The sequence below is a fragment of the Halictus rubicundus genome, unplaced genomic scaffold (assembly GCF_050948215.1).
Source record: "Halictus rubicundus isolate RS-2024b unplaced genomic scaffold, iyHalRubi1_principal scaffold0046, whole genome shotgun sequence".
NCBI classification, from domain to species: domain Eukaryota; kingdom Metazoa; phylum Arthropoda; class Insecta; order Hymenoptera; family Halictidae; genus Halictus; species Halictus rubicundus.
In genome coordinates this window covers 42,085-186,263 of record NW_027488587.1, presented here as the reverse complement: position 1 = coordinate 186,263, position 144,179 = coordinate 42,085, and positions in this window count along the sequence as shown.

Sequence of the window (144,179 nt, the reverse complement as noted above, 5' to 3'; positions counted from 1 at the left end):
AGAGGAAAGGATAGGATAGAGGATAGGATAGGTAATTGGACATTATAGAGGATAGGATAAGGTAGAGGATAGTATAGGATAGAGGATAGGATAGGATAGAGGATAGGATAGGATAAAAGGTAGGATAGGATAGAGGACAGGATAGGATAGATGATACTATAGGATAGAGGATAGGATATGATAGAGTAAACGATATTATAGAGGATAGGATAGGATAGAGGATCGGATAGAGGATAGGATAGGATAGAGGATGGTATAGAGGATAGGATAGAGGATAGGATAGGATAGAGGATAGGATAGGAAAGAGGATAGGGTAGGAGACGATAGAGGATAGGATAGATGATAGGATAGGATAGAGGATCTGATAGAGGATACGATCGGATAGAGGATAGGATAGGATAGAGGATCGGATAGGTTATTGGATAGGATAGGGGAGAGGATAAGGTAGAGGCTATAGGATAGAGGATCTGATAGAGGATAGGATAGGATGGAGGATAGGATAGGATCGAGGATAGGATATGGTAGAGGATAGTATAGGATAGAGGATAGGATAGAGGATCGGATAGGATAGGATAGAGGATATTATAGAGGATACGATAGAGGATCGGATAGAGGATAGGATAGAGGATAGGATAGAGGATAGGATAGGATAAAGGATAGGATAGGATAGAGGATAGGATAGGATAGGATAGAGGATAGGATAGGATAGGATAGAGAAAAGGATAGGATAGAAGATAGGATAGGATAGAGGATAGGATAGGATAGAGGAGAGGATAGGATAGAGGATAGGATAGGATAGGATAGAGGATAGGATAGGATAGAGGATAGAATAGGATTGAGGAGCGTTTAGGATAGAGGATAGGATATGATAGAGGATATGATAGGATACGATAGAGGATAGGATAGGATAGAGGATAGGATAGGATAGAGGATAGGATAGAGGAGAGGATAGGATAGAGGATAGGATAGGATAGAGGATAGATAGGATAGAGGATAGGATTGGATAGAGGATAGGATAGGATAGAGGATCGGATAGAGGATAGGATAGGATAGAGGATAGGATAGGATAGAGGATAGTATAGGATAGAGGATAGGATAGAGTAGAGGATAGGATAGGATAACGGATAGGATAGGATAGAGGATAGGATAGGATAGGATAGAGGATAGGATAGGATAGAGGATAGGATAGAGGAGCGGATAGAGGATACGATAGGATAGAGGAAAGGATACGATAGAGGATAGGATAGGTAATTGGATAGGATAGAGGATAGGATAAGGTAGAGGATAGTATAGGATAGAGTATAGGATAGGATAGAGGATAGGATAGGATAAAGGATAGGATAGGATAGAGGATAGGATAGGATAGAGGATCGGACAGAGGATAGGATAGGATAGAGGATAGGATAGGATACAGTATAGGATCGGATAGAGGATAGGATAGGATAAAGGATATGATAGGATAGAGGATAGGATAGGATAGGATAGAGGATAGGATAGGATAGGATAGAGGAAAGGATAGGATAGAAGATAGGATAGGATAGAGGATAGGATAGGATAGAGGAGAGGATAGGATAGAGGATAGGATAGGATAGGATAGAGGATAGGATAGGATAGAGGATAGAATAGGATTGAGGAGCGTTTAGGATAGAGGATAGGATATGATAGAGGATAGGATAGGATACGATAGAGGATAGGATAGGATAGAGGATAGGATAGGATAGAGGATAGGATAGAGGAGAGGATAGGATAGAGGATAGGATAGGATAGAGGATAGATAGGATAGAGGATAGGATTGGATAGAGGATCGGATAGAGGATAGGATAGGATAGAGGATAGGATAGGATAGAGGATAGTATAGGATAGAGGATATGATAGAGTAGAGGATAGGATAGGATAACGGATAGGATAGGATAGAGGATAGGATAGGATAGGATAGAGGATAGGATAGAGGAGCGGATAGAGGATACGATAGGATAGAGGAAAGGATAGGATAGAGGATAGGATAGGTAATTGGATAGGATAGAGGATAGGATAAGGTAGAGGATAGTATAGGATAGAGTATAGGATAGGATAGAGGATAGGATAGGATAAAGGATAGGATAGGATAGAGGATAGGATAGGATAGAGGATCGGGCAGAGGATAGGATAGGATAGAGGATAGGATAGGATACAGTACAGGATAGGATAGAGGATAGGATAGGATAAAGGATAGGATTGGATAGAGGATCGGATAGAGGAGAGGGTAGGATAGAGGATAGGATACGATAGAGGATAGTATAGGATAGAGGATAGGATCGAATATAGGATAGGATAGGATACAGGATAGGATAGGGTAGAGGATAGGATAGGATAGAGGATAGGAAAGGATAGGATAGAGGATAGGATAGAGGATAGGATAGAGGATAGGATAGGATAGAGGATAGGATAGGATAGAGGAGAGGATAGGATAGAGGATAGGATAGGATAGATGATATTATAGGATAGAGGATAGGCTATGATAGAGTAAACGATATTATAGAGGATAGGATAGGATAGAGGATCGGATAGAGGATAGGATAGGATAGAGGATGGTATAGAGGATAGGATAGAGGATAGGATAGAGGATAGGATAGGAAAGAGGATAGGACAGGAAAGAGGATAGGATAGGATACGATAGAGGATAGGATAGATGATAGGATAGGATAGAGTATCTGATAGAGGATACGATCGGATAGAGGATAGGATAGGATAGAGGATCGGATAGGTAATTGGATAGGATAGGGGAGAGGATAAGGTAGAGGCTAGTATAGGATAGAGGATCTGATAGAGGATAGGATAGGATGGAGGATAGGATAGGATCGAGGATAGGATAGGTAATTGGATAGGATAGAGGATAGGATAAGTTAGAGGATAGTATAGGATAGAGGATAGGATAGGATAGAGGATAGGATAGGATAAAGGATAAGATTGGATAGAGGATCGGATAGAGGATAGGGTAGGATAGAGGATAGGATACGATAGAGGATAGTATAGGATAGAGGATAGGATCGAATATAGGATAGGATAGGATACAGGATAGGATAGGATAGAGGATAGGATAGGATAGAGGATAGGATAGAGGAGCGGATAGAGGATACGATAGGATAGAGGAAAGGATAGGATAGAGGATAGGATAGGTAATTGGATAGGATAGAGGATAGGATAAGGTAGAGGATAGTATAGGATAGAGTATAGGATAGGATAGAGGATAGGATAGGATAGAGGATAATATAGGATAGAGGATAGGATAGAGGATAGGATAGGATAGAGGATAGGATAGAGGATAGGATAGAGGATAGGACAGGATAGAGGATAGGATATGATAGAGGATGGGATAGGATAGAGGATAGGATATGATAGAGGATAGGATAGGATAGAGGATCGGATAGAGGATAGGATAGGATAGAGGATCGGATAGAGGATAGGATAGGATAGAGGATAGGATAGGATAGAGGATAGAGTAGGATAGAGGATAGGATAGTATAAAGGATAGGATTGGATAGAGGATCGGATAGAGGATAGAATAGGATAGAGGATAGGATAGGATAGAGGATAGTATAGGATAGAGGATAGGATAGAATAGAGGATAGGATAGGATAGAGGATAGGATAGGATAAAGGATAGGATAGGATAGAGGATAGGATAGGATAGAGGATAGAATAGGATAGATGATAGAATAGGATAGAGAATAGGATAGGATAGAGGATAGGATAGGATAGAGGATAGGATAGAGGATAGGATAGGATAGAGGATAGGATAGAGGATCGGATAGAGGATAGGATAGGATAGAGGAAAGGATAGGATAGAGGATAGGATAGGTAATTGGATAGGATAGAGGATAGGATAAGGTAGAGGATAGTATAGGATAGGGGATAGGATAGGATAGAGGATAGGATAGGATAAAGGATAGGATAGGATAGAGGATCGGATAGAGGATAGGATAGGATAGAGGATCGGATAGAGGATAGGATAGGATAGAGGATAGGATGGGATAGAGGATAGAGTAGGATAGAGGATAGGATAGGATAGAGGATAGGATAGGATAGAGGATAGGATAGGATAGAGGAAAGGATAGGATAGAAGATAGGATAGGATAGATGATAGGATAGGAAAGTGGGTAGGATAGGATAGAGTATAGAGTATAGGACAGGATAGAGGATAGGATAGGATAGAGGATGGGATAGGATAGAGGATAGGATAGGATAGGTTAGAGGATAGGATAGAGGATAGGATAGGGAAGAGGGTAGGATAGGATAGAGGATAGATTATAGGATAGGATAGAGGATAGGATAGGATAGAGGAGAGGATAGGATAGAGGATAGGATAGGATAGAGGATAGGATAGTATAGAGGATAGAATAGGATAGATGATATTATAGGATAGAGGATAGGATATGATAGAGTAAACGATATTATAGAGGATAGGATAGGATAGAGGATCGGATAGAGGATAGGATAGGATAGAGGATCGGATAGAGGATAGGATAGGATAGAGGAAAGGATAGGATAGAGGATAGGATAGGTAATTGGATAGGATAGAGGATAGGATAAGGTAGAGGATAGTATAGGATAGAGGATAGGATAGGATAGAGGATAGGATAGGATAAAGGATAGGATAGGATAGAGGATAGGATAGGATAGAGGATAGGATAGAATAGAGGATAGGATAGGATACAGGATAGGATAGGATAGAGGATAGGATAGAATAGAGGATAGGATAGGATAGAGGAGACGATAGGATAGAGGATAATATAGGATAGAGGATAGGATAGAGGATAGGATAGGATAGAGGATAGGATAGAGGATAGGATAGAGGATAGGACAGGATAGATGATAGGATATGATAGAGGATGGGATAGGATAGAGGATAGGATATGATAGCGGATAGGATAGGATAGAGGATCGGATAGAGGATAGGATAGGATAGAGGATCGGATAGAGGATAGGATAGGATAGAGGATAGGATAGGATAGAGGATAGAGTAGGATAGAGGATAGGATAGTATAAAGGATAGGATTGGATAGAGGATCGGATAGAGGATAGAATAGGATAGAGGATAGGATAGGATAGAGGATAGGATAGGATAGAGGATAGGATAGGATAGAGGATAGGATAGAGGATAGGATAGGTAATTGGACAGGATAGAGTATACGATAAGGTAGAGGATGGGATAGGATAGAGGATAGTATAGGATAGAGGATAGGATAGAATAGAGGATAGGATAGGATAGGGGATAGGATAGGATAGAGGATAGGATAGGATAAAGGATAGGATAGGATAGAGGATCGGATAGAGGATAGGATAGGATAGAGGATCGGATAGAGGATAGGATAGGATAGAGGATAGGATGGGATAGAGGATAGAGTAGGATAGAGGATAGGATAGGATAAAGGATAGGATTGGATAGAGGATCGGATAGAGGATAGAATAGGATAGAGGATAGGATAGGATAGAGGATAGTATAGGATAGAGGATAGGATAGAATAGAGGATAGGATAGGATAAAGGATAGGATAGGATAGAGGATAGGACAGGATAGAGGATAGGATAGGATAGAGGATGGGATAGGATAGAGGATAGGATAGAGGATAGGATAAGGTAGAGGATAGTATAGGATAGAGGATAGGATAGGATAGAGGATAGGATAGGATAAAGGATAGGATAGGATAGAGGATAGGATAGGATAGAGGATAGGATAGAATAGAGGATAGGATAGGATACAGGATAGGATAGGATAGAGGATAGGATAGAATAGAGGATAGGATAGGATAGAGGAGACGATAGGATAGAGGATAATATAGGATAGAGGATAGGATAGAGGATAGGATAGGATAGAGGATAGGATAGAGGATAGGATAGAGGATAGGACAGGATAGAGGATAGGATATGATAGAGGATGGGATAGGATAGAGGATAGGATATGATAGCGGATAGGATAGGATAGAGGATCGGATAGAGGATAGGATAGGATAGAGGATCGGATAGAGGATAGGATAGGATAGAGGATAGGATAGGATAGAGGATAGAGTAGGATAGAGGATAGGATAGTATAAAGGATAGGATTGGATAGAGGATCGGATAGAGGATAGAATAGGATAGAGGATAGGATAGGATAGAGGATAGGATAGGATAGAGGATAGGATAGAGGATAGGATAGGATACAGGATAGGATACGATAGAGGATAGGATAGGATAGGGTAGAGGATAGGATGGATAGGATAGAGGATAGTATAGGATAGAGGATAGGATCGAATAGAGGATAGGATAGGATAACGGATAGGTTGGGATAGAGGATAGGATAGGATAGGATAGAGGATAGGAAATGATAGGATAGAGGATAGGATAGAGGATAGGATAGGATAGAGGATAGGATAGGATAGAGGAGAGGATAGGATAGAGGATAGGATAGGATAAAGGATAGGATTGGATAGAGGATAGGATGGAGGATAGGATAGAGGATAGGATAGAGGATAGGATAGGATAGAGGAGAGGATAGGATAGAGGATAGGATAGGATAGATGATATTATAGGATAGAGGATAGGATAGAGGATAGGATAGGACAGAGGATCGGATAGAGGATAGGATAGGATAGAGGATAGGATAGGATAGAGGAAACGATAGGATAGAAGATAGGATAGGATAGATGATAGGATAGGAAAGAGGGAAGGATAGGATAGAGGATAGATTATAGGATAGGATAGAGGATAGGATAGGATAGAGGAGAGGATAGGATAGAGGATAGGATAGGATAGAGGATAGGATAGTATAGAGGATAGAATAGGATAGATGATATTATAGGATAGAGGATAGAGTAGGATAGAGGATAGGATAGGATAGAGGATAGGATTGGATAGAGGATCGGATAGAGGATAGGATAGGATAGAGGATAGGATAGGATAGAGGATAGGATAGAATAGAGGATAGGATAGGATACAGGATAGGATAGGACAGAGGATAGGATAGTATAGGATAGAGGATAGGATAGGATAGAGGATAGGATAGGATAAAGGATAGGATAGGATAGAGGATAGGATAGGATAGAGGATCGGACAGAGGATAGGATAGGATAGAGGATAGTATAGGATAGAGGATAGGATAGGATAGAGGATAGGATAGGATAAAAGGTAGGATAGGATAGAGGACAGGATAGGATAGATGATACTATAGGATAGAGGATAGGATATGATAGAGTAAACGATATTATAGAGGATAGGATAGGATAGAGGATCGGATAGAGGATAGGATAGGATAGAGGATGGTATAGAGGATAGGATAGAGGATAGGATAGGATAGAGGATAGGATAGGAAAGAGGATAGGATAGGATACGATAGAGGATAGGATAGGATAAAGGATAGGATAGGATAGAGGATAGAATAGGATAGATGATAGAATAGGATAGAGAATAGGATAGGATAGAGGATATAATAGGATAGAGGATAGGATAGGATAGAGGATAGGAAAGGATAGAGGATAGGATGGGATAGAGGATAGGATATGATAGAGGATAGGATAGGATAGAGGATAGGATAGGATAGAGGATAGGAGAGGATAGAGGATAGGATAGAGGATAGGATAGGATAGAGGATAGGATAGGTAATTGGATAGGATAGAGGATAGGATAAGGTAGAGGATAGTATAGGATAGAGGATAGGATAGGATAGAGGATAGGATAGGATAAAGGATAGGATAGGATAGAGGATAGGATAGGATAGAGGATAGGATAGGATAGAGGATCGGATAGAGGATAGGATAGGATAGAGGATCGGATAGAGGATAGGATAGGATAGAGGATAGGATAGGATAGAGGATAGAGTAGGATAGAGGATAGGATAGGATAAAGGATAGGATAGGATAGAGGATAGGATAGGATAGGATAGAGGATAGGATAGGATAGGATATAGGATAGGATAGGATAGGATAGAGGATAGGATAGAGGATAGGATAGAGGATAGGATAGGACAGAGGATCGGATAGAGGATAGGATAGGATAGAGGATAGGATAGGATAGAGGAAACGATAGGATAGAAGATAGGATAGGATAGATGATAGGATAGGAAAGAGGGTAGGATAGGATAGAGGATAGATTATAGGATAGGATAGAGGATAGGATAGGATAGAGGAGAGGATAGGATAGAGGATAGGATAGGATAGAGGATAGGATAGTATAGAGGATAGAATAGGATAGATGATATTATAGGATAGAGGATAGGGTACGATAGAGTAAACGATATTATAGAGGATAGGATAGGATAGAGGATCGGATAGAGGATAGGATAGGATAGAGGAAAGGATAGGATAGAGGATAGGATAGGCAATTGGATAGGATAGAGGATAGGATAAGGTAGAGGATAGTATAGGATAGAGGATAGGATAGGTTAGTGGATAGGATAGGATAAAGGATAGGATAGGATAGAGGATAGGATAGGATAGAGGATCGGACAGAGGATAGGATAGGATAGAGGATAGGATAGGATAGAGGATAGAGTAGGATAGAGGATAGGATAGGATAAAGGATAGGATTGGATAGAGGATCGGATAGAGGATCGGATAGGATAGAGGATAGTATAGGATAGAGGATAGGATAGGATAGAGGATAGGATAGGATACAGGATAGGATAGGATAGAGGATAGGATAGGATAAGATAGAGGATAGGATAGGATAGGATAGAGGATAGGATAGCGGATAGGATAGGATAGAGGATAGGATAGGATAGGATAGAGGATAGTATAGGATAGAGGATAGGATAGGATAGAGGATAGGATAGGATAAAGGATAGGATAGGATAGAGGATACGATAGGATAGAGGATCGGACAGAGGATAGGATAGGATAGAGGATAGGATAGGATAGAGGATAGAGTAGGATAGAGGATAGGATAGGATAAAGGATAGGATTGGATAGAGGATCGGATAGAGGATAGGATAGGATAGAGGATAGGATAGGATAGAGGATAGGATAGGATAGAGGATGGGATAGGATAGAGGATAGGATAGGATAGAGGATAGGATAGGATAGGATAGAGGATAGGATAGAGGATAGGATAGGATAGAGGATAGGATAGGAAAGAGGGTAGGATAGGATAGAGGATAGAGTATAGGATAGGATAGAGGATAGGATAGGATAGAGGATAGGATAGGATAAAGGATAGGATAGGATAGAGGATACGATAGGATAGAGGATCGGACAGAGGATAGGATAGGATAGAGGATAGGATAGGATAGAGGATAGAGTAGGATAGAGGATAGGATAGGATAAAGGATAGGATTGGATAGAGGATCGGATAGAGGATAGGATAGGATAGAGGATAGGATAGGATAGAGGATAGGATAGGATAGAGGATGGGATAGGATAGAGGATAGGATAGGATAGAGGATAGGATAGGATAGGATAGAGGATAGGATAGAGGATAGGATAGGATAGAGGATAGGATAGGAAAGAGGGTAGGATAGGATAGAGGATAGAGTATAGGATAGGATAGAGGATAGGATAGGATAGAGGAGAGGATAGGATAGAGGATAGGATAGGATAGAGGATAGGATAGGATAGGATAGGATAGGATAGAGGATAGGATAGGATAGAGGATAGAATAGGATTGAGGCGCGTTTAGGATAGAGGATAGGATATGATAGAGGATAGGATAGGATACGATAGAGGATAGGATAGGATAGAGGATAGGATAGGATAGAGGATAGGATAGGATAGAGGATAGGATAGGATAGAGGATAGGATAGGATAGAGGATAGGATAGGATAGAGGAAAGAATAGGATAGAGGATAGGATAGGTAATTGGATAGGATAGAGGATAGGATAAGTTAGAGGATAGTATAGGATAGAGGATAGGATAGGATAGAGGATAGGATAGGATAAAGGATAGGATAGGATAGAGGATAGGATAGTATAGAGGATAGAATAGGATAGATGATATTATAGGATAGAGGATAGGATATGATAGAGTAAACGATATTATAGAGGATAGGATAGGATAGAGGATCGGATAGAGGATAGGATAGGATAGAGGAAAGGATAGGATAGAGGATAGGATAGGCAATTGGATAGGATAGAGGATAGGATAAGGTAGAGGATAGTATAGGATAGAGGATAGGATAAAATAGTGGATAGGATAGGATAAAGGATAGGATAGGATAGAGGATAGGATAGGATAGAGGATCGGACAGAGGATAGGATAGGATAGAGGATAGGATAGGATAGAGGATAGAGTAGGATAGAGGATAGGATAGGATAAAGGATAGGATTGGATAGAAGATCGGATAGAGGATAGGATAGGATAGAGGATAGTATAGGTTAGACGATAGGATAGAATAGAGGATAGGATAGGATACAGGATAGGATAGGATAGAGGATAGGATAGGATAGGATAGAGGATAGGATAGGATAGGATAGAGGATAGGATAGAGGCTAGGATAGGATAGAGGATAGGATAGGATAGAGCATAGTATAGGATAGAGGATAGGATAGGATAGAGGATAGGATAGGATAAAGGATAGGATAGGATAGAGGATAGGTTAGGATAGAGGATCGGACAGAGGATAGGATAGGATAGAGGATAGGATAGGATAGAGGATAGAGTAGGATAGAGGATAGGATAGGATAAAGGATAGGATTGGATAGAGGATCGGATAGAGGATAGGATAGGATAGAGGATAGGATAGGATAGAGGATAGGATAGGATAGAGGATGGGATAGGATAGAGGATAGGATATGATAGAGGATAGGATAGGATAGGATAGAGGATAGGATAGGATAGGATAGAGGATAGGATAGGATAGGATATAGGATAGGATAGGATAGGATAGAGGATAGGATAGAGGATAGGATAGGACAGAGGATCGGATAGAGGATAGGATAGGATAGAGGAAAGGATAGGATAGAGGATAGGATAGGCAATTGGATAGGATAGAGGATAGGATAAGGTAGAGGATAGTATAGGATAGAGGATAGGATAGGATAGTGGATAGGATAGGATAAAGGATAGGATAGGATAGAGGATAGGATAGGATAGAGGATCGGACAGAGGATAGGATAGGATAGAGGATAGGATAGGATAGAGGATAGAGTAGGATAGAGGATAGGATAGGATAAAGGATAGGATTGGATAGAGGATCGGATAGAGGATAGGATAGGATAGAGGATAGTATAGGATAGAGGATAGGATAGAATAGAGGATAGGATAGGATACAGGATAGGATAGGATAGAGGATAGGATAGGGTAGGATAGAGGATAGGATAGGATAGGATAGAGGATAGGATAGAGGATAGGATAGGATAGGATAGAGGATAGGATAGGATAGAGGATAGTATAGGATAGAGGATAGGATAGGATAGAGGATAGGATAGGATAAAGGATAGGATAGGATAGAGGATAGGATAGGATAGAGGATAGGACAGAGGATAGGATAGGATAGAGGATAGGATAGGATAGAGGATAGAGTAGGATAGAGGATAGGATAGTTTAAAGGATAGGATTGGATAGAGGATCGGATAGAGGATAGGATAGGATAGAGGATAGGATAGGATAGAGGATAGGATAGGATAGAGGATGGGATAGGATAGAGGATAGGATATGATAGAGGATAGGATAGGATAGGATAGAGGATAGGATAGGATAGGATAGAGGATAGGATAGAGGATAGGATAGGATAGAGGATCGGATAGAGGATAGGATAGGATAGAGGATAGGATAGGATAGAGGAAAGGATAGGATAGAAGATAGGATAGGATAGATGATAGGATAGGAAAGAGGGTAGGATAGGATAGAGGATAGAGTATAGGATAGGATAGAGGATAGGATAGGATAGAGGAGAGGATAGGATAGAGGATAGGATAGGATAGAGGATAGGATAGGATAGAGGATAGGATAGGATAGAGGAAGAATAGGATTGAGGAGCGTTTAGGATAGAGGATAGGATATGATAGAGGATAGGATAGGATACGATAGAGGATAGGATAGGATAGAGGATAGGATAGGATAGAGGATAGGATAGGATAGAGGATAGGATAGGATAGAGGATAGGATAGGATAGAGGATAGGATAGGATAGATGATGGGATAGGATAGAGGATAGGATATGATAGAGGATAGGATAGGATAGAGGATCGGATAGAGGATAGGATAGGATAGAGGATCGGATAGAGGATAGGATAGGATAGAGGATAGGATAGGATAGAGGATAGAGTAGGATAGAGGATAGAGTAGGATAGAGGATAGGATAGTATAAAGGATAGGATTGGATAGAGGATCGGATAGAGGATAGGATAGGATAGGATAGAGGATAGGATAGAGGATAGGATAGGATAGAGGATCGGATAGAGGATAGGATAGGATAGAGGATAGGATAGGATAGAGGAAAGGATAGGATAGAAGATAGGATAGGATAGATGATAGGATAGGAAAGGGGGTAGGATAGGATAGAGGATAGAGTATAGGATAGGATAGAGGATAGGATAGGATAGAGGAGAGGATAGGATAGAGGATAGGATAGGATAGAGGATAGGATAGGATAGAGGATAGGATAGGATAGGATAGAGGATAGGATAGGATAGAGGATAGAATAGGATTGAGGCGCGTTAAGGATAGAGGATAGGATATGATAGAGGATAGGATAGGATACGATAGAGGATAGGATAGGATAGAGGATAGGATAGGATATAGGATAGGATAGGATAGAGAATAGGATAGGATAGAGGAAAGAATAGGATAGAGGATAGGATAGGTAATTGGATAGGGTAGAGGATAGAATAAGTTAGAGGATAGTATAGGATAGAGGATAGGATAGGATAGAGGATAGGATAGGATAAAGGATAGGATAGGATAGAGGATAGGATAGGATAGAGGATAGGATAGGATAGAGGATAGGATAGGTTAGAGGATAGGGTAGGATAGAGAATAGGATAGGATAGAGGATAGGATAGAGGATACGATAGAGGATCGGATAGAGGATAGGATAGGATAGAGGAAAGGATAGGATAGAGGATAGGATAGGTAATTGGATAGGATAGAGGATAGGATAAGTTAGAGGATAGTATAGGATAGAGGATAGGATAGGATAGAGGATAGGATAGGATAAAGGATAGGATAGGATAGAGGATAGGATAGGATAGAGGATAGAATAGGATAGATGATAGAATAGGATAGAGAATAGGATAGGATAGAGGATAGGATAGGATAGAGGATAGGATCGAGGATAGGATAGGATAGAGGATAGGAAAGGATAGAGGATAGGATGGGATAGAGGATAGGATAGGATAGAGGATAGGATAGGATAGAGGATAGGATAGGATAGAGGATAGGAGAGGATAGAGGATAGGATAGAGGATAGGATAGAGGATAGGATAGGTAATTGGATAGGATAGAGTATAGGATAAGGTAGAGGATAGGATAGGATAGGATAGAGGATAGGATAGGATAGAGGATAGGATAGAGGATCGGATAGAGGATAGGATAGGATAGAGGAAAGGATAGGATAGAGGATAGGATAGGTAATTGGATAGGATAGAGGATAGGATAAGGTAGAGGATAGTATAGGATAGAGGATAGGATAGGATAGAGGATAGGATAGGATAAAGGATAGGATTGGATAGAGGATCGGATAGAGGATAGGATAGGATAGAGGATAGTATAGGATAGAGGATAGGATAGAATAGAGCATAGGATAGGATACAGGATAGGATAGGATAGAGGATAGGATAGGATAAAGGATAGGATAGGATAGAGGACAGGAAAGGATAGAGGATCGGACAGAGGATAGGATAGGATAGAGGATAGGATAGGATAGAGGATAGAGTAGGATAGAGGATAGGATAGGATAGAGGATAGGATAGGATAAAGGATAGGATAGGATAGAGGATAGGATAGGATAGAGGATCGGACAGAGGATAGGATAGGATAGAGGATAGGATAGGATAGAGGATAGAGTAGGATAGAGGATAGGATAGGATAAAGGATAGGATTGGATAGAGGATCAGATAGAGGATAGGATAGGATAGAGGATAGGATAGGATAGAGGATGGGATAGGATAGAGGATAGGATATGACAGAGGATAGGATAGGATAGGATAGAGGATAGGATAGGATAGATGATAGGATAGGAAAGAGGGTAGGATAGGATAGAGGATAGATTATAGGATAGGATAGAGGATAGGATAGGATAGAGGAGAGGATAGGATAGAGGATAGGATAGGATAGAGGATAGGATAGTATAGAGGATAGAAGAGGATAGATGATATTATAGGATAGAGGATAGGATATGATAGAGTAAACGATATTATAGAGGATAGGATAGGATAGAGGATCGGATATAGGATAGGATAGGATAGAGGAAAGGATAGGATAGAGGATAGGATAGGCAATTGGATAGGATAGAGGATAGGATAAGGTAGAGGATAGTATAGGATAGAGGATAGGATAGGATAGTGGATAGGATAGGATAAAGTATAGGATAGGATAGAGGATAGGATAGGATAGAGGATCGGACAGAGGATATGATAGGATAGAGGATAGGATAGGATAGAGGATAGAGTAGGATAGAGGATAGGATAGGATAAAGGATAGGATTGGATAGAGGATCGGATAGAGGATAGGATAGGATAGAGGATAGTATAGGATAGAGGATAGGATAGAATAGAGGATAGGATAGGATACAGGATAGGATAGGATAGAGGATAGGATAGGATAGGATAGAGGATAGGATAGGATAGGATAGAGGATAGGATAGAGGATAGGATAGGATAGGATAGAGGATAGGATAGGATAGAGGATAGTATAGGATAGAGGATAGGATAGGATAGAGGATAGGATAGGATAAAGGATAGGATAGGATAGAGGATAGGATAGGATAGAGGATCGGACAGAGGATAGGATAGGATAGAGGATAGGATAGGATAGAGGATAGAGTAGGATAGAGGATAGGATAGTTTAAAGGATAGGATTGGATAGAGGATCGGATAGAGGATAGGATAGGATAGAGGATAGGATAGGATAGAGGATAGGATAGGATAGAGGATGGGATAGGATAGGATAGAGGATAGGATAGGATAGGATAGAGGATAGGATAGAGGATAGGATAGGATAGAGGATCGGATAGAGGATAGGATAGGATAGAGGATAGGATAGGATAGAGGAAAGGATAGGATAGAAGATAGGATAGGATAGATGATAGGATAGGAAAGAGGGTAGGATAGGTTAGAGGATAGAGTATAGGATAGGATAGAGGATAGGATAGGATAGAGGAGAGGATAGGATAGAGGATAGGATAGGATAGAGGATAGGATAGGATAGAGGATAGGATAGGATAGGATAGAGGATAGGATAGGATAGAGGATAGAATAGGATTGAGGAGCGTTTAGGATAGAGGATAGGATATGATAGAGGATAGGATAGGATACGATAGAGGATAGGATAGGATAGAGGGTAGGATAGTATAGAGGATAGGATAGGATAGAGGATAGGATAGGATAGAGGATAGGATAGGATAGAGGATAGGATAGGATAGAGGATAGGATAGGATAGAGGATAGGATAGGATAGAGGATAGGATAGGATAGATGATGGGATAGGATAGAGGATAGGATATGATAGAGGATAGGATAGGATAGAGGATCGGATAGAGGATAGGATAGGATAGAGGATCGGATAGAGGATAGGATAGGATAGAGGATAGAGTAGGATAGAGGATAGAGTAGGATAGAGGATAGGATAGTATAAAGGATAGGATTGGATAGAGGATCGGATAGAGGATAGAATAGGATAGAGGATAGGATAGGATAGAGGATAGGATAGGATAGAGGATAGGATAGGATAGAGGATAGGATAGGATAGAGGATAGGATAGGATAGAGGAAAGGATAGGATAGAAGATAGGATAGGATAGATGATAGGATAGGAAAGTGGGTAGGATAGGATAGAGTATAGAGTATAGGATAGGATAGAGGATAGGATAGGATAGAGGAGAGGATAGGATAGAGGATAGGATAGGATAGAGGATAGGATAGGATAGAGGATAGGATAGGATAGGATAGAGGATAGGATAGGATAGAGGATAGGATAGGATAGAGGATAGAGGATAGGATAGGATAGGATAGAGGATAGGATAGGATAGAGGATAGGATAGGATAGAGGATAGGATAGAGGATAGGATAGAGGATAGGATAGGATAGAGGATAGGATAGGATAGAGGATAGGATAGGATAGAGTATAGATAGGATAGAGGATAGGATTGGATAGAGGATAGGATAGGATAGAGGATCGGATAGAGGATAGGATAGGATAGAGGATAGGATAGGATAGAGGATAGTATAGGATAGAGGATAGGATAGAATAGAGGATAGGATAGGATAGAGGATGGGATAGGATAGAGGATAGGATATGATAGAGGATAGGATAGGATAGAGGATAGATAGGATAGAGGATAGGATAGGATAGAGGATAGGATAGGATAGAGGATAGGATAGGATAGAGGATAGGAGAGGATAGAGGATAGGATAGAGGATAGGATAGGATAGACGATAGGATAGGTAATTGGATAGGATAGAGTATAGGATAAGGTAGAGGATAGGATAGGATAGGATAGAGGATAGGATAGGATAGAGGATAGGATAGAGGATCGGATAGAGGATAGGATAGGATAGAGGAAAGGATAGGATAGAGGATAGGATAGGTAATTGGATAGGATAGAGGATAGGATAAGGTAGAGGATAGTATAGGATAGAGGATAGGATAGGATAGAGGATAGGATAGGATAAAGGATAGGATAGGATAGAGGATAGGATAGGATAGAGGATAGGATAGGATAGAGGATCGGATAGAGGATAGGATAGGATAGAGGATCGGATAGAGGATAGGATAGGATAGAGGATAGGATAGGATAGAGGATAGAGTAGGATAGAGGATAGGATAGGATAAAGGATAGGATAGTATAAAGGATAGGATTGGATAGAGGATCGGATAGAGGATAGAATAGGATAGAGGATAGGATAGGATAGAGGATAGGATAGGATAGAGGATAGTATAGGATAGAGGATAGGATAGAGTAGAGGATAGAATAGGATAGATGATATTATAGGATAGAGGATAGGATATGATAGAGTAAACGATATTATAGAGGATAGGATAGGATAGAGGATCGGATAGAGGATAGGATAGGATAGAGGATGGTATAGAGGATAGGATAGAGGATAGGATAGGATAGAGGATAGGATAGGATAGAGGATAGGATAGGATAGAGGAAAGGATAGGATAGAAGATAGGATAGGATAGATGATAGGATAGGAAAGTGGGTAGGATAGGATAGAGTATAGAGTATAGGATAGGATAGAGGATAGGATAGGATAGAGGAGAGGATAGGATAGAGGATAGGATAGGATAGAGGATAGGATAGGATAGAGGATAGGATAGGATACAGGATAGGATAGGATAGAGGATAGGATAGGATAAGATAGAGGATAGGATAGGATAGGATAGAGGATAGGATAGCGAATAGGATAGGATAGAGGATAGGATAGGATAGAGGATAGTATAGGATAGAGGATAGGATAGAATAGAGGATAGGATAGGATACAGGATAGGATAGGATAGAGGATAGGATAGGATAAGATAGAGGATAGGATAGGATAGGATAGAGGATAGGATAGCGAATAGGATAGGATAGAGGATAGGATAGGATAGGATAGAGGATAGTATAGGATAGAGGATAGGATAGGATAGAGGATAGGATAGGATAAAGGATAGGATAGGATAGAGGATACGATAGGATAGAGGATCGGACAGAGGATAGGATAGGATAGAGGATAGGATAGGATAGAGGATAGAGTAGGATAGAGGATAGGATAGGATAAAGGATAGGATTGGATAGAGGATCGGATAGAGGATAGGATAGGATAGAGGATAGGATAGGATAGAGGATAGGATAGGATAGAGGATGGGATAGGATAGAGGATAGGATATGATAGAGGGTAGGATAGGATAGGATAGAGGATAGGATAGGATAGGATAGAGGATAGGATAGAGGATAGGATAGGATAGAGGATAGGATAGGATAGAGGATAGGATAGGATAGAGGATAGGATAGGATAGAGGATAGGATAGGATAGAGGAAAGAATAGGATAGAGGATAGGATAGGTAATTGGATAGGATAGAGGATAGGATAAGTTAGAGGATAGTATAGGATAGAGGATAGGATAGGATAGAGGATAGGATAGGATAAAGGATAGGATAGGATAGAGGATAGGATAGGATAGATGATAGAATAGGATAGAGAATAGGATAGGATAGAGGATAGGATAGGATAGAGGATAGGATCGAGGATAGGATAGGATAGAGGATAGGAAAGGATAGAGGATAGAATGGGATAGAGGATAGGATAGGATAGAGGATAGGATAGGATAGAGGATAGGATAGGATAGAGGATAGGAGAGGATAGAGGATAGGATAGAGGATAGGATAGAGGATAGGATAGGATAGAGGATAGGATAGGTAATTGGATAGGATAGAGTATAGGATAAGGTAGAGGATAGGATAGGATTGGATAGAGGATAGGATAGGATAGAGGATAGGATAGAGGATCGGATAGAGGATAGGATAGGATAGAGGAAAGGATAGGATAGAGGATAGGATAGGTAATTGGATAGGATAGAGGATAGGATAAGGTAGAGGATAGTATAGGATAGAGGATAGGATAGGATAGAGGATAGGATAGGATAAAGGATAGGATAGGATAGAGGATAGGATAGTATAGAGGATAGAATAGGATAGATGATATTATAGGATAGAGGATAGGATATGATAGAGTAAACGATATTATAGAGGATAGGATAGGATACAGGATAGGATAGGATAGAGGATAGGATAGGATAAGATAGAGGATAGGATAGGATAGGATAGAGGATAGGATAGCGAATAGGATAGGATAGAGGATAGGATAGGATAGGATAGAGGATAGTATAGGATAGAGGATAGGATAGGATAGAGGATAGGATAGGATAAAGGATAGGATAGGATAGAGGATACGATAGGATAGAGGATCGGACAGAGGATAGGATAGGATAGAGGATAGGATAGGATAGAGGATAGAGTAGGATAGAGGATAGGATAGGATAAAGGATAGGATTGGATAGAGGATCGGATAGAGGATAGGATAGGATAGAGGATAGGATAGGATAGAGGATAGGATAGGATAGAGGATGGGATAGGATAGAGGATAGGATATGATAGAGGGTAGGATAGGATAGGATAGAGGATAGGATAGGATAGGATAGAGGATAGGATAGAGGATAGGATAGGATAGAGGATAGGATAGGATAGAGGATAGGATAGGATAGAGGAGAGGATAGGATAGAGGATAGGATAGGATAGAGGATGGGATAGGATAGAGGATAGGATATGATAGAGGATAGGATAGGATAGAGGATAGGATAGGATAGAGGATCGGATAGAGGATAGGATAGGATAGAGGATAGGATAGGATTGGATAGAGGATCGGATAGAGGATAGAATAGGATAGAGGATAGGATAGGATAGAGGATAGTATAGGATAGAGGATAGGATAGAGTAGAGGATAGGATAGGATAAAGGAGAGGATAGGATAGAGGATAGGATAGGATAGAGGATAGGATAGTATAGAGGATAGAATAGGATAGATGATATTATAGGATAGAGGATAGGATATGATAGAGTAAACGATATTCTAGAGGATAGGATAGGATAGAGGATCGGATAGAGGATAGGATATGATAGAGGATGGTATAGAGGATAGGATAGAGGATAGGATAGGATAGAGGATAGGATAGGATGGAGGATAGTATAGGATAGAGAATAGGATAGAATAGAGGATAGGATAGGATAAAGGATAGGATAGGATAGAGGATAGGATAGGATAGGATAGAGGATAGGATAGGATAGGATAGAGGATAGGATAGAGGATAGGATAGGATAGAGGATCGGATAGAGGATAGGATAGGATAGAGGATAGGATAGGATAGAGGAAAGGATAGGATAGAAGATAGGATAGGATAGATGATAGGATAGGAAAGAGGGTAGGATAGGATAGAGGATAGAGTATAGGATAGGATAGAGGATAGGATAGGATAGAGGAGAGGATAGGATAGAGGATAGGATAGGATAGAGGATAGGATAGGATAGGATAGGATAGAGTATAGGATAGGATAGAGGATAGAATAGGATTGAGGCGCGTTTAGGGTAGAGGATAGGATATGATAGAGGATAGGATAGGATACGATAGAGGATAGGATAGGATAGAGGATAGGATAGGATAGAGGATAGGATAGGATAGAGGATAGGATAGGATAGAGGATAGGATAGGATAGAGGAAAGAATAGGATAGAGGATAGGATAGGTAATTGGATAGGATAGAGGATAGGATAAGTTAGAGGATAGTATAGGATAGAGGATAGGATAGGATAGAGGATAGGATAGGATAAAGGATAGGATAGGATAGAGGATAGGATAGGATAGATGATAGAATAGGATAGAGAATAGGATAGGATAGAGGATAGGATAGGATAGAGGATAGGATCGAGGATAGGATAGGATAGAGGATAGGAAAGGATAGAGGATAGGATGGGATAGAGGATAGGATAGGATAGAGGATAGGATAGGATAGAGGATAGGATAGGATAGAGGATAGGAGAGGATAGAGGATAGGATAGAGGATAGGATAGAGGATAGGATAGGATAGAGGATAGGATAGGTAATTGGATAGGATAGAGTATAGGATAAGGTAGAGGATAGGATAGGATAGGATAGAGGATAGGATAGGATAGAGGATAGGATAGAGGATCGGATAGAGGATAGGATAGGATAGAGGAAAGGATAGGATAGAGGATAGGATAGGTAATTGGATAGGATAGAGGATAGGATAAGGTAGAGGATAGTATAGGATAGAGGATAGGATAGGATAGAGGATAGGATAGGATAAAGGATAGGATAGGATAGAGGATAGGATAGTATAGAGGATAGAATAGGATAGATGATATTATAGGATAGAGGATAGGATATGATAGAGTAAACGATATTATAGAGGATAGGATAGGATAGAGGATCGGATAGAGGATAGGATAGGATAGAGGAAAGGATAGGATAGAGGATAGGATAGGCAATTGGATAGGATAGAGGATAGGATAAGGTAGAGGATAGTATAGGATAGAGGATAGGATAAAATAGTGGATAGGATAGGATAAAGGATAGGATAGGATAGAGGATAGGGTAGGATAGAGGATCGGACAGAGGATAGGATAGGATAGAGGATAGGATAGGATAGAGGATAGAGTAGGATAGAGGATAGGATAGGATAAAGGATAGGATTGGATAGAAGATCGGATAGAGGATAGGATAGGATAGAGGATAGTATAGGTTAGAGGATAGGATAGAATGGAGGATAGGATAGGATACAGGATAGGATAGGATAGAGGATAGGATAGGATAGGATAGAGGATAGGATAGGATAGGATAGAGGATAGGATAGAGGATAGGATAGGATAGAGGATAGGATAGGATAGAGGATAGTATAGGATAGAGGATAGGATAGGATAGAGGATAGGATAGGATAAAGGATAGGATAGGATAGAGGATAGGTTAGGATAGAGGATCGGACAGAGGATAGGATAGGATAGAGGATAGGATAGGATAGAGGATAGGATAGGATAGGATAGAGGATAGGATAGGATAGAGGATCGGATAGAGGATAGGATAGGATAGAGGATAGGATAGGATAGAGGAAAGGATAGGATAGAAGATAGGATAGGATAGATGATAGGATAGGAAAGAGGGTAGGATAGGATAGAGGATAGAGTATAGGATAGGATAGAGGATAGGATAGGATAGAGGAGAGGATAGGATAGAGGATAGGATAGGATAGAGGATAGGATAGGATAGAGGATAGGATAGGATAGGATAGGATAGAGGATAGGATAGGATAGAGGATAGAATAGGATTGAGGAGCGTTTAGGATAGAGGATAGGATATGATAGAGGATAGGATAGGATACGATAGAGGATAGGATAGGATAGAGGATAGGATAGGATAGAGGATAGGATAGGATAGAGGATAGGATAGGATAGAGGATAGGATAGGATAGAGGATAGGATAGGATAGAGGATAGGATAGGATAGGATAGAGGATAGGATAGGATAGAGGATCGGACAGAGGATAGGATAGGATAGAGGATAGGATAGGATAGAGGATAGAGTAGGATAGAGGATAGAGGATCGGATAGAGGATAGGATAGGATAGAGGATCGGATAGAGGATAGGATAGGATAGAGGATAGGATAGGCAATTGGATAGGATAGAGGATAGGATAAGGTAGAGGATAGTATAGGATAGAGGATAGGATAGGATAGTGGATAGGATAGGATAAAGGATAGGATAGGATAGAGGATAGGATAGGATAGAGGATCGGACAGAGGATAGGATAGGATAGAGGATAGGATAGGATAGAGGATAGGATAGGATAGAGGATAGAGTAGGATAGAGGAAACGATAGGATAAAAGATAGGATAGGATAGATGATAGGATAGGAAAGAGGGTAGGATAGGATAGAGGATAGATTATAGGATAGGATAGAGGATAGGATAGGATAGAGGAGAGGATAGGATAGAGGATAGAATAGGATAGAGGATAGGATAGTATAGAGGATAGAATAGGATAGATGATATTATAGGATAGAGGATAGGATATGATAGAGTAAACGATATTATAGAGGATAGGATAGGATAGAGGATCGGATAGAGGATAGGATAGGATAGAGGAAAGGATAGGATAGAGGATAGGATAGGCAATTGGATAGGATAGAGGATAGGATAAGGTAGAGGATAGTATAGGATAGAGGATAGGATAGGATAGTGGATAGGATAGGATAAAGGATAGGATAGGATAGAGGATAGGATAGGATAGAGGATCGGACAGAGGATAGGATAGGATAGAGGATAGGATAGGATAGAGGATAGAGTAGGATAGAGGATAGGATAGGATAAAGGATAGGATTGGATAGAGGATCGGATAGAGGATAGGATAGGATAGAGGATAGTATAGGATAGAGGATAGGATAGAATAGAGGATAGGATAGGATACAGGATAGGATAGGATAGAGGATAGGATAGGATAGGATAGAGGATAGGATAGGATAGGATAGAGGATAGGATAGAGGATAGGATAGGATAGGATAGAGGATAGGATAGGATAGAGGATAGTATAGGATAGAGGATAGGATAGGATAGAGGATAGGATAGGATAGAGGATCGGACAGAGGATAGGATAGGTTAGAGGATAGGATAGGATAGAGGATAGAGTAGGATAGAGGATAGGATAGTTTAAAGGATAGGATTGGATAGAGGATCGGATAGAGGATAGGATAGGATAGAGGATAGGATAGGATAGAGGATAGGAGAGGATAGAGGATAGGATAGAGGATAGGATAGAGGATAGGATAGGATAGAGGAGAGGATAGGTAATTGGATAGGATAGAGTATAGGATAAGGTAGAGGATAGGATAGGATAGGATAGAGGATAGGATAGGATAGAGGATAGGATAGAGGATCGGATAGAGGATAGGATAGAGGATAGGATAGGATAGAGGATAGGATAGAGGATCGGATAGAGGATAGGATAGGATAGAGGAAAGGATAGGATAGAGGATAGGATAGGTAATTGGATAGGATAGAGGATAGGATAAGGTAGAGGATAGTATAGGATAGAGGATAGGATAGGATAGAGGATAGGATAGGATAAAGGATAGGATTGGATAGAGGATCGGATAGAGGATAGGATAGGATAGAGGATAGTATAGGATAGAGGATAGGATAGAATAGAGGATAGGATAGGATACAGGATAGGATAGGATAGAGGATAGGATAGGATAAAGGATAGGATAGGATAGAGGATAGGAAAGGATAGAGGATCGGACAGAGGATAGGATAGGATAGAGGATAGGATAGGATAGAGGATAGAGTAGGATAGAGGATAGGATAGGATAGAGGATAGGATAGGATAAAGGATAGGATAGGATAGAGGATAGGATAGGATAGAGGATCGGACAGAGGATAGGATAGGATAGAGGATAGGATAGGATAGAGGATAGAGTAGGATAGAGGATAGGATAGGATAAAGGATAGGATTGGATAGAGGATCAGATAGAGGATAGGATAGGATAGAGGATAGGATAGGATAGAGGATAGGATAGGATAGAGGATGGGATAGGATAGAGGATAGGATATGACAGAGGATAGGATAGGATAGGATAGAGGATAGGATAGGATAGGATAGAGGATAGGATAGGATAGGATATAGGATAGGATAGGATAGGATAGAGGATAGGATAGAGGATAGGATAGGACAGAGGATCGGATAGAGGATAGGATAGGATAGAGGATAGGATAGGATAGAGGAAACGATAGGATAGAAGATAGGATAGGATAGATGATAGGATAGGAAAGAGGGTAGGATAGGATAGAGGATAGATTATAGGATAGGATAGAGGATAGGATAGGATAGAGGAGAGGATAGGATAGAGGATAGGATAGGATAGAGGATAGGATAGTATAGAGGATAGAAGAGGATAGATGATATTATAGGATAGAGGATAGGATATGATAGAGTAAACGATATTATAGAGGATAGGATAGGATAGAGGATCGGATAGAGGATAGGATAGGATAGAGGAAAGGATAGGATAGAGGATAGGATAGGCAATTGGATAGGATAGAGGATAGGATAAGGTAGAGGATAGTATAGGATAGAGGATAGGATAGGATAGTGGATAGGATAGGATAAAGTATAGGATAGGATAAAGGATAGGATAGGATAGAGGATCGGACAGAGGATAGGATAGGATAGAGGATAGGATAGGATAGAGGATAGAGTAGGATAGAGGATAGGATAGGATAAAGGATAGGATTGGATAGAGGATCGGATAGAGGATAGGATAGGATAGAGGATAGTATAGAATAGAGGATAGGATAGGATAGAGGATAGGATAGGATAGAGGATGGGATAGGATAGAGGATAGGATATGATAGAGGATAGGATAGGATAGGATAGAGGATAGGATAGGATAGGATAGAGGATAGGATAGAGGATAGGATAGGATAGAGGATCGGATAGAGGATAGGATAGGATAGAGGATAGGATAGGATAGAGGATAGGATAGGATAGAGGATAGGATAGGATAGAGGATAGGATAGGATAGAGGATCGGACAGAGGATAGGATAGGATAGAGGATAGGATAGGATAGAGGATAGAGTAGGATAGAGGATAGGATAGTTTAAAGGATAGGATTGGATAGAGGATCGGATAGAGGATAGGATAGGATAGAGGATAGGATAGGATAGAGGATAGGATAGGATAGAGGATGGGATAGGATAGAGGATAGGATATGATAGAGGATAGGATAGGATAGGATAGAGGATAGGATAGGATAGGATAGAGGATAGGATAGAGGATAGGATAGGATAGAGGATCGGATAGAGGATAGGATAGGATAGAGGATAGGATAGGATAGAGGAAAGGATAGGATAGAAGATAGGATAGGATAGATGATAGGATAGGAAAGAGGGTAGGATAGGATAGAGGATAGAGTATATAATAGGATAGAGGATAGGATAGGATAGAGGAGAGGATAGGATAGAGGATAGGATAGGATAGAGGATAGGATAGGATAGAGGATAGGATAGGATAGGATAGAGGATAGGATAGGATAGGATACAGGATAGGATAGGATAGAGGATAGAATAGGATTGAGGAGCGTTTAGGATAGAGGATAGGATATGATAGAGGATAGGATAGGATACGATAGAGGATAGGATAGGATAGAGGATAGGATAGGATAGAGGATAGGATAGGATAGAGGATAGGATAGGATAGAGGATAGGATAGGATAGAGGATAGGATAGGATAGATGATGGGATAGGATAGAGGATAGGATATGATAGAGGATAGGATAGGATAGAGGATCGGATAGAGGATAGGATAGGATAGAGGATCGGATAGAGGATAGGATAGGATAGAGGATAGGATAGGATAGAGGATAGAGTAGGATAGAGGATAGAGTAGGATAGAGGATAGGATAGTATAAAGGATAGGATTGGATAGAGTATCGGATAGAGGATAGAATAGGATAGAGGATAGGATAGGATAGAGGATAGTATAGGATAGAGGATAGGATAGAGTAGAGGATAGAATAGGATAGATGATATTATAGGATAGAGGATAGGATATGATAGAGTAAACGATATTATAGAGGATAGGATAGGATAGAGGATCGGATAGAGGATAGGATAGGATAGAGGATGGTATAGAGGATAGGATAGAGGATAGGATAGAGGATAGGATAGGATAGAGGATAGGATAGGATAGAGGATAGGATAGGATAGAGGATAGGATAGGATAGAGGAAAGGATAGGATAGAAGATAGGATAGGATAGATGATAGGATAGGAAAGTGGGTAGGATAGGATAGAGTATAGAGTATAGGATAGGATAGAGGATAGGATAGGATAGATGAGAGGATAGGATAGAGGATAGGATAGGATAGAGGATAGGATAGGATAGAGGATAGGATAGGATAGGATAGAGGATAGGATAGGATAGAGGATAGGATAGGATAGAGGATAGAGGATAGGATAGGATAGGATAGAGGATAGGATAGGATAGAGGATAGGATAGAGGATAGGATAGGATAGAGGATAGGATAGGATAGAGGATAGATAGGATAGAGGATAGGATTGGATAGAGGATAGGATAGGATAGAGGATCGGATAGAGGATAGGATAGGATAGAGGATAGGATAGGATAGAGGATAGTATAGGATAGAGGATAGGATAGAATAGAGGATAGGATAGGATAGAGGATGGGATAGGATAGAGGATAGGATATGATAGAGGATAGGATAGGATAGAGGATAGATAGGATAGAGGATAGGATTGGATAGAGGATAGGATAGGATAGAGGATCGGATAGAGGATAGTATAGGATAGAGGATAGGATAGAATAGAGGATAGGATAGGATAGAGGAGAGGATAGGATAGAGGATAGGATAGGATAGAGGATAGGATAGAGGATAGGATACGATAGAGGATAGGATAGAGGATAGGATAGGATAGAGGATAGGATAGGATAGAGGATGGGATAGGATAGAGGATAGGATATGATAGAGGATAGGATAGGATAGAGGATCGGATAGAGGATAGGATAGGATAGAGGATCGGATAGAGAATAGGATAGGATAGAGGATAGGATAGGATAGGGGATAGAGTAGGATAGAGGATAGGATAGTATAAAGGATAGGATTGGATAGAGGATCGGATAGAGGATAGAATAGGATAGAGGATAGGATACGATAGAGGATAGTATAGGATAGAGGATAGGATAGAGTAGAGGATAGGATAGGATAAATGAGAGGATAGGATACAGGATAGGATAGGATAGAGGATAGGATAGTATAGAGGATAGAATAGGATAGATGATATTATAGGATAGAGGATAGGATATGATAGAGTAAACGATATTCTAGATAGGATAGGATAGGATAGAGGATGGTATAGAGGATAGGATAGAGGATAGGATAGGATAGAGGATAGTATAGGATAGAGGATAGGATAGGATAAAGGATAGGAAATGACAGAGGATAGGATGGGATAGAGGATAGGATAGGATAGAGGATAGGATAGGATAGAGGGCAGTATAGGATAGAGGATAGGATAGATTAGAGGATAGGATAGGATAGAGGATAAGATAGAGGATAGGATAGGATAGAGGATAGGATAGGATAGATGATGGGATAGGATAGAGGATAGGATATGATAGAGGATAGGATAGGATAGAGGATCGGATAGAGGATAGGATAGGATAGAGGATAGGATAGGATAGAGGATAGTATAGGATAGAGGATAGGATCGAATAGAGGATAGGATAGGATACAGGATAGGATAGGATAGAGGATAGGAAAGGATAGGATAGAGGATAGGATAGAGGATAGGATAGAGGATAGGATAGGATAGAGGATAGGATAGGATAGAGGATAGGATTGGATAGAGGAGAGGATAGGATAGAGGATAGGATAGGATAGATGATATTATAGGATAGAGGATAGGATATGATAGAGTAAACGATATTATAGAGGATAGGATAGGATAGAGGATCGGATAGAGGATAGGATAGGATAGAGGATGGTATAGAGGATAGGATAGAGGATAGGATAGGATAGAGGATAGGACAGGACAGAGGATAGGATAGGATACGATAGAGGATAGGATAGATGATAGGGTAGGATAGAGGGTCTGATAGAGGATACGATCGGATAGAGGATAGGATAGGATAGAGGATCGGATAGGATAGAGGATCTGATAGAGGATACGATCGGATAGAGGATAGGATAGGATAGAGGATCGGATAGGTAATTGGATAGGATAGGGGAGAGGATAAGGTAGAGGCTAGTATAGGATAGAGCATCTGATAGAGGATAGGATAGGATGGAGGATAGGATAGGATCGAGGATAGGATAGGTAATTGGATAGGATAGAGGATAGGATAAGGTAGAGGATAGTATAGGATAGAGGATAGGATAGAGGATCGGATAGGAGAGGATGGAGGATAGGATAGAGGATAGGGTAGAGGATCGGATAGAGGATAGGATAGGATAGAGGAAAGAATAGGATAGAGGATAGGATAGGTAATTGGATAGGATAGAGGATAGGATAAGTTAGAGGATAGTATAGGATAGAGGATAGGATAGGATAGAGGATAGGATGGAGGATAGGATAGGATAGAAGATAGGACAGGATAGAGGATAGGATGGGATAGAGGATAGGATAGGATAGAGGATAGGCTGGATAGAGGATAGGATAGGATAGAGGATAGGATAGGATAGAGGATAGGATAGAGGATAGGATAGGATAGAGGACAGGATAGAGGATCGGATAGAGGATAGGATAGGATAGAGGAAAGGATAGGATAGAGGATAGGATAGGTAATTGGATAGGATAGAGGATAGGATAAGTTAGAGGATAGGATAGGATAGGATAGAGGATAGGATAGGATAGAGGATAGGATAGGATAGAGGATAGGATAGAGGATACGATAGAGGATCGGATAGAGGATAGGATAGGATAGAGGAAAGGATAGGATAGAGGATAGGATAGGATAGAGGATAGGAAAGGATAGAGGATAGGATGGGATAGAGGATAGGATAGGATAGAGGATAGGATAGGATAGAGGATAGGATAGGATAGAGGATAGGAGAGGATAGAGGATAGGATAGAGGATAGGATAGAGGATAGGATAGGATAGAGGATAGGATAGGTAATTGGATAGGATTGAGTATAGGATAAGGTAGAGGATAGGATAGGATAGGATAGAGGATAGGATAGGATAGAGGATAGGATAGAGGATCGGATAGAGGATAGGATAGGATAGAGGAAAGGATAGGATAGAGGATAGGATAGGTAATTGGATAGGATAGTGGATAGGATAAGGTAGAGGATAGTATAGGATAGAGGATAGGATAGGATAGAGGATAGGATAGGATAAAGGATAGGATAGGATAGAGGATAGGATAGGATAGAGGATAGGATAGGATAGAGGATCGGATAGAGGATAGGATAGGATAGAGGATCGGATAGAGGATAGGATAGGATAGAGGATAGGATAGGATAGAGGATAGAGTAGGATAGAGGATAGGTTAGGATAAAGGATAGGGTTGGATAGAGGATCGGATAGAGGATAGGATAGAGGATAGGATAGGACAGAGGATCGGATAGAGGATAGGATAGGATAGATGATAGGATAGGATAGAGGAAACGATAGGATAGAAGTTAGGATAGGATAGATGATAGGATAGGAAAGAGGGTAGGATAGGATAGAGGATAGATTATAGGATAGGATAGAGGATAGGATAGGATAGAGGAGAGGATATGATAGAGGATAGGATAGGATAGAGGATAGGATAGTATAGAGGATAGAATAGGATAGATGATATTATAGGATAGAGGATAGGATATGATAGAGTAAACGATATTATAGAGGATAGGATAGGATAGAGGATCGGATAGAGGATAGGATAGGATAGAGGAAAGGATAGGATAGAGGATAGGATAGGCAATTGGATAGGATAGAGGATAGGATAAGGTAGAGGATAGTATAGGATAGAGGATAGGATGGGATAGTGGATAGGATAGGATAAAGGATAGGATAGGATAGAGGATAGGGTAGGATAGAGGATCGGACAGAGGATAGGATAGGATAGAGGATAGGATAGGATAGAGGATAGAGTAGGATAGAGGATAGGATAGGATAAAGGATAGGATTGGATAGAGGATCGGATAGAGGATAGGATAGGATAGAGGATAGTATAGGATAGAGGATAGGATAGGATAGAGGATCGGACACAGGATAGGATAGGATAGAGGATAGGATAGGATAGAGGATAGAGTAGGATAGAGGATAGGATAGGATAAAGGATAGGATTGGATAGAGGATCGGATAGAAGATAGGATAGGATACAGGATAGGATAGGACAGAGGATAGGATAGGATAGAGGATGGGATAGGATAGAGGATAGGATATGATAGAGGATAGGATAGGATAGGATAGAGGATAGGATAGGATAGGATAGAGGATAGGATAGAGGATAGGATAGGATAGAGGATAGGATAGGATAGAGGAGAGGATAGGATAGAGGATAGGATAGGATAGAGGATAGGATAGAGGATAGGATAGGATAGAGGATAGGATAGAGGATAGGATAGGATACAGGATAGGATAGGATAGAGGATGGGATAGGATAGAGGATGGGATAGGATAGAGGATAGAATATGATAGAGGATAGGATAGGATAGAGGATCGGATAGAGGATAGGATAGGATAGAGGATAGGATAGGATAGAGGATAGGATAGGATAGAGGATAGAGTAGGATAGAGGATAGGATAGTATAAAGGATAGGATTGGATAGAGGATCGGATAGAGGATAGAATAGGATAGAGGATAGGATAGGATAGAGGATAGTATAGGATAGAGGATAGGATAGAGTAGAGGATAGGATAGGATAAAGGAGAGGATAGGATAGAGGATAGGATAGGATAGAGGATCGGATAGAGGATAGGATAGGATAGAGGATGGTATAGAGGATAGGATAGAGGATAGGATAGGATAGAGGATAGGACAGGACAGAGGATAGGATAGGATACGATAGAGGATAGGATAGATGATAGGATAGGATAGAGGATCTGATAGAGGATACGATCGGATAGAGGATAGGATAGGATAGAGGATCGTATAGGATAGAGGATCTGATAGAGGATACGATCGGATAGAGGATAGGATAGGATAGAGGATCGGATAGGTAATTGGATAGGATAGGGGAGAGGATAAGGTAGAGGCTAGTATAGGATAGAGGATCTGATAGAGGATAGGATAGGATAGAGGATAGGATAGGTAATTGGATAGGATTGAGTATAGGATAAGGTAGAGGATAGGATAGGATAGGATAGAGGATAGGATAGGATAGAGGATAGGATAGAGGATCGGATAGAGGATAGGATAGGATAGAGGAAAGGATAGGATAGAGGATAGGATAGGTAATTGGATAGGATAGTGGATAGGATAAGGTAGAGGATAGTATAGGATAGAGGATAGGATAGGATAGAGGATAGGATAGGATAAAGGATAGGATAGGATAGAGGATAGGATAGGATAGAGGATAGGATAGGATAGAGGATCGGATAGAGGATAGGATAGGATAGAGGATCGGATAGAGGATAGGATAGGATAGAGGATAGGATAGGATAGAGGATAGAGTAGGATAGAGGATAGGTTAGGATAAAGGATAGGGTTGGATAGAGGATCGGATAGAGGATAGGATAGAGGATAGGATAGGACAGAGGATCGGATAGAGGATAGGATAGGATAGATGATAGGATAGGATAGAGGAAACGATAGGATAGAAGTTAGGATAGGATAGATGATAGGATAGGAAAGAGGGTAGGATAGGATAGAGGATAGATTATAGGATAGGATAGAGGATAGGATAGGATAGAGGAGAGGATATGATAGAGGATAGGATAGGATAGAGGATAGGATAGTATAGAGGATAGAATAGGATAGATGATATTATAGGATAGAGGATAGGATATGATAGAGTAAACGATATTATAGAGGATAGGATAGGATAGAGGATCGGATAGAGGATAGGATAGGATAGAGGAAAGGATAGGATAGAGGATAGGATAGGCAATTGGATAGGATAGAGGATAGGATAAGGTAGAGGATAGTATAGGATAGAGGATAGGATGGGATAGTGGATAGGATAGGATAAAGGATAGGATAGGATAGAGGATAGGGTAGGATAGAGGATCGGACAGAGGATAGGATAGGATAGAGGATAGGATAGGATAGAGGATAGAGTAGGATAGAGGATAGGATAGGATAAAGGATAGGATTGGATAGAGGATCGGATAGAGGATAGGATAGGATAGAGGATAGTATAGGATAGAGGATAGGATAGGATAGAGGATCGGACACAGGATAGGATAGGATAGAGGATAGGATAGGATAGAGGATAGAGTAGGATAGAGGATAGGATAGGATAAAGGATAGGATTGGATAGAGGATCGGATAGAAGATAGGATAGGATACAGGATAGGATAGGACAGAGGATAGGATAGGATAGAGGATGGGATAGGATAGAGGATAGGATATGATAGAGGATAGGATAGGATAGGATAGAGGATAGGATAGGATAGGATAGAGGATAGGATAGAGGATAGGATAGGATAGAGGATAGGATAGGATAGAGGAGAGGATAGGATAGAGGATAGGATAGGATAGAGGATAGGATAGAGGATAGGATAGGATAGAGGATAGGATAGAGGATAGGATAGGATACAGGATAGGATAGGATAGAGGATGGGATAGGATAGAGGATGGGATAGGATAGAGGATAGAATATGATAGAGGATAGGATAGGATAGAGGATCGGATAGAGGATAGGATAGGATAGAGGATAGGATAGGATAGAGGATAGGATAGGATAGAGGATAGGATAGGATAGAGGATAGAGTAGGATAGAGGATAGGATAGTATAAAGGATAGGATTGGATAGAGGATCGGATAGAGGATAGAATAGGATAGAGGATAGGATAGGATAGAGGATAGTATAGGATAGAGGATAGGATAGAGTAGAGGATAGGATAGGATAAAGGAGAGGATAGGATAGAGGATAGGATAGGATAGAGGATCGGATAGAGGATAGGATAGGATAGAGGATGGTATAGAGGATAGGATAGAGGATAGGATAGGATAGAGGATAGGACAGGACAGAGGATAGGATAGGATACGATAGAGGATAGGATAGATGATAGGATAGGATAGAGGATCTGATAGAGGATACGATCGGATAGAGGATAGGATAGGATGGAGGATCGTATAGGATAGAGGATCTGATAGAGGATACGATCGGATAGAGGATAGGATAGGATAGAGGATCGGATAGGTAATTGGATAGGATAGGGGAGAGGATAAGGTAGAGGCTAGTATAGGATAGAGGATCTGATAGAGGATAGGATAGGATGGAGGATAGGATAGGATCGAGGATAGGATAGGTAATTGGATAGGATAGAGGATAGGATAAGGTAGAGGATAGTATAGGATAGAGGATAGGATAGAGGATCGGATAGGATAGGATGGAGGATAGGATAGAGGATAGGGTAGAGGATCGGATAGAGGATAGGATAGGATAGAGGAAAGAATAGGATAGAGGATAGGATAGGTAATTGGATAGGATAGAGGATAGGATAAGTTAGAGGATAGTATAGGATAGAGGATAGGATAGGATAGAGGATAGGATAGGATAAAGGATAGGATAGGATAGAGGATAGGATAGGATAGAGGATAGAATAGGATAGATGATAGGATAGGATAGAGAACAGGATAGGATAGAGGATAGGATAGGATAGAGGATAGGATAGAGGATAGGATAGGATAGAAGATAGGACAGGATAGAGGATAGGATGGGATAGAGGATAGGATAGGATAGAGGATAGGCTGGATAGAGGATAGGATAGGATAGAGGATAGGATAGAGGATAGGATAGGATAGAGGACAGGATAGAGGATCGGATAGAGGATAGGATAGGATAGAGGAAAGGATAGGATAGAGGATAGGATAGGTAATTGGATAGGATAGAGGATAGGATAAGTTAGAGGATAGGATAGGATAGAGGATAGGAAAGGATAGAGGATAGGATGGGATAGAGGATAGGATAGGATAGAGGATAGGATAGGATAGAGGATAGGATAGGATAGAGGATAGGAGAGGATAGAGGATAGGATAGAGGATAGGATAGAGGATAGGATAGGATAGAGGATAGGATAGGTAATTGGATAGGATAGAGTATAGGATAAGGTAGAGGATAGGATAGGATAGGATAGAGGATAGGATAGGATAGAGGATAGGATAGGATAGAGGATAGGATAGGATAGAGGATAGGATAGAGGATACGATAGAGGATCGGATAGAGGATAGGATAGGATAGAGGAAAGGATAGGATAGAGGATAGGATAGGATAGAGGATAGGAAAGGATAGAGGATAGGATGGGATAGAGGATAGGATAGGATAGAGGATAGGATAGGATAGAGGATAGGATAGGATAGAGGATAGGAGAGGATAGAGGATAGGATAGAGGATAGGATAGAGGATAGGATAGGATAGAGGATAGGATAGGTAATTGGATAGGATAGAGTATAGGATAAGGTAGAGGATAGGATAGGATAGGATAGAGGATAGGATAGAGGATCGGATAGAGGATAGGATAGGATAGAGGAAAGGATAGGATAGAGGATAGGATAGGTAATTGGATAGGATAGAGGATAGGATAAGGTAGAGGATAGTATAGGATAGAGGATAGGATAGGATAGAGGATAGGATAGGATAAAGGATAGGATAGGATAGAGGATAGGATAGGATAGAGGATAGGATAGGATAGAGGATCGGATAGAGGATAGGATAGGATAGAGGATCGGATAGAGGATAGGATAGGATAGAGGATAGGATAGGATAGAGGATAGGATAGGATAGAGGATGGGATAGGATAGAGGATAGGATATGATAGAGGATAGGATAGGATAGGATAGAGGATAGGATAGGATAGGATAGAGGATAGTATAGGATAGAGGATAGGATAGGATAAAGGATAGGATAGGATAGAGGATAGGATAGGATAGGATAGAGGATAGGATAGGATAGGATATAGGATAGGATAGGATAGGATAGAGGATAGGATAGAGGATAGGATATGACAGAGGATCGGATAGAGGATAGGATAGGATAGAGGATAGGATAGGATAGAGGAAACGATAGGATAGAAGATAGGATAGGATAGATGATAGGATAGGAAAGAGGGTAGGATAGGATAGAGGATAGATTATAGGATAGGATAGAGGATAGGATAGGATAGAGGAGAGGATAGGATAGAGGATAGGATAGGATAGAGGATAGGATAGTATAGAGGATAGAATAGGATAGATGATATTATAGGATAGAGGATAGGATATGATAGAGTAAACGATATTATAGAGGATAGGATAGGATAGAGGATCGGATAGAGGATAGGATAGGATAGAGGAACGGATAGGATAGAGGATAGGATAGGCAATTGGATAGGATAGAGGATAGGATAAGGTAGAGGATAGTATAGGATAGAGGATAGGATAGGATAGTGGATAGGATAGGATAAAGGATAGGATAGGATAGAGGATAGGATAGGATAGAGGATCGGACAGAGGATAGGATAGGATAGAGGATAGGATAGGATAGAGGATAGAGTAGGATAGAGGATAGGATAGGATAAAGGATAGGATTGGATAGAGGATAGGATAGGATAGAGGATAGTATAGGATAGAGGAAAGGATAGGATAGAGGATAGGATAGGTAATTGGATAGGATAGAGGATAGGATAAGGTAGAGGATAGTATAGGATAGAGGATAGGATAGGATAGAGGATAGGATAGGATAAAGGATAGGATAGGATAGAGGATAGGATAGGATAGAGGATAGGATAGGATAGAGGATCGGATAGAGGATAGGATAGGATAGAGGATCGGATAGAGGATAGGATAGGATAGAGGATAGGATAGGATAGAGGATAGGATAGGATAGAGGATAGTATAGGATAGAGGAAAGGATAGGATAGAGGATAGGATAGGTAATTGGATAGGATAGAGGATAGGATAAGGTAGAGGATAGTATAGGATAGAGGATAGGATATGATAGAGTAAACGATATTATAGAGGATAGGATAGGATAGAGGATCGGATAGAGGATAGGATAGGATAGAGGAAAGGATAGGATAGAGGATAGGATAGGCAATTGGATAGGATAGAGGATAGGATAAGGTAGAGGATAGTATAGGATAGAGGATAGGATAGGATAGTGGATAGGATAGGATAAAGGATAGGATAGGATAGAGGATAGGATAGGATAGAGGATCGGACAGAGGATAGGATAGGATAGAGGATAGGATAGGATAGAGGATAGAGTAGGATAGAGGATAGGATAGGATAAAGGATAGGATTGGATAGAGGATAGGATAGGATAGAGGATAGTATAGGATAGAGGAAAGGATAGGATAGAGGATAGGATAGGTAATTGGATAGGATAGAGGATAGGATAAGGTAGAGGATAGTATAGGATAGAGGATAGGATAGGATAGAGGATCGGATAGAGGATAGGATAGGATAGAGGATCGGATAGAGGATAGGATAGGATAGAGGATAGGATAGGATAGAGGATAGGATAGGATAGAGGATGGGATAGGATAGAGGATAGGATATGATAGAGGATAGGATAGGATAGGATAGAGGATAGGATAGGATAGGATAGAGGATAGTATAGGATAGAGGATAGGATAAAATAGAGGATAGGATAGGATAAAGGATAGGATAGGATAGAGGATAGGATAGGATAGGATAGAGGATAGGATAGGATAGGATATAGGATAGGATAGGATAGGATAGAGGATAGGATAGAGGATAGGATATGACAGAGGATCGGATAGAGGATAGGATAGGATAGAGGATAGGATAGGATAGAGGAAACGATAGGATAGAAGATAGGATAGGATAGATGATAGGATAGGAAAGAGGGTAGGATAGGATAGAGGATAGATTATAGGATAGGATAGAGGATAGGATAGGATAGAGGAGAGGATAGGATAGAGGATAGGATAGGATAGAGGATAGGATAGTATAGAGGATAGAATAGGATAGATGATATTATAGGATAGAGGATAGGATATGATAGAGTAAACGATATTATAGAGGATAGGATAGGATAGAGGATCGGATAGAGGATAGGATAGGATAGAGGAAAGGATAGGATAGAGGATAGGATAGGCAATTGGATAGGATAGAGGATAGGATAAGGTAGAGGATAGTATAGAGGATAGGATAAGGTAGAGGATAGTATAGTATAGAGGATAGGATAGGATAGTGGATAGGATAGGATAAAGGATAGGATAGGATAGAGGATAGGATAGGATAGAGGATCGGACAGAGGATAGGATAGGATAGAGGATAGGATAGGATAGAGGATAGAGTAGGATAGAGGATAGGATAGGATAAAGGATAGGATTGGATAGAGGATAGGATAGGATAGAGGATAGTATAGGATAGAGGATAGGATAGGATAGAGGATCGGACAGAGGATAGGATAGGATAGAGGATAGGATAGGATAGAGGATAGAGTAGGATAGAGGATAGGATAGGATAAAGGATAGGATAGGATAGAGGATAGGATAGAGGTTAGGATAGGATAGAGGATAGGATAGGATAGAGGAGAGGATAGGATAGAGGATAGGATAGGATAGAGCATAGGATAGAGGATAGGATAGGATAGAGGATAGGATAGAGGATAGGATAGGATAGAGGATAGGATAGGATAGAGGATGGGATAGGATAGAGGATAGGATATGATAGATGATAGGATAGGATAGAGGATCGGATAGAGGATAGGATAGGATAGAGGATAGGATAGGATAGAGGATAGAATAGGATAGAGGATAGGATAGGATAGAGGATAGTATAGGATAGAGGATAGGATAGAGTAGAGGATAGGATAGGATAAAGGAGAGGATAGGATAGAGGATAGGATAGGATAGAGGATAGGATAGTATAGAGGATAGAATAGGATAGATGATATTATAGGATAGAGGATAGGATATGATAGAGTAAACGATATTCTAGAGGATAGGATAGGATAGAGGATCGGATAGAGGATAGGATAGGATAGAGGATGGTATAGAGGATAGGATAGAGGATAGGATAGGATAGAGGATAGGATAGGATGGAGGATAGTATAGGATAGAGAATAGGATAGAATAGAGGATAGGATAGGATAATGGATAGGATAGGATAGAGGATAGGATAGGATAGGATAGAGGATAGGATAGGATAGGATAGAGGATAGGATAGAGGATAGGATAGGATAGAGGATGGGATAGGATAGAGGATAGGATATGATAGAGGATAGGATAGGATAGGATAGAGGATAGAATAGGATAGAGGATAGGATAGGATAGAGGATAGTATAGGATAGAGGATAGGATAGAGTAGAGGATAGGATAGGATAAAGGAGAGGATAGGATAGAGGATAGGATAGGATAGAGGATCGGATAGAGGATAGGATAGGATAGAGGATGGTATAGAGGATAGGATAGAGGATAGAATAGGATAGAGGATAGGACAGGACAGAGGATAGGATAGGATACGATAGAGGATAGGATAGATGATAGGATAGGATAGAGGATCTGATAGAGGATACGATCGGATAGAGGATAGGATAGGATAGAGGATCGTATAGGATAGAGGATCTGATAGAGGATACGATCGGATAGAGGATAGGATAGGATAGAGGATCGGATAGGTAATTGGATAGGATAGGGGAGAGGATAAGGTAGAGGCTAGTATAGGATAGAGGATCTGATAGAGGATAGGATAGGATGGAGGATAGGATAGGATCGAGGATAGGATAGGTAATTGGATAGGATAGAGGATAGGATAAGGTAGAGGATAGTATAGGATAGAGGATAGGATAGAGGATCGGATAGGATAGGATGGAGGATAGGATAGAGGATAGGGTAGAGGATCGGATAGAGGATAGGATAGGATAGAGGAAAGAATAGGATAGAGGATAGGATAGGTAATTGGATAGGATAGAGGATAGGATAAGTTAGAGGATAGTATAGGATAGAGGATAGGATAGGATAGAGGATAGGATAGGATAAAGGATAGGATAGGATAGAGGATAGGATAGAGGATAGGATAGGATAGAAGATAGGACAGGATAGAGGATAGGATGGGATAGAGGACAGGATAGGATAGAGGATAGGCTGGATAGAGGATAGGATAGGATAGAGGATAGGATAGGATAGAGGATAGGATAGAGGATAGGATAGGATAGAGGACAGGATAGAGGATCGGATAGAGGATAGGATAGGATAGAGGAAAGGATAGGATAGAGGATAGGATAGGTAATTGGATAGGATAGAGGATAGGATAAGTTAGAGGATAGGATAGGATAGAGGATAGGAAAGGATAGAGGATAGGATGGGATAGAGGATAGGATAGGATAGAGGATAGGATAGGATAGAGGATAGGATAGGATAGAGGATAGGAGAGGATAGAGGATAGGATAGAGGATAGGATAGAGGATAGGATAGGATAGAGGATAGGATAGGTAATTGGATAGGATAGAGTATAGGATAAGGTAGAGGATAGGATAGGATAGGATAGAGGATAGGATAGGATAGAGGATAGGATAGGATAGAGGATAGGATAGGATAGAGGATAGGATAGAGGATACGATAGAGGATCGGATAGAGGATAGGATAGGATAGAGGAAAGGATAGGATAGAGGATAGGATAGGATAGAGGATAGGAAAGGATAGAGGATAGGATGGGATAGAGGATAGGATAGGATAGAGGATAGGATAGGATAGAGGATAGGATAGGATAGAGGATAGGATAGAGGATAGGATAGAGGATAGGATAGAGGATAGGATAGGATAGAGGATAGGATAGGTAATTGGATAGGATAGAGTATAGGATAAGGTAGAGGATAGGATAGGATAGGATAGAGGATAGGATAGGATAGAGGATAGGGTAGAGGATCGGATAGAGGATAGGATAGGATAGAGGAAAGGATAGGATAGAGGATAGGATAGGTAATTGGATAGGATAGAGGATAGGATAAGGTAGAGGATAGTATAGGATAGAGGATAGGATAGGATAGAGGATAGGATAGGATAAAGGATAGGATAGGATAGAGGATAGGATAGGATAGAGGATAGGATAGGATAGAGGATCGGATAGAGGATAGGATAGGATAGAGGATCGGATAGAGGATAGGATAGGATAGAGGATAGGATAGGATAGAGGATAGGATAGGATAGAGGATGGGATAGGATAGAGGATAGGATATGATAGAGGATAGGATAGGATAGGATAGAGGATAGGATAGGATAGGATAGAGGATAGTATAGGATAGAGGATAGGATAAAATAGAGGATAGGATAGGATAAAGGATAGGATAGGATAGAGGATAGGATAGGATAGGATAGAGGATAGGATAGGATAGGATATAGGATAGGATAGGATAGGATAGAGGATAGGATAGAGGATAGGATAGGACAGAGGATCGGATAGAGGATAGGATAGGATAGAGGATAGGATAGGATAGAGGAAACGATAGGATAGAAGATAGGATAGGATAGATGATAGGATAGGAAAGAGGGTAGGATAGGATAGAGGATAGATTATAGGATAGGATAGAGGATAGGATAGGATAGAGGAGAGGATAGGATAGAGGATAGGATAGGATAGAGGATAGGATAGTATAGAGGATAGAATAGGATAGATGATATTATAGGATAGAGGATAGGATATGATAGAGTAAACGATATTATAGAGGATAGGATAGGATAGAGGATCGGATAGAGGATAGGATAGGATAGAGGAAAGGATAGGATAGAGGATAGGATAGGCAATTGGATAGGATAGAGGATAGGATAAGGTAGAGGATAGTATAGGATAGAGGATAGGATAGGATAGTGGATAGGATAGGATAAAGGATAGGAGAGGATAGAGGATAGGATAGGATAGAGGATCGGACAGAGGATAGGATAGGATAGAGGATAGGATAGGATAGAGGATAGAGTAGGATAGAGGATAGGATAGGATAAAGGATAGGATTGGATAGAGGATCGGATAGAGGATAGGATAGGATAGAGGATGGTATAGAGGATAGGATAGAGGATAGGATAGGATAGAGGATAGGACAGGACAGAGGATAGGATAGGATACGATAGAGGATAGGATAGATGATAGGATAGGATAGAGGGTCTGATAGAGGATACGATCGGATAGAGGATAGGATAGGATAGAGGATCGGATAGGATAGAGGATCTGATAGAGGATACGATCGGATAGAGGATAGGATAGGATAGAGGATCGGATAGGTAATTGGATAGGATAGGGGAGAGGATAAGGTAGAGGCTAGTATAGGATAGAGGATAGGATAGAGGATCGGATAGGATAGGATGGAGGATAGGATAGAGGATAGGGTAGAGGATCGGATAGAGGATAGGATACGATAGAGGAAAAATAGGATAGAGGATAGGATAGGTAATTGGATAGGATAGAGGATAGGATAAGTTAGAGGATAGTATAGGATAGAGGATAGGATAGGATAGAGGATAGGATAGGATAAAGGATAGGATAGGATAGAGGATAGGATAGGATAGAGGATAGAATAGGATAGATGATAGGATAGGATAGAGAACAGGATAGGATAGAGGATAGGATAGGATAGAGGATAGGATAGAGGATAGGATAGGATAGAAGATAGGACAGGATAGAGGATAGGATGGGATAGAGGATAGGATAGGATAGAGGATAGGCTGGATAGAGGATAGGATAGGATAGAGGATAGGATAGGATAGAGGATAGGATAGAGGATAGGATAGGATAGAGGACAGGATAGAGGATCGGATAGAGGATAGGATAGGATAGAGGAAAGGATAGGATAGAGGATAGGATAGGTAATTGGATAGGATAGAGGATAGGATAAGTTAGAGGATAGGATAGGATAGGATAGAGGATAGGATAGGATAGAGGATAGGATAGAGGATACGATAGAGGATCGGATAGAGGATAGGATAGGATAGAGGAAAGGATAGGATAGAGGATAGGATAGGATAGAGGATAGGAAAGGATAGAGGATAGGATGGGATAGAGGATAGGATAGGATAGAGGATAGGATAGGATAGAGGATAGGATAGGATAGAGGATAGGAGAGGATAGAGGATAGGATAGAGGATAGGATAGAGGATAGGATAGGATAGAGGATAGGATAGGTAATTGGATAGGATAGAGTATAGGATAAGGTAGAGGATAGGATAGGATAGGATAGAGGATAGGATAGGATAGAGGATAGGATAGAGGATCGGATAGAGGATAGGATAGGATAGAGGAAAGGATAGGATAGAGGATAGGATAGGTAATTGGATAGGATAGAGGATAGGATAAGGTAGAGGATAGTATAGGATAGAGGATAGGATAGGATAGAGGATAGGATAGGATAAAGGATAGGATAGGATAGAGGATAGGATAGGATAGAGGATAGGATAGGATAGAGGATAGGATAGGATAGGATAGAGGATAGGATAGGATAGGATATAGGATAGGATAGGATAGGATAGAGGATAGGATAGAGGATAGGATAGGACAGAGGATCGGATAGAGGATAGGATAGGATAGATGATAGGATAGGATAGAGGAAACGATAGGATAGAAGATAGGATAGGATAGATGATAGGATAGGAAAGAGGGTAGGATAGGATAGAGGATAGATTATAGGATAGGATAGAGGATAGGATAGGATAGAGGAGAGGATATGATAGAGGATAGGATAGGATAGAGGATAGGATAGTATAGAGGATAGAATAGGATAGATGATATTATAGGATAGAGGATAGGATATGATAGAGTAAACGATATTATAGAGGATAGGATAGGATAGAGGATCGGATAGAGGATAGGATAGGATAGAGGAAAGGATAGGATAGAGGATAGGATAGGCAATTGGATAGGATAGAGGATAGGATAAGGTAGAGGATAGTATAGGATAGAGGATAGGATAGGATAGTGGATAGGATAGGATAAAGGATAGGATAGGATAGAGGATAGGGTAGGATAGAGGATCGGACAGAGGATAGGATAGGATAGAGGATAGGATAGGATAGAGGATAGAGTAGGATAGAGGATAGGATAGGATAAAGGATAGGATTGGATAGAGGATCGGATAGAGGATAGGATAGGATAGAGGATAGTATAGGATAGAGGATAGGATAGGATAGAGGATCGGACACAGGATAGGATAGGATAGAGGATAGGATAGGATAGAGGATAGAGTAGGATAGAGGATAGGATAGGATAAAGGATAGGATTGGATAGAGGATCGGATAGAGGATAGGATAGGATACAGGATAGGATAGGATAGAGGATAGGATAGGATAGAGGATGGGATAGGATAGAGGATAGGATATGATAGAGGATAGAATAGGATAGATGATATTATAGGATAGAGGATAGGATATGATAGAGTAAACGATATTATAGAGGATAGGATAGGATAGAGGATCGGATAGAGGATAGGATAGGATAGAGGAAAGGATAGGATAGAGGATATAATAGGCAATTGGATAGGATAGAGGATAGGATAAGGTAGAGGATAGTATAGGATAGAGGATAGGATAGGATAGTGGATAGGATAGGATAAAGGATAGGATAGGATAGAGGATAGGGTAGGATAGAGGATCGGACAGAGGATAGGATAGGATAGAGGATAGGATAGGATAGAGGATAGAGTAGGATAGAGGATAGGATAGGATAAAGGATAGGATTGGATAGAGGATCGGATAGAGGATAGGATAGGATAGAGGATAGTATAGGATAGAGGATAGGATAGGATAGAGGATCGGACACAGGATAGGATAGGATAGAGGATAGGATAGGATAGAGGATAGAGTAGGATAGAGGATAGGATAGGATAAAGGATAGGATTGGATAGAGGATCGGATAGAGGATAGGATAGGATACAGGATAGGATAGGATAGAGGATAGGATAGGATAGAGGATGGGATAGGATAGAGGATAGGATATGATAGAGGATAGGATAGGATAGGATAGAGGATAGGATAGGATAGGATAGAGGATAGGATAGAGGATAGGATAGAGGATAGGATAGGATAGAGGATAGGATAGGATAGAGGAGAGGATAGGATAGAGGATAGGATAGGATAGAGGATAGGATAGAGGATAGGATAGGATAGAGGATAGGATAGAGGATAGGATAGGATAGAGGATAGGATAGGATAGAGGATGGGATAGGATAGAGGATAGGATATGATAGAGGATAGGATAGGATAGAGGATCGGATAGAGGATAGGATAGGATAGAGGATAGGATAGGATAGAGGATAGAGTAGGATAGAGGATAGGATAGGATAAAGGATAGGATAGGATAGAGGATAGGATAGGATAGAGGATAGGATAGGATAGAGGATAGGATAGGATAGGATAGAGGATAGGATAGGATAGGATATAGGATAGGATAGGATAGGATAGAGGATAGGATAGAGGATAGGATAGGACAGAGGATCGGATAGAGGATAGGATAGGATAGATGATAGGATAGGATAGAGGAAACGATAGGATAGAAGATAGGATAGGATAGATGATAGGATAGGAAAGAGGGTAGGATAGGATAGAGGATAGATTATAGGATAGGATAGAGGATAGGATAGGATAGAGGAGAGGATATGATAGAGGATAGGATAGGATAGAGGATAGGATAGTATAGAGGATAGAATAGGATAGATGATATTATAGGATAGAGGATAGGATATGATAGAGTAAACGATATTATAGAGGATAGGATAGGATAGAGGATCGGATAGAGGATAGGATAGGATAGAGGAAAGGATAGGATAGAGGATAGGATAGGCAATTGGATAGGATAGAGGATAGGATAAGGTAGAGGATAGTATAGGATAGAGGATAGGATAGGATAGTGGATAGGATAGGATAAAGGATAGGATAGGATAGAGGATAGGGTAGGATAGAGGATCGGACAGAGGATAGGATAGGATAGAGGATAGGATAGGATAGAGGATAGAGTAGGATAGAGGATAGGATAGGATAAAGGATAGGATTGGATAGAGGATCGGATAGAGGATAGGATAGGATAGAGGATAGTATAGGATAGAGGATAGGATAGGATAGAGGATCGGACACAGGATAGGATAGGATAGAGGATAGGATAGGATAGAGGATAGAGTAGGATAGAGGATAGGATAGGATAAAGGATAGGATTGGATAGAGGATCGGATAGAGGATAGGATAGGATACAGGATAGGATAGGATAGAGGATAGGATAGGATAGAGGATGGGATAGGATAGAGGATAGGATATGATAGAGGATAGAATAGGATAGATGATATTATAGGATAGAGGATAGGATATGATAGAGTAAACGATATTATAGAGGATAGGATAGGATAGAGGATCGGATAGAGGATAGGATAGGATAGAGGAAAGGATAGGATAGAGGATAGGATAGGCAATTGGATAGGATAGAGGATAGGATAAGGTAGAGGATAGTATAGGATAGAGGATAGGATAGGATAGTGGATAGGATAGGATAAAGGATAGGATAGGATAGAGGATAGGGTAGGATAGAGGATCGGACAGAGGATAGGATAGGATAGAGGATAGGATAGGATAGAGGATAGAGTAGGATAGAGGATAGGATAGGATAAAGGATAGGATTGGATAGAGGATCGGATAGAGGATAGGATAGGATAGAGGATAGTATAGGATAGAGGATAGGATAGGATAGAGGATCGGACACAGGATAGGATAGGATAGAGGATAGGATAGGATAGAGGATAGAGTAGGATAGAGGATAGGATAGGATAAAGGATAGGATTGGATAGAGGATCGGATAGAGGATAGGATAGGATACAGGATAGGATAGGATAGAGGATAGGATAGGATAGAGGATGGGATAGGATAGAGGATAGGATATGATAGAGGATAGGATAGGATAGGATAGAGGATAGGATAGGATAGGATAGAGGATAGGATAGAGGATAGGATAGAGGATAGGATAGGATAGAGGATAGGATAGGATAGAGGAGAGGATAGGATAGAGGATAGGATAGGATAGAGGATAGGATAGAGGATAGGATAGGATAGAGGATAGGATAGAGGATAGGATAGGATAGAGGATAGGATAGGATAGAGGATGGGATAGGATAGAGGATAGGATATGATAGAGGATAGGATAGGATAGAGGATCGGATAGAGGATAGGATAGGATAGAGGATAGGATAGGATAGAGGATAGAGTAGGATAGAGGATAGGATAGTATAAAGGATAGGATTGGATAGAGGATCGGATAGAGGATAGAATAGGATAGAGGATAGGATAGGATAGAGGATAATATAGGATAGAGGATAGGATAGAGTAGAGGATAGGATAGGATAAAGGAGAGGATAGGATAGAGGATAGGATAGGATAGAGGATCGGATAGAGGATAGGATAGGATAGAGGATCGGATAGAGGATAGGATAGGATAGAGGATGGTATAGAGGATAGGATAGAGGATAGGATAGGATAGAGGATAGGACAGGACAGAGGATAGGATAGGATACGATAGAGGATAGGATAGATGATAGGATAGGATAGAGGATCTGATAGAGGATACGATCGGATAGAGGATAGGATAGGATAGAGGATCGTATAGGATAGAGGATCTGATAGAGGATACGATCGGATAGAGGATAGGATAGGATAGAGGATCGGATAGGTAATTGGATAGGATAGGGGAGAGGATAAGGTAGAGGCTAGTATAGGATAGAGGATCTGATAGAGGATAGGATAGGATGGAGGATAGGATAGGATCGAGGATAGGATAGGTAATTGGATAGGATAGAGGATAGGATAAGGTAGAGGATAGTATAGGATAGAGGATAGGATAGAGGATCGGATAGGATAGGATGGAGGATAGGATAGAGGATAGGGTAGAGGATCGGATAGAGGATAGGATAGGATAGAGGAAAGAATAGGATAGAGGATAGGATAGGTAATTGGATAGGATAGAGGATAGGATAAGTTAGAGGATAGTATAGGATAGAGGATAGGATAGGATAGAGGATAGGATAGGATAAAGGATAGGATAGGATAGAGGATAGGATAGGATAGAGGATAGAATAGGATAGATGATAGGATAGGATAGAGAACAGGATAGGATAGAGGATAGGATAGGATAGAGGATAGGATAGAGGATAGGATAGGATAGAAGATAGGACAGGATAGAGGATAGGATGGGATAGAGGATAGGATAGGATAGAGGATAGGCTGGATAGAGGATAGGATAGGATAGATGATAGGATAGGATAGAGGATAGGATAGGATAGAGGACAGGATAGAGGATCGGATAGAGGATAGGATAGGATAGAGGAAAGGATAGGATAGAGGATAGGATAGGTAATTGGATAGGATAGAGGATAGGATAAGTTAGAGGATAGGATAGGATAGAGGATAGGAAAGGATAGAGGATAGGATGGGATAGAGGATAGGATAGGATAGAGGATAGGATAGGATAGAGGATAGGATAGGATAGAGGATAGGAGAGGATAGAGGATAGGATAGAGGATAGGATAGAGGATAGGATAGGATAGAGGATAGGATAGGTAATTGGATAGGATAGAGTATAGGATAAGGTAGAGGATAGGATAGGATAGGATAGAGGATAGGATAGGATAGAGGATAGGATAGGATAGAGGATAGGATAGGATAGAGGATAGGATAGAGGATACGATAGAGGATCGGATAGAGGATAGGATAGGATAGAGGAAAGGATAGGATAGAGGATAGGATAGGATAGAGGATAGGAAAGGATAGAGGATAGGATGGGATAGAGGATAGGATAGGATAGAGGATAGGATAGGATAGAGGATAGGATAGGATAGAGGATAGGGGAGGATAGAGGATAGGATAGAGGATAGGATAGAGGATAGGATAGGATAGAAGATAGGATAGGTAATTGGATAGGATAGAGTATAGGATAAGGTAGAGGATAGGATAGGATAGGATAGAGGATAGGATAGGATAGAGGATAGGATAGAGGATCGGATAGAGGATAGGATAGGATAGAGGAAAGGATAGGATAGAGGATAGGATAGGTAATTGGATAGGATAGAGGATAGGATAAGGTAGAGGATAGTATAGGATAGAGGATAGGATAGGATAGAGGATAGGATAGGATAAAGGATAGGATAGGATAGAGGATAGGATAGGATAGAGGATAGGATAGGATAGAGGATCGGATAGAGGATAGGATAGGATAGAGGATCGGATAGAGGATAGGATAGGATAGAGGATAGGATAGGATAGAGGATAGGATAGGATAGAGGATGGGATAGGATAGAGGATAGGATATGATAGAGGATAGGATAGGATAGGATAGAGGATAGGATAGGATAGGATAGAGGATAGTATAGGATAGAGGATAGGATAAAATAGAGGATAGGATAGGATAAAGGATAGGATAGGATAGAGGATAGGATAGGATAGGATAGAGGATAGGATAGGATAGGATATAGGATAGGATAGGATAGGATAGAGGATAGGATAGAGGATAGGATAGGACAGAGGATCGGATAGAGGATAGGATAGGATAGAGGATAGGATAGGATAGAGGAAACGATAGGATAGAAGATAGGATAGGATAGATGATAGGATAGGAAAGAGGGTAGGATAGGATAGAGGATAGATTATAGGATAGGATAGAGGATAGGATAGGATAGTGGAGAGGATAGGATAGAGGATAGGATAGGATAGAGGATAGGATAGAATAGAGGATAGAATAGGATAGATGATATTATAGGATAGAGGATAGGATATGATAGAGTAAACGATATTATAGAGGATAGGATAGGATAGAGGATCGGATAGAGGATAGGATAGGATAGAGGAAAGGATAGGATAGAGGATAGGATAGGCAATTGGATAGGATAGAGGATAGGATAAGGTAGAGGATAGTATAGGATAGAGGATAGGAAAGGATAGAGGATAGGATGGGATAGAGGATAGGATAGGATAGAGGATAGGATAGGATAGAGGATAGGATAGGATAGAGGATAGGAGAGGATAGAGGATAGGATAGAGGATAGGATAGAGGATAGGATAGGATAGAGGATAGGATAGGTAATTGGATAGGATAGAGTATAGGATAAGGTAGAGGATAGGATAGGATAGGATAGAGGATAGGATAGGATAGAGGATAGGATAGGATAGAGGATAGGATAGGATAGAGGATAGGATAGAGGATACGATAGAGGATCGGATAGAGGATAGGATAGGATAGAGGAAAGGATAGGATAGAGGATAGGATAGGATAGAGGATAGGAAAGGATAGAGGATAGGATGGGATAGAGGATAGGATAGGATAGAGGATAGGATAGGATAGAGGATAGGATAGGATAGAGGATAGGAGAGGATAGAGGATAGGATAGAGGATAGGATAGAGGATAGGATAGGATAGAAGATAGGATAGGTAATTGGATAGGATAGAGTATAGGATAAGGTAGAGGATAGGATAGGATAGGATAGAGGATAGGATAGGATAGAGGATAGGATAGAGGATCGGATAGAGGATAGGATAGGATAGAGGAAAGGATAGGATAGAGGATAGGATAGGTAATTGGATAGGATAGAGGATAGGATAAGGTAGAGGATAGTATAGGATAGAGGATAGGATAGGATAGAGGATAGGATAGGATAAAGGATAGGATAGGATAGAGGATAGGATAGGATAGAGGATAGGATAGGATAGAGGATCGGATAGAGGATAGGATAGGATAGAGGATCGGATAGAGGATAGGATAGGATAGAGGATAGGATAGGATAGAGGATAGGATAGGATAGAGGATGGGATAGGATAGAGGATAGGATATGATAGAGGATAGGATAGGATAGGATAGAGGATAGGATAGGATAGGATAGAGGATAGTATAGGATAGAGGATAGGATAAAATAGAGGATAGGATAGGATAAAGGATAGGATAGGATAGAGGATAGGATAGGATAGGATAGAGGATAGGATAGGATAGGATATAGGATAGGATAGGATAGGATAGAGGATAGGATAGAGGATAGGATAGGACAGAGGATCGGATAGAGGATAGGATAGGATAGAGGATAGGATAGGATAGAGGAAACGATAGGATAGAAGATACGATAGGATAGATGATAGGATAGGAAAGAGGGTAGGATAGGATAGAGGATAGATTATAGGATAGGATAGAGGATAGGATAGGATAGTGGAGAGGATAGGATAGAGGATAGGATAGGATAGAGGATAGGATAGAATAGAGGATAGAATAGGATAGATGATATTATAGGATAGAGGATAGGATATGATAGAGTAAACGATATTATAGAGGATAGGATAGGATAGAGGATCGGATAGAGGATAGGATAGGATAGAGGATAGGATAGAGGATCTGATAGAGGATACGATCGGATAGAGGATAGGATAGGATAGAGGATCGTATAGGATAGAGGATCTGATAGAGGATACGATCGGATAGAGGATAGGATAGGATAGAGGATCGGATAGGTAATTGGATAGGATAGGGGAGAGGATAAGGTAGAGGCTAGTATAGGATAGAGGATCTGATAGAGGATAGGATAGGATGGAGGATAGGATAGGATCGAGGATAGGATAGGTAATTGGATAGGATAGAGGATAGGATAAGGTAGAGGATAGTATAGGATAGAGGATAGGATAGAGGATCGGATAGGATAGGATGGAGGATAGGATAGAGGATAGGGTAGAGGATCGGATAGAGGATAGGATAGGATAGAGGAAAGAATAGGATAGAGGATAGGATAGGATAGTGGAGAGGATAGGATAGAGGATAGGATAGGATAGAGGATAGGATAGAATAGAGGATAGAATAGGATAGATGATATTATAGGATAGAGGATAGGATATGATAGAGTAAACGATATTATAGAGGATAGGATAGGATAGAGGATCGGATAGAGGATAGGATAGGATAGAGGAAGGGATAGGATAGAGGATAGGATAGGCAATTGGATAGGATAGAGGATAGGATAAGGTAGAGGATAGTATAGGATAGAGGATAGGAAAGGATAGAGGATAGGATGGGATAGAGGATAGGATAGGATAGAGGATAGGATAGGATAGAGGATAGGATAGGATAGAGGATAGGAGAGGATAGAGGATAGGATAGAGGATAGGATAGAGGATAGGATAGGATAGAGGATAGGATAGAGGATAGGATAGGATAGAGGATAGGATAGGTAATTGGATAGGATAGAGTATAGGATAAGGTAGAGGATAGGATAGGATAGGATAGAGGATAGGATAGGATAGAGGATAGGATAGGATAGAGGATAGGATAGGATAGAGGATAGGATAGAGGATACGATAGAGGATCGGATAGAGGATAGGATAGGATAGAGGAAAGGATAGGATAGAGGATAGGATAGGATAGAGGATAGGAAAGGATAGAGGATTGGATGGGATAGAGGATAGGATAGGATAGAGGATAGGATAGGATAGAGGATAGGATAGGATAGAGGATAGGAGAGGATAGAGGATAGGATAGAGGATAGGATAGAGGATAGGATAGGATAGAAGATAGGATAGGTAATTGGATAGGATAGAGTATAGGATAAGGTAGAGGATAGGATAGGATAGGATAGAGGATAGGATAGGATAGAGGATAGGATAGAGGATCGGATAGAGGATAGGATAGGATAGAGGAAAGGATAGGATAGAGGATAGGATAGGTAATTGGATAGGATAGAGGATAGGATAAGGTAGAGGATAGTATAGGATAGAGGATAGGATAGGATAGAGGATAGGATAGGATAAAGGATAGGATAGGATAGAGGATAGGATAGGATAGAGGATAGGATAGGATAGAGGATCGGATAGAGGATAGGATAGGATAGAGGATCGGATAGAGGATAGGATAGGATAGAGGATAGGATAGGATAGAGGATAGGATAGGATAGAGGATGGGATAGGATAGAGGATAGGATATGATAGAGGATAGGATAGGATAGGATAGAGGATAGGATAGGATAGGATAGAGGATAGTATAGGATAGAGGATAGGATAAAATAGAGGATAGGATAGGATAAAGGATAGGATAGGATAGAGGATAGGATAGGATAGGATAGAGGATAGGATAGGATAGGATATAGGATAGGATAGGATAGGATAGAGGATAGGATAGAGGATAGGATAGGACAGAGGATCGCATAGAGGATAGGATAGGATAGAGGATAGGATAGGATAGAGGAAACGATAGGATAGAAGATAGGATAGGATAGATGATAGGATAGGAAAGAGGGTAGGATAGGATAGAGGATAGATTATAGGATAGGATAGAGGATAGGATAGGATAGTGGAGAGGATAGGATAGAGGATAGGATAGGATAGAGGATAGGATAGAATAGAGGATAGAATAGGATAGATGATATTATAGGATAGAGGATAGGATATGATAGAGTAAACGATATTATAGAGGATAGGATAGGATAGAGGATCGGATAGAGGATAGGATAGGATAGAGGAAAGGATAGGATAGAGGATAGGATAGGCAATTGGATAGGATAGAGGATAGGATAAGGTAGAGGATAGTATAGGATAGAGGATAGGATAGGATAGTGGATAGGATAGGATAAAGGATAGGATAGGATAGAGGATAGGATAGGATAGAGGATCGGACAGAGGATAGGATAGGATAGAGGATAGGATAGGATAGAGGATAGAGTAGGATAGAGGATAGGATAGGATAAAGGATAGGATTGGATAGAGGATCGGATAGAGGATAGGATAGGATAGAGGATAGTATAGGATAGAGGATAGGATAGGATAGAGGATCGGACAGAGGATAGGATAGGATAGAGGATAGGATAGGATAGAGGATAGAGTAGGATAGAGGATAGGATAGGATAAAGGATAGGATTGGATAGAGGATCGGATAGAGGATAGGATAGGATAGAGGATAGGATAGGATAGAGGATAGGATAGAGGATCTGATAGAGGATACGATCGGATAGAGGATAGGATAGGATAGAGGATCGTATAGGATAGAGGATCTGATAGAGGATACGATCGGATAGAGGATAGGATAGGATAGAGGATCGGATAGGTAATTGGATAGGATAGGGGAGAGGATAAGGTAGAGGCTAGTATAGGATAGAGGATCTGATAGAGGATAGGATAGGATGGAGGATAGGATAGGATCGAGGATAGGATAGGTAATTGGATAGGATAGAGGATAGGATAAGGTAGAGGATAGTATAGGATAGAGGATAGGATAGAGGATCGGATAGGATAGGATGGAGGATAGGATAGAGGATAGGGTAGAGGATCGGATAGAGGATAGGATAGGATAGAGGAAAGAATAGGATAGAGGATAGGATAGGTAATTGGATAGGATAGAGGATAGGATAAGTTAGAGGATAGTATAGGATAGAGGATAGGATAGGATAGAGGATAGGATAGGATAAAGGATAGGATAGGATAGAGGATAGGATAGGATAGAGGATAGAATAGGATAGATGATAGGATAGGATAGAGAACAGGATAGGATAGAGGATAGGATAGGATAGAGGATAGGATAGAGGATAGGATAGGATAGAAGATAGGACAGGATAGAGGATAGGATGGGATAGAGGATAGGATAGGATAGAGGATAGGCTGGATAGAGGATAGGATAGGATAGAGGATAGGATAGGATAGAGGATAGGATAGAGGATAGGATAGGATAGAGGACAGGATAGAGGATCGGATAGAGGATAGGATAGGATAGAGGAAAGGATAGGATAGAGGATAGGATAGGTAATTGGATAGGATAGAGGATAGGATAAGTTAGAGGATAGGATAGGATAGAGGATAGGAAAGGATAGAGGATAGGATGGGATAGAGGATAGGATAGGATAGAGGATAGGATAGGATAGAGGATAGGATAGGATAGAGGATAGGAGAGGATAGAGGATAGGATAGAGGATAGGATAGAGGATAGGATAGGATAGAGGATAGGATAGGTAATTGGATAGGATAGAGTATAGGATAAGGTAGAGGATAGGATAGGATAGGATAGAGGATAGGATAGGATAGAGGATAGGATAGGATAGAGGATAGGATAGGATAGAGGATAGGATAGAGGATACGATAGAGGATCGGATAGAGGATAGGATAGGATAGAGGAAAGGATAGGATAGAGGATAGGATAGGATAGAGGATAGGAAAGGATAGAGGATAGGATGGGATAGAGGATAGGATAGGGTAGAGGATAGGATAGGATAGAGGATAGGATAGGATAGAGGATAGGAGAGGATAGAGGATAGGATAGAGGATAGGATAGAGGATAGGATAGGATAGAGGATAGGATAGGATAGAGGATAGGATAGAGGATCTGATAGAGGATACGATCGGATAAGGATAGGATAGGATAGAGGATCGTATAGGATAGAGGATCTGATAGAGGATACGATCGGATAGAGGATAGGATAGGATAGAGGATCGGATAGGTAATTGGATAGGATAGGGGAGAGGATAAGGTAGAGGCTAGTATAGGATAGAGGATCTGATAGAGGATAGGATAGGATGGAGGATAGGATAGGATCGAGGATAGGATAGGTAATTGGATAGGATAGAGGATAGGATAAGGTAGAGGATAGTATAGGATAGAGGATAGGATAGAGGATCGGATAGGATAGGATGGAGGATAGGATAGAGGATAGGGTAGAGGATCGGATAGAGGATAGGATAGGATAGAGGAAAGAATAGGATAGAGGATAGGATAGGATAGTGGGGAGGATAGGATAGAGGATAGGATAGGATAGAGGATAGTATAGAATAGAGGATAGAATAGGATAGATGATATTATAGGATAGAGGATAGGATATGATAGAGTAAACGATATTATAGAGGATAGGATAGGATAGAGGATCGGATAGAGGATAGGATAGGATAGAGGAAAGGATAGGATAGAGGATAGGATAGGTAATTGGATAGGATAGAGGATAGGATAAGGTAGAGGATAGTATAGGATAGAGGATAGGATAGGATAGAGGATAGGATAGGATAAAGGATAGGATAGGATAGAGGATAGGATAGGATAGAGGATAGGATAGGATAGAGGATCGGATAGAGGATAGGATAGGATAGAGGATCGGATAGAGGATAGGATAGGATAGAGGATAGGATAGGATAGAGGATAGGATAGGATAGAGGATGGGATAGGATAGAGGATAGGATATGATAGAGGATAGGATAGGATAGGATAGAGGATAGGATAGGATAGGATAGAGGATAGTATAGGATAGAGGATAGGATAAAATAGAGGATAGGATAGGATAAAGGATAGGATAGGATAGAGGATAGGATAGGATAGGATAGAGGATAGGATAGGATAGGATATAGGATAGGATAGGATAGGATAGAGGATAGGATAGAGGATAGGATAGGACAGAGGATCGGATAGAGGATAGGATAGGATAGAGGATAGGATAGGATAGAGGAAACGATAGGATAGAAGATAGGATAGGATAGATGATAGGATAGGAAAGAGGGTAGGATAGGATAGAGGATAGATTATAGGATAGGATAGAGGATAGGAGAGGATAGAGGATAGGATAGAGGATAGGATAGAGGATAGGATAGGATAGAGGATAGGATAGGTAATTGGATAGGATAGAGTATAGGATAAGGTAGAGGATAGGATAGGATAGGATAGAGGATAGGATAGGATAGTGGATAGGATAGGATAAAGGATAGGATAGGATAGAGGATAGGATAGGATAGAGGATCGGACAGAGGATAGGATAGGATAGAGGATAGGATAGGATAGAGGATAGAGTAGGATAGAGGATAGGATAGGATAAAGGATAGGATTGGATAGAGGATCGGATAGAGGATAGGATAGGATAGAGGATAGGATAGAGGATCTGATAGAGGATACGATCGGATAGAGGATAGGATAGGATAGAGGATCGTATAGGATAGAGGATCTGATAGAGGATACGATCGGATAGAGGATAGGATAGGATAGAGGATCGGATAGGTAATTGGATAGGATAGGGGAGAGGATAAGGTAGAGGCTAGTATAGGATAGAGGATCTGATAGAGGATAGGATAGGATGGAGGATAGGATAGGATCGAGGATAGGATAGGTAATTGGATAGGATAGAGGATAGGATAAGGTAGAGGATAGTATAGGATAGAGGATAGGATAGAGGATCGGATAGGATAGGATGGAGGATAGGATAGAGGATAGGGTAGAGGATCGGATAGAGGATAGGATAGGATAGAGGAAAGAATAGGATAGAGGATAGGATAGGTAATTGGATAGGATAGAGGATAGGATAAGTTAGAGGATAGTATAGGATAGAGGATAGGATAGGATAGAGGATAGGATAGGATAAAGGATAGGATAGGATAGAGGATAGGATAGGATAGAGGATAGAATAGGATAGATGATAGGATAGGATAGAGAACAGGATAGGATAGAGGATAGGATAGGATAGAGGATAGGATAGAGGATAGGATAGGATAGAAGATAGGACAGGATAGAGGATAGGATGGGATAGAGGATAGGATAGGATAGAGGATAGGCTGGATAGAGGATAGGATAGGATAGAGGATAGGATAGGATAGAGGATAGGATAGAGGATAGGATAGGATAGAGGACAGGATAGAGGATCGGATAGAGGATAGGATAGGATAGAGGAAAGGATAGGATAGAGGATAGGATAGGTAATTGGATAGGATAGAGGATAGGATAAGTTAGAGGATAGGATAGGATAGAGGATAGGAAAGGATAGAGGATAGGATGGGATAGAGGATAGGATAGGATAGAGGATAGGATAGGATAGAGGATAGGATAGGATAGAGGATAGGAGAGGATAGAGGATAGGATAGAGGATAGGATAGAGGATAGGATAGGATAGAGGATAGGATAGGTAATTGGATAGGATAGAGTATAGGATAAGGTAGAGGATAGGATAGGATAGGATAGAGGATAGGATAGGATAGAGGATAGGATAGGATAGAGGATAGGATAGGATAGAGGATAGGATAGAGGATACGATAGAGGATCGGATAGAGGATAGGATAGGATAGAGGAAAGGATAGGATAGAGGATAGGATAGGATAGAGGATAGGAAAGGATAGAGGATAGGATGGGATAGAGGATAGGATAGGGTAGAGGATAGGATAGGATAGAGGATAGGATAGGATAGAGGATAGGAGAGGATAGAGGATAGGATAGAGGATAGGATAGAGGATAGGATAGGATAGAGGATAGGATAGGTAATTGGATAGGATAGAGTATAGGATAAGGTAGAGGATAGGATAGGATAGGATAGAGGATAGGATAGGATAGAGGATAGGATAGGATAGAGGATAGGATAGAGGATCTGATAGAGGATACGATCGGATAGAGGATAGGATAGGATAGAGGATCGTATAGGATAGAGGATCTGATAGAGGATACGATCGGATAGAGGATAGGATAGGATAGAGGATCGGATAGGTAATTGGATAGGATAGGGGAGAGGATAAGGTAGAGGCTAGTATAGGATAGAGGATCTGATAGAGGATAGGATAGGATGGAGGATAGGATAGGATCGAGGATAGGATAGGTAATTGGATAGGATAGAGGATAGGATAAGGTAGAGGATAGTATAGGATAGAGGATAGGATAGAGGATCGGATAGGATAGGATGGAGGATAGGATAGAGGATAGGGTAGAGGATCGGATAGAGGATAGGATAGGATAGAGGAAAGAATAGGATAGAGGATAGGATAGGTAATTGGATAGGATAGAGGATAGGATAAGTTAGAGGATAGTATAGGATAGAGGATAGGATAGGATAGAGGATAGGATAGGATAAAGGATAGGATAGGATAGAGGATAGGATAGGATAGAGGATAGAATAGGATAGATGATAGGATAGGATAGAGAACAGGATAGGATAGAGGATAGGATAGGATAGAGGATAGGATAGAGGATAGGATAGGATAGAAGATAGGACAGGATAGAGGATAGGATGGGATAGAGGATAGGATAGGATAGAGGATAGGCTGGATAGAGGATAGGATAGGATAGAGGATAGGATAGGATAGAGGATAGGATAGAGGATAGGATAGGATAGAGGACAGGATAGAGGATCGGATAGAGGATAGGATAGGATAGAGGAAAGGATAGGATAGAGGATAGGATAGGTAATTGGATAGGATAGAGGATAGGATAGGATAGAGGATAGGATAGGATAAAGGATAGGATAGGATAGAGGATAGGATAGGATAGAGGATAGAATAGGATAGATGATAGGATAGGATAGAGAACAGGATAGGATAGAGGATAGGATAGGATAGAGGATAGGATAGAGGATAGGATAGGATAGAAGATAGGACAGGATAGAGGATAGGATGGGATAGAGGATAGGATAGGATAGAGGATAGGCTGGATAGAGGATAGGATAGGATAGAGGATAGGATAGGATAGAGGATAGGATAGAGGATAGGATAGGATAGAGGACAGGATAGAGGATCGGATAGAGGATAGGATAGGATAGAGGAAAGGATAGGATAGAGGATAGGATAGGTAATTGGATAGGATAAAGGATAGGATAGGATAGAGGATAGGATAGGATAGGATAGAGGATAGGATAGGATAGGATATAGGATAGGATAGGATAGGATAGAGGATAGGATAGAGGATAGGATAGGACAGAGGATCGGATAGAGGATAGGATAGGATAGAGGATAGGATAGGATAGAGGAAACGATAGGATAGAAGATAGGATAGGATAGATGATAGGATAGGAAAGAGGGTAGGATAGGATAGAGGATAGATTATAGGATAGGATAGAGGATAGGATAGGATAGTGGAGAGGATAGGATAGAGGATAGGATAGGATAGAGGATAGGATAGAATAGAGGATAGAATAGGATAGATGATATTATAGGATAGAGGATAGGATATGATAGAGTAAACGATATTATAGAGGATAGGATAGGATAGAGGATCGGATAGAGGATAGGATAGGATAGAGGAAAGGATAGGATAGAGGATAGGATAGGCAATTGGATAGGATAGAGGATAGGATAAGGTAGAGGATAGTATAGGATAGAGGATAGGATAGGATAGTGGATAGGATAGGATAAAGGATAGGATAGGATAGAGGATAGGATAGGATAGAGGATCGGACAGAGGATAGGATAGGATAGAGGATAGGATAGGATAGAGGATAGAGTAGGATAGAGGATAGGATAGGATAAAGGATAGGATTGGATAGAGGATCGGATAGAGGATAGGATAGGATAGAGGATAGTATAGGATAGAGGATAGGATAGGATAGAGGATCGGACAGAGGATAGGATAGGATAGAGGATAGGATAGGATAGAGGATAGAGTAGGATAGAGGATAGGATAGGATAAAGGATAGGATTGGATAGAGGATCGGATAGAGGATAGGATAGGATAGAGGATAGGATAGGATAGAGGATAGGATAGAGGATCTGATAGAGGATACGATCGGATAGAGGATAGGATAGGATAGAGGATCGTATAGGATAGAGGATCTGATAGAGGATACGATCGGATAGAGGATAGGATAGGATAGAGGATCGGATAGGTAATTGGATAGGATAGGGGAGAGGATAAGGTAGAGGCTAGTATAGGATAGAGGATCTGATAGAGGATAGGATAGGATGGAGGATAGGATAGGATCGAGGATAGGATAGGTAATTGGATAGGATAGAGGATAGGATAAGGTAGAGGATAGTATAGGATAGAGGATAGGATAGAGGATCGTATAGGATAGGATGGAGGATAGGATAGAGGATAGGGTAGAGGATCGGATAGAGGATAGGATAGGATAGAGGAAAGAATAGGATAGAGGATAGGATAGGTAATTGGATAGGATAGAGGATAGGATAAGTTAGAGGATAGTATAGGATAGAGGATAGGATAGGATAGAGGATAGGATAGGATAAAGGATAGGATAGGATAGAGGATAGGATAGGATAGAGGATAGAATAGGATAGATGATAGGATAGGATAGAGAACAGGATAGGATAGAGGATAGGATAGGATAGAGGATAGGATAGAGGATAGGATAGGATAGAAGATAGGACAGGATAGAGGATAGGATGGGATAGAGGATAGGATAGGATAGAGGATAGGCTGGATAGAGGATAGGATAGGATAGAGGATAGGATAGGATAGAGGATAGGATAGAGGATAGGATAGGATAGAGGACAGGATAGAGGATCGGATAGAGGATAGGATAGGATAGAGGAAAGGATAGGATAGAGGATAGGATAGGTAATTGGATAGGATAGAGGATAGGATAAGTTAGAGGATAGGATAGGATAGAGGATAGGAAAGGATAGAGGATAGGATGGGATAGAGGATAGGATAGGATAGAGGATAGGATAGGATAGAGGATAGGATAGGATAGAGGATAGGAGAGGATAGAGGATAGGATAGAGGATAGGATAGAGGATAGGATAGGATAGAGGATAGGATAGGTAATTGGATAGGATAGAGTATAGGATAAGGTAGAGGATAGGATAGGATAGGATAGAGGATAGGATAGGATAGAGGATAGGATAGGATAGAGGATAGGATAGGATAGAGGATAGGATAGAGGATACGATAGAGGATCGGATAGAGGATAGGATAGGATAGAGGAAAGGATAGGATAGAGGATAGGATAGGATAGAGGATAGGAAAGGATAGAGGATAGGATGGGATAGAGGATAGGATAGGGTAGAGGATAGGATAGGATAGAGGATAGGATAGGATAGAGGATAGGAGAGGATAGAGGATAGGATAGAGGATAGGATAGAGGATAGGATAGGATAGAGGATAGGATAGGTAATTGGATAGGATAGAGTATAGGATAAGGTAGAGGATAGGATAGGATAGGATAGAGGATAGGATAGGATAGTGGATAGGATAGGATAAAGGATAGGATAGGATAGAGGATAGGATAGGATAGAGGATCGGACAGAGGATAGGATAGGATAGAGGATAGGATAGGATAGAGGATAGAGTAGGATAGAGGATAGGATAGGATAAAGGATAGGATTGGATAGAGGATCGGATAGAGGATAGGATAGGATAGAGGATAGGATAGAGGATCTGATAGAGGATACGATCGGATAGAGGATAGGATAGGATAGAGGATCGTATAGGATAGAGGATCTGATAGAGGATACGATCGGATAGAGGATAGGATAGGATAGAGGATCGGATAGGTAATTGGATAGGATAGGGGAGAGGATAAGGTAGAGGCTAGTATAGGATAGAGGATCTGATAGAGGATAGGATAGGATGGAGGATAGGATAGGATCGAGGATAGGATAGGTAATTGGATAGGATAGAGGATAGGATAAGGTAGAGGATAGTATAGGATAGAGGATAGGATAGAGGATCGGATAGGATAGGATGGAGGATAGGATAGAGGATAGGGTAGAGGATCGGATAGAGGATAGGATAGGATAGAGGAAAGAATAGGATAGAGGATAGGATAGGTAATTGGATAGGATAGAGGATAGGATAAGTTAGAGGATAGTATAGGATAGAGGATAGGATAGGATAGAGGATAGGATAGGATAAAGGATAGGATAGGATAGAGGATAGGATAGGATAGAGGATAGAATAGGATAGATGATAGGATAGGATAGAGAACAGGATAGGATAGAGGATAGGATAGGATAGAGGATAGGATAGAGGATAGGATAGGATAGAAGATAGGACAGGATAGAGGATAGGATGGGATAGAGGATAGGATAGGATAGAGGATAGGCTGGATAGAGGATAGGATAGGATAGAGGATAGGATAGGATAGAGGATAGGATAGAGGATAGGATAGGATAGAGGACAGGATAGAGGATCGGATAGAGGATAGGATAGGATAGAGGAAAGGATAGGATAGAGGATAGGATAGGTAATTGGATAGGATAGAGGATAGGATAAGTTAGAGGATAGGATAGGATAGAGGATAGGAAAGGATAGAGGATAGGATGGGATAGAGGATAGGATAGGATAGAGGATAGGATAGGATAGAGGATAGGATAGGATAGAGGATAGGAGAGGATAGAGGATAGGATAGAGGATAGGATAGAGGATAGGATAGGATAGAGGATAGGATAGGTAATTGGATAGGATAGAGTATAGGATAAGGTAGAGGATAGGATAGGATAGGATAGAGGATAGGATAGGATAGAGGATAGGATAGGATAGAGGATAGGATAGGATAGAGGATAGGATAGAGGATACGATAGAGGATCGGATAGAGGATAGGATAGGATAGAGGAAAGGATAGGATAGAGGATAGGATAGGATAGAGGATAGGAAAGGATAGAGGATAGGATGGGATAGAGGATAGGATAGGGTAGAGGATAGGATAGGATAGAGGATAGGATAGGATAGAGGATAGGAGAGGATAGAGGATAGGATAGAGGATAGGATAGAGGATAGGATAGGATAGAGGATAGGATAGGTAATTGGATAGGATAGAGTATAGGATAAGGTAGAGGATAGGATAGGATAGGATAGAGGATAGGATAGGATAGAGGATAGGATAGAGGATCGGATAGAGGATAGGATAGGATAGAGGAAAGGATAGGATAGAGGATAGGATAGGTAATTGGATAGGATAGAGGATAGGATAAGGTAGAGGATAGTATAGGATAGAGGATAGGATAGGATAGAGGATAGGATAGGATAAAGGATAGGATAGGATAGAGGATAGGATAGGATAGAGGATAGGATAGGATAGAGGATCGGATAGAGGATAGGATAGGATAGAGGATCGGATAGAGGATAGGATAGGATAGAGGATAGGATAGGATAGAGGATAGGATAGGATAGAGGATGGGATAGGATAGAGGATAGGATATGATAGAGGATAGGATAGGATAGGATAGAGGATAGGATAGGATAGGATAGAGGATAGTATAGGATAGAGGATAGGATAAAATAGAGGATAGGATAGGATAAAGGATAGGATAGGATAGAGGATAGGATAGGATAGGATAGAGGATAGGATAGGATAGGATATAGGATAGGATAGGATAGGATAGAGGATAGGATAGAGGATAGGATAGGACAGAGGATCGGATAGAGGATAGGATAGGATAGAGGATAGGATAGGATAGAGGATAGGATAGGATAGAGGAAACGATAGGATAGAAGATAGGATAGGATAGATGATAGGATAGGAAAGAGGGTAGGATAGGATAGAGGATAGATTATAGGATAGGATAGAGGATAGGATAGGATAGTGGAGAGGATAGGATAGAGGATAGGATAGGATAGAGGATAGGATAGGATAGAGGATAGGATAGAATAGAGGATAGAATAGGATAGATGATATTATAGGATAGAGGATAGGATATGATAGAGTAAACGATATTATAGAGGATAGGATAGGATAGAGGATCGGATAGAGGATAGGATAGGATAGAGGAAAGGATAGGATAGAGGATAGGATAGGCAATTGGATAGGATAGAGGATAGGATAAGGTAGAGGATAGTATAGGATAGAGGATAGGATAGGATAGTGGATAGGATAGGATAAAGGATAGGATAGGATAGAGGATAGGATAGGATAGAGGATCGGACAGAGGATAGGATAGGATAGAGGATAGGATAGGATAGAGGATAGAGTAGGATAGAGGATAGGATAGGATAAAGGATAGGATTGGATAGAGGATCGGATAGAGGATAGGATAGGATAGAGGATAGTATAGGATAGAGGATAGGATAGGATAGAGGATCGAACAGAGGATAGGATAGGATAGAGGATAGGATAGGATAGAGGATAGAGTAGGATAGAGGATAGGATAGGATAAAGGATAGGATTGGATAGAGGATCGGATAGAGGATAGGATAGGATAGAGGATAGGATAGGATAGAGGATAGGATAGGATAGAGGATGGGATAGGATAGAGGATAGGATATGATAGAGGATAGGATAGGATAGGATAGAGGATAGGATAGGATAGGATAGAGGATAGGATAGAGGTTAGGATAGGATAGAGGATAGGATAGGATAGAGGAGAGGATAGGATAGAGGATAGGATAGGATAGAGGATAGGATAGAGGATAGGATAGGATAGAGGATAGGATAGAGGATAGGATAGGATAGAGGATAGGATAGGATAGAGGATGGGATAGGATAGAGGATAGGATATGATAGATGATAGGATAGGATAGAGGATCGGATAGAGGATAGGATAGGATAGAGGATAGGATAGGATAGAGGATAGAATAGGATAGAGGATAGGATAGGATAGAGGATAGTATAGGATAGAGGATAGGATAGAGTAGAGGATAGGATAGGATAAAGGAGAGGATAGGATAGAGGATAGGATAGGATAGAGGATAGGATAGTATAGAGGATAGAATAGGATAGATGATATTATAGGATAGAGGATAGGATATGATAGAGTAAACGATATTCTAGAGGATAGGATAGGATAGAGGATGGTATAGAGGATAGGATAGAGGATAGGATAGGATAGAGGATAGGATAGGATGGAGGATAGTATAGGATAGAGAATAGGATAGAATAGAGAATAGGATAGGATAAAGGATAGGATAGGATAGAGGATAGGATAGGATAGGATAGAGGATAGGATAGAGGATAGGATAGGATAGAGGATAGGATAGGATAGAGGATAGAATAGGATTGAGGCGCGTTTAGGATAGAGGATAGGATATGATAGAGGATAGGATAGGATACGATAGAGGATAGGATAGGATAGAGGATAGGATAGGATAGAGGATAGGATAGGATAGAGAATAGGATAGGATAGGATAGAGGATAGGATAGGATAGGATAGAGGATAGGATAGGATAGAGGATAGAGTATAGGATAGGATAGAGGATAGGATAGGATAGAGGAGAGGATAGGATAGAGGATAGGATAGGATAGAGGATAGGATAGGATAGAGGATAGGATAGGATAGGATAGAGGATAGGATAGGATAGAGGATAGAATAGGATACCATAGAGGATAGGATAGGATAGAGGATAGGATAGAGGATAGGATAGAGGATAGGATAGGATAGAGGATAGGATAGGATAGAGGATAGGATAGGATAGAGGATAGGATAGAGGATCGGATAGAGGATAGGATAGGATAGAGGAAAGGATAGGATAGAGGATAGGATAGGTAATTGGATAGGATAGAGGATAGGATAAGGTAGAGGATAGTATAGGATAGAGGATAGGATAGGATAGAGGATACGATAGGATAAAGGATAGGATAGGATAGAGGATAGGATAGGATAGAGGGTCGGACAGAGGATAGGATAGGATAGAGGATAGGATAGGATAGAGGATAGGATAGGATAGAGGATAGAGTAGGATAGAGGATAGGATAGGATAAAGGATAGGATTGGATAGAGGATCGGATAGGATAGAGGATAGGATAGGATAGAGGATAGGATAGGTTAGAGGATAGGATAGGATAGAGAATAGGATAGGATAGAGGATAGGATAGAGGATACGATAGAGGATAGGATAGGATAGAGGATAGGATAGGATAGAGGATAGGATAGGATAGAGGATAGAGTAGGATAGAGGATAGGATAGAGGATACGATAGAGGATAGTATAGGATAGAGGATAGGATAGAATAGAGGATAGGATAGGATAAAGGATAGGATTGGATAGAGGATCGGATAGAGGATAGGATAGGATACAGGATAGGATAGGATAGAGGATAGGATAGGATAGAGGATGGGATAGGATAGAGGATAGGATATGATAGAGGATAGGATAGGATAGGATAGAGGATAGGATAGGATAGGATAGAGGATAGGATAGAGGATAGGATAGGATAGAGGATAGGATAGGATAGAGGAGAGGATAGGATAGAGGATAGGATAGGATAGAGGATAGGATAGAGGATAGGATAGGATAGAGGATAGGATAGAGGATAGGATAGGATAGAGGATAGGATAGGATAGAGGATCTGATAGAGGATACGATCGGATAGAGGATAGGATAGGATAGAGGATCGTATAGGATAGAGGATCTGATAGAGGATACGATCGGATAGAGGATAGGATAGGATAGAGGATCGGATAGGTAATTGGATAGGATAGGGGAGAGGATAAGGTAGAGGCTAGTATAGGATAGAGGATCTGATACAGGATAGGATAGGATGGAGGATAGGATAGGATCGAGGATAGGATAGGTAATTGGATAGGATAGAGGATAGGATAAGGTAGAGGATAGTATAGGATAGAGGATAGGATAGAGGATCGGATAGGATAGGATGGAGGATAGGATAGAGGATAGGGTAGAGGATCGGATAGAGGATAGGATAGGATAGAGGAAAGAATAGGATAGAGGATAGGATAGGTAATTGGATAGGATAGAGGATAGGATAAGTTAGAGGATAGTATAGGATAGAGGATAGGATAGGATAGAGGATAGGATAGGATAAAGGATAGGATATGATAGAGGATAGGATAGGATAGAGGATAGAATAGGATAGATGATAGGATAGGATAGAGAACAGGATAGGATAGAGGATAGGATAGGATAGAGGATAGGATAGAGGATAGGATAGGATAGAAGATAGGACAGGATAGAGGATAGGATGGGATACAGGATAGGATAGGATAGAGGATAGGCTGGATAGAGGATAGGATAGGATAGAGGATAGGATAGGATAGAGGATAGGATAGAGGATAGGATAGGATAGAGGACAGGATAGAGGATCGGATAGAGGATAGGATAGGATAGAGGAAAGGATAGGATAGAGGATAGGATAGGTAATTGGATAGGATAGAGGATAGGATAAGTTAGAGGATATGATAGGATAGAGGATAGGAAAGGATAGAGGATAGGATGGGATAGAGGATAGGATAGGATAGAGGATAGGATAGGATAGAGGATAGGATAGGATAGAGGATAGGAGAGGATAGAGGATAGGATAGAGGATAGGATAGAGGATAGGATAGGATAGAGGATAGGATAGGTAATTGGATAGGATAGAGTATAGGATAAGGTAGAGGATAGGATAGGATAGGATAGAGGATAGGATAGGATAGAGGATAGGATAGGATAGAGGATAGGATAGGATAGAGGATAGGATAGAGGATACGATAGAGGATCGGATAGAGGATAGGATAGGATAGAGGAAAGGATAGGATAGAGGATAGGATAGGATAGAGGATAGGAAAGGATAGAGGATAGGATGGGATAGAGGATAGGATAGGATAGAGGATAGGATAGGATAGAGGATAGGATAGGATAGAGGATAGGAGAGGATAGAGGATAGGATAGAGGATAGGATAGAGGATAGGATAGGATAGAGGATAGGATAGGTAATTGGATAGGATAGAGTATAGGATAAGGTAGAGGATAGGATAGGATAGGATAGAGGATAGGATAGGATAGAGGATAGGATAGGATAGAGGATAGGATAGGATAGAGGATAGGATAGAGGATACGATAGAGGATCGGATAGAGGATAGGATAGGATAGAGGAAAGGATAGGATAGAGGATAGGATAGGATAGAGGATAGGAAAGGATAGAGGATAGGATGGGATAGAGGATAGGATAGGATAGAGGATAGGATAGGATAGAGGATAGGATAGGATAGAGGATAGGAGAGGATAGAGGATAGGATAGAGGATAGGATAGAGGATAGGATAGGATAGAGGATAGGATAGGTAATTGGATAGGATAGAGTATAGGATAAGGTAGAGGATAGGATAGGATAGGATAGAGGATAGGATAGGATAGAGGATAGGGTAGAGGATCGGATAGAGGATAGGATAGGATAGAGGAAAGGATAGGATAGAGGATAGGATAGGTAATTGGATAGGATAGAGGATAGGATAAGGTAGAGGATAGTATAGGATAGAGGATAGGATAGGATAGAGGATAGGATAGGATAAAGGATAGGATAGGATAGAGGATAGGATAGGATAGAGGATAGGATAGGATAGAGGATCGGATAGAGGATAGGATAGGATAGAGGATCGGATAGAGGATAGGATAGGATAGAGGATAGGATAGGATAGAGGATAGGATAGGATAGAGGATGGGATAGGATAGAGGATAGGATATGATAGAGGATAGGATAGGATAGGATAGAGGATAGGATAGGATAGGATAGAGGATAGTATAGGATAGAGGATAGGATAAAATAGAGGATAGGATAGGATAAAGGATAGGATAGGATAGAGGATAGGATAGGATAGGATAGAGGATAGGATAGGATAGGATATAGGATAGGATAGGATAGGATAGAGGATAGGATAGAGGATAGGATAGAGGATAGGATAGGACAGAGGATCGGATAGAGGATAGGATAGGATAGAGGATAGGATAGGATAGAGGAAACGATAGGATAGAAGATAGGATAGGATAGATGATAGGATAGGAAAGAGGGTAGGATAGGATAGAGGATAGATTATAGGATAGGATAGAGGATAGGATAGGATAGAGGAGAGGATAGGATAGAGGATAGGATAGGATAGAGGATAGGATAGTATAGAGGATAGGATAGGATAGAGGATCGGATAGAGGATAGGATAGGATAGAGGATAGGATAGGATAGAGGATAGGATAGGATAGAGGATAGAATAGGATAGAGGATAGGATAGGATAGAGGATAGTATAGGATAGAGGATAGGATAGAGTAGAGGATAGGATAGGATAAAGGAGAGGATAGGATAGAGGATAGGATAGGATAGAGGATAGGATAGTATAGAGGATAGAATAGGATAGATGATATTATAGGATAGAGGATAGGATATGATAGAGTAAACGATATTCTAGAGGATAGGATAGGATAGAGGATGGTATAGAGGATAGGATAGAGGATAGGATAGGATAGAGGATAGGATAGGATGGAGGATAGTATAGGATAGAGAATAGGATAGAATAGAGAATAGGATAGGATAAAGGATAGGATAGGATAGAGGATAGGATAGGATAGGATAGAGGATAGGATAGAGGATAGGATAGGATAGAGGATAGGATAGGATAGAGGATAGAATAGGATTGAGGCGCGTTTAGGATAGAGGATAGGATATGATAGAGGATAGGATAGGATACGATAGAGGATAGGATAGGATAGAGGATAGGATAGGATAGAGGATAGGATAGGATAGAGAATAGGATAGGATAGGATAGAGGATAGGATAGGATAGGATAGAGGATAGGATAGGATAGAGGATAGAGTATAGGATAGGATAGAGGATAGGATAGGATAGAGGAGAGGATAGGATAGAGGATAGGATAGGATAGAGGATAGGATAGGATAGAGGATAGGATAGGATAGGATAGAGGATAGGATAGGATAGAGGATAGAATAGGATACCATAGAGGATAGGATAGGATAGAGGATAGGATAGAGGATAGGATAGAGGATAGGATAGGATAGAGGATAGGATAGGATAGAGGATAGGATAGGATAGAGGATAGGATAGAGGATCGGATAGAGGATAGGATAGGATAGAGGAAAGGATAGGATAGAGGATAGGATAGGTAATTGGATAGGATAGAGGATAGGATAAGGTAGAGGATAGTATAGGATAGAGGATAGGATAGGATAGAGGATACGATAGGATAAAGGATAGGATAGGATAGAGGATAGGATAGGATAGAGGGTCGGACAGAGGATAGGATAGGATAGAGGATAGGATAGGATAGAGGATAGGATAGGATAGAGGATAGAGTAGGATAGAGGATAGGATAGGATAAAGGATAGGATTGGATAGAGGATCGGATAGGATAGAGGATAGGATAGGATAGAGGATAGGATAGGTTAGAGGATAGGATAGGATAGAGAATAGGATAGGATAGAGGATAGGATAGAGGATACGATAGAGGATAGGATAGGATAGAGGATAGGATAGGATAGAGGATAGGATAGGATAGAGGATAGAGTAGGATAGAGGATAGGATAGAGGATACGATAGAGGATAGTATAGGATAGAGGATAGGATAGAATAGAGGATAGGATAGGATAAAGGATAGGATTGGATAGAGGATCGGATAGAGGATAGGATAGGATACAGGATAGGATAGGATAGAGGATAGGATAGGATAGAGGATGGGATAGGATAGAGGATAGGATATGATAGAGGATAGGATAGGATAGGATAGAGGATAGGATAGGATAGGATAGAGGATAGGATAGAGGATAGGATAGGATAGAGGATAGGATAGGATAGAGGAGAGGATAGGATAGAGGATAGGATAGGATAGAGGATAGGATAGAGGATAGGATAGGATAGAGGATAGGATAGAGGATAGGATAGGATAGAGGATAGGATAGGATAGAGGATCTGATAGAGGATACGATCGGATAGAGGATAGGATAGGATAGAGGATCGTATAGGATAGAGGATCTGATAGAGGATACGATCGGATAGAGGATAGGATAGGATAGAGGATCGGATAGGTAATTGGATAGGATAGGGGAGAGGATAAGGTAGAGGCTAGTATAGGATAGAGGATCTGATACAGGATAGGATAGGATGGAGGATAGGATAGGATCGAGGATAGGATAGGTAATTGGATAGGATAGAGGATAGGATAAGGTAGAGGATAGTATAGGATAGAGGATAGGATAGAGGATCGGATAGGATAGGATGGAGGATAGGATAGAGGATAGGGTAGAGGATCGGATAGAGGATAGGATAGGATAGAGGAAAGAATAGGATAGAGGATAGGATAGGTAATTGGATAGGATAGAGGATAGGATAAGTTAGAGGATAGTATAGGATAGAGGATAGGATAGGATAGAGGATAGGATAGGATAAAGGATAGGATATGATAGAGGATAGGATAGGATAGAGGATAGAATAGGATAGATGATAGGATAGGATAGAGAACAGGATAGGATAGAGGATAGGATAGGATAGAGGATAGGATAGAGGATAGGATAGGATAGAAGATAGGACAGGATAGAGGATAGGATGGGATACAGGATAGGATAGGATAGAGGATAGGCTGGATAGAGGATAGGATAGGATAGAGGATAGGATAGGATAGAGGATAGGATAGAGGATAGGATAGGATAGAGGACAGGATAGAGGATCGGATAGAGGATAGGATAGGATAGAGGAAAGGATAGGATAGAGGATAGGATAGGTAATTGGATAGGATAGAGGATAGGATAAGTTAGAGGATATGATAGGATAGAGGATAGGAAAGGATAGAGGATAGGATGGGATAGAGGATAGGATAGGATAGAGGATAGGATAGGATAGAGGATAGGATAGGATAGAGGATAGGAGAGGATAGAGGATAGGATAGAGGATAGGATAGAGGATAGGATAGGATAGAGGATAGGATAGGTAATTGGATAGGATAGAGTATAGGATAAGGTAGAGGATAGGATAGGATAGGATAGAGGATAGGATAGGATAGAGGATAGGATAGGATAGAGGATAGGATAGGATAGAGGATAGGATAGAGGATACGATAGAGGATCGGATAGAGGATAGGATAGGATAGAGGAAAGGATAGGATAGAGGATAGGATAGGATAGAGGATAGGAAAGGATAGAGGATAGGATGGGATAGAGGATAGGATAGGATAGAGGATAGGATAGGATAGAGGATAGGATAGGATAGAGGATAGGAGAGGATAGAGGATAGGATAGAGGATAGGATAGAGGATAGGATAGGATAGAGGATAGGATAGGTAATTGGATAGGATAGAGTATAGGATAAGGTAGAGGATAGGATAGGATAGGATAGAGGATAGGATAGGATAGAGGATAGGATAGGATAGAGGATAGGATAGAGGATACGATAGAGGATCGGATAGAGGATAGGATAGGATAGAGGAAAGGATAGGATAGAGGATAGGATAGGATAGAGGATAGGAAAGGATAGAGGATAGGATGGGATAGAGGATAGGATAGGATAGAGGATAGGATAGGATAGAGGATAGGATAGGATAGAGGATAGGAGAGGATAGAGGATAGGATAGAGGATAGGATAGAGGATAGGATAGGATAGAGGATAGGATAGGTAATTGGATAGGATAGAGTATAGGATAAGGTAGAGGATAGGATAGGATAGGATAGAGGATAGGATAGGATAGAGGATAGGGTAGAGGATCGGATAGAGGATAGGATAGGATAGAGGAAAGGATAGGATAGAGGATAGGATAGGTAATTGGATAGGATAGAGGATAGGATAAGGTAGAGGATAGTATAGGATAGAGGATAGGATAGGATAGAGGATAGGATAGGATAAAGGATAGGATAGGATAGAGGATAGGATAGGATAGAGGATAGGATAGGATAGAGGATCGGATAGAGGATAGGATAGGATAGAGGATCGGATAGAGGATAGGATAGGATAGAGGATAGGATAGGATAGAGGATAGGATAGGATAGAGGATGGGATAGGATAGAGGATAGGATATGATAGAGGATAGGATAGGATAGGATAGAGGATAGGATAGGATAGGATAGAGGATAGTATAGGATAGAGGATAGGATAAAATAGAGGATAGGATAGGATAAAGGATAGGATAGGATAGAGGATAGGATAGGATAGGATAGAGGATAGGATAGGATAGGATATAGGATAGGATAGGATAGGATAGAGGATAGGATAGAGGATAGGATAGAGGATAGGATAGGACAGAGGATCGGATAGAGGATAGGATAGGATAGAGGATAGGATAGGATAGAGGAAACGATAGGATAGAAGATAGGATAGGATAGATGATAGGATAGGAAAGAGGGTAGGATAGGATAGAGGATAGATTATAGGATAGGATAGAGGATAGGATAGGATAGAGGAGAGGATAGGATAGAGGATAGGATAGGATAGAGGATAGGATAGTATAGAGGATAGGATAGGATAGAGGATCGGATAGAGGATAGGATAGGATAGAGGAAAGGATAGGATAGAGGATAGGATAGGCAATTGGATAGGATAGAGGATAGGATAAGGTAGAGGATAGTATAGGATAGAGGATAGGATAGGATAGTGGATAGGATAGGATAAAGGATAGGATAGGATAGAGGATAGGATAGGATAGAGGATCGGACAGAGGATAGGATAGGATAGAGGATAGGATAGGATAGAGGATAGAGTAGGATAGAGGATAGGATAGGATAAAGGATAGGATTGGATAGAGGATCGGATAGAGGATAGGATAGGATAGAGGATAGTATAGGATAGAGGATAGGATAGGATAGAGGATCGGACAGAGGATAGGATAGGATAGAGGATAGGATAGGATAGAGGATAGAGTAGGATAGAGGATAGGATAGGATAAAGGATAGGATTGGATAGAGGATCGGATAGAGGATAGGATAGGATAGAGGATAGGATAGGATAGAGGATAGGATAGGATAGAGGATGGGATAGGATAGAGGATAGGATATGATAGAGGATAGGATAGGATAGGATAGAGGATAGGATAGGATAGGATAGAGGATAGGATAGAGGTTAGGATAGGATAGAGGATAGGATAGGATAGAGGAGAGGATAGGATAGAGGATAGGATAGAGGATAGGATAGGATAGAGGATAGGATAGGATAGAGGATGGGATAGGATAGAGGATAGGATATGATAGATAATAGGATAGGATAGAGGATCGGATAGAGGATAGGATAGGATAGAGGATAGGATAGGATAGAGGATAGAATAGGATAGAGGATAGGATAGGATAGAGGATAGTATAGGATAGAGGATAGGATAGAGTAGAGGATAGGATAGGATAAAGGAGAGGATAGGATAGAGGATAGGATAGGATAGAGGATAGGATAGTATAGAGGATAGAATAGGATAGATGATATTATAGGATAGAGGATAGGATATGATAGAGTAAACGATATTCTAGAGGATAGGATAGGATATAGGATCGGATAGAGGATAGGATAGGATAGAGGATGGTATAGAGGATAGGATAGAGGATAGGATAGGATAGAGGATGGGATAGGATGGAGGATAGTGTAGGATAGAGAATAGGATAGAATAGAGGATAGGATAGGATAAAGGATAGGATAGGATAGAGGATAGGATAGGATAGGATAGAGGATAGGATAGGATAGGATAGAGGATAGGATAGAGGATAGGATAGGATAGAGGATAGGATAGGATAGAGGATAGGATAGGATAGAGGATAGAATAGGATTGAGGCGCGTTTAGGATAGAGGATAGGATATGATAGAGGATAGGATAGGATACGATAGAGGATAGGATAGGATAGAGGATAGGATAGGATAGAGGATAGGATAGGATAGAGGATAGGATAGGATAGAGGATAGGATAGGATAGGATAGAGGATAGGATAGGATAGGATAGAGGATAGGATAGGATAGAGGATAGAGTATAGGATAGGATAGAGGATAGGATAGGATAGAGGAGATGATAGGATAGAGGATAGGATAGGATAGAGGATAGGATAGGATAGAGGATAGGATAGGATAGGATAGAGGATAGGATAGGATAGAGGATAGAATAGGATACGATAGAGGATAGGATAGGATAGAGGATAGGATAGAGGATAGAATAGAGGATAGGATAGAGGATAGGATAGGATAGAGGATAGGATAGGATAGAGGATAGGATAGAGGATCGGATAGAGGATAGGATAGGATAGAGGAAAGGATAGGATAGAGGATAGGATAGGTAATTGGATAGGATAGAGGATAGGATAAGGTAGAGGATAGTATAGGATAGAGGATAGGATAGGATAGAGGATACGATAGGATAAAGGATAGGATAGGATAGAGGATAGGATAGGATAGAGGGTCGGACAGAGGATAGGATAGGATAGAGGATAGGATAGGATAGAGGATAGGATAGGATAGAATAGAGGATAGGAAAGGATAGAGGATAGGATTGGATAGAGGATCGGATAGAGGATAGGATAGGATAGAGGATAGGATAGGATAGAGGATAGTATAGGATAGAGGATAGGATAGAATAGAGGATTGGATAGGATAGAGGATAGGATAGGATAGAGGATAGGATAGGTTAGAGGATAGGATAGGATAGAGAATAGGATAGGATAGAGGATAGGATAGAGGATACGATAGAGGATAGGATAGGATAGAGGATAGGATAGGATAGAGGATAGAGTAGGATAGAGGATAGGATAGAGGATACGATAGAGGATAGTATAGGATAGAGGATAGGATAGAATAGAGGATAGGATAGGATAAAGGATAGGATAGGATAGAGGATAGGATAGAGGATAGGATAGGATAGAAGATAGGATAGAGGATAGGATAGGATAGAAGATAGGACAGGATAGAGGATAGGATGGGATACAGGATAGGATAGGATAGAGGATAGGCTGGATAGAGGATAGGATAGGATAGAGGATAGGATAGGATAGAGGATAGGATAGAGGATAGGATAGGATAGAGGACAGGATAGAGGATCGGATAGAGGATAGGATAGGATAGAGGAAAGGATAGGATAGAGGATAGGATAGGTAATTGGATAGGATAGAGGATAGGATAAGTTAGAGGATAGGATAGGATAGAGGATAGGATAAGTTAGAGGATAGGATAGGATAGAGGATAGGAAAGGATAGAGGATAGGATGGGATAGAGGATAGGATAGGATAGAGGATAGGATAGGATAGAGGATAGGATAGGATAGAGGATAGGAGAGGATAGAGGATAGGATAGAGGATAGGATAGAGGATAGGATAGGATAGAGGATAGGATAGGTAATTGGATAGGATAGAGTATAGGATAAGGTAGAGGATAGGATAGGATAGGATAGAGGATAGGATAGGATAGAGGATAGGGTAGAGGATCGGATAGAGGATAGGATAGGATAGAGGATAGAGTAGGATAGAGGATAGGATAGAGGATACGATAGAGGATAGTATAGGATAGAGGATAGGATAGAATAGAGGATAGGATAGGATAAAGGATAGGATAGGATAGAGGATAGGATAGAGGATAGGATAGGATAGAAGATAGGATAGAGGATAGGATAGGATAGAAGATAGGACAGGATAGAGGATAGGACGGGATAGAGGATAGGATAGGATAGAGGATAGGATAGAGGATAGGATAGGATAGAAGATAGGACAGGATAGAGGATAGGATGGGATAGAGGATAGGATAGGATAGAGGATAGTCTGGATAGAGGATAGGATAGGATAGAGGATAGGATAGGATAGAGGATAGGATAGAGGATAGGATAGGATAGAGGACAGGATAGAGGATCGGATAGAGGATAGGATAGGATAGAGGAAAGGATAGGATAGAGGATAGGATAGGTAATTGGATAGGATAGAGGATAGGATAAGTTAGAGGATAGGATAGGATAGAGGATAGGAAAGGATAGAGGATAGGATGGGATAGAGGATAGGATAGGATAGAGGATAGGATAGGATAGAGGATAGGATAGGATAGAGGATAGGAGAGGATAGAGGATAGGATAGAGGATAGGATAGAGGATAGGATAGGATAGAGGAAAGGATAGGATAGAGGATAGGATAGGATAGAGGATAGGAAAGGATAGAGGATAGGATGGGATAGAGGATAGGATAGGATAGAGGATAGGATAGGATAGAGGATAGGATAGGATAGAGGATAGGAGAGGATAGAGGATAGGATAGAGGATAGGATAGGATAGAGGATAGGATAGGTAATTGGATAGGATAGAGTATAGGATAAGGTAGAGGATAGGATAGGATAGGATAGAGGATAGGATAGGATAGAGGATAGGGTAGAGGATCGGATAGAGGATAGGATAGGATAGAGGAAAGGATAGGATAGAGGATCGGATAGAGGATAGGATAGGATAGAGGATCGGATAGAGGATAGGATAGGATAGAGGATAGGATAGGATAGAGGATAGGATAGGATAGAGGATGGGATAGGATAGAGGATAGGATATGATAGAGGATAGGATAGGATAGGATAGAGGATAGGATAGGATAGGATAGAGGATAGTATAGGATAGAGGATAGGATAAAATAGAGGATAGGATAGGATAGAGGATAGGATAGGATAGAGGATCGGATAGAGGATAGGATAGGATAGAGGATCGGATAGAGGATAGGATAGGATAGAGGATAGGATAGGATAGAGGATAGGATAGGATAGAGGATGGGATAGGATAGAGGATAGGATATGATAGAGGATAGGATAGGATAGGATAGAGGATAGGATAGGATAGGATAGAGGATAGTATAGGATAGAGGATAGGATAAAATAGAGGATAGGATAGGATAAAGGATAGGATAGGATAGAGGATAGGATAGGATAGGATAGAGGATAGGATAGGATAGGATATAGGATAGGATAGGATAGGATAGAGGATAGGATAGAGGATAGGATAGGACAGAGGATCGGATAGAGGATAGGATAGGATAGAGGATAGGATAGGATAGAGGAAACGATAGGATAGAAGATAGGATAGGATAGATGATAGGATAGGAAAGAGGGTAGGGTAGGATAGAGGATAGATTATAGGATAGGATAGAGGATAGGATAGGATAGAGGAGAGGATAGGATAGAGGATAGGATAGGATAGAGGATAGGATAGTATAGAGGATAGAATAGGATAGATGATATTATAGGATAGAGGATAGGATATGATAGAGTAAACGATATTATAGAGGATAGGATAGGATAGAGGATCGGATAGAGGATAGGATAGGATAGAGGAAAGGATAGGATAGAGGATAGGATAGGCAATTGGATAGGATAGAGGATAGGATAAGGTAGAGGATAGTATAGGATAGAGGATAGGATAGGATAGTGGATAGGATAGGATAAAGGATAGGATAGGATAGAGGATAGGATAGGATAGAGGATCGGACAGAGGATAGGATAGGATAGAGGATAGGATAGGATAGAGGATAGAGTAGGATAGAGGATAGGATAGGATAAAGGATAGGATTGGATAGAGGATCGGATAGAGGATAGGATAGGATAGAGGATAGGATAGGATAGAGGATGGGATAGGATAGAGGATAGGATATGATAGAGGATAGGATAGAGGATAGGATAGGATAGAGGATAGGATAGAGGATAGGATAGGATAGAGGATAGGATAGGATAGAGGATGGGATAGGATAGAGGATAGGATATGATAGATGATAGGATAGGATAGAGGATAGGATAGGATAGAGGATAGAATAGGATAGAGGATAGGATAGGATAGAGGATAGTATAGGATAGAGGATAGGATAGAGTAGAGGATAGGATAGGATAAAGGAGAGGATAGGATAGAGGATAGGATAGGATAGAGGATAGGATAGTATAGAGGATAGAATAGGATAGATGATATTATAGGATAGAGGATAGGATATGATAGAGTAAACGATATTCTAGAGGATAGGATAGGATAGAGGATCGGATAGAGGATAGGATAGGATAGAGGATGGTATAGAGGATAGGATAGAGGATAGGATAGGATAGAGGATAGGATAGGATGGAGGATAGTATAGGATAGAGAATAGGATAGAATAGAGGATAGGATAGGATAAAGGATAGGATAGGATAGAGGATAGGATAGGATAGGATAGAGGATAGGATAGGATAGGATAGAGGATAGGATAGAGGATAGGATAGGATAGAGGATAGGATAGGATAGAGGATAGAATAGGATTGAGGCGCGTTTAGGATAGAGGATAGGATATGATAGAGGATAGGATAGGATACGATAGAGGATAGGATAGGATAGAGGATAGGATAGGATAGAGGATAGGATAGGATAGAGGATAGGATAGGATAGGATAGAGGATAGGATAGAGGATAGGATAGAGGATAGGATAGGATAGAGGATAGGATAGGATAGAGGATAGGATAGAGGATCGGATAGAGGATAGGAAAGGATAGAGGATAGGATGGGATAGAGGATAGGATAGGATAGAGGATAGGATAGGATAGAGGATAGGATAGGATAGAGTATAAGAGAGGATAGAGGATAGGATAGAGGATAGGATAGAGGATAGGATAGGATAGAGGATAGGATAGGTAATTGGATAGGATAGAGTATAGGATAAGGTAGAGGATAGGATAGGATAGGATAGAGGATAGGATAGGATAGAGGATAGGATAGGATAGAGGATAGGATAGGATAGAGGATAGGATAGGATAGAGGATAGGATAGGATAGAGGATAGGATAGGATAGAGGATAGGATAGGATAGAGGATAGGATAGAGGATACGATAGAGGATCGGATAGAGGATAGGATAGGATAGAGGAAAGGATAGGATAGAGGATAGGATAGGATAGAGGATAGGAAAGGATAGAGGATAGGATGGGATAGAGGATAGGATAGGATAGAGGATAGGATAGGATAGAGGATAGGATAGGATAGAGGATAGGAGAGGATAGAGGATAGGATAGAGGATAGGATAGAGGATAGGATAGGATAGAGGATAGGATAGGTAATTGGATAGGATAGAGTATAGGATAAGGTAGAGGATAGGATAGGATAGGATAGAGGATAGGATAGGATAGAGGATAGGGTAGAGGATCGGATAGAGGATAGGATAGGATAGAGGATAGGATAGGATAGAGGATGGGATAGGATAGAGGATAGGATATGATAGAGGATAGGATAGGATAGGATAGAGGATAGGATAGGATAGGATAAAGGATAGTATAGGATAGAGGATAGGATAAAATAGAGGATAGGATAGGATAAAGGATAGGATAGGATAGAGGATAGGATAGGATAGGATAGAGGATAGGATAGGATAGGATATAGGATAGGATAGGATAGGATAGAGGATAGGATAGAGGATAGGATAGGACAGAGGATCGGATAGAGGATAGGATAGGATAGAGGATAGGATAGGATAGAGGAAACGATAGGATAGAAGATAGGATAGGATAGATGATAGGATAGGAAAGAGGGTAGGATAGGATAGAGGATAGATTATAGGATAGGATAGAGGATAGGATAGGATAAAGGAGAGGATAGGATAGAGGATAGGATAGGATAGAGGATAGGATAGTATAGAGGATAGAATAGGATAGATGATATTATAGGATAGAGGATAGGATATGATAGAGTAAACGATATTATAGAGGATAGGATAGGATAGAGGATCGGATAGAGGATAGGATAGGATAGAGGAAAGGATAGGATAGAGGATAGGATAGGCAATTGGATAGGATAGAGGATAGGATAAGGTAGAGGATAGTATAGGATAGAGGATAGGATAGGATAGTGGATAGGATAGGATAAAGGATAGGATAGGATAGAGGATAGGATAGGATAGAGGATCGGACAGAGGATAGGATAGGATAGAGGATAGGATAGGATAGAGGATAGAGTAGGATAGAGGATAGGATAGGATAAAGGATAGGATTGGATAGAGGATCGGATAGAGGATAGGATAGGATAGAGGATAGTATAGGATAGAGGATAGGATAGGATAGAGGATCGGACAGAGGATAGGATAGGATAGAGGATAGGATAGGATAGAGGATAGAGTAGGATAGAGGATAGGATAGGATAAAGGATAGGATTGGATAGAGGATCGGATAGAGGATAGGATAGGATAGAGGATAGGATAGGATAGAGGATAGGATAGGATAGAGGATGGGATATGATAGAGGATAGGATAGAGGATAGGATAGGATAGAGGATAGGATAGAGGATAGGATAGGATAGAGGATAGGATAGGATAGAGGATGGGATAGGATAGAGGATAGGATATGATAGATGATAGGATAGGATAGAGGATCGGATAGAGGATAGGATAGGATAGAGGATAGGATAGGATAGAGGATAGAATAGGATAGAGGATAGGATAGGATAGAGGATAGTATAGGATAGAGGATAGGATAGAGTAGAGGATAGGATAGGATAAAGGAGAGGATAGGATAGAGGATAGGATAGGATAGAGGATAGGATAGTATAGAGGATAGAATAGGATAGATGATATTATAGGATAGAGGATAGGATATGATAGAGTAAACGATATTCTAGAGGATAGGATAGGATAGAGGATCGGATAGAGGATAGGATAGGATAGAGGATGGTATAGAGGATAGGATAGAGGATAGGATAGGATAGAGGATAGGATAGGATGGAGGATAGTATAGGATAGAGAATAGGATAGAGTAGAGGATAGGATAGGATAAAGGAGAGGATAGGATAGAGGATAGGATAGGATAGAGGATAGGATAGTATAGAGGATAGAATAGGATAGATGATATTATAGGATAGAGGATAGGATATGATAGAGTAAACGATATTCTAGAGGATAGGATAGGATAGAGGATCGGATAGAGGATAGGATAGGATAGAGGATGGTATAGAGGATAGGATAGAGGATAGGATAGGATAGAGGATAGGATAGGATGGAGGATAGTATAGGATAGAGAATAGGATAGAATAGAGGATAGGATAGGATAAAGGATAGGATAGGATAGAGGATAGGATAGGATAGGATAGAGGATAGGATAGGATAGGATAGAGGATAGGATAGAGGATAGGATAGGATAGAGGATAGGATAGGATAGAGGATAGAATAGGATTGAGGCGCGTTTAGGATAGAGGATAGGATATGATAGAGGATAGGATAGGATAGAGGATAGGAAAGGATAGAGGATAGGATGGGATAGAGGATAGGATAGAGGATACGATAGAGGATAGGATAGGATAGAGGATAGGATAGGATAGAGGATAGGATAGGATAGAAGATAGAGTAGGATAGAGGATAGGATAGAGGATACGATAGAGGATAGTATAGGATAGAGGATAGGATAGAATAGAGGATAGGATAGGATAAAGGATAGGATAGGATAGAGGATAGGATAGGATAGGATAGAGGATAGGATAGGATAGGATATAGGATAGGATAGGATAGGATAGAGGATAGGATAGAGGATAGGATAGGACAGAGGATCGGATAGAGGATAGGATAGGATAGAGGATAGGATAGGATAGAGGAAACGATAGGATAGAAGATAGGATAGGAAAGAGGGTAGGATAGGATAGAGGATAGATTATAGGATAGGACAGAGGATAGAATAGGACAGATGATAGGATAGGATAGAGAATAGGATAGGATAGAGGATAGGATAGAGGATACGATAGAGGATCGGATAGAGGATAGGATAGGATAGAGGAAAGGATAGGATAGAGGATAGGATAGGTAATTGGATAGGATAGAGGATAGGATAAGTTAGAGGATAGGATAGGATAGAGGATAGGAAAGGATAGAGGATAGGATGGGATAGAGGATAGGATAGGATAGAGGATAGGATAGGATAGAGGATAGGAGAGGATAGAGGATAGGATAGAGGATAGGATAGAGGATAGGATAGGATAGAGGATAGGATAGGTAATTGGATAGGATAGAGTATAGGATAAGGTAGAGGATAGGATAGGATAGGATAGAGGATAGGATAGGATAGAGGATAGGATAGGATAGAGGATAGGATAGAGGATACGATAGAGGATCGGATAGAGGATAGGATAGGATAGAGGAAAGGATAGGATAGAGGATAGGATAGGATAGAGGATAGGAAAGGATAGAGGATAGGATGGGATAGAGGATAGGATAGGTAATTGGATAGGATAGAGTATAGGATAAGGTAGAGGATAGGATAGGATAGGATAGAGGATAGGATAGGATAGAGGATAGGGTAGAGGATCGGATAGAGGATAGGATAGGATAGGATAGAGGATAGGATAGGATAGGATAGAGGATAGTATAGGATAGAGGATAGGATAAAATAGAGGATAGGATAGGATAGAGGATAGGATAGGATAGAGGATCGGATAGAGGATAGGATAGGATAGAGGATCGGATAGAGGATAGGATAGGATAGAGGATAGGATAGGATAGAGGATAGGATAGGATAGAGTATGGGATAGGATAGAGGATAGGATATGATAGAGGATAGGATAGGATAGGATAGAGGATAGGATAGGATAGGATAGAGGATAGTATAGGATAGAGGATAGGATAAAATAGAGGATAGGATAGGATAAAGGATAGGATAGGATAGAGGATAGGATAGGATAGGATAGAGGATAGGATAGGATAGGATATAGGATAGGATAGGATAGGATAGAGGATAGGATAGAGGATAGGATAGGACAGAGGATCGGATAGAGGATAGGATAGGATAGAGGATAGGATAGGATAGAGGAAACGATAGGATAGAAGATAGGATAGGATAGATGATAGGATAGGAAAGAGGGTAGGGTAGGATAGAGGATAGATTATAGGATAGGATAGAGGATAGGATAGGATAGAGGAGAGGATAGGATAGAGGATAGGATAGGATAGAGGATAGGATAGTATAGAGGATAGAATAGGATAGATGATATTATAGGATAGAGGATAGGATATGATAGAGTAAACGATATTATAGAGGATAGGATAGGATAGAGGATCGGATAGAGGATAGGATAGGATAGAGGAAAGGATAGGATAGAGGATAGGATAGGCAATTGGATAGGATAGAGGATAGGATAAGGTAGAGGATAGTATAGGATAGAGGATAGGATAGGATAGTGGATAGGATAGGATAAAGGATAGGATAGGATAGAGGATAGGATAGGATAGAGGATCGGACAGAGGATAGGATAGGATAGAGGATAGGATAGGATAGAGGATAGAGTAGGATAGAGGATAGGATAGGATAAAGGATAGGATTGGATAGAGGATCGGATAGAGGATAGGATAGGATAGAGGATAGGATAGGATAGAGGATAGGATAGGATAGAGGATGGGATAGGATAGAGGATAGGATATGATAGAGGATAGGATAGAGGATAGGATAGGATAGAGGATAGGATAGAGGATAGGATAGGATAGAGGATAGGATAGGATAGAGGATGGGATAGGATAGAGGATAGGATATGATAGATGATAGGATAGGATAGAGGATCGGATAGAGGATAGGATAGGATAGAGGATAGGATAGGATAGAGGATAGAATAGGATAGAGGATAGGATAGGATAGAGGATAGTATAGGATAGAGGATAGGATAGAGTAGAGGATAGGATAGGATAAAGGAGAGGATAGGATAGAGGATAGGATAGGATAGAGGATAGGATAGTATAGAGGATAGAATAGGATAGATGATATTATAGGATAGAGGATAGGATATGATAGAGTAAACGATATTCTAGAGGATAGGATAGGATAGAGGATCGGATAGAGGATAGGATAGGATAGAGGATGGTATAGAGGATAGCATAGAGGATAGGATAGGATAGAGGATAGGATAGGATGGAGGATAGTATAGGATAGAGAATAGGATAGAATAGAGGATAGGATAGGATAAAGGATAGGATAGGATAGAGGATAGGATAGGATAGGATAGAGGATAGGATAGGATAGAGGATAGGATAGGATAGAGGATAGGATAGGATAGGATAGAGGATAGGATAGAGGATAGGATAGAGGATAGGATAGGATAGAGGATAGGATAGGATAGAGGATAGGATAGAGGATCGGATAGAGGATAGGAAAGGATAGAGGATAGGATGGGATAGAGGATAGGATAGGATAGAGGATAGGATAGGATAGAGGATAGGATAGGATAGAGTATAGGAGAGGATAGAGGATAGGATAGAGGATAGGATAGAGGATAGGATAGGATAGAGGATAGGATAGGTAATTGGATAGGATAGAGTATAGGATAAGGTAGAGGATAGGATAGGATAGGATAGAGGATAGGATAGGATAGAGGATAGGATAGAATAGAGGATAGGATAGGATAGAGGATAGGATAGGATAGAGGATAGGATAGGATAGAGGATAGGATAGGATAGAGGATAGGATAGGATAGAGGATAGGATAGGATAGAGGATAGGATAGAGGATACGATAGAGGATCGGATAGAGGATAGGATAGGATAGAGGAAAGGATAGGATAGAGGATAGGATAGGATAGAGGATAGGAAAGGATAGAGGATAGGATGGGATAGAGGATAGGATAGGATAGAGGATAGGATAGGATAGAGGATAGGATAGGATAGAGGATAGGAGAGGATAGAGGATAGGATAGAGGATAGGATAGAGGATAGGATAGGATAGAGGATAGGATAGGTAATTGGATAGGATAGAGTATAGGATAAGGTAGAGGATAGGATAGGATAGGATAGAGGATAGGATAGGATAGAGGATAGGGTAGAGGATCGGATAGAGGATAGGATAGGATAGAGGATAGGATAGGATAGAGGATGGGATAGGATAGAGGATAGGATATGATAGAGGATAGGATAGGATAGGATAGAGGATAGGATAGGATAGGATAAAGGATAGTATAGGATAGAGGATAGGATAAAATAGAGGATAGGATAGGATAAAGGATAGGATAGGATAGAGGATAGGATAGGATAGGATAGAGGATAGGATAGGATAGGATATAGGATAGGATAGGATAGGATAGAGGATAGGATAGAGGATAGGATAGGACAGAGGATCGGATAGAGGATAGGAAAGGATAGAGGATAGGATAGGATAGAGGAAACGATAGGATAGAAGATAGGATAGGATAGATGATAGGATAGGAAAGAGGGTAGGATAGGATAGAGGATAGATTATAGGATAGGATAGAGGATAGGATAGGATAGAGGAGAGGATAGGATAGAGGATAGGATAGGATAGAGGATAGGATAGTATAGAGGATAGAATAGGATAGATGATATTATAGGATAGAGGATAGGATATGATAGAGTAAACGATATTATAGAGGATAGGATAGGATAGAGGATCGGATAGAGGATAGGATAGGATAGAGGAAAGGATAGGATAGAGGATAGGATAGGCAATTGGATAGGATAGAGGATAGGATAAGGTAGAGGATAGTATAGGATAGAGGATAGGATAGGATAGTGGATAGGATAGGATAAAGGATAGGATAGGATAGGATAGAGGATAGGATAGGATAGAGGATCGGACAGAGGATAGGATAGGATAGAGGATAGGATAGGATAGAGGATAGAGTAGGATAGAGGATAGGATAGGATAAAGGATAGGATTGGATAGAGGATCGGATAGAGGATAGGATAGGATAGAGGATAGTATAGGATAGAGGATAGGATAGGATAGAGGATCGGACAGAGGATAGGATAGGATAGAGGATAGGATAGGATAGAGGATAGAGTAGGATAGAGGATAGGATAGGATAAAGGATAGGATTGGATAGAGGATCGGATAGAGGATAGGATAGGATAGAGGATAGGATAGGATAGAGGATAGGATAGGATAGAGGATGGGATAGGATAGCGGATAGGATATGATAGAGGATAGGATAGAGGATAGGATAGGATAGAGGATAGGATAGAGGATAGGATAGGATAGAGGATAGGATAGGATAGAGGATGGGATAGGATAGAGGATAGGATATGATAGATGATAGGATAGGATAGAGGATCGGATAGAGGATAGGATAGGATAGAGGATAGGATAGGATAGAGGATAGAATAGGATAGAGGATAGGATAGGATAGAGGATAGTATAGGATAGAGGATAGGATAGAGTAGAGGATAGGATAGGATAAAGGAGAGGATAGGATAGAGGATAGGATAGGATAGAGGATAGGATAGTATAGAGGATAGAATAGGATAGATGATATTATAGGATAGAGGATAGGATATGATAGAGTAAACGATATTCTAGAGGATAGGATAGGATAGAGGATCGGATAGAGGATAGGATAGGATAGAGGATGGTATAGAGGATAGGATAGAGGATAGGATAGGATAGAGGATAGGATAGGATGGAGGATAGTATAGGATAGAGAATAGGATAGAGTAGAGGATAGGATAGGATAAAGGAGAGGATAGGATAGAGGATAGGATAGGATAGAGGATAGGATATGATAGAGTAAACGATATTCTAGAGGATAGGATAAGATAGAGGATCGGATAGAGGATAGGATAGGATAGAGGATGGTATAGAGGATAGGATAGAGGATAGGATAGGATAGAGGATAGGATAGGATGGAGGATAGTATAGGATAGAGAATAGGATAGAATAGAGGATAGGATAGGATAAAGGATAGGATAGGATAGAGGATAGGATAGGATAGGATAGAGGATAGGATAGGATAGGATAGAGGATAGGATAGAGGATAGGATAGGATAGAGGATAGGATAGGATAGAGGATAGAATAGGATTGAGGCGCGTTTAGGATAGAGGATAGGATATGATAGAGGATAGGATAGGATAGAGGATAGGAAAGGATAGAGGATAGGATGGGATAGAGGATAGGATAGAGGATACGATAGAGGATAGGATAGGATAGAGGATAGGATAGGATAGAGGATAGGATAGGATAGAAGATAGAGTAGGATAGAGGATAGGATAGAGGATACGATAGAGGATAGTATAGGATAGAGGATAGGATAGAATAGAGGATAGGATAGGATAAAGGATAGGATAGGATAGAGGATAGGATTGGATAGGATAGAGGATAGGATAGGATAGGATATAGGATAGGATAGGATAGGATAGAGGATAGGATAGAGGATAGGATAGGACAGAGGATCGGATAGAGGATAGGATAGGATAGAGGATAGGATAGGATAGAGGAAACGATAGGATAGAAGATAGGATAGGAAAGAGGGTAGGATAGGATAGAGGATAGATTATAGGATAGGACAGAGGATAGAATAGGACAGATGATAGGATAGGATAGAGAATAGGATAGGATAGAGGATAGGATAGAGGATACGATAGAGGATCGGATAGAGGATAGGATAGGATAGAGGAAAGGATAGGATAGAGGATAGGATAGGTAATTGGATAGGATAGAGGATAGGATAAGTTAGAGGATAGGATAGGATAGAGGATAGGAAAGGATAGAGGATAGGATGGGATAGAGGATAGGATAGGATAGAGGATAGGATAGGATAGAGGATAGGAGAGGATAGAGGATAGGATAGAGGATAGGATAGAGGATAGGATAGGATAGAGGATAGGATAGGTAATTGGATAGGATAGAGTATAGGATAAGGTAGAGGATAGGATAGGATAGGATAGAGGATAGGATAGGATAGAGGATAGGATAGGATAGAGGATAGGATAGAGGATACGATAGAGGATCGGATAGAGGATAGGATAGGATAGAGGAAAGGATAGGATAGAGGATAGGATAGGATAGAGGATAGGAAAGGATAGAGGATAGGATGGGATAGAGGATAGGATAGGATAGAGGATAGGATAGGATAGAATAGAGGATAGGAAAGGATAGAGGATAGGATTGGATAGAGGATCGGATAGAGGATAGGATAGGATAGAGGATAGGATAGGATAGAGGATAGTATAGGATAGAGGATAGGATAGAATAGAGGATTGGATAGGATAGAGGATAGGATAGGATAGAGGATAGGATAGGTTAGAGGATAGGATAGGATAGAGAATAGGATAGGATAGAGGATAGGATAGGATAGGATAGAGGATAGGATAGGATAGGATAGAGGATAGTATAGGATAGAGGATAGGATAAAATAGAGGATAGGATAGGATAAAGGATAGGATAGGATAGAGGATAGGATAGGATAGGATAGAGGATAGGATAGGATAGGATATAGGATAGGATAGGATAGGATAGAGGATAGGATAGAGGATAGGATAGGACAGAGGATCGGATAGAGGATAGGATAGGATAGAGGATAGGATAGGATAGAGGAAACGATAGGATAGAAGATAGGATAGGATAGATGATAGGATAGGAAAGAGGGTAGGATAGGATAGAGGATAGATTATAGGATAGGATAGAGGATAGGATAGGATAGAGGAGAGGATAGGATAGAGGATAGGATAGGATAGAGGATAGGATAGTATAGAGGATAGAATAGGATAGATGATATTATAGGATAGAGGATAGGATATGATAGAGTAAACGATATTATAGAGGATAGGATAGGATAGAGGATCGGATAGAGGATAGGATAGGATAGAGGAAAGGATAGGATAGAGGATAGGATAGGCAATTGGATAGGATAGAGGATAGGATAAGGTAGAGGATAGTATAGGATAGAGGATAGGATAGGATAGTGGATAGGATAGGATAAAGGATAGGATAGGATAGAGGATAGGATAGGATAGAGGATCGGACAGAGGATAGGATAGGATAGAGGATAGGATAGGATAGAGGATAGAGTAGGATAGAGGATAGGATAGGATAAAGGATAGGATTGGATAGAGGATCGGATAGAGGATAGGATAGGATAGAGGATAGTATAGGATAGAGGATAGGATAGGATAGAGGATCGGACAGAGGATAGGATAGGATAGAGGATAGGATAGGATAGAGGATAGAGTAGGATAGAGGATAGGATAGGATAAAGGATAGGATTGGATAGAGGATCGGATAGAGGATAGGATAGGATAGAGGATAGGATAGGATAGAGGATAGGATAGGATAGAGGATGGGATAGGATAGCGGATAGGATATGATAGAGGATAGGATAGAGGATAGGATAGGATAGAGGATAGGATAGGATAGAGGATGGGATAGGATAGAGGATAGGATATGATAGATGATAGGATAGGATAGAGGATCGGATAGAGGATAGGATAGGATAGAGGATAGGATAGGATAGAGGATAGAATAGGATAGAGGATAGGATAGGATAGAGGATAGTATAGGATAGAGGATAGGATAGAGTAGAGGATAGGATAGGATAAAGGAGAGGATAGGATAGAGGATAGGATAGGATAGAGGATAGGATAGTATAGAGGATAGAATAGGATAGATGATATTATAGGATAGAGGATAGGATATGATAGAGTAAACGATATTCTAGAGGATAGGATAGGTTAGAGGATCGGATAGAGGATAGGATAGGATAGAGGATGGTATAGAGGATAGGATAGAGGATAGGATAGGATAGAGGATAGGATAGGATGGAGGATAGTATAGGATAGAGAATAGGATAGAATAGAGGATAGGATAGGATAGAGGATAGGATAGGATAGAGGATAGGATAGGATAGAAGATAGAGTAGGATAGAGGATAGGATAGAGGATACGATAGAGGATAGTATAGGATAGAGGATAGGATAGAATAGAGGATAGGATAGGATAAAGGATAGGATAGGATAGAGGATAGGATAGGATAGGATAGAGGATAGGATAGGATAGAGGATAGAATAGGATACGATAGAGGATAGGATAGGATAGAGGATAGGATAGAGGATAGGATAGAGGATAGGATAGAGGATAGGATAGAGGATAGGATAGAATAGAGGATAGGATAGAGGATCGGATAGAGGATAGGATAGGATAGAGGAAAGGATAGGATAGAGGATAGGATAGGTAATTGGATAAGATAGAGGATAGGATAAGGTAGAGGATAGTATAGGATAGAGGATAGGATAGGATAGAGGATACGATAGGATAAAGGATAGGATAGGATAGAGGATAGGATAGGATAGAGGGTCGGACAGAGGATAGGATAGGATAGAGGATAGGATAGGATAGAGGATAGGATAGGATAGAGGATAGAGTAGGATAGAGGATAGGATAGGATAAAGGATAGGATTGGATAGAGGATCGGATAGGATAGAGGATAGGATAGGATAGAGGATAGGATAGGTTAGAGGATAGGATAGGATAGAGAATAGGATAGGATAGAGGATAGGATAGAGGATACGATAGAGGATAGGATAGGATAGAGGATAGGATAGGATAGAGGATAGGATAGGATAGAAGATAGAGTAGGATAGAGGATAGGATAGAGGATACGATAGAGGATAGTATAGGATAGAGGATAGGATAGAATAGAGGATAGGATAGGATAAAGGATAGGATAGGATAGAGGATAGGATAGGATAGGATAGAGGATAGGATAGGATAGGATATAGGATAGGATAGGATAGGATAGAGGATAGGATAGAGGATAGGATAGGACAGAGGATCGGATAGAGGATAGGATAGGATAGAGGATAGGATAGGATAGAGGAAACGATAGGATAGAAGATAGGATAGGATAGATGATAGGATAGGAAAGAGGGTAGGATAGGATAGAGGATAGATTATAGGATAGGACAGAGGATAGAATAGGACAGATGATAGGATAGGATAGAGAATAGGATAGGATAGAGGATAGGATAGAGGATACGATAGAGGATCGGATAGAGGATAGGATAGGATAGAGGAAAGGATAGGATAGAGGATAGGATAGGTAATTGGATAGGATAGAGGATAGGATAAGTTAGAGGATAGGATAGGATAGAGGATAGGAAAGGATAGAGGATAGGATGGGATAGAGGATAGGATAGGATAGAGGATAGGATAGGATAGAGGATAGGAGAGGATAGAGGATAGGATAGAGGATAGGATAGAGGATAGGATAGGATAGAGGATAGGATAGGTAATTGGATAGGATAGAGTATAGGATAAGGTAGAGGATAGGATAGGATAGGATAGAGGATAGGATAGGATAGAGGATAGGATAGAGGATACGATAGAGGATCGGATAGAGGATAGGATAGGATAGAGGAAAGGATAGGATAGAGGATAGGATAGGATAGAGGATAGGAAAGGATAGAGGATAGGATGGGATAGAGGATAGGATAGGATAGAGGATAGGATAGGATAGAATAGAGGATAGGAAAGGATAGAGGATAGGATTGGATAGAGGATCGGATAGAGGATAGGATAGGATAGAGGATAGGATAGGATAGAGGATAGTATAGGATAGAGGATAGGATAGAATAGAGGATTGGATAGGATAGAGGATAGGATAGGATAGAGGATAGGATAGGTTAGAGGATAGGATAGGATAGAGAATAGGATAGGATAGAGGATAGGATAGAGGATACGATAGAGGATAGGATAGGATAGAGGATAGGATAGGATGGAGGATAGAGTAGGATAGAGGATAGGATAGAGGATACGATAGAGGATAGTATAGGATAGAGGATAGGATAGAATAGAGGATAGGATAGGATAAAGGATAGGATAGGATAGAGGATAGGATAGGATAGGATAGAGGATAGGATAGGATAGGATATAGGATAGGATAGGATAGGATAGAGGATCGGATAGAGGATAGGATAGGATAGAGGATAGGATAGGATAGAGGAAACGATAGGATAGAAGATAGGATAGGATAGATGATAGGATAGGAAAGAGGGTAGGATAGGATAGAGGATAGATTATAGGATAGGACAGAGGATAGAATAGGACAGATGATAGGATAGGATAGAGAATAGGATAGGATAGAGGATAGGATAGAGGATACGATAGAGGATCGGATAGAGGATAGGATAGGATAGAGGAAAGGATAGGATAGAGGATAGGATAGGTAATTGGATAGGATAGAGGATAGGATAAGTTAGAGGATAGGATAGGATAGAGGATAGGAAAGGATAGAGGATAGGATGGGATAGAGGATAGGATAGGATAGAGGATAGGATAGGATAGAGGATAGGATAGGATAGAGGATAGGAGAGGATAGAGGATAGGATAGAGGATAGGATAGAGGATAGGATAGGATAGAGGATAGGATAGGTAATTGGATAGGATAGAGTATAGGATAGGATAGGATAGAGGATAGGATAGGATAGAGGATAGGATAGGATAGAGGATAGGATAGGATAGAGGATAGGATAGAGGATACGATAGAGGATCGGATAGAGGATAGGATAGGATAGAGGAAAGGATAGGATAGAGGATAGGATAGGATAGAGGATAGGAAAGGATAGATGATAGGATGGGATAGAGGATAGGATAGGATAGAGGATAGGATAGGATAGAATAGAGGATAGGAAAGGATAGAGGATACGATTGGATAGAGGATCGGATAGAGGATAGGATAGGATAGAGGATAGGATAGGATAGAGGATAGTATAGGATAGAGGATAGGATAGAATAGAGGATTGGATAGGATAGAGGATAGGATAGGATAGGTTAGAGGATAGGATAGGATAGAGAATATAATAGGATAGAGGATAGGATAGAGGATACGATAGAGGATAGGATAGGATAGAGGATAGGATAGGATAGAGGATAGGATAGGATAGAGGATAGAGTAGGATAGAGGATAGGATAGAGGATACGATAGAGGATAGTATAGGATAGAGGATAGGATAGAATAGAGGATAGGATAGGATAAAGGATAGGATAGGATAGAGGATAGGATAGGATAGGATAGAGGATAGGATAGGATAGGATAGAGGATAGGATAGAGGATAGGATAGAGGAAAGGATAGGATAGAGGATAGGATAGGTAATTGGATAGGATAGAGGATAGGATAAGTTAGAGGATAGGATAGGATAGAGGATAGGAAAGGATAGAGGATAGGATGGGATAGAGGATAGGATAGGATAGAGGATAGGATAGGATAGAGGATAGGATAGGATAGAGGATAGGAGAGGATAGAGGATAGGAGAGGATAGAGGATAGGATAGAGGATAGGATAGGATAGAGGATAGGATAGGTAATTGGATAGGATAGAGTATAGGATAAGGTAGAGGATAGGATAGGATAGGATAGAGGATAGGATAGGATAGAGGATAGGATAGGATAGAGGATAGGATAGGATAGAGGATAGGATAGAGGATACGATAGAGGATCGGATAGAGGATAGGATAGGATAGAGGAAAGGATAGGATAGAGGATAGGATAGGATAGAGGATAGGAAAGGATAGAGGATAGGATGGGATAGAGGATAGGATAGGATAGAGGATAGGATAGGATAGAGGATAGGATAGGATAGAGGATAGGAGAGGATAGAGGATAGGATAGAGGATAGGATAGGATAGAGGATAGGATAGGATAGAGGAAACGATAGGATAGAAGATAGGATAGGATAGATGATAGGATAGGAAAGAGGGTAGGATAGGATAGAGGATAGATTATAGGATAGGACAGAGGATAGAATAGGACAGATGATAGGATAGGATAGAGAATAGGATAGGATAGAGGATAGGATAGAGGATGCGATAGAGGATCGGAGAGAGGATAGGATAGGATAGAGGATAGGATAGGATAGGGGATAGGATAGGATAGAGGATAGGATAGGATAGAGGATCGGATATAGGATAGGATAGGATAGAGGATAGGATAGGATAGAGGAAAGGATAGGATAGAGGATAGGATAGGATATAGGATAGGATTGGATAGAGGAGAGGATAGGATAGAGGATAGGATAGGATAGAGGATAGGATAGGATAGAGGATAGGATAGGATAGAGGATAGGATAGGATAGAGGATAGGATAGGATAGAGGATAGGATAGGATAGAGGATAGGATAGGATAGAGGATAGGATAGGATAGAGGATAGGATAGGATAGGATAGGATAGAGGATAGGATAGGATAGGATAGAGGATAGGATAGGATAGAGGAGAGGAGAGGATAGAGGATAGGATAGGATAGAGGATACGATAGGATAGAGGATACGATAGATGATTGGATATGATAGAGGATAGGATAGAGGATAGAATAGGATAGATGATATTATAGGATAGAGGATAGGATATGATAGAGTAAACGATATTATAGAGGATAGTATAGAGGATAGGATAGGATAGAGGATAGGATAGAGGATAGGATAGAGGATAGGATAGAGGATAGGATAGGATAGAGGATAGGATAGGATAGAGGATAGGGTAGGTTAGAGGATAGGATAGGATAGAGGATAGGATAGGATAGAGGATAGGATAGGATAGAGGATAGGATAGGATAGAGGATAGGATAGGATAGAGGATAGGATGGGATAGAGGATAGGATAGGATAGAGGATAGGGTAGGATAGAGGATAGGATAGGATAGAGGATAGAATAGGATAGAGGATAGGATAGGATAGAGGATAGGATAGGATAGAGGATAGGATAGGATAGAGGATAGGATAGGATAGAGGATAGGATAGGATAGACGATAGGATAGGATAGAGGATAGGATAGGATATAGGATAGGATTGGATAGAGGAGAGGACAGGATACAGGATAGGATAGGATAGAGGATCGGATAGAGGATAGGATAGGATAGAGGATAGGATAGGATAGAGGAAAGGATAGAAGATAGGATAGGATAGGGGATAGGATAAGATAGAGGATAGTATAGGATAGAGGATAGGATAGGATAGAGGATAGGACAGGATAGAGCATATAATAGGATTGAGGAAAGGATAGGATAGAGGATAGGATAGGATAGAGGATAGGATAGGATTGAGGATCTGATAGAGGATAGGATAGGATAGAGGATCGGATAGGTAATTGGATAGGATAGAGGATAGGATAAGGTAGAGGCTAGTATAGGGTAGAGGATAGAATAGGATAGAGTATAGGATAGGATAGAGGATAGGATAGGATAGAGGAAAGGATAGGATATAGGATAGGATTGGATAGAGGATAGGAGACGATACGGGATAGGATAGGATAGGATAGAGAATAGAATAGGAAAGATGATATTATAGGATTGAGGACAGGACAGGATAGTGGATTGGATAGGATAGAGCAGACGATAGAGGATAGGATAGGATAGATAATAGGATAGGATAGAGAATATAATAGGTTAGATGATATTATATGATAGAGGATAGAATACGATAGAGGATACGATATTGTAGAGGATACGATAAGATAGAGGATACGATATTATAGAGGATAGGATAGGATAGAGGATAGGATAGGATAGAGGATAGGACAGGATAGAGGATACGATATTATACAGGATAGGATAGGATAGAGGACAGGATAGGATTCAGGATAGGATAGGATAGGATAGGATAGAGGATAGGATAGGGGATTGGTTAGGATAGGGGATTGGATAGGATAGAGGATAGGATAGGATAGAGGATAGGATAGGATAGAGGATAGGATAGGAAAGAGGGTAGGATAGCATAGAGGATAGGATAGGATAGAGGATAGGATAGGATAGAGGAGAAGATAGATAATAGGATAGGATAGGGGATAGGATAGGATAGAGGATAGGATAGGATAGAGGATCGGATATAGGATAGGATAGGATAGAGGATAGGATAGGATAGAGGAAAGGATAGGATAGAGGATAGGATAGGATAGAGGATAGGATAGGATAGAGGATAGGATAGGATAGAGGATAGGATAGAGGATAGGATAGGATAGAGGATAGGATAGGATAGAGGATAGGATAGGATAGAGGATAGAGGATAGAGGATAGAGGATAGAGGATAGAGGATAGGATAGGATAGAGGATAGGATAGAGGATAGGATAGGATAGGGGATAGGATAGGATAGAGGATAGTATAGGATAGAGGATAGGATAGGATAGAGGATAGGATAGGATATAGGATAGGATAGGATAGAGGATAGGATAGGATAGAGGATAGGATAGGATAGAGGATAGGATAGAGGATAGGATAGGATAGAGGATAGGATAGGAAAGAGGATAGGATAGGATAGAGGATAGGATAGGATAGAGGATAGGATAGGATAGAGGATAGGATAGGATAGAGGATAGGATAGAGGATAGGATAGGATAGAGGATAGGATAGGATAGAGGATAGGATAGGATAGAGAATAGGATAGGATAGACGATAGGATAGGATAGAGGATAGGATAGGATAGACGATAGGATAGAGGATAGGATAGGATAGAGGATAGGATAGGATAGAGGATAGGATAGGATAGAGGATAGGATAGGATAGACGATAGGATAGGATAGAGGATAGGATAGGATATAGGATAGGATTGGATAGAGGATCGGATAGGTAATTGGATAGGATAGAGGATAGGATAAGGTAGAGGCTAGTATAGGATAGAGGATAGGATAGGATAGAGTATAGAATAGGATAGAGGATAGGATAGGATAGGATAGAGGATAGGACAGGATACAGGATAGGATAGGATAGAGGATCGGATAGGATAGAGGATAGGATAGGATAGAGGATAGGATAGAGGATAGGATAGGATAGGGGATAGGATAGGATAGAGGATAGGATAGGATAGAGGATCGGATAGAGGATAGGATAGGATAGAGGATAGGATAGGATAGAGGATAGGATAGGATAGAGGATAGGATAGGATAGAGGATAGGATAGGATAGAGGATTGGATAGGATAGAGGAAAGGATAGGATATAGGATAGGATTGGATAGAGGATAGGACAGGATACAGGATAGGATAGGATAGAGGATCGGATAGAGGATAGGATAGGATAGAGGATAGGATAGGATAGAGGAAAGGATAGGATAGAGGAGAGGATAGAGGATAGGATAGGATAGGGGATAGGATAGGATAGAGGATAGGATAGGATAGAGGATCGGATAGAGGATAGGATAGGATAGAGGATAGGATAGGATAGAGGATAGGATAGGATAGAGGATAGGATAGGATAGAGGATAGGATAGGATAGAGGATAGGATAGGATAGAGGATAGGATAGGATAGAGGATAGGATAGGATAGAGGATAGGATAGGATAGAGGATAGGATAGGATAGAGGATAGGATAGGATAGAGGATAGGATAGGATAGAGGATAGGATAGGATAGAGGATAGGATAGGATAGAGGATAGGATAGAGGATTGGATAGGATAGAGGACAGGAGACGATAGAGGATAGGATAGGATAGAGGATAGGATAGGATAGAGGATAGTATAGAGGATAGGATATAGAATAGGATAGAGAAGAGGATAGAGGATAGGATAGAGGATATTATAGGAAAGAGTATAGGATATGATAGAGGATACGATATTATAGAGGATAGGATAGAATAGAGGATCGGACTGGATAGGATAGGATAGAGGATAGGATAGGGGATTGGATAGGATAGAGGACAGGAGACGATAGAGGATAGGATAGAGGATAGGATAGGATAGAGGATAGGATAGGATAGAGGATAGGATAGGATAGAGGATAGGATAGGATAGAGGATAGGATAGGATAGAGGATAGGATAGGATAGAGGATAGGATAGGATAGAGGATAGGATAGGATAGAGGATAGGATAGGATAGAGGATAGGATAGGATAGAGGATAGGATAGGATAGAGGATAGGATAGGATAGAGGATAGGATAGGATAGAGGATAGGATAGGATAGACGATTGGATAGGATAGAGGAAAGGATAGGATAGAGGATAGGATAGGATAGAGGATAGGATAGGATAGAGGATAGGATAGGATAGAGGATAGGATAGGATAGAGGATACGATAGGATAGAGGATAGGATAGGATAGAGGATAGGATAGGATAGAGGATAGGATACGATAGAGGATACGATAGGATAGAGGATAGGATAGGATAGAGGATAGGATAGGATGGAGTATAGGATAGGATTGAGTATAGGATAGGGTTGAGGATAGGATAGAGGATAGGATAGAGGATTGGATAGGATAGAGGACAGGAGACGATAGAGGATAGGATAGGATAGAGGATAGGATAGGATAGAGGATAGTATAGAGGATAGGATATAGAATAGGATAGAGAAGAGGATAGAGGATAGGATAGAGGATATTATAGGAAAGAGTATAGGATATGATAGAGGATACGATAGTATAGAGGATAGGATAGAATAGAGGATCGGACTGGATAGGATAGGATAGAGGATAGGATAGGGGATTGGATAGGATAGAGGACAGGAGACGATAGAGGATAGGATAGATGATAGGATAGGATAGAGGATAGGATAGGATAGAGGATAGGATAGGATAGAGGATAGGATAGGATAGAGGATAGGATAGGATAGAGGATAGGATAGGATAGAGGATAGGATAGGATAGAGGATAGGATAGGATAGAGGATAGGATATGATAGAGGATAGGATAGGATAGAGGATAGGATAGGATAGAGGATAGGATAGGATAGAGGATAGGATGGGATAGAGGATACGATATTATACAGGATAGGATAGTATAGAGGACAGGATAGGATTCAGGATAGGATAGAGGATTGGATAGGATAGGGGAAATTATAGGATAGATGATAGGATAGGATAGCGGATAGGATATTATTGATGATAGAATAGGATAGAGGATAGGATAGGATTCAGGATAGGATAGGATAGAGGATAGGATAGGATAGAGGATAGGATAGGATAGAGGATAGGATAGGATAGAGGATAGGATAGAGGATTGGATAGGATAGAGGATAGGATGGGATTCAGGATAAGATAGGATAGAGGATAGGTTAGAATAGAGGATAGGATAGAGGATAGGATAGGATAGAGCATAGGATAGGATAGAGGATAGTATTGAGGATAGTATATAGGATAGTATAGAGAAGAGGATACAGGATAGGATAGAGGATATTATAGGAAAGAGTATAGGATATGGTAGAGGATACGATATTATAGAGAATAGGATAGGATAGAGGATCGGATAGGATAGGATAGGATAGAGGATAGGATAGGATAGGGGAGAGGATAGGATAGAGGATAGGATAGAGGATAGGATAGGAAAGAGGGTAGGATAGCATAGAGGATAGGATAGGATAGAGGATAGGATAGGATAGAGGAGAGGATAGGATAGAGGATAGGATAGAGGATAGGATAGAGGATAGGATAGAGGATAGGATAGAGGATAGGATAGAGGATAGGATAGAGGATTGGATAGGATAGAGGATAGGAGACGATACGGGATAGGATAGGATAGGATAGAGAATAGAATAGGAAAGATGATATTATAGGATTGAGGACAGGATAGGATAGAGGATAGGATAGGATAGAGGATAGGATAGGATAGAGGATAGGATAGGATAGAGGAGAGGATAGGATAGAGGATAGGATAGAGGATAGGATAGAGGATAGGATAGAGGATAGGATAGGATAGATGATAGGATAGGATAGAGGATAGGATAGGATAGAGGATAGGATAGGATAGAGGATAGGATACGATAGAGGATAGGATAGGATGGAGTATAGGATAGGATTGAGTATAGGATAGGGTTAAGGATAGGATAGAGGATAGGATAGAGGATTGGATAGAGGATAGGACAGGATACAGGATAGGATAGGATAGAGGATCGGATAGAGGATAGGATAGGATAGAGGATAGGATAGGATAGAGGATTGGATAGGATAGAGGAAAGGATAGAGGATAGGATAGGATAGGGGATAGGATAGGATAGAGGATAGGATAGGATAGAGGATAGGATAGGATAGAGGATAGGATAGGATAGAGGATAGGATAGGATAGAGGATAGGATAGGATAGAGGATAGGATAGGATAGAGGATAGGATAGGATAGAGGATAGGATAGGATAGAGGATATAATAGGATAGATGATATTATATGATAGAGGATAGAATATGATAGAGGATTCGATATTATAGAGGATACGATAGGATAGAGGATAGGATTGGATAGAGGATAGGACAGGATAGAGGATACGATATTATACAGGATAGGATAGGATAGAGGACAGGATAGGATTCAGGATAGGATAGGATAGGATAGGATAGAGGATAGGAGACGATAGAGGATAGGATAGCGGATTGGATAGGATAGAGGACAGGAGACGATAGAGGATAGGATAGGATAGAGGATAGGATAGGATAGAGGATAGGATAGGATAGAGGATAGGATAGGATAGAGGATAGGATAGGATAGAGGATAGGATAGGATAGAGGATAGGATAGGATAGAGGATAGGATAGGATAGAGGATAGGATAGGATAGAGGATAGGATAGGATACACGATTGGATAGGATAGAGGAAAGGATAGGATAGAGGATAGGATAGGATAGAGGATAGGATAGGATAGAGGATAGGATAGGATAGAGGATAGGATAGGATAGAGGATAGGATAGGATAGAGGATAGGATAGGATAGAGGATAGGATAGGATAGAGGATAGGATAGGATAGAGGATAGGATACGATAGAGGATACGATAGGATAGAGGATAGGATAGGATAGAGGATAGGATAGGATGGAGTATAGGATAGGATTGAGTATAGGATAGGGTTGAGGATAGGATAGAGGATAGGATAGAGGATTGGATAGGATAGAGGACAGGAGACGATAGAGGATAGGATAGGATAGAGGATAGGATAGGATAGAGGATAGTATAGAGGATAGGATATAGAATAGGATAGAGAAGAGGATAGAGGATAGGATAGAGGATATTATAGGAAAGAGTATAGGATATGATAGAGGATACGATATTATAGAGGATAGGATAGAATAGAGGATCGGACTGGATAGGATAGGATAGAGGATAGGATAGGGGATTGGATAGGATAGAGGACAGGAGACGATAGAGGATAGGATAGATGATAGGATAGGATAGAGGATAGGATAGGATAGAGGATAGGATAGGATAGAGGATTGGATAGGATAGAGGATAGGATAGGATAGAGGATAGGATAGGATAGAGGATAGGATAGGATAGAGGATAGGATATGATAGAGGATAGGATAGGATAGAGGATAGGATAGGATAGAGGATAGGATAGGATAGAGGATAGGATAGGATAGAGGATAGGATAGGATAGAGGATAGGATAGGATAGAGGATAGGATATTATAGATGATAGAATAGGATAGAGGATAGGATAGGATTCAGGATAGGATAGGATAGAGGATAGGATAGGATAGAGGATAGGATAGGATAGAGGATAGGATAGAGGATTGGATAGGATAGAGGATAGGATGGGATTCAGGATAGGATAGGATAGAGGATAGGTTAGAATAGAGGATAGGATAGAGGATAGGATAGGATAGAGCATAGGATAGGATAGAGGATAGTATTGAGGATAGTATATAGGATAGTATAGAGAAGAGGATACAGGATAGGATAGAGGATATTATAGGAAAGAGTGTAGGATATGGTAGAGGATACGATATTATAGAGAATAGGATAGGATACAGGATCGGATAGGATAGGATAGGATAGAGGATAGGATAGGATAGAGGAGAGGATAGGATAGAGGATAGGAAAGATGATAGGATAGGATAGAGGATAGGATAGGAAAGAGGGTAGGATAGCATAGAGGATAGGATAGGATAGAGGGTAGGATAGAGGATAGGATAGAGGATAGGACAGGATACAGGATAGGATAGGATAGAGGATCGGATAGGATAGAGGATAGGATAGGATAGAGGATAGGATACGATAGAGGATAGGATAGGATAGAGGATATGATAGGATAGAGGATTGGATAGGATAGAGGAAAGGATAGGATATAGGATAGGATTGGATAGAGGATAGGACAGGATACAGGATAGGATAGGATAGAGGATCGGATAGAGGATAGGATAGGATAGAGGATAGGATAGGATAGAGGAAAGGATAGGATAGAGGAGAGGATAGAGGATAGGATAGGATAGGGGATAGGATAGGATAGAGGATATTATAGGATAGAGGATAGGATAGGATAGAGGATAGGATACGATAGAGGATACGATAGGATAGAGGATAGGATAGGATAGACGATTGGATAGGATAGAGGAAAGGATAGGATAGAGGATAGGATAGGATAGAGGATAGGACAGGATACAGGATAGGATAGGATAGAGGATCGGATAGAGGATAGGATAGGATAGAGGATAGGATAGGATAGAGGATTGGATAGGATAGAGGAAAGGATAGAGGATAGGATAGGATAGGGGATAGGATAGGATAGAGGATAGGATAGGATAGAGGATAGGATAGGATAGAGGATAGGATAGGATAGAGGATAGGATAGGATAGAGGATAGGATAGGATAGAGGATAGGATAGGATAGAGGATCAGATAGGATAGAGGATATAATAGGATAGATGATATTATATGATAGAAGATAGAATATGATAGAGGATTCGATATTATAGAGGATACGATAGGATAGAGGATAGGATAGGATAGAGGATAGGATAGGGGATTGGATAGGATAGAGGATACGAGACGATAGAGGATAGGATAGGATAGAGGATAGGATAGGATAGAGGATAGGATAGGATAGATGATAGGATAGGATAGCGGATAGGATATTATAGATGATAGAATAGGATAGAGGATAGGATAGGATTCAGGATAGGATAGGATAGAGGATAGGATAGGATAGAGGATAGGATAGGATAGAGGATAGGATAGAGGATTGGATAGGATAGAGGATAGGATGGGATTCAGGATAGGATAGGATAGAGGATAGGTTAGAATAGAGGATAGGATAGAGGATAGGATAGGATAGAGGATAGGATAGGATAGAGGATAGGATAGAGGATTGGATAGGATAGAGGATAGGATGGGATTCAGGATAGGATAGGATAGAGGATAGGTTAGAATAGAGGATAGGATAGAGGATAGGATAGGATAGAGCATAGGATAGGATAGTGGATAGTATTGAGGATAGTATATAGGATAGTATAGAGAAGAGGATACAGGATAGGATAGAGGATATTATAGGAAAGAGTATAGGATATGGTAGAGGATACGATATTATAGAGAATAGGATAGGATACAGGATCGGATAGGATAGGATAGGATAGAGGATAGGATAGGATAGAGGAGAGGATAGGATAGAGGATAGGAAAGAGGATAGGATAGGATAGAGGATAGGATAGGAAAGAGGGTAGGATAGCATAGAGGATAGGATAGGATAGAGGGTAGGATAGAGGATAGGATAGAGGATAGGATAGAGGATAGGATAGAGGATTGGATAGGATAGAAGATAGGAGACGATACGGGATAGGATAGGATAGGATAGAGAATAGAATAGGGAAGATGATATTATAGGATTGAGGACAGGATAGGATAGTGGATTGGATAGGATAGAGCAGACGATAGAAGATAGGATAGGATAGAGGATAGGATAGGATAGAGAATATAATAGGATAGATGATATTATATGATAGAGGATAGAATATGATAGAGGATACGATATTATAGAGGATACGATAGGATAGAGGATAGGATAGGATAGAGGATAGGATAGGGGATTGGATAGGATAGAGGATAGGATACGATAGAGGATAGGATAGGATAGAGGATAGGATAGGATAGAGGATAGGATAGGATAGAGGAGAGGATAGGATAGAGGATAGGATAGAGGATCGGATAGAGGATAGGATAGAGGATAGGATAGAGGATAGGATAGAGGATAGGATAGGATAGATGATAGGATAGGATAGAGGATAGGATAGGATAGAGGATAGGATAGGATAGAGGATAGGATAGGATAGAGGATAGGATAGGATAGAGGATAGGATAGGATAGAGGACAGGATAGGATAGAGGATAGGATAGGATAGAGGATAGGATACGATAGAGGATAGGATACGATAGAGGATAGGATAGGATGGAGTATAGGATAGGATTGAGTATAGGATAGGGTTGAGGATAGGATAGAGGATAGGATAGAGGATTGGATAGGATAGAGGATAGGAGACGATACGGGAAAGGATAGGATAGGATAGAGAATAGAATAGGAAAGATGATACTATAGGATTGAGGACAGGATAGGATAGTGGATTGGATAGGATAGAGCAGACGATAGAGGATAGGATAGGATAGAGGATAGGATAGGATAGAGAATATAATAGGAAAGATGATATTATAGGATTGTGGACAGGATAGGATAGTGGATTGGATAGGATAGAGCAGACGATAGAGGATAGGATAGGATAGAGGATAGGATAGGATAGAGGATAGGATAGGATAGAGAATATAATAGGTTAGATGATATTATATGATAGAGGATAGAATACGATATAGGATACGATATTATAGAGGATACGATAAGATAGAGGATACGATATTATAGAGGATAGGATAGGATAGATGATAGGATAGGATAGAGGATAGGACAGGATAGAGGATACGATATTATACAGGATAGGATAGGATAGAGGACAGGATAGGATTCAGGATAGGATAGGATAGGATAGGATAGAGGATAGGATAGGGGATTGGTTAGGATAGGGGATTGGATCAGATAGAGGATAGGAGACGATAGAGGATAGGATAGCGGATTGGATAGGATAGAGGACAGGAGACGATAGAGGATAGGATAGGATAGAGGATAGGATAGGATAGAGGATAGTATAGAGGATAGGATATAGGATAGGATAGAGAAGAGGATAGAGGATAGGATAGAGTAGAGGATAGAGGATAGGATAGAGGATATTATAGGAAAGAGTATAGGATATGATAGAGGATACGATATTATAGAGGATAGGATAGGATAGAGGACAGAGTTGGGCAAAAATTTATTTTAAAATTTCGAATACAAATAAATGAAATCTATTTTTTATTCGAACTCGTTTCTCTCGGATACATATTCACCGCAGTCTATCCGTCGGATACTTTTCACGATTTTCATTTGTCGTCCGTGGGTCATCCGAATTGCGGAGCAACGGCTATGCGTATCCGACGCTTCTAGCGGCGAGATTTTTTATTTGAGAGAATGTATCCGAAGATACAGCTGATGAGTTGGAAAGTATCTTTGATTTTTATTCGATAGTTTTTAGCAGCGCCCCCATGTATTCGACGGTCAATTTCGTCAGATACTCGCAACTCAGAATGTATCTTAGATTTTCGACGTACGATTTTTGCGTGGCCCAGAGATTTATTCGGATGGTCGATGTAGGGAAGATGATTTATTCGATTTTTTATTCGAGACGAGCATGAGGAATAAATGAAAATCAAATGTATCTTTTATTCAAAATTGTATTCGAAGTTCGGATAAAAGACGGAGCGACGTTGCCAAATCATAATACTTACGTTGTAATATGCAAGTACGTCCTATGGTATAGTGACTCCCATTAATATTCAAACACTATTTATTAATTAAACGATTGTTTAAACCAATGAATTTGTATTATTTAAACGAATGTTTAAACACATACATGTTCATTATTTAAACTATTGTTTAAGCAAATAGATTTGTATTATTTAAACAGATGTTTACATAGGTAAATGTTTATTATTTAAATGACTGTTTAATAAATGAATTTTTATTATTTAATCAGATCTTTCAACCGATACATTTTTATTACTTAAACGATGGTTTAAACAAATAAATTTTTATTATTGAAACAAATGTTTAAACCAATACATTTTTATTATTTAAACAATTGTTTAAACAAATACATTTTTATTACTTAAACGGTTGTTTAAACAAATAAATTTTTATTATTTAAACAATTGTTTAAACAAATAAATTTTTATTATTGAAACAAATGTTTAAACCAATTATCAGTGGATAGGCATAATTTTTTAACGAAGTTTACTGCAAATTTCATGCTGATATCTCTTACGGTTCAACATTTATTGTAAAATGTCACGAAATTTCTCGACCCAGCACAGTGTCCGGCCGTCCAAGGCTGTGTATCGCGATGCAGCATTCGCTTCAGATAATTTTAATTTCGTTAATTTTAAAATGTTCATCTTTTTAAAAAATAGGTCTGTAAAGAGGACACTTGGGGCTATATCCTCATTTTTTTGCAAATTTTTAAAAAGTTCCCTTCTATGAAAAGATTGCATTTGTTGAAAACAACGCACACCTTCGGCCAAAAAGAAAGTAACACATGTTTCGTTCTTCTACTCTCGGAATCATTCGGCAGGGATCGACGTCTGTCGTTGCACACATATGCATATGTATATCGTCATCTGTGATTGCACATATATATGCATATATTTGTAGCCGCTTCGACTGCGGCGAACGTAGATAGAAAAGGACAGCATGCAAACACGGCCGCGTGGCCGAAGGCGCTAGAAAAAGGCAGCACAACCCGATGATATTATTATTCGATTTGTACCGTGTTTGGGCTTATTTTGTTCAGGAAAACATTTTCAATCGGTAGGTAATGATATCATTATGGTAACGTTAATAAGAAATAATATTAGGTATAGTTGGTAAACGCCAATACGCTACTGGTTACAATGTTGCCTCTGATACTGAATCACGACCATATGGAGCGTCGCGTCATGTGCCGCCTGGAGACAACAATGTAAGCGTTTCACCATCACTTATTAATAACAATAAAATGTGTGTTACAATTCATAATTCTGCCATGGGAACATTATTAATCGATTGCAAATAGTTTGCTGATGAAAACAAGTCTAAACACGTCACAAATCTGATAAGTTAGACGGTGCCAGTATTGAAACGTTTCCTTCGAAGTTTATCAACGAATTTTATTTCACTAGCTGACCGTTCCATTTCGATAGAGTCCGCTGCCGTACCAGAGCATGTTTTACAGAGTCGGTAATTCAGAACCGTAGAAAGAAAAATGCCATAGCATGCAATGCCTACATATGTACGTGTACCTGTACATAATACATAATCTAAAGAGTTCTTTATAAAATTGTCTTAATAACTTAACATCCAGCAGAGTACCAATGGTGAAACCCAATGACATTTCCTTTTCTTATAAAGAGTTTTACTCACTGCAAAACGTGACGTAAATTGTTTAAGTAATAAAAATGTGTTTGTTTCAACAATATTTTAAGTAATAAAAATGTACTTAACATCCAGCAGAGTACCAATGGTGAAACCCAATGACATTTCCTTTTCTTATAAAGAGTTTTACTCACTGCAAAACGTGACGCAAATTGTTTAAGTAATAAAAATGTGTTTGTTTCAACAATATTTTAAGTAATAAAAATGTACTGGTTTAATCATTTGTTTCAATAATACAAATGTACTGGTTCAAACATTTGTTTTAATAATAAAAATTTATTTGTTTAAACAATCGTTTAAATAATAAAAATTTAATTGTGAAAACTAGCGTTTAACTAGTAAAAATGTACTGGTGCAAACATTTGTTTCAATAAAAATTTATTTGTTTAAACAATTGTTTAAATAATACAAATTTATTTGTGTAAGCTAGCGTTTAACTAGTAAAAATGTACTGGTGTAAACATTTGTTTCAATAACAAAAATTTATTTGTTTAAACAATTGTTTAAATAATCAAAATTTATTTATGTAAACAAGCGTTAAAAGTTTAAACGATAAAAAGTGTTCTATTATTAATGGTAGTCACTGTACCGTGGTACGTATTTACGTATTATGGCTTGGCAACGTCGGATAAAAAAGTCGTCCATCCGACCATCGAATACAATTTCGAATAAAAGATACATTTCATTTTCATCTCTGCCAAATACTCGTCCCGAATAAATCCTCAAATAAATCGTCTGGCCACATCGAGCTTCGGATATCGAATAAAAGTTACGAATAAATTTCGCCGCGACATCTGCCTTCGAATACATTCTGAAATTAATTTTTATTCGACGCCTAAAATCGTTCGGATGGTCGGCGGACGCCGAGTATCTACAAATAAATCCGTCGAATAAATGGGGGCGTTGCAATCGACCATCCGAATAAATTCTGACGTAGCCAGAAAATCATCCGGAGGCACATCGAATACAAATCTCGAAACCAGACGCTCGTCGAATAAAGATACAAATAACTGCTCGCGATTCATCCGACTTCGAATAGAAACAAAAGAACAGAGAATTTGTATCCGAAGGCGCTTCAAATAAATTTTTCATCGGATACTGCCCAACTCTGATAGAGGATCGGATAGGATAGGATAGGATAGAGGATAGGATAGGGGATTGGTTAGGATAGGGGATTGGATAGGATACAGGATAGGAGACGATAGAGGATAGGATAGGGGATTGGATAGGATAGAGGACAGGAGACGATAGAGGATAGGATAGGGTAGATTATAGGATAGGATAGAGGATAGGATAGGATAGAGGATAAGATGGGATAGAGGATAGGATAGAATAGAGGATAGGAGAGGATAGAGGATAGGATAGGGTAGAGGATCGGATCAGATAGGATAAAGGATAGGATAGGGGATTGGATAGGATAGAGGATAGGCTACGATAGAGGATAGGATAGGATGGAGTATAGGATAGGATTGAACATAGGATGGGGTGGAGGATAGGATAGGATAGAGGATAGGATATAGGATTTGATAGGATAGAGGATAGGATACGATAGCGGATAGGAGAGGATAGGATAGAGAATACAATAGGAAAGATGATATTATAGGATTGAGGATAGGATGGGATAGTGGATAGGATAGAGGATTGGATAGAATAGAGGATAGGATATAGGATTGGATAGGATAGAGGATAGGATAGGATACAGGATAGGATAGGATAGAGAATAGGATAGAGGATAGGATAGGATAGAGGATAGGATAGGAAAGAGGATTGGATAGGATAGAGGAAAGGATAGGATATAGGATAGGATTGGATAGAGGATAGGACAGGATACAGGATAGGATAGGATAGAGGAAAGGATAGAGGATAGGATAGGATAGGGGATAGGATAGGATAGAGGATAGGATAGGGGATTGGATAGGATAGATGATAGGAGACGATAGAGGATAGGATAGATGATTGGATAGGATAGAGGACAGGAGACGATAGAGGATAGGATAGCATAGAAGAAAGGATAGAGGATAGGATAGAGGATTGGATAGGATAGAGGATATTATAGGGAAGAGGATAGGATATGATAGAGAATACGATATTATAGAGGATAGGATAGGATCGAGGATCGGATAGGATAGACGATTGGATAGGATAGAGGATAGGATAGGATAGAGAATATAATAGGATAGATGATATTATATGATAGAGGATACGATATTATAGAGGATACGATAGGATAGAGGATAGGATAGGATAGAGGATAGGATAGGGGATTGGATAGGATAGAGGATACGAGACGATAGAGGATAGGATACGGTAGAGGCTAGGATAGAGGACAGGGGACGATAGAGGATAGGATAGGATAGAGGATAGGATAGGATAGAGGATAGGATAGGATAGAGGACAGGATAGGATTCAGGATAGGATATAATAAGATAGGATAGAGGATAGGATAGGGGATTAGTTAGGATAGGGGATTGGATAGGATAGAGGATAGGAGACGATAGAGGATAGGATAGGGGATTGGATAGGATAGAGGACAGGAGACGATAGAGGATAGGATAGGATAGAGGAATAGGATAGAATAGAGGATCGGACTGGATAGGATAGGATAGAGGATAGGATAGGGGATTGGATAGGATAGAGGACAGGAGACGATAGAGGATAGGATAGAGGATAGGATAGAGGATAGGATAGGATAGAGGATAGGATAGGATAGAGGATAGGATAGGATAGAGGATAGGATAGGATAGAGGATAGGATAGGATAGAGGATAGGATAGGATAGAGGATAGGATAGGATAGAGGATAGGATAGGATAGAGGATAGGATAGGATAGAGGATAGGATAGGATAGACGATAGGATAGGATAGAGGATAGGATAGGATAGAGGATAGGATAGGATAGAGGACAGGATAGGATAGAGGATAGGATAGGATAGAGGATAGGATAGGATAGAGGATAGGATAGGATAGAGGATAGGATAGGATAGAGGATAGGATAGGATAGAGGATAGGATAGGATAGAGGATAGGATAGGATAGAGGACAGGATAGAGGATTGGATAGGATAGAGGATAGGATGGGATTCAGGATAGGATAGGATAGAGGATAGGTTAGAATAGAGGATAGGATAGAGGATAGGATAGGATAGATTATAGGATAGGATAGAGGATAGTATTGAGGATAGTATATAGGATAGTATAGAGAAGAGGGTACAGGATAGGATAGAGGATCGGATAGGATAGGATAGGATAGAGGATAGGATAGGGGATTGGATAGGATAGATGATAGGAGACGATAGAGGATAGGATAGATGATTGGATAGGATAGAGGACAGGAGACGATAGAGGATAGGATAGCATAGTAGAAAGGATAGAGGATAGGATAGAGGATAGGATAGGATAGAGGATAGGATAGAGGATAGGATAGAGGATAGGATAGAGGATAGGATAGGATAGAGGATAGGATAGGATAGAGGATGGTATAGGATAGAGGATAGGGTTGGATAGAGGATAGGATAGGATAGAGGATAGGATAGGATAGAGGATAAGATGGGATAGAGGATAGGATAGGATAGAGGATAGGATAGGATAGAGGATAGGATAGGATAGAGGATCGGATCAGATAGGATAAAGGATAGGATAGGGGATTGGATAGGATAGAGGGCAGGAGACGATAGAGGATTGGATAGGATAGAGGATAGGATAGGATAGAGGATAGGATAGGATAGAGGATAGGATATAGGATTGGATAGGATAGAGGATAGGATACGATAGAGGATAGGATAGCATGGAGTATAGGATAGGATTGGACATAGGATAGGGTGGAGGATAGGATAGGATAGAGGATAGGATAGGATAGAGGATAGGATATAGGATTTGATAGGATAGAGGAAAGGATACGATAGGGGATAGGAGAGGATAGGATAGAGAATAGAATAGGAAAGATGATATTATAGGATTGAGTATTGGATAGGATAGTGAATAGGATAGAGGATTGGATAGAATAGAGGATAGGATATAGGATTGGATAGGATAGAGGATAGGATACGATAGAGGATAGTATAGGATAGAGGATAGGATAGGATAGAAGATAGGATAGGATAGAGGATACGATATTATACAGGATAGGATAGGATAGGATAGGATAGAGGACAGGATAGGGGATTAGTTAGGATAGGGGATTGGATAGGATAGAGGACAGGAGACGATAGAGGATAGGATAGGATAGAGGATAGGATAGGATAGAGGATAGTATAGAGGATAGGATATAGGATAGGATAGAGAAGAGGATAGAGGATAGGATAGAGGATATTATAGGAAAGAGTATAGGATATGATACAGGATACGATATTATAGAGGATAGGATAGAATAGAGGATCGGACTGGATAGGATAGGATAGAGGATAGGATAGGGGATTGGATAGGATAGAGGACAGGAGACGATAGAGGATAGGATAGAGGATAGGATAGGATAGAGGATAGGATAGGATAGAGGATAGGATAGGATAGAGGATAGGATAGGATAGAGGATAGGATGGGATAGAGGATACGATATTATACAGGATAGGATAGGATAGAGGACAGGATAGGATTCAGGATAGGATAGAGGATTGGATAGGATAGGGGAAATTATAGGATAGATGATAGGATAGGATAGCGGATAGGATATTATAGATGATAGAATAGGATAGAGGATAGGATAGGATTCAGGATAGGATAGGATAGAGGATAGGATAGGATAGAGGATAGGATAGGATAGAGGATAGGTTAGAATAGAGGATAGGATAGAGGATAGGATAGGATAGAGCATAGGATAGGATAGAGGATAGTATTGAGGATAGTATATGATAGGATAGGATAGAGGATACGATATTATACAGGATAGGATAGGATAGAGGACAGGATAGGATTCAGGATAGGATAGGATAGGATAGGATAGAGGATAGGATAAGGGATTGGATAGGATAGAGGATAGGAGACGATAGAGGATAGGATAGGGGATAGGATAGGATAGACGAGAGGAGACGATAGAGGATAGGATAGGATAGAGGATAGGATAGGATAGAGGATAGGATAGGATAGAGGATAGGATATAGGATAGGATAGAGAAGAGGATAAGGGATAGGATAGAGGATATTATAGGAAAGAGTATAGGATATGATAGAGGATACGATATTATAGAGGATAGGATAGGATAGAGGATCGGATTGGATAGGATAGGATAGAGGATAGGATAGGGGATTGGATAGGATAGAGGATAGGATAGAGGATTGGATAGGATAGAGGATAGGAGACGATACAGGATAGGATAGGGGATTGGATAGGATAGAGGATAGGATAGGATAGAGGATAGGATAGGATAGAGGATCGAATAGGATAGAGGATAGGATAGAGGATAGGATAGAGGATAGGATAGAGGATAGGATAGGATAAAGGATAGGATAGAGGATAGGATAGGATAGAGGATGGGATTGGATAGAGGATAGGGTAGGATAGAGGATAGGATAGGATAGAGGATAGGATAGGATAGAGGATAGGATAGAGGATAGGATAGGATAGAGGATAGGATATAGGATTGGATAGGATAGAGGATAGGAAACGATAGAGGATAGGATAGGACAGAGAATAGGATTTAGGATAGGATAGGATAGAGGATAGGATATAGGATTGGATAGGATAGAGAATAGGATAGGATAGAGGATAGGATATAGGATGGGATAGGATAGAGGATAGGATACGATAGAGGAGAGGATAGAGGATAGGATAGGATAAAGGATAGGATAGGATAGAGGATAGGATAGGGGATTGGATAGGATAGAGGATACGAGATGATAGAGGATAGGATACGGTAGAGGATAGGATAGAGGACAGGAGACGATAGAGGATAGGATAGGATAGAGGATAGGATAGGATAGAGGATAGGATAGGATAGAGGACAGGATAGGATTCAGGATAGGATATAATAGGATAGGATAGAGGATAGGATAGGGGATTAGCTAGGATAGGGGATTGGATAGGATAGAGGACAGGAGACGATAGAGGATAGGATAGGATAGAGGATAGGATAGGATAGAGGATAGTATAGAGGATAGGATATAGGATAGGATAGAGAAGAGGATAGAGTATAGGATAGAGGATATTATAGGAAAGAGTATAGGATATGATAGAGGATACGATATTATAGAGGATAGGATAGAATAGAGGATCGGACTGGATAGGATAGGATAGAGGATAGGATAGGGGATTGGATAGGATAGAGGACAGGAGACGATAGAGGATAGGATAGAGGATAGGATAGGATAGAGGATAGGATAGGATAGAGGATAGGATATGATAGAGGATAGGATAGGATAGAGGATAGGATAGGATAGAGGATAGGATAGGATAGAGGATAGGTTAGAATAGAGGATAGGATAGAGGATAGGATAGGATAGAGCATAGGATAGGATAGAGGATAGTATTGAGGATAGTATATGATAGGATAGGATAGAGGATACGATATTATACAGGATAGGATAGGATAGAGGACAGGATAGGATTCAGGATAGGATAGGATAGGATAGGATAGAGGATAGGATAAGGGATTGGATAGGATAGAGGATAGGAGACGATAGAGGATAGGATAGGGGATAGGATAGGATAGACGAGAGGAGACGATAGAGGATAGGATAGGATAGAGGATAGGATAGGATAGAGGATAGGATAGGATAGAGGATAGGATATAGGATAGGATAGAGAAGAGGATAAGGGATAGGATAGAGGATATTATAGGAAAGAGTATAGGATATGATAGAGGATACGATATTATAGAGGATAGGATAGGATAGAGGATCGGATTGGATAGGATAGGATAGAGGATAGGATAGGGGATTGGATAGGATAGAGGATAGGATAGGATAGAGGATCGAATAGGATAGAGGATAGGATAGAGGATAGGATAGAGGATAGGATAGAGGATAGGATAGGATAAAGGCTAGGATAGAGGATAGGATAGGATAGAGGATGGGATTGGATAGAGGATAGGGTAGGATAGAGGATAGGATAGGATAGAGGATAGGATAGGATAGAGGATAGGATAGAGGATAGGATAGGATAGAGGATAGGATATAGGATTGGATAGGATAGAGGATAGGAAACGATAGAGGATAGGATAGGACAGAGAATAGGATTTAGGATAGGATAGGATAGAGGATAGGATATAGGATTGGATAGGATAGAGAATAGGATAGGATAGAGGATAGGATATAGGATGGGATAGGATAGAGGATAGGATACGATAGAGGAGAGGATAGAGGATAGGATAGGATAAAGGATAGGATAGGATAGAGGATAGGATAGGGGATTGGATAGGATAGAGGATACGAGATGATAGAGGATAGGATACGGTAGAGGATAGGATAGAGGACAGGAGACGATAGAGGATAGGATAGGATAGAGGATAGGATAGGATAGAGGACAGGATAGGATTCAGGATAGGATATAATAGGATAGGATAGAGGATAGGATAGGGGATTAGTTAGGATAGGGGATTGGATAGGATAGAGGACAGGAGACGATAGAGAATAGGATAGGATAGAGGATAGGATAGGATAGAGGATAGTATAGAGGATAGGATATAGGATAGGATAGAGAAGAGGATAGAGTATAGGATAGAGGATATTATAGGAAAGAGTATAGGATATGATAGAGGATACGATATTATAGAGGATAGGATAGAATAGAGGATCGGACTGGATAGGATAGGATAGAGGATAGGATAGGGGATTGGATAGGATAGAGGACAGGAGACGATAGAGGATAGGATAGAGGATAGGATAGGATAGAGGATAGGATAGGATAGAGGATAGGATATGATAGAGGATAGGATAGGATAGAGGATAGGATAGGATAGAGGATAGGATAGGATAGAGGATAGGATGGGATAGAGGATACGATATTATACAGGATAGGATAGGATAGAGGACAGGATAGGATTCAGGATAGGATAGAGGATTGGATAGGATAGGGGAAATTATAGGATAGATGATAGGATAGGATAGCGGATAGGATATTATAGATGATAGAATAGGATAGAGGATAGGATAGGATTCAGGATAGGATAGGATAGAGGATAGGATAGGATAGAGGATAGGATAGGATAGAGGATAGGATAGAGGATTGGATAGGATAGAGGATAGGATGGGATTCAGGATAGGATAGGATAGAGGATAGGTTAGAATAGAGGATAGGATAGAGGATAGGATAGGATAGAGCATAGGATAGGATAGAGGATAGTATTGAGGATAGTATAGGATAGGATAGGATAGAGGATACGATATTATACAGGATAGGATAGGATAGAGGACAGGATAGGATTCAGGATAGGATAGGATAGGATAGGATAGAGGATAGGATAGGGGATTGGATAGGATAGAGGATAGGAGACGATAGAGGATAGGATAGGGGATAGGATAGAGGATAGGATAGGGGATAGGATAGGATAGAGGAGAGGAGACGATAGAGGATAGGATAGGATAGAGGATAGGATAGGATAGGGGATAGGATAGGATAGAGGATAGGATAGGATAGAGGATAGGATAGGATAGAGGATATAATAGGATTGAGGAAAGGATAGGATAGAGGATAGGATAGGATAGAGGATAGGATAGGATAGAGGATAGGATAGGATAGAGGATAGGATAGGATAGAGGATAGGATAGGATAGAGGATAGGATAGGATAGAGGATAGGATAGGATAGATTATAGGATAGGATAGAGGATAGGATAGGATAGAGGATAGGATAGGATAGAGGATAGGATAGGATAGAGGATAGGATAGGATAGAGGATAGGATAGGATAGAGGATAGGATAGGATAGAGGATAGGATAGGATAGAGGATAGGATAGGATAGAGGATAGGATAGAGGATAGGATAGGATAGAGGATAGGATAGGATAGAGGATAGGATAGGATAGGATAGAGGATAGGATAGGATAGAGGATAGGATAGGATAGAGGATAGGATAGGATAGGATAGAGGATAGGATAGGATAGAGGATAGAGGATAGAGGATAGAGGATAGAGGATAGAGGATAGGATAATATAGAGGATAGGATAGGATAGAGGATAGGATAGGATAGAGGATAGGATAGGAAAGAGGATAGGATATGATAGAGTAAACGATATTATAGAGGATAGGATAGAGGATAGGACAGGATACAGGATAGGATAGGATAGAGGATCGGATAGAGGATAGGATAGGATAGAGGATAGGATAGGATAGAGGATAGGATAGGATAGAGGATAGGATAGGATAGAGGATAGGATAGGATAGAGGATAGGATAGGATAGAGGATAGGATAGGATAGAGGATAGGATAGGATAGGATAGAGGATAGGATAGGATAGAGGATAGAGGATAGAGGATAGAGGATAGAGGATAGAGGATAGAGGATAGAGGATAGAGGATAGAGGATAGAGGATAGAGGATAGGATAGGATAGAGGATAGGATAGGATAGAGGATAGGATAGGATAGAGGATAGGATACGATAGAGGATACGATAGGATAGAGGATAGGATAGGATAGAGGAGAGGATAGAGGATAGGATAGGATAGGGGATAGGACAGGATAGAGGATAGGATAGGATAGAGGATAGGATAGGATAGAGGATAGGATAGGATAGAGGATGGGATAGGATAGAGGATAGGATAGGATAGAGGATAGGATAGGATAGAGGATAGGATAGGATAGAGGATAGGATAGGATAGAGGATAGGATAGGATAGATTATAGGATAGGATAGAGGATAGGATAGGATAGAGGATAGGATAGGATAGAGGATAGGATAGGATAGAGGATAGGATAGGATAGAGGATAGGATAGGATAGAGGATAGGATAGGATAGAGGATAGAGGATAGAGGATAGAGGATAGAGGATAGAGGATAGAGGATAGAGGATAGAGGATAGAGGATAGAGGATAGAGGATAGAGGATAGAGGATAGAGGATAGAGGATAGAGGATAGAGGATAGAGGATAGAGGATAGAGGATAGAGGATAGAGGATAGAGGATAGAGGATAGAGGATAGAGGATAGAGGATAGAGGATAGAGGATAGAGGATAGAGGATAGAGGATAGAGGATAGAGGATAGAGGATAGAGGATAGAGGATAGAGGATAGAGGATAGAGGATAGAGGATAGAGGATAGAGGATAGAGGAAAGAGGATAGAGGATAGAGGATAGAGGATAGAGGATAGAGGATAGAGGATAGAGGATAGAGGATAGAGGATAGAGGATAGAGGATAGAGGATAGAGGATAGAGGATAGAGGATAGAGGATAGAGGATAGAGGATAGAGGATAGAGGATAGAGGATAGAGGATAGAGGATAGGATACGATAGAGGATACGATAGGATAGAGTATAGGATAGGATAGAGGATAGGATAGGATAGAGGATAGGATAGGATAGACGATAGGATAGGATAGAGGATAGGATAGGATAGAGGATAGGATAGAGGATAGGATAGGATAGAGGATAGGATAGAGGATAGGATAGGATAGAGGATAGGATAGGATAGAGGATAGGATACGATAGATGATACGATAGGATAGAGGATAGGATAGGATAGAGGATTGGATAGGATAGAGGAAAGGATAGGATAGAGGATAGGATAGGATAGAGGATAGGACAGGATACAGGATAGGATAGGATAGAGGATCGGATAGGATAGGGGATAGGATAGGATAGTGGATAGGATACGATAGAGGATAGGATAGGATAGAGGATAGGATAGGATAGAGGATTGGATAGGATAGAGGAAAGGATAGGATATAGGATAGGATTGGATAGAGGAGAGGATAGGATAGAGGATAGGATAGGATAGAGGATACGATAGGATGGAGGATGCGATAGAGGATTGGATATGATAGACGATAGGATAGAGGATAGAATAGGATAGATGATATTATAGGATAGAGGATAGGATATGATAGAGTAAACGATATTATAGAGGATAGGATAGAGGATAGGACAGGATACAGGATAGGATAGGATAGAGGATAGGACAGGATACAGGATAGGATAGGATAGAGGATCGGATAGAGGATAGGATAGGATAGAGGATAGGATAGGATAGAGGATAGGATAGGAAAGAGGATAGGATAGGATAGAGGATAGGATAGTATAGAGGATAGGATAGGATAGAGGATAGGATAGGAAAGAGGATAGGATAGGATAGAGGATAGGATACGATAGAGGATACGATAGGATAGAGTATAGGATAGGATAGAGGATAGGATAGGATAGAGGATAGGATAGGATAGACGATAGGATAGGATAGAGGATAGGATAGGATAGGGGATAGGATAGAGGATAGGATAGGATAGAGGATAGGATAGAGGATAGGATAGGATAGAGGATAGGATAGAGGATAGGATAGGATAGAGGATAGGATAGGATAGAGGATAGGATACGATAGATGATACGATAGGATAGAGGATAGGATAGGATAGAGGATAGGATAGGATAGAGGAAAGGATAGGATATAGGATAGGATTGCATAGAGGAGAGGATAGGATAGAGGATAGGATAGGATAGAGGATAGGATAGGATAGAGGATAGGATAGGATAGAGGATACGATAGGATAGAGGATAGGATAGGATAGAGGATAGGATAGGATAGGATAGAGGATAGGATAGGATAGGATAGAGGATAGGACAGGATAGAGGATAGAGGATAGAGGATAGAGGATAGAGGATAGAGGATAGAGGATAGAGGATAGGATAGAGGATAGGATAGGATAGAGGATAGGATAGGAAAGAGGATAGGATAGGATAGAGGATAGGATACGATAGAGGATACGATAGGATAGAGGATAGGATAGGATAGAGGATAGGATACGATAGATGATACGATAGGATAGAGGATAGGATAGGATAGAGGATTGGATAGGATAGAGGAAAGGATAGGATAGAGGATAGGATAGGATAGAGGATAGGACAGGATACAGGATAGGATAGGATAGGGGATAGGATAGGATAGAGGATAGGATAGGATAGACGATCGGATAGAGGATAGGATAGGATAGAGGATAGGATAGGATAGAGGATAGGATAGGATAGAGGATAGGATAGGATAGAGGATAGGATAGGATAGAGGATAGGATAGGATAGAGGATAGGATAGGATAGAGGATAGGATAGGATAGAGGATAGGATAGGATAGAGGATAGGATAGGATAGAGGATAGGATAGGATAGAGGATAGGATAGGATAGAGGATAGGATAGGATAGAGGATAGGATAGGATAGAGGATAGGATAGGATAGAGGATAGGATAGGATAGAGGATAGGATAGGATAGAGGATAGGATAGGATAGAGGATAGGATAGGATAGAGGATAGGATAGGATAGAGGATAGGATAGGATAGAGGATAGGATAGGATAGAGGATAGGATAGGATAGAGGATAGGATAGGATAGAGGATAGGATAGGATAGAGGATAGGATAGGATAGAGGATAGGATAGGATAGAGGATAGGATAGGATAGAGGATAGAGGATAGAGGATAGAGGATAGAGGATAGAGGATAGAGGATAGAGGATAGAGGATAGAGGATAGAGGATAGAGGATAGAGGATAGGATAGGATAGAGGATAGGATAGAGGATAGGATAGAGGATAGGATAGGATAGAGGATAGGATAGGAAAGAGGATAGGATAGGATAGAGGATAGGATAGTATAGAGGATAGGATAGGATAGAGGATAGGATAGGAAAGAGGATAGGATAGGATAGAGGATAGGATACGATAGAGGATACGATAGGATAGAGTATAGGATAGGATAGAGGATAGGATAGGATAGAGGATAGGATAGGATAGACGATAGTATAGGATAGAGGATAGGATAGGATAGAGGATAGGATAGAGGATAGGATAGGATAGAGGATAGGATAGAGGATAGGATAGGATAGAGGATAGGATAGAGGATAGGATAGGATAGAGGATAGGATAGGATAGAGGATAGGATACGATAGATGATACGATAGGATAGAGGATAGGATAGGATAGAGGATTGGATAGGATAGAGGAAAGGATAGGATATAGGATAGGATTGGATAGAGGAGAGGATCGGATAGAGGATAGGATAGGATAGAGGATAGGATAGGATAGAGGATAGGATAGGATAGAGGATAGGATACGATAGATGATACGATAGGATAGAGGATAGGATAGGATAGAGGATTGGATAGGATAGAGGAAAGGATAGGATATAGGATAGGATTGGATAGAGGAGAGGATAGGATAAAGGATAGGATAGGATAGAGGATAGGATAAAGGATAGGATAGGATAGAGGATACGATAGGATGGAGGATGCGATAGAGGATTGGATATGATAGACGATAGGATAGAGGATAGAATAGGATAGATGATATTATAGGATAGAGGAAAGGATATGATAGAGTAAACGATATTATAGAGGATAGGATAGAGGATAGGACAGGATACAGGATAGGATAGGATAGAGGATCGGATAGAGGATAGGATAGGATAGAGGATAGGATAGGATAGAGGATAGGATAGGATAGAGGATAGGATAGGATAGAGGATAGGATAGAGGATAGGATAGGATAGAGGATAGGATAGGATAGAGGATAGGATAGGATAGGATAGAGGATAGGATAGGATAGAGGATAGGATAGGATAGAGGATAGGATAGGATAGAGGATAGGATAGGATAGGATAGAGGATAGGATAGGATAGAGGATAGAGGATAGAGGATAGAGGATAGAGGATAGAGGATAGGATAATATAGAGGATAGGATAGGATAGAGGATAGGATAGGATAGAGGATAGGATAGGAAAGAGGATAGGATATGATAGAGTAAACGATATTATAGAGGATAGGATAGAGGATAGGACAGGATACAGGATAGGATAGGATAGAGGATCGGATAGAGGATAGGATAGGATAGAGGATAGGATAGGATAGAGGATAGGATAGGATAGAGGATAGGATAGGATAGACGATAGGATAGGATAGAGGATAGGATAGGATAGAGGATAGGATAGGATAGAGGATAGGATAGAGGATAGGATAGGATAGAGGATAGGATAGGATAGAGGATAGGATAGATGATAGGATAGGATAGAGGATAGGATAGAGGATAGGATAGGATAGAGGATAGGATAGGATAGAGGATAGGATAGGAAAGGGGATAGGATAGGATAGAGGATAGGATAGTATAGAGGATAGGATAGGATAGAGGATAGGATAGGAAAGAGGATAGGATAGGATAGAGGATAGGATACGATAGAGGATACGATAGGATAGAGTATAGGATAGGATAGAGGATAGGATAGGATAGAGGATAGGATAGGATAGACGATAGGATAGGATAGAGGATAGGATAGGATAGAGGATAGGATAGAGGATAGGATAGGATAGAGGATAGGATAGAGGATAGGATAGGATAGAGGATAGGATAGGATAGAGGATAGAGGATAGAGGATAGAGGATAGAGGATAGAGGATAGAGGATAGAGGATAGAGGATAGAGGATAGAGGATAGAGGATAGGATAGGATAGAGGATAGGATAGAGGATAGGATAGAGGATAGGATAGGATAGAGGATAGGATAGGATAGAGGATAGGATAGGAAAGAGGATAGGATAGGATAGAGGATAGGATAGTATAGAGGATAGGATAGGATAGAGGATAGGATAGGAAAGAGGATAGGATAGGATAGAGGATAGGATACGATAGAGGATACGATAGGATAGAGTATAGGATAGGATAGAGGATAGGATAGGATAGAGGATAGGATAGGATAGACGATAGTATAGGATAGAGGATAGGATAGGATAGAGGATAGGATAGAGGATAGGATAGGATAGAGGATAGGATAGAGGATAGGATAGGATAGAGGATAGGATAGGATAGAGGATAGGATAGGATAGAGGATAGGATAGGATAGAGGATAGGATAGGATAGAGGATAGGATAGGATAGAGGATAGGATAGAGGATAGGATAGGATAGAGGATAGGATAGGATAGAGGATAGGATAGGATAGGATAGAGGATAGGATAGGATAGAGGATAGGATAGGATAGAGGATAGGATAGGATAGAGGATAGGATAGGATAGGATAGAGGATAGGATAGGATAGAGGATAGAGGATAGAGGATAGAGGATAGAGGATAGAGGATAGGATAATATAGAGGATAGGATAGGATAGAGGATAGGATAGGATAGAGGATAGGATAGGAAAGAGGATAGGATATGATAGAGTAAACGATATTATAGAGGATAGGATAGAGGATAGGACAGGATACAGGATAGGATAGGATAGAGGATCGGATAGAGGATAGGATAGGATAGAGGATAGGATAGGATAGAGGATAGGATAGGATAGACGATAGGATAGGATAGAGGATAGGATAGGATAGAGGATAGGATAGGATAGAGGATAGGATAGAGGATAGGATAGGATAGAGGATAGGATAGGATAGAGGATAGGATAGATGATAGGATAGGATAGAGGATAGGATAGAGGATAGGATAGGATAGAGGATAGGATAGGATAGAGGATAGGATAGGAAAGGGGATAGGATAGGATAGAGGATAGGATAGTATAGAGGATAGGATAGGATAGAGGATAGGATAGGAAAGAGGATAGGATAGGATAGAGGATAGGATACGATAGAGGATACGATAGGATAGAGTATAGGATAGGATAGAGGATAGGATAGGATAGAGGATAGGATAGGATAGAGGATAGGATACGATAGATGATACGATAGGATAGAGGATAGGATAGGATAGAGGATTGGATAGGATAGAGGAAAGGATAGGATATAGGATAGGATTGGATAGAGGAGAGGATAGGATAGAGGATAGGATAGGATAGAGGATAGGATAGGATAGAGGATAGGATAGGATAGGATAGAGGATAGGATAGGATAGAGGATAGGATAGGATAGAGGATAGGATATGATAGAGGATACGATAGGATAGAGGATAGGATAGGATAGAGGATAGGATAGGATAGACGATAGGATAGGATAGAGGATAGGATAGGATAAAGGATAGGATAGAGGATAGAATAGGATAGATGATATTATAGGATAGAGGATAGGATATGATAGAGTAAACGATATTATAGAGGATAGGATAGAGGATAGGATAGGATAGAGGATAGGATAGAGGGTAGGATAGAGTATAGGATAGAGGATAGGATAGAGGATAGGATAGGATAGGATAGAGGATAGGATAGGATAGAGGATAGGATAGGATAGAGGATAGGATAGGATAGAGGATAGGATAGGATAGAGGATAGGATATAATAGAGGATAGGCTAGGATAGAGGATCGGATAGAGGATAGGATAGGATAGGATAGAGGATAGGATAGGATAGAGGATAGGATAGGATAGAGGAGAGGATAGGATAGAGGATAGGATAGAGGATAGGATAGAGGATAGGATAGGATAGAGGATAGGATAGAGGATAGGATAGGATAGAGGATAGGATAGGATAGAGGATAGGATAGGAAAGAGGATAGGATAGGATAGAGGATAGGATAGTATAGAGGATAGGATAGGATAGAGGATAGGATAGGAAAGAGGATAGGATAGGATAGAGGATACTATACGATAGAGGATACGATAGGATAGAGTATAGGATAGGATAGAGGATAGGATAGGATAGAGGATAGGATAGGATAGACGATAGGATAGGATAGAGGATAGGATAGGATAGAGGATAGGATAGAGGATAGGATAGGATAGAGGATAGGATAGAGGATAGGATAGGATAGAGGATAGGATAGAGGATAGGATAGGATAGAGGATAGGATAGGATAGAGGATAGGATACGATAGATGATACGATAGGATAGAGGATAGGATAGGATAGAGGATTGGATAGGATAGAGGAAAGGATAGGATATAGGATAGGATTGGATAGAGGAGAGGATAGGATAGAGGATAGGATAGGATAGAGGATAGGATAGGATAGAGGATAGGATAGGATAGAGGATAGGATACGATAGATGATACGATAGGATAGAGGATAGGATAGGATAGAGGATTGGATAGGATAGAGGAAAGGATAGGATATAGGATAGGATTGGATAGAGGAGAGGATAGGATAAAGGATAGGATAGGATAGAGGATAGGATAAAGGATAGGATAGGATAGAGGATACGATAGGATGGAGGATGCGATAGAGGATTGGATATGATAGACGATAGGATAGAGGATAGAATAGGATAGATGATATTATAGGATAGAGGATAGGATATGATACAGTAAACGATATTATAGAGGATAGGATAGAGGATAGGACAGGATACAGGATAGGATAGGATAGAGGATCGGATAGAGGATAGGATAGGATAGAAGATAGGATAGGATAGAGGATAGGATAGGATAGAGGATAGGATAGGATAGAGGATAGGATAGGATAGAGGATAGGATAGGATAGAGGATAGGATAGGATAGAGGATAGGATAGGATAGAGGATAGGATAGGATAGAGGATAGGATAGGATAGAGGATAGGATAGGATAGAGGATAGGATAGGATAGAGGATAGGATAGGATAGAGGATAGGATTGGATAGAGGATAGGATAGGATAGAGGATAGGATAGGATAGGATAGAGGATAGGATAGGATAGAGGATAGGATAGGATAGAGGATAGAGGATAGAGGATAGAGGATAGAGGATAGAGGATAGAGGATAGAGGATAGAGGATAGAGGATAGGATAGGATAGAGGATAGGATAGGATAGAGGATAGGATAGGAAAGAGGATAGGATAGGATAGAGGATAGGATACGATAGAGGATACGATAGGATAGAGGATAGGATAGGATAGAGGATAGGATACGATAGATGATACGATAGGATAGAGGATAGGATAGGATAGAGGATTGGATAGGATAGAGGAAAGGATAGGATAGAGGATAGGATAGAGGATAGGATAGGATAGAGGATAGGATAGGATAGAGGATAGGATAGGATAGAGGATAGGATAGGATAGAGGATAGGATAGGATAGAGGATAGGATAGGATAGAGGATAGGATAGGATAGAGGATAGGATAGGATAGAGGATAGGATAGGATAGAGGATAGGATAGAGGATAGGATAGGATAGAGGATAGGATAGGATAGAGGATAGGATAGGATAGGATAGAGGATAGGATAGGATAGAGGATAGGATAGGATAGGATAGAGGATAGGATAGGATAGAGGATAGAGGATAGAGGATAGAGGATAGAGGATAGAGGATAGGATAATATAGAGGATAGGATAGGATAGAGGATAGGATAGGATAGAGGATAGGATAGGAAAGAGGATAGGATATGATAGAGTAAACGATATTATAGAGGATAGGATAGAGGATAGGACAGGATACAGGATAGGATAGGATAGAGGATCGGATAGAGGATAGGATAGGATAGAGGATAGGATAGGATAGAGGATAGGATAGGATAGAGGATAGGATAGGATAGAGGATAGGATAGGATAGAGGATAGGATAGGATAGAGGATAGGATAGGATAGGATAGAGGATAGGATAGGATAGAGGATAGAGGATAGAGGATAGAGGATAGAGGATAGAGGATAGAGGATAGAGGATAGAGGATAGAGGATAGAGGATAGAGGATAGAGGATAGAGGATAGAGGATAGGATAGGATAGAGGATAGGATAGGATAGAGGATAGGATAGGAAAGAGGATAGGATAGGATAGAGGATAGGATAGGATAGAGGATTGGATAGGATAGAGGAAAGGATAGGATATAGGATAGGATTGGATAGAGGAGAGGATAGGATAGAGGATAGGATAGGAAAGAGGATAGGATAGGATAGAGGATAGGATACGATAGAGGATACGATAGGATAGAGGATAGGATAGGATAGAGGATAGGATACGATAGATGATACGATAGGATAGAGGATAGGATAGGATAGAGGATTGGATAGGATAGAGGAAAGGATAGGATAGAGGATAGGATAGGATAGAGGATAGGATAGAGGATAGGATAGGATAGAGGATTGGATAGGATAGAGGAAAGGATAGGATAGAGGATAGGATAGGATAGAGGATAGGATAGGATAGAGGATAGGATAGGATAGAGGATAGGATAGGATAGAGGATAGGATAGGATAGAGGATAGGATAGGATAGAGGATAGGATAGGATAGGATAGAGGATAGGATAGGATAGAGGATAGGATAGGATAGGATAGAGGATAGGATAGGATAGAGGATAGAGGATAGAGGATAGAGGATAGAGGATAGAGGATAGAGGATAGAGGATAGAGGATAGAGGATAGAGGATAGGATAGGATAGAGGATAGGATAGGATAGAGGATAGGATAGGATAGAGGATAGGATAGGATAGAGGATAGGATAGGATAGAGGATAGGATAGGAAAGAGGATAGGATATGATAGAGTAAACGATATTATAGAGGATAGGATAGAGGATAGGACAGGATACAGGATAGGATAGGATAGAGGATCGGATAGAGGATAGGATAGGATAGAGGATAGGATAGGATAGAGGATAGGATAGGATAGAGGATAGGATAGGATAGAGGATAGGATAGGATAGAGGATAGGATAGGATAGAGGATAGGATAGGATAGAGGATAGGATAGGATAGAGGATAGGATAGGATAGAGGATAGAGGATAGAGGATAGAGGATAGAGGATAGAGGATAGAGGATAGAGGATAGAGGATAGAGGATAGAGGATAGAGGATAGAGGATAGAGGATAGAGGATAGAGGATAGAGGATAGAGGATAGAGGATAGAGGATAGAGGATAGGATAGGATAGAGGATAGGATAGGAAAGAGGATAGGATAGGATAGAGGATAGGATAGGATAGAGGATTGGATAGGATAGAGGAAAGGATAGGATATAGGATAGGATTGGATAGAGGAGAGGATAGGATAGAGGATAGGATAGGAAAGAGGATAGGATAGGACAGAGGATAGGATACGATAGAGGATACGATAGGATAGAGGATAGGATAGGATAGAGGATAGGATACGATAGATGATACGATAGGATAGAGGATAGGATAGGATAGAGGATTGGATAGGATAGAGGAAAGGATAGGATAGAGGATAGGATAGGATAGAGGATAGGATAGAGGATAGGATAGGATAGAGGATTGGATAGGATAGAGGAAAGGATAGGATAGAGGATAGGATAGGATAGAGGATAGGATAGGATAGAGGATAGGATAGGATAGAGGATAGGATAGGATAGAGGATAGGATAGGATAGAGGATAGGATAGGATAGAGGATAGGATAGGATAGGATAGAGGATAGGATAGGATAGAGGATAGGATAGGATAGAGGATAGGATAGGATAGAGGATAGGATAGGATAGAGGATAGGATAGGATAGAGGATAGGATAGGATAGAGGATAGGATAGGATAGAGGATAGGATAGGATAGGATAGAGGATAGGATAGGATAGAGGATAGAGGATAGAGGATAGAGGATAGAGGATAGAGGATAGAGGATAGAGGATAGAGGATAGAGGATAGAGGATAGAGGATAGAGGATAGAGGATAGAGGATAGAGGATAGAGGATAGAGGATAGAGGATAGAGGATAGAGGATAGAGGATAGGATAGAGGATAGGATAGGATAGAGGATAGGATAGGATAGAGGATAGGATAGGATAGAGGATAGGATAGGATAGAGGATAGGATAGGATAGAGGATAGGATAGGATAGAGGATAGGATAGGATAGAGGATAGGATAGGATAGAGGATAGGATAGGATAGAGGATAGGATAGGATAGAGGATAGGATAGGATAGAGGATAGGATAGGATAGGATAGAGGATAGGATAGGATAGAGGATAGAGGATAGAGGATAGAGGATAGAGGATAGAGGATAGAGGATAGAGGATAGAGGATAGAGGATAGAGGATAGAGGATAGGATAGGATAGAGGATAGGATAGAAAAGAGGATAGGATAGGATAGAGGATAGGATACGATAGAGGATACGATAGGATAGAGGATAGGATAGGATAGAGGATAGGATAGAGGATAGGATAGGATAGAGGATTGGATAGGATAGAGGAAAGGATAGGATAGAGGATAGGATAGAGGATAGGATAGGATAGAGGATAGGATAGGATAGAGGATAGGATAGGATAGAGGATAGGATAGGATAGAGGATAGGATAGGATAGAGGATAGGATAGAGGATAGGATAGGATAGAGGATAGGATAGGATAGAGGATAGGATAGGATAGAGGATAGGATAGGATAGGATAGAGGATAGGATAGGATAGAGGATAGGATAGGATAGGATAGAGGATAGGATAGGATAGAGGATAGAGGATAGAGGATAGAGGATAGAGGATAGAGGATAGGATAATATAGAGGATAGGATAGGATAGAGGATAGGATAGGATAGAGGATAGGATAGGAAAGAGGATAGGATATGATAGAGTAAACGATATTATAGAGGATAGGATAGAGGATAGGACAGGATACAGGATAGGATAGGATAGAGGATCGGATAGAGGATAGGATAGGATAGAGGATAGGATAGGATAGAGGATAGGATAGGATAGAGGATAGGATAGGATAGAGGATAGGATAGGATAGAGGATAGGATAGGATAGAGGATAGGATAGGATAGAGGATAGGATAGGATAGGATAGAGGATAGGATAGGATAGAGGATAGAGGATAGAGGATAGAGGATAGAGGATAGAGGATAGAGGATAGAGGATAGAGGATAGAGGATAGAGGATAGAGGATAGAGGATAGAGGATAGAGGATAGAGGATAGAGGATAGGATAGGATAGAGGATAGGATAGGATAGAGGATAGGATAGGAAAGAGGATAGGATAGGATAGAGGATAGGATAGGATAGAGGATTGGATAGGATAGAGGAAAGGATAGGATATAGGATAGGATTGGATAGAGGAGAGGATAGGATAGAGGATAGGATAGGAAAGAGGATAGGATAGGATAGAGGATAGGATACGATAGAGGATACGATAGGATAGAGGATAGGATAGGATAGAGGATAGGATACGATAGATGATACGATAGGATAGAGGATAGGATAGGATAGAGGATTGGATAGGATAGAGGAAAGGATAGGATAGAGGATAGGATAGGATAGAGGATAGGATAGAGGATAGGATAGGATAGAGGATAGGATAGGATAGAGGATAGGATACGATAGAGGATAGGATAGGATAGAGGATAGGATAGGATAGAGGATAGGATAGGATAGAGGATAGGATAGGATAGAGGATAGGATAGGATAGGATAGAGGATAGGATAGGATAGAGGATAGGATAGGATAGAGGATAGGATAGGATAGAGGATAGGATAGGATAGAGGATAGGATAGGATAGAGGATAGGATAGGATAGAGGATAGGATAGGATAGAGGATAGGATAGGATAGAGGATAGGATAGGATAGAGGATAGGATAGGATAGAGGATAGGATAGGATAGGATAGAGGATAGGATAGGATAGAGGATAGAGGATAGAGGATAGAGGATAGAGGATAGAGGATAGAGGATAGAGGATAGAGGATAGAGGATAGGATAGGATAGAGGATAGGATAGGATAGAGGATAGGATAGGATAGAGGATAGGATAGGATAGAGGATAGGATAGGATAGAGGATAGGATAGGATAGAGGATAGGATAGGATAGAGGATAGGATAGGATAGAGGATAGGATAGGATAGGATAGAGGATAGGATAGGATAGAGGATAGAGGATAGAGGATAGAGGATAGAGGATAGAGGATAGAGGATAGAGGATAGAGGATAGAGGATAGAGGATAGAGGATAGAGGATAGAGGATAGAGGATAGAGGATAGAGGATAGGATAGGATAGAGGATAGGATAGAAAAGAGGATAGGATAGGATAGAGGATAGGATACGATAGAGGATACGATAGGATAGAGGATAGGATAGGATAGAGGATAGGATACGATAGATGATACGATAGGATAGAGGATAGGATAGGATAGAGGATTGGATAGGATAGAGGAAAGGATAGGATAGAGGATAGGATAGAGGATAGGATAGGATAGAGGATAGGATAGGATAGAGGATAGGATAGGATAGAGGATAGGATAGGATAGAGGATAGGATAGGATAGAGGATAGGATAGGATAGAGGATAGGATAGGATAGAGGATAGGATAGGATAGAGGATAGGATAGAGGATAGGATAGGATAGAGGATAGGATAGGATAGAGGATAGGATAGGATAGGATAGAGGATAGGATAGGATAGAGGATAGGATAGGATAGGATAGAGGATAGGATAGGATAGAGGATAGAGGATAGAGGATAGAGGATAGAGGATAGAGGATAGGATAATATAGAGGATAGGATAGGATAGAGGATAGGATAGGATAGAGGATAGGATAGGAAAGAGGATAGGATATGATAGAGTAAACGATATTATAGAGGATAGGATAGAGGATAGGACAGGATACAGGATAGGATAGGATAGAGGATCGGATAGAGGATAGGATAGGATAGAGGATAGGATAGGATAGAGGATAGGATATGATAGAGGATAGGATAGGATAGAGGATAGGATAGGATAGAGGATAGGATAGGATAGGATAGAGGATAGGATAGGATAGAGGATAGAGGATAGAGGATAGAGGATAGAGGATAGAGGATAGAGGATAGAGGATAGAGGATAGAGGATAGAGGATAGAGGATAGAGGATAGAGGATAGAGGATAGAGGATAGGATAGGATAGAGGATAGGATAGGATAGAGGATAGGATAGGAAAGAGGATAGGATAGGATAGAGGATAGGATAGGATAGAGGATTGGATAGGATAGAGGAAAGGATAGGATATAGGATAGGATTGGATAGAGGAGAGGATAGGATAGAGGATAGGATAGGAAAGAGGATAGGATAGGATAGAGGATAGGATACGATAGAGGATACGATAGGATAGAGGATAGGATAGGATAGAGGATAGGATACGATAGATGATACGATAGGATAGAGGATAGGATAGGATAGAGGATTGGATAGGATAGAGGAAAGGATAGGATAGAGGATAGGATAGGATAGAGGATAGGATAGAGGATAGGATAGGATAGAGGATAGGATAGGATAGAGGATAGGATACGATAGAGGATAGGATAGGATAGAGGATAGGATAGGATAGAGGATAGGATAGGATAGAGGATAGGATAGGATAGAGGATAGGATAGGATAGGATAGAGGATAGGATAGGATAGAGGATAGGATAGGATAGAGGATAGGATAGGATAGAGGATAGGATAGGATAGAGGATAGGATAGGATAGAGGATAGGATAGGATAGAGGATAGGATAGGATAGGATAGAGGATAGGATAGGATAGAGGATAGAGGATAGAGGATAGAGGATAGAGGATAGAGGATAGAGGATAGAGGATAGAGGATAGAGGATAGAGGATAGAGGATAGAGGATAGAGGATAGAGGATAGAGGATAGAGGATAGAGGATAGAGGATAGAGGATAGAGGATAGGATAGGATAGAGGATAGGATAGGATAGAGGATAGGATAGGAAAGAGGATAGGATAGGATAGAGGATAGGATACGATAGAGGATACGATAGGATAGAGGATAGGATAGGATAGAGGATAGGATACGATAGATGATACGATAGGATAGAGGATAGGATAGGATAGAGGATTGGATAGGATAGAGGAAAGGATAGGATAGAGGATAGGATAGAGGATAGGATAGGATAGAGGATAGGATAGGATAGAGGATAGGATAGGATAGAGGATAGGATAGGATAGAGGATAGGATAGGATAGAGGATAGGATAGGATAGAGGATAGGATAGGATAGAGGATAGGATAGGATAGAGGATAGGATAGGATAGAGGATAGGATAGGATAGAGGATAGGATAGAGGATAGGATAGGATAGAGGATAGGATAGAGGATAGGATAGGATAGAGGATAGGATAGGATAGGATAGAGGATAGGATAGGATAGAGGATAGGATAGGATAGAGGATAGGATAGGATAGGATAGAGAATAGGATAGGATAGAGGATAGAGGATAGAGGATAGAGGATAGAGGATAGAGGATAGGATAATATAGAGGATAGGATAGGATAGAGGATAGGATAGGATAGAGGATAGGATAGGAAAGAGGATAGGATATGATAGAGTAAACGATATTATAGAGGATAGGATAGAGGATAGGACAGGATACAGGATAGGATAGGATAGAGGATCGGATAGAGGATAGGATAGGATAGAGGATAGGATAGGATAGAGGATAGGATAGGATAGAGGATAGGATAGGATAGAGGATAGGATAGGATAGGATAGAGGATAGGATAGGATAGAGGATAGAGGATAGAGGATAGAGGATAGAGGATAGAGGATAGAGGATAGAGGATAGAGGATAGGATAGGATAGAGGATAGGATAGGATAGAGGATAGGATAGGATAGAGGATTGGATAGGATAGAGGAAAGGATAGGATAGAGGATAGGATAGGATAGAGGATAGGACAGGATACAGGATAGGATAGGATAGAGGATCGGATAGGATAGGGGATAGGATAGGATAGTGGATAGGATACGATAGAGGATAGGATAGGATAGAGGATAGGATAGGATAGAGGATAGGATACGATAGAGGATACGATAGGATAGAGGATAGGATAGGATAGAGGAGAGGATAGAGGATAGGATAGGATAGGGGATAGGATAGGATAGAGGATAGGATAGGATAGAGGATCGGATAGAGGATAGGATAGGATAGAGGATAGGATAGGATAGAGGATAGGATAGAGGATAGGATAGGATAGAGGATAGGATAGGATAGAGGATAGGATAGGATAGAGGATAGGATAGGATAGAGGATAGGATAGGATAGAGGATAGGATAGGATAGAGGATAGGATAGGATAGAGGATAGGATAGGATAGAGGATAGGATAGGATAGAGGATAGGATAGGATAGAGGATAGGATAGGATAGAGGATAGAGGATAGAGGATAGAGGATAGAGGATAGAGGATAGAGGATAGAGGATAGAGGATAGAGGATAGAGGATAGAGGATAGAGGATAGAGGATAGAGGATAGAGGATAGAGGATAGAGGATAGAGGATAGAGGATAGAGGATAGAGGATAGAGGATAGGATAGGATAGAGGATAGGATAGGATAGAGGATAGGATAGGATAGAGGATAGGATACGATAGAGGATACGATAGGATAGAGGATAGGATAGGATAGAGGAGAGGATAGAGGATAGGATAGGATAGGGGATAGGACAGGATAGAGGATAGGATAGGATAGAGGATCGGATAGAGGATAGGATAGGATAGAGGATAGGATAGGATAGAGGATAGGATAGGATAGAGGATGGGATAGGATAGAGGATAGGATAGGATAGAGGATAGGATAGGATAGAGGATAGGATAGGATAGAGGATAGGATAGGATAGAGGATAGGATGGGATAGAGGATAGGATAGGATAGAGGATAGGATAGGATAGAGGATAGGATAGGATAGAGGATAGGATAGGATAGAGGATAGGATAGGATAGAGGATAGGATAGGATAGAGGATAGGATAGGATAGAGGATAGGATAGGATAGAGGATAGAGGATAGAGGATAGAGGATAGAGGATAGAGGATAGAGGATAGAGGATAGAGGATAGAGGATAGAGGATAGAGGATAGAGGATAGAGGATAGAGGATAGAGGATAGAGGATAGAGGATAGAGGATAGAGGATAGAGGATAGAGGATAGAGGATAGAGGATAGAGGATAGAGGATAGAGGATAGAGGATAGAGGATAGAGGATAGAGGATAGAGGATAGAGGATAGAGGATAGAGGATAGAGGATAGAGGATAGAGGATAGAGGATAGAGGATAGAGGATAGAGGATAGAGGATAGAGGATAGAGGATAGAGGATAGAGGATAGAGGATAGAGGATAGAGGATAGAGGATACGATAGGATAGAGTATAGGATAGGATAGAGGATAGGATAGGATAGAGGATAGGATAGGATAGACGATAGGATAGGATAGAGGATAGGATAGGATAGAGGATAGGATAGAGGATAGGATAGGATAGAGGATAGGATAGGATAGAGGATAGGATAGAGGATAGGATAGGATAGAGGATAGGATAGGATAGAGGATAGGATACGATAGATGATACGATAGGATAGAGGATAGGATAGGATAGAGGATTGGATAGGATAGAGGAAAGGATAGGATAGAGGATAGGATAGGATAGAGGATAGGACAGGATACAGGATAGGATAGGATAGAGGATCGGATAGGATAGGGGATAGGATAGGATAGTGGATAGGATACGATAGAGGATAGGATAGGATAGAGGATAGGATAGGATAGAGGATTGGATAGGATAGAGGAAAGGATAGGATATAGGATAGGATTGGATAGAGGAGAGGATAGGATAGAGGATAGGATAGGATAGAGGATACGATAGGATGGAGGATGCGATAGAGGATTGGATATGATAGACGATAGGATAGAGGATAGAATAGGATAGATGATATTATAGGATAGAGGATAGGATATGATAGAGTAAACGATATTATAGAGGATAGGATAGAGGATAGGACAGGATACAGGATAGGATAGGATAGGGGATAGGACAGGATACAGGATAGGATAGGATAGAGGATCGGATAGAGGATAGGATAGGATAGAGGATAGGATAGGATAGAGGATAGGATAGGAAAGAGGATAGGATAGGATAGAGGATAATATAGTATAGAGGATAGGATAGGATAGAGGATAGGATAAGAAAGAGGATAGGATAGGATAGAGGATAGGATACGATAGAGGATACGATAGGATAGAGTATAGGATAGGATAGAGGATAGGATAGGATAGAGGATAGGATAGGATAGACGATAGGATAGGATAGAGGATAGGATAGGATAGGGGATAGGATAGAGGATAGGATAGGATAGAGGATAGGATAGAGGATAGGATAGGATAGAGGATAGGATAGGATAGAGGATAGGATACGATAGATGATACGATAGGATAGAGGATAGGATAGGATAGAGGATAGGATAGGATAGAGGAAAGGATAGGATATAGGATAGGATTGCATAGAGGAGAGGATAGGATAGAGGATAGGATAGGATAGAGGATAGGATAGGATAGAGGATAGGATAGGATAGAGGATAGGATAGGATAGAGGATAGGATAGGATAGAGGATACGATAGGATAGAGGATAGGATAGGATAGAGGATAGGATAGGATAGGATAGAGGATAGGATAGGATAGGATAGAGGATAGGACAGGATAGAGGATAGAGGATAGAGGATAGAGGATAGAGGATAGAGGATAGAGGATAGAGGATAGGATAGAGGATAGGATAGGATAGAGGATAGGATAGGAAAGAGGATAGGATAGGATAGAGGATAGGATACGATAGAGGATACGATAGGATAGAGGATAGGATAGGATAGAGGATAGGATACGATAGATGATACGATAGGATAGAGGATAGGATAGGATAGAGGATTGGATAGGATAGAGGAAAGGATAGGATAGAGGATAGGATAGGATAGAGGATAGGACAGGATACAGGATAGGATAGGATAGGGGATAGGATAGGATAGAGGATAGGATAGGATAGAGGATAGGATAGGATAGAGGATAGGATAGGATAGAGGATAGGATAGGATAGAGGATAGGATAGGATAGAGGATAGGATAGGATAGAGGATAGGATAGGATAGAGGATAGGATAGGATAGAGGATAGGATAGGAGAGAGGATAGGATAGGATAGAGGATAGGATAGGATAGAGGATAGGATAGGATAGAGGATAGGATAGGATAGAGGATAGGATAGGATAGAGGATAGAGGATAGAGGATAGAGGATAGAGGATAGAGGATAGAGGATAGAGGATAGAGGATAGAGGATAGAGGATAGAGGATAGAGGATAGAGGATAGAGGATAGGATAGGATAGAGGATAGGATAGAGGATAGGATAGAGGATAGGATAGGATAGAGGATAGGATAGGATAGAGGATAGGATAGGAAAGAGGATAGGATAGGATAGAGGATAGGATAGTATAGAGGATAGGATAGGATAGAGGATAGGATAGGAAAGAGGATAGGATAGGATAGAGGATAGGATACGATAGAGGATACGATAGGATAGAGTATAGGATAGGATAGAGGATAGGATAGGATAGAGGATAGGATAGGATAGACGATAGGATGGGATAGACGATAGGATAGGATAGAGGATAGGATAGAGGATAGGATAGGATAGAGGATAGGATAGAGGATAGGATAGGATAGAGGATAGGATAGAGGATAGGATAGGATAGAGGATAGGATAGGATAGAGGATAGGATACGATAGATGATACGATAGGATAGAGGATAGGATAGGATAGAGGATTGGATAGGATAGAGGAAAGGATAGGATAGAGGATAGGATAGGATAGAGGATAGGACAGGATACAGGATAGGATAGGATAGAGGATCGGATAGGATAGGGGATAGGATAGGATAGTGGATAGGATACGATAGAGGATAGGATAGGATAGAGGATAGGATAGGATAGAGGATTGGATAGGATAGAGGAAAGGATAGGATATAGGATAGGATTGGATAGAGGAGAGGATAGGATAGAGGATAGGATAGGATAGAGGATACGATAGGATGGAGGATGCGATAGAGGATTGGATATGATAGACGATAGGATAGAGGATAGAATAGGGTAGATGATATTATAGGATAGAGGATAGGATATGATAGAGTAAACGATATTATAGAGGATAGGATAGAGGATAGGACAGGATACAGGATAGGATAGGATAGAGGATAGGACAGGATACAGGATAGGATAGGATAGAGGATCGGATAGAGGATAGGATAGGATAGAGGATAGGATAGGATAGAGGATAGGATAGGAAAGAGGATAGGATAGGATAGAGGATAGGATAGTATAGAGGTTAGGATAGGATAGAGGATAGGATAGGAAAGAGGATAGGATAGGATAGAGGATAGGATACGATAGAGGATACGATAGGATAGAGTATAGGATAGGATAGAGGATAGGATAGGATAGAGGATAGGATAGGATAGACGATAGGATAGGATAGAGGATAGGATAGGATAGGGGATAGGATAGAGGATAGGATAGGATAGAGGATAGGATAGAGGATAGGATAGGATAGAGGATAGGATAGAGGATAGGATAGGATAGAGGATAGGATAGGATAGAGGATAGGATACGATAGATGATACGATAGGATAGAGGATAGGATAGGATAGAGGATAGGATAGGATAGAGGAAAGGATAGGATATAGGATAGGATTGCATAGAGGAGAGGATAGGATAGAGGATAGGATAGGATAGAGGATAGGATAGGATAGAGGATAGGATAGGATAGAGGATAGGATAGGATAGAGGATACGATAGGATAGAGGATAGGATAGGATAGAGGATAGGATAGGATAGGATAGAGGATAGGATAGGATAGGATAGAGGATAGGACAGGATAGAGGATAGAGGATAGAGGATAGAGGATAGAGGATAGAGGATAGAGGATAGAGGATAGAGGATAGGATAGAGGATAGGATAGGATAGAGGATAGGATAGGAAAGAGGATAGGATAGGATAGAGGATAGGATACGATAGAGGATACGATAGGATAGAGGATAGGATAGGATAGAGGATAGGATACGATAGATGATACGATAGGATAGAGGATAGGATAGGATAGAGGATCGGATAGAGGATAGGATAGGATAGAGGATAGGATAGGATAGAGGATAGGATAGGATAGAGGATAGGATAGGATAGAGGATAGGATAGGATAGAGGATAGGATAGGATAGAGGATAGGATAGGATAGAGGATAGGACAGGATACAGGATAGGATAGGATAGGGGATAGGATAGGATAGAGGATAGGATAGGATAGAGGATCGGATAGAGGATAGGATAGGATAGAGGATAGGATAGGATAGAGGATAGGATAGGATAGAGGATAGGATAGGATAGAGGATAGGATAGGATAGAGGATAGGATAGGATAGAGGATAGGATAGGATAGAGGATAGGATAGGATAGAGGATAGGATAGGATAGAGGATAGGATAGGATAGAGGATAGGATAGGATAGAGGATAGGATAGGAGAGAGGATAGGATAGGATAGAGGATAGGATAGGATAGAGGATAGGATAGGATAGAGGATAGGATAGGATAGAGGATAGGATAGGATAGAGGATAGAGGATAGAGGATAGAGGATAGAGGATAGAGGATAGAGGATAGAGGATAGAGGATAGAGGATAGGATAGGATAGAGGATAGGATAGAGGATAGGATAGAGGATAGGATAGGATAGAGGATAGGATAGGATAGAGGATAGGATAGGAAAGAGGATAGGATAGGATAGAGGATAGGATAGTATAGAGGATAGGATAGGATAGAGGATAGGATAGGAAAGAGGATAGGATAGGATAGAGGATAGGATACGATAGAGGATACGATAGGATAGAGTATAGGATAGGATAGAGGATAGGATAGGATAGAGGATAGGATAGGATAGACGATAGGATAGGATAGAGGATAGGATAGGATAGAGGATAGGATAGAGGATAGGATAGGATAGAGGATAGGATAGAGGATAGGATAGGATAGAGGATAGGATAGAGGATAGGATAGGATAGAGGATAGGATAGGATAGAGGATAGGATACGATAGATGATACGATAGGATAGAGGATAGGATAGGATAGAGGATTGGATAGGATAGAGGAAAGGATAGGATATAGGATAGGATTGGATAGAGGAGAGGATCGGATAGAGGATAGGATAGGATAGAGGATAGGATAGGATAGAGGATAGGATAGGATAGAGGATAGGATACGATAGATGATACGATAGGATAGAGGATAGGATAGGATAGAGGATTGGATAGGATAGAGGAAAGGATAGGATATAGGATAGGATTGGATAGAGGAGAGGATAGGATAAAGGATAGGATAGGATAGAGGATACGATAGGATGGAGGATGCGATAGAGGATTGGATATGATAGACGATAGGATAGAGGATAGAATAGGATAGATGATATTATAGGATAGAGGAAAGGATATGATAGAGTAAACGATATTATAGAGGATAGGATAGAGGATAGGACAGGATACAGGATAGGATAGGATAGAGGATCGGATAGAGGATAGGATAGGATAGAGGATAGGATAGGATAGAGGATAGGATAGGATAGAGGATAGGATAGGATAGAGGATAGGATAGGATAGAGGATAGGATAGAGGATAGGATAGGATAGAGGATAGGATAGGATAGAGGATAGGATAGGATAGGATAGAGGATAGGATAGGATAGAGGATAGGATAGGATAGAGGATAGGATAGGATAGGATAGAGGATAGGATAGGATAGAGTATAGAGGATAGAGGATAGAGGATAGAGGATAGAGGATAGGATAATATAGAGGATAGGATAGGATAGAGGATACGATAGGATAGAGGATAGGATAGGAAAGAGGATAGGATATGATAGAGTAAACGATATTATAGAGGATAGGATAGAGGATAGGACAGGATACAGGATAGGATAGGATAGAGGATCGGATAGAGGATAGGATAGGATAGAGGATAGGATAGGATAGAGGATAGGATAGGATAGAGGATAGGATAGGATAGACGATAGGATAGGATAGAGGATAGGATAGGATAGAGGATAGGATAGGATAGACGATAGGATAGGATAGAGGATAGGATAGAGGATAGGATAGAGGATAGGATAGGATAGAGGATAGGATAGGATAGAGGATAGGATAGAGGATAGGATAGGATAGAGGATAGGATAGAGGATAGGATAGGATAGAGGATAGGATAGGATAGGATAGAGGATAGGATAGGATAGAGGATGGTATAGAGGATAGGATAGAGGATAGTATAGGATAGAGGATAGGATAGAATAGAGGATAGGATAGGATAGAGGATCGGATAGAGGATAGGATAGGATAGAGGATGGTATAGAGGATAGGATAGAGGATAGTATAGGATAGAGGATAGGATAGAATAGAGGATAGGATAGGATAAAGGATAGGATAGGATAAAGGATAGGATAGGATAGAGGATAGGATAGGATAGAGGATAGGATAGAGGATAGGATAGGTAATTGGATAGGATAGAGTATACGATAAGGTAGAGGATAGGATAGGATAGAGGATATAATAGGATAGAGGATAGGATAGGATAGAGGATAGGATAGGAAAGAGGATAGGATAGGATAGAGGGTAGGATAGGATAGAGGATAGGATAGAGGATAGGATAGAGGATAGGATAGGATAGAGGATAGGATAGGATAGAGGATGAGATAGGATAGAGGATAGGATATGATAGAGGATAGGATAGGATAGAGGATCGGATAGAGGATAGGATAGGATAGAGGATCGGATAGAGGATAGGATAGGATAGAGGATAGGATAGGATAGAGGATAGAGTAGGATAGAGGATAGGATAGGATAAAGGATAGGATTGGATAGAGGATCGGATAGAGGATAGAATAGGATAGAGGATAGGATAGGATAGAGGATAGTATAGGATAGAGGATAGGATAGAGTAGAGGATAGGATAGGATAAAGGATAGGATAGGATAGGATAGAGGATACTATAGGATAGGATAGAGGATAGGATAGAGGATAGGATAGGATAGAGGATTCGGATAGAGGATAGGATAGGATAGAGGATAGGATAGGATAGGATAGATGATAGGATAGGAAAGAGGGTAGGATAGGATAGAGGATAGAGTATAGGATAGGATAGGGGATAGGATAGGATAGAGGAGAGGATAGGATAGAGGATAGGATAGGATAGAGGATAGGATAGTATAGAGGATAGAATAGGATACATGATATTATAGGATAGATGATAGTATATGATAGAGTAAACGATATTATAGAGGATAGGATAGGATAGACGATCGGATAGAGGATAGGATAGGATAGAGGATGGTATAGAGGATAGGATAGAGGAGAGGATAGGATAGAGGATAGGATAGGATAGAGGATAGTATAGGATAGAGGATAGGATAGAATAGAGGATAGGATAGGATAAAGGATAGGATAGGATAGAGGATAGGATAGGATAGGATAGAGGATAGGATAGGATAGGATAGAGGATAGAGGATAGAGGATAGAGGATAGAGGATAGGATAGGATAGAGGATAGAGGATAGGATAGGATAGAGGATCGGATAGAGGATAGGATAGGATAGAGGGTAGGATAGGATAGAGGAAAGGATAGGATAGAAGATAGGATAGGATAGATGATAGGATAGGAAAGAGGGTAGGATAGGATAGAGGATAGAGTATAGGATAGGATAGAGTATAGGATAGGATAGAGGAGAGGATAGGATAGAGGATAGGATAGGATAGAGGATAGGATAGGATAGAGGATAGGATAGGATAGGATAGAGGATAGGATAGGATAGAGGATAGAATAGGATTGAGGAGCGTTTAGGATAGAGGATAGGATATGATAGAGGATAGGATAGGATACGATAGAGGATAGGATAGGATAGAGGATAGGATAGGATAGAGGATAGGATAGGATAGAGGATATGATAGGATAGAGGATAGGATAGAGGATAGGAGAGGATAGAGGATAGGATAGGATAGAGGATAGATAGGATAGAGGATAGGATAGGATAGGATAGAGGATAGGATGGGATAGAGGATAGGATAGAGGATCGGATAGAGGATAGGATAGAGGATCGGATAGAGGATAGGATAGGATAGAGGAAAGGATAGGATAGAGGAAAGGATAGGATAGAGTATAGGATAGGTAATTGGATAGGATAGAGGATAGGATAAGGTAGAGGATAGTATAGGATAGAGTATAGGATAGGATAGAGGATAGGATAGGATAAAGGATAGGATAGGATAGAGGATAGGATAGGATAGAGGATCGGACAGAGGATAGGATAGGATAGAGGATAGGATAGGATAGAGGATAGAGTAGGATAGAGGATAGGATAGGATAAAGGATAGGATTCGATAGACGATCGGATAGAGGATAGGATAGGATAGAGGATAGGATAGGATAGAGGATAGTATAGGATAGAGGATAGGATCGAATAGAGGATAGGATAGGATACAGGATAGGATAGGATAGAGGATAGGATAGGATAGGATAGAGGATAGGAAAGGATAGGATAGAGGATAGGATAGAGGATAGGATAGAGGATAAGATAGGATAGAGGATAGGATAGGATAGAGGAGAGGATAGGATAGAGGATAGGATAGGATAGATGATATTATAGGATAGAGGATAGGATATGATAGAGTAAACGATATTATAGAGGATAGGATAGGATAGAGGATCGGATAGAGGATAGGATAGGATAGGATAGATTATAGGAAAGGATAGGATAGAGGATAGGATAGAGGATAGGATAGAGGATAGGATAGGATAGAGGATAGGATAGGATAGAGGAGAGGATAGGATAGAGGATAGGATAGGATAGATGATATTATAGGATAGAGGATAGGATATGATAGAGTAAACGATATTATAGAGGATAGGATAGGATAGAGGATCGGATAGAGGATAGGATAGGATAGAGGATGGTATAGAGGATAGGATAGAGGATAGGATAGGATAGAGGATAGGACAGGACAGAGGATAGGATAGGATACGATAGAGGATATGATAGATGATAGGATAGGATAGAGGATCTGATAGAGGATACGATCGGATAGAGGATAGGATAGGATAGAGGATCGGATAGGTAATTGGATAGGATAGGGGAGAGGATAAGGTAGAGGCTAGTATAGGATAGAGGATCTGATAGAGGATAGGATAGGATGGAGGATAGGATAGGATCGAGGATAGGATAGGTAATTGGATAGGATAGAGGATAGGATAATTTAGAGGATAGTATAGGATAGAGGATAGGATAGAGAATCGGATAGGATAGGATAGAGGATAGGATAGGATAGAGGATAGTATAGGATAGTGGATAGGATCGAATAGAGGATAGGATAGGATACAGGATAGGATAGGATAGAGGATAGGATAGGATAGGATAGAGGATAGGAAAGGATAGGATAGAGGATAGGATAGAGGATAGGATAGAGGATAGGATAGAGGATAGGATAGGATAGAGGATAGGATAGGATAGAGGAGAGGATAGGATAGAGGATAGGATAGGATAGATGATATTATAGGATAGAGGATAGGATATGATAGAGTAAACGATATTATAGAGGATAGGATAGGATAGAGGATCGGATAGAGGATAGGATAGGATAGAGGATGGTATAGAGGATAGGATAGAGGATAGGATAGGATAGAGGATAGGACAGGACAGAGGATAGGATAGGATACGATAGAGGATAGGATAGGATACGATAGAGGATAGGATAGATGATAGGATAGGATAGAGGATCTGATAGAGGATACGATCGGATAGAGGATAGGATAGGATAGAGGATCGGATAGGATAGAGGATCTGATAGATGATACGATCGGATAGAGGATAGGATAGGATAGAGGATCGGATAGGTAATTGGATAGGATAGGGGAGAGGATAAGGTAGAGGCTAGTATAGGATAGAGGATCTGATAGAGGATAGGATAGGATGGAGGATAGGATAGGATCGAGGATAGGATAGGTAATTGGATAGGATAGAGGATAGGATAATTTAGAGGATAGTATAGGATAGAGGATAGGATAGAGGATCGGATAGGATAGGATAGAGGATAGGAT